The 144,179-nt window shown below is 42.9% G+C and overlaps 2 protein-coding genes, 1 long non-coding RNA gene and 4 other non-coding genes across 12 annotated transcripts; 6 read left to right on the forward strand and 1 right to left on the reverse strand.

The window, feature by feature from the left end:
• Nucleotides 1–16,418: 16,418 nt before the first annotated feature.
• On the reverse strand, nt 16,419–25,071 carry LOC139582634 (ribonuclease H1-like). Of its 3 annotated transcripts, none has more exons than XM_071412798.1 (9): nt 24,985–25,068; nt 24,556–24,657; nt 24,325–24,449; nt 23,937–24,146; nt 23,504–23,603; nt 23,360–23,418; nt 23,136–23,216; nt 22,846–22,970; nt 16,419–16,740 (listed from the first exon to the last, which is right to left on the reverse strand). In XM_071412798.1, the coding sequence occupies exons 2-9, from the start codon at nt 24,618–24,620 to the stop codon at nt 16,654–16,656; spliced, it is 852 nt and encodes a 283-aa protein (XP_071268899.1). In that variant the 5' UTR covers nt 24,621–24,657; nt 24,985–25,068; the 3' UTR covers nt 16,419–16,653. The 3 variants fall into 3 exon arrangements, with proteins under 3 accessions (XP_071268899.1, XP_071268900.1, XP_071268898.1); XM_071412799.1 differs by having other exon boundaries at nt 24,994–25,065; XM_071412797.1 differs by having other exon boundaries at nt 24,556–25,071.
• On the forward strand, nt 25,013–28,874 carry LOC139582636 (small ribosomal subunit protein eS7). Of its 2 annotated transcripts, XM_071412801.1 has the most exons (8): nt 25,110–25,132; nt 25,297–25,365; nt 25,907–25,992; nt 26,097–26,168; nt 26,623–26,766; nt 27,240–27,304; nt 28,193–28,343; nt 28,762–28,874. In XM_071412801.1, exons 3-8 carry the CDS (start codon nt 25,918–25,920, stop codon nt 28,837–28,839), a joined length of 585 nt encoding a protein of 194 aa, XP_071268902.1. In that variant the 5' UTR covers nt 25,110–25,132; nt 25,297–25,365; nt 25,907–25,917; the 3' UTR covers nt 28,840–28,874. The 2 variants fall into 2 exon arrangements, with proteins under 2 accessions (XP_071268901.1, XP_071268902.1); XM_071412800.1 differs by lacking the exon at nt 25,297–25,365 and having other exon boundaries at nt 25,013–25,132.
• Nucleotides 26,303–26,527, forward strand: LOC139583876 (small nucleolar RNA SNORA73 family). Its single transcript, XR_011676636.1, has one exon. It is a non-coding gene; the product is annotated as a small nucleolar RNA SNORA73 family (small nucleolar RNA).
• LOC139583877 (small nucleolar RNA SNORA73 family) lies at nt 26,938–27,162 on the forward strand. The gene has a single exon (XR_011676637.1). It is a non-coding gene; the product is annotated as a small nucleolar RNA SNORA73 family (small nucleolar RNA).
• On the forward strand, nt 27,461–27,685 carry LOC139583874 (small nucleolar RNA SNORA73 family). The gene has a single exon (XR_011676634.1). It is a non-coding gene; the product is annotated as a small nucleolar RNA SNORA73 family (small nucleolar RNA).
• LOC139583875 (small nucleolar RNA SNORA73 family) lies at nt 28,380–28,604 on the forward strand. The gene has a single exon (XR_011676635.1). It is a non-coding gene; the product is annotated as a small nucleolar RNA SNORA73 family (small nucleolar RNA).
• Nucleotides 28,875–34,756: 5,882 nt separating the features above from the next.
• On the forward strand, nt 34,757–99,268 carry LOC139582637 (uncharacterized). 3 transcript variants are annotated; one of them, XR_011676391.1, is made up of 6 exons: nt 34,757–35,023; nt 35,683–35,781; nt 35,958–36,038; nt 36,234–36,498; nt 96,067–96,191; nt 98,594–99,268. It is a non-coding gene; the product is annotated as an uncharacterized lncRNA (long non-coding RNA). The 3 variants fall into 3 exon arrangements; XR_011676392.1 differs by lacking the exon at nt 34,757–35,023 and having other exon boundaries at nt 35,376–35,781; XR_011676393.1 differs by lacking the exon at nt 34,757–35,023 and having other exon boundaries at nt 35,683–35,834.
• Nucleotides 99,269–144,179: the final 44,911 nt, after the last annotated feature.

The following is a 144,179-nucleotide window of genomic DNA, read 5'->3' on the forward strand; positions in this document are numbered from 1 at the left end:
GTGCTGTGTAGGCAAATGGTGGTAGTTCAGGAGGAGAGTTAAAGGCTACTTCTGAAAAGAATGTTTTATTATGCCCAGTCCAAAAGATGTTGCACAGAATAGTCTATAGGGTAATTTGAGAGGGTGAATATGAGAAGTAACCGAGGGGTCAACTTTGATAGCTTGCAACTACTATCATTGATTTTATTAAAAACAATATGTTTCTTGCCCATTATGCATTTATCAGAGTTATTGACATCACAATAAGCCAGATTCGAGGAACTTACATTGCTTGTGGTGCTGAAACTTGAAGCAGTATCCGCTGCACTATCAATCTGAAACGGACAGCTCGTGGTGCTGAACAATTTGAGTAAGCATAATTCATTTCAACATCTTCATTTTAATGAGACTTTACTAACAACAAGAGGGTTTTGTGTTGGAGCATATTTCTTCCTATTTCCCATTTTCATTTCAGAGAGATGATTTTCTCCAAGTCACCCTTATTATAAATAATATTCACACCCTTTTTCGCATTTGAGGAAGACCCATAATCAGCGGTCACCCCAAAATGTCAGTCTTATATATTATCTTATAGCATGCAGCATTTCTCACACATGGAAGATGGATTTATATGGTTTATATGGGAGAAATCCTCTTTCCACAGAGTGAGGAATGTGATTATGAAAGCCAGTTCTATTCTGAGGTATTGGATTTGTGTTCTGATAAATGATCTAGAGCTCTACCTACTGGCTGAAATGTATATTACACACCCTTGTTAAATAGGCAGAAAAAAAGACATCTGTAGACATTTCCATCCAATTGGCGACAGATTTTCATACGAATATTCTAAAATCCACATAAAGAAAATATGATCATTTTCCCACCAGTGGTGTTTCCACCAAACAGACTTGTTGTGGATAAAAATCACTGCGTGATGACATGGAAGTACAGGAAGTTTCCATGTAGGGCCTACCTACCGAATAAAAATGTTCAATGCAGTTGCGATTTTAGCATGTAAATCTTGATGGTGGGGCTCAAAACAGGTGGGGCTCAAAACAGGTGGGGCTCAAAACAGGTGGGGCTCAAAACAGGTGGGGCTCAAAACAGGTGGGGCTCAACCCCACTTGCCCTGAAAGACGGTTCGCCACTGCTTCCTATAGAATAAAAAACTCAAGTTCAAAACTCAAGTTAAATTTGTTTCCATCGCATTTTCTACTCTACCGATAGTTGTCAAACTGTTGCGTTAACAAATACATGTAAAAAAAATGAACGTGTTTCCTGATCTCTCAGATATAGGACAGACACTTCAGAACAAACTTCCTTTAGATTTTTGGGGGGGGCTATCTGTTGTTCCATGTAGTGACTCTGTTATTCAATGCGTTTGTATGGGCTAATACACTAAAAAATAATTTGTTGTTTCAACTTATTATTTTCAGTGATCTAGTTGCGTAGCCCTTTTCAAGCTCAGTGTACTTCACATTTCACGTTATCCTAGCTTTTATGACATTTATTTTGACTAACAATAGACGGTTAATTTGACATTTGTTAATTCTTAATTTAATACTTTTTGAATCAACTTAAACCTTTGTTATGTTAACAATAAATGTGGAGATCTAATAACTAAAGCTACATTATTGTTTACTAATAAAAGAGAGTTAAGTCCACTGCTTCATTTTTCAGTGTAACTTACTACTCTCATTTGAATCAACTTAAACATTTATTACGTCAGCATAAATGTTGAGTTATCGTAACTAAAATAACATTTATGTTGACAAATAAAAAACATTTAAGTCCACATCATGTCAGTATAACCAACCATTTTTAGTTAAATTAATTTCACATTTTGTTAAGTCAACTTTCAATTAAGTTATTGTAACTAGTAATACAGCTTTCATAACTACATTTCAAGTTTACATAACAAGCAAGGATAACGTGACATGTTAAGCGCTCTGAGCTTGAAAAAGGTCACACAAGTAGATGACTGGAAATAACAATTTGAAACAACATTAAAGCTAGAAGTTATCTGAACTAAAGCCAGTTACTTCAATTTATAAAAGAGTTAACCATTTGCAATTATATCTTACTATTCTGAGTTGAATCTTTTTCCAATTTTGTTATGTCAACTTTTAATAAAGTTATCATAACTAGTAACACAGTTATGATAACTACATTTAAAATCTAACAAAATAGTCTAAGCTAGGATGAGGTGACATGTAATGTACTCTGAGCTTGAACAAGGCCATGTAACTAGATAACTGGAAATAATAAGTTGAACAACATTAAAGTGTGAGTTATTTGATCTAAAGCCACATTTAAAAGAGTTTACAATCCTTGTTCAATCAACATGCACTTAAGTCAAGCCTACTTCATATTGAGTTATTGTAACACAGGGTTCTCAACCTGTTTGGCTGGTGGTGCTACACTGTGGCTACGAGCAAGTCAAGCAGGCCACACAAATAAATAACTATACTATTAATGACATAACATACAAGCTTGCCACAGGCTGCAAGTTGAGAACCACTGTTCAAACGCAACAAAATGACTTTGACTAAAAAAACAAGTCGACTTAATTTAACTCAGTTGAACAATGTTCAGATTTAGTAAAGCTTATCTCCATTTTAAAATTACTTTATAATAATAATTTAATTATAATAATTGATTTACTATCAAGAGTACATTGATTGATTCAACAACTTACATTGAAATCAATTAATTCCATCTAGCTTGTAATGACAACAAAATAGTCCTATCGTGTATTTCAGAACATGTATTAAACTATGTATTAACAAACAAATACATTTGCAACAATATATTGTTCCCTAGAATGCATTTTGCAAAAATGCAAAAAATCTAACAATGTATATTTTTAGATGCATGTCTTCAGGTACATTTAAACGAGCAGCCAAATTCTGCAGTCACTAATTGGTCTTTTAACCAATATCAGCTAAGATTTTTTTTTTCAAAGATAAATGTTTTGTCAAAAAAATAAATAAATGATTCCACTGTCCAATAAACCCATACACATTTGTAAATGGTACCATTAAAACACAGTTTTGTGGCACGGTAAAAAAAAATCCAACTGATTGGAATTCCTGTTCAAAAGGCAAAATCAGCACTGCGTGGTGTAGAGATTAATTGTCCTATCAAAATCGTTTTTTATATTGTTTTAAATAACAAGAAATACCGCTTTTAAAGCATTTGTATAGAATCTGGAATTCCTCACAGTGCCACCTTAATTCTGTTAATTGTCTAACAATAGGGAATTTGACATGTCACCAAGGACACTGCAGTATTGTGTGCTGCCATATACCAGGTATGTGTGATACGTTCAAATATGCTAAGACTTGAGCATACTTACATTTCACAACCGTCGAAAACAGCTATCAATAGTTGTTTACATGGTAGTTAGGTATTATCATCCAAACCTAGTATTGTGTTTAATGTTTGGTCCTGATTTTTGCTTTGCAGTCCAAGATAAAGATTGTTTCTTCTGGACAAAAAGCAGGCTAAATCAAATTTATTTTCAAATCAAATATTTATATAGCCCTTCTTACATCAGCTGATATCTGAAAGTGCTGTACAGAAACCCAACCTAAAACCCCAAACAGCAAGCAATGCAGGTGTAGAAGCACGGTGGCTAGGAAAAACTCCCTAGAAAGGCCAAAACCTAGGAAGAAACCTAGAGAGGAACCAGGCTATGAGGGGTGGCCAGTCCTCTTCTGGCTGTGCCGGGTGGAGATTATAACAGAACTCGGCCAAGATGTTCAAATGTTCATAAATGACCAGCATGGTCAAATAATAATAATCACAGTAGTTGTCGAGGGTGTAGCAAGTCAGCACCTCAGGAGTAAATGTCAGTTGGCTTTTCATAGCCGATCATTAAGAGTATCTCTACCGCTCCTGCTGTCTCTAGAGAGTTGAAAACAGCAGGTCTGGGACAGGTAGCACGTCCGGTGAACAGGTCAGGGTTCCATAGCCGCAGGCAGAACAGTTGAAACTGGAGCAGCAGCACGGCCAGGTGGACTGGGGACAGCAAGGAGTCATCATGCCAGGTAGTCCTGAGGCATGGTCCTAGGGCTCAGGTCCTCCGAGAGAGAGAAAGAGAGAATTAGAGAGAGCATACTTAAATTCACACAGGACACCGGATAAGACAGGAGAAGTACTCCAGATATAACAGACTGACCCTAGCCACCCGACACATAAACTACTGCAGCATAAATACTGGAGGCTGAGACAGGAGGGGTCAGGAGACACTGTGGCCCAATCCGATGATACCCCCGGACAGGGCCAAACAGGCAGGATATAACCCCACCCACTTGCCAAAGCACAGCCCCCACACCACTAGAGGGATATCTTCAACCACCAACTTACCATCCTGAGACAAGGCCGAGTATAGCCCACAAAGATCTCCGCCACGGCACAACCCAAGGGGGGGCGCCAACCCAGACAGGAAGATCACGTCAGTGACTCAACCCACTCAAGTGACGCACCCCTCCTAGGGACGGCATGGAAGAGCACCAGTAAGCCAGTGACTAAGCCCCTGTAATAGGGTTAGAGGTAGAGAATCCCAGTGGAGAGAGGGGAACCGGCCAGGCAGAGACAGCAAGGGCGGTTCGTTACTCCAGAGGCTTTCCGTTCACCTTCACACTCCTGGGCCAGACTACACTCAATCATATGACCTACTGAAGAGATGAGTCTTCAATAAAGACTTAAAGGTTGAGACCGAGTCTGCGTCTCTCACATGGGTAGGCAGACCATTCCATAAAAATGGAGCTCTATAGGAGAAAGCCCTGCCTCCAGCTGTTTGCTTAGAAATTCTAGGGACAATTATGAGGCCTGCGTCTTGTGACCGTAGCGTACGTGTAGGTATGTACGGCAGGACCACATCAGAAAGATAGGTAGGAGCAAGCCCATGTAATGCTTTGTAGGTTAGCAGTAAAACCTTGAAATCAGCCGTTGCCTTAACAGGAAGCCATCAAATTTTTTGGTTCTAGTCAAGATTCTAGCAGCCGTATTTAGCACTAACTGAAGTTTATTTAGTGCTTTATCCGGGTAGCCGGAAAGTAGAGCATTGCAGTAATCTAACCTAGAAGTAACAAAAGCATGGATTAATTTTTCTGCATCATTTTTTGGACAGAAAGTTTCAGATTTTTGCAATGTTACGTAGATGGAAAAAATCTGTCCTTGAAACAGTCTTGATATGTTCGTCAAAAGAGAGATCAGGGTCCAGAGTAACGCCGAGGTCCTTCACAGTATAATTTGAGACGACTGTACAACCATCAAGATTAATTGTCAGATTCAACAGAAGATCTCTTTGTTTCTTGGGATCTAGAACAAGCATCTCTGTTTTGTCTGAGTTTAAAAGTAGAAAGTTTGCAGCCATCCACTTCCTTATGTCTGAAGCACAGGCTTCTAGCGAGGACAATTTTGGGGCTTCACCATGTTTCATTGACATGTACAGCTGTGTGTCATCCACATAGCAGTGAAAGTTACCATTATGTTTTTGAATGACATCCCCAAGATGTAAAATATATAGTGAAAACAATAGTGGTCCTAAAACGGAACCTTGAGGAACACCGAAATTTACAGTTGATTTGTCAGAGGACAAACCATTCACAGAGACAAACTGATATCTTTCCGACAGATAAGATCTAAACCAGGCCAGAACTTGTCCGTGTAGACCAATTTGGGTTTCCAATCTCTCCAAAAGAATGTGGTGATCGATGGTATCAAAAGCAGCACTAAGGTCTAGGAGCACGAGGACAGATGCAGAGCCTCGGTCTGACGCCATTAAAAGGTCCTTAACCACCTTCACAAGTGCAGTCTCAGTGCTATGATGGGTTCTAAAACCAGACTGAAGCATTTTGTATACATTGTTTGTCTTCAGAAAGGCAGTGAGTTGCTGCGCAACAGCTTTTTCAAAATCTTTTGAGAGGAATGGAAGATTCGATATAGGCCGATAGTTTTTTATATTTTCTGGGTCAAGGTTTGGCTTTTCAAGAGAGGCTTTATTACTGCCACTTTTAGTGAGTTTGGTACACATCCGGTGGATAGAGAGCTGTTTATTATGTTCAACATGGGAGGGCCAAGCACAGGAAGCAGCTCTTTCAGTAATTTAGTTGGAATAGGGTCCAGTATGCAGCTTGAAGGTTTAGAGGCTATGATTATTTTCATCATTGTGTCAAGAGATATAGTACTAAAACACTTGAGTGTCTCTCTTGATCCTAGGTCCTGGCAGAGTTGTGCAGACTCAGGACAACTGAGGTTTGGAGGAATACGCAGATTTAAAGAGGAGTCCGTAATTTGCTTTCTAACTTCCTCAAAGAAGTTCATGAATTTATTACTGCTTAAGTGAAAGCCATCCTCTCTTGGGGAATGCTGCTTTTTAGTTAGCTTTGCGACAGTATCAATTTTCTGGGGGGGATTGTTCTTATTTTCCTCATTTAAGTTGGAAAAATAGGATGATCGAGCAGCAGTGAGGGCTCTTCGATACTGCACGGTACTGTCTTTCCAAGCTAGTCGGAAGACTTCCAGTTTGGTGTGGTGCCATTTCCGTTCCAATTTTCTGGAAGCTTGCTTCAGAGCTCGGATATTTTCTATATACCTGGGAGCTAGTTTCTTATGACAAATGTTTTTAGTTTTTAGGGGTGCAACTGCATCTAGGGTATTGCGCAAGGTTAAATTGAGTTCCTCAGTTAGGTGGTTCACTGATTTTTGTCCTCTGGCGTCCTTGGGTAGGCAGAGGGAGTCTGGAAGGGCATCAAGGAATCTTTGGGTTGTCTGAGAATTTATAGGACGACTTTTGATGCTCCTTGGTTGGGGTCTGAGCAGATTATTTGTTGCGATTGCAAACGTAATAAAATGGTGGTCCGATAGTCCAGGATTATGAGGAAAAACATTAAGATCCACAACATTTATTCCATGGGACAAAACTAGGTCCAGAGTATGACTGTGACAGTGAGTAGGTCCAGAGACATGTTGGACAAAACCCACTGAGTCGATGATGGCTCCGAAAGCCTTTTGGAGTGGGTCTGTGAACTTTTCCATGTGAATATTGAAATCACAAAAAATTTGAATATTATCTGCTATGACTACAAGGTCCGATAGGACTTCAGAGAACTCAGTGAGGAATGCTGTATATGGCCCAGGAGGCCTGTAAACAGTAGCTATAAAAAGTGATTGAGTAGGCTACATAGATTTCATGACTAGAAGCTCAAAAGACGAAAACGTTTTATTTTTTTGTAAATTGAAATTTGCTATCGTAAATGTTAGCAACACCTCCGCCTTTGCGGGCTGCACGGGGGATATGGTCACTAGTGTAACCAGGAGGTGAGGCCTCATTTAACACAGTAAATTCACCAGGCTTAAGCCATGTTTCAGTCAGGCCAATCACATCAAGATTATGATCAGTGATTAGTTCATTGACTATAACTGCCTTTGAAGTGAGGGATCTAACATTAAGTAGCCCTATTTTGAGATGTGAAGTATCACGATCTCTTTCAATAATGGCAGGAATGGAGGAGGTCTTTATTCTAGTGAGATTGCTAAAGCGAACACCGCCATGTTTAGTTTTGCCCAACCCAGGTCGAGGCACAGACACGGTCTCAATGGGGATAGCTGAGCTGACTACACTGACGGTGCTAGTGGCAGACTCCACTAAACTGGCAGGCTGGCTGACAGCCTGCTGCCTGGCCTGCACTCTATTTCATTGTGGAGCTAGAGGAGTTAGAGCCCTGTCTATGTTCGTAGATAAGATGAGAGCACCCCTCCAGCTGGGATGGAGTCTCACTCCTCAACAGGCCAGGCTTGGTCCTGTTTGTGGGTGAGTCCCAGAAAGAGGGCCAATTATCTACAAATTCTATATTTTGGGAGGGGCAGAAAACAGTTTTCAACCAGCGATTGAGTTGTGAGACTGCTGTAGAGCTCATCACTCCCCCTAACTGGGAGGGAGCCAGAGACAATTACTCAATGCCGACACATCTTTCTAGCTGATTTACATGCTGAAGCTATGTTGCGCTTGGTGACCTCTGACTGTTTCATCCTAACATCGTTGGTGCCGACGTGGATAACAATATCTCTATACTCTCTACACTTGCCAGTTTTAGCTTTAGCCAGCACCATCTTCAGATTAGCCTTAACGTCGGTAGCCCTGCCCCCTGGTAAACAGTGTATGATCGCTGGATGATTTGTTTTCTTTTAAAAAAATGGTATCCCCTTTTCTCCCCAATTTTCGTGGTATCCAATCGCTAGTAATTATTATATTGTCTCATCGCTACAACTCACGTACGGGCTCGGGAGAGACGAAGGTCGAAAGCCACGCGTCCTCCGAAGCACAACCCAACCAAGCCGCACTGCTTCTTAACACAGCGCGCCTCCAACCCGGAAGCCAGCCGCACCAATGTGTCGGAGGAAACACTGTGCACCTGGCCCCCTTGGTTAGCGCGCACTGCGCCCGGCCCGCCACAGGAGTCGCTGGAGCGCGATGAGACAAGGATATCCCTACTGGCCAAACCCTCCCAATCCCGGACGACGCTAGGCCAATTGTGCGTCGCCCCACGGACCTCCCGGTCGCGGCCGGCTGTGACAGAGCCTGGGCGCGAACCCAGAGACTCTGGTGGCGCAACTAGCACTGCGATGCAGTGCCCTAGACCACTGCGCCACCCGGGTTTTAAGTCTAATACTGCGGGTTATGGAGTCGCCAATGACTAGGGTTTTCAATTTGTTAGAGCTAATGGTGGGAAGCTTCGGCGTCTCAGACCCCGTAACGGGAGGAGTAGAGACCAGAGAAGGCTCGGCCTCAGGCTCCGACTCGCTGCTTAATGGGGAAAACCGGTTGAAAGTTTGTGTCGGCTGAATGAGCGACACCGGTTGAGCATTCCTACAGCATTTCCCTCCAGAAGCCATGAGAAAGTTGTCCGGCTGCGGGGACTGTGCGAGGGGATTTGTACTAACGTTAGTATCTGTACTTACTGATGGCACAGACGCTGTTTCATCCTTTCCTACACTGAAATTACCCTTGCCTAACGATTGCGTCTGAAGCTGGGCTTGTAAGGCGATCGTTCTCCTGTATATTATGAGTACAGCGACTGCAATTAGAAGGCATCATGTTAATGTTACTACTTAGCTTCGGCTGTTGGAAGTCCTGACGAACCATGTCCAGATAATGCGTCCGGAGTGAAAAAGTTGAATGAAAAAAAGTTGAGTGAGGGAAAAACTAAAAATATAAACGGTAATTAATTGGGTAAAAACCGTAAAGTTGTCAGGTAGCAAAGTAAGGTTAGCAACAAAACACACAGCAACACGTAAAGAAGTCTGCAAGTTGTTTTTTTAAATCACTATTCTCAACTGAATGAATAGCAAGGGAGAAAGGCTGAGTAAAAGTAAAACAACTAAAACATTGCTAAAAGAGACGTCCTTATATACTGTAGTTGGTTCACATTTGATTTAGCTTGTGTGTTATAATCACTTCAGATGGCGACATTCCACTTCACTCCATTGAACGTTACAATGCATCATGATTCATAGGACATTTCACTCCTGGGAGAAAGCATAAAGTTATGTTGTAGGGTTGTATACCTCACGTCTTCAAAAAAATGGTAGGGTCTTCTCGCAGGAAGTCTGGCAAGGCTCGGAGCACAGCACACTCTTCCTATGATTGGAACTCTAACAACAAAAGCACAATTGACTGTTTAACGACATTGTTAATGTGGTTGTCAACAATAAGGTCTCATCCCCAATATTGATGTGTATTTAAAAAAGTAGCAATTATCAATACACCATAACGTAGGTAATAACTGTACAGAAGACTTTAATGTCAATATAATGGAACATACGTCTTTGTCAAGACTGTCCTTAAGGTGTTTTAGCTCCATCCCTCCACCACTCTTGGCCCGGTTGAATTCAAGGAGCTTAGAAAGATGACTGTCCAGGCCTTCATAAAATGTCTTCTTGAGGTCCACAGACACCAGTCTCATGAACTCCAGAGCAGCCTGTTTGAAAAGCATAACATACCAGGGAAGGAATTTTAGGGACAAGGGGGTGCCTAATCTGCCAGCGCACCAAAACAATCAGCCAGGGCACTAAGGCCATCAAGCAAAATAGACAATTACTTTGCTACAAAACAACAACAAAAAACACTTGTTAAAAAAACTTAAGCATTTAATGTAGGAAAGGGTTACCATGGAAATGGAGCTACAGTACTTATACTTATTTGGGGGAAATATATCTTGATTTTGCAGTTTAAACTGAAACTAACACTGAAAAACACGGAAGCATGTGATTAAAATATACATAGCTAGGAATCATGAAAACTAGCTAAGTCTCAGTAGGGATAATTTAAAATGTATCTATGACAGCCTGTGACTGCCTCTGCACTCAATGTTGAATAAAGTTAAGGGATTCAGAGTCAAGCTATGAAACTAAATGACAGAAATTCTTTGAAAACAACAATGGTTTATAGCCATAATTGACTTCAGAAAATGTGAGTGAAAGGCTTACACTCTATAGAGCCCTGCATTTGTGTGACCTATAAATAGTCAAGAGTTATGATTTTTACACGCAGCCTAAGAGCACTACAGATAAAAGGAATAGATTTTTGGAAAGCGCATTACATTAATAACTTATGTAGTTCCTTGTGTCCTCAAATCACCAACTCAAAATGCACAAAGATCTGAAGGGAGACATGCTCTTGAGGTATGAGAAACTGTATATTATTAATTTCAACAATCACAGCAAATCCTTTTGGACCTTTTGCAGATTTTAAATAAGCACTTATCTGTCTGAACAGCGCTGGCCATCTAAATTCTATGTCAATCACAAGGGGCTCATCTTCCACAATCTCCTTTCTTCTTAACGAGAAAGTAGTCATCATTGAGGCATCAACAGTTACCCAGTCAGGACGTATTTTCTGACTCTCTCCTTGCATATAATCCTTATTGTTGAAATGACTTCTCAAATGAGAAAAGTACTGCTTAACATTACAGGGCTCAGAAAAATTACAGAGGTCACATTTTGTACAAGCAGTAACTGTTTCATTAACATTTCTTCGGTGTTGAGTCAAATGCTTCTTGAGTGCTATTTCTGATGGACAGGTCTTGATGGATACATGGTAATGGACAGGTTTTTGATGGATACATGGTAATGGACAGGTTCTTGATGGATACATGGTAATGGACAGGTTCTTGATGGATACATGGTAATGGACAGGTTTTTGATGGATACATGGTAATGGACAGGTTCTTGATGGATACATGGTAATGGACAGGTTCTTGATGGATACATGGTAATGGACAGGTTCTTGATGGATACATGGTAATGGACAGGTTCTTGATGGATACATGGTAATGGACAGGTTCTTGATGGATACATGGTAATGGACAGGTCTTGATGGATACATGGTAATGGACAGGTTCTTGATGGATACATGGTAATGGACAGGTCTTGATGGATACATGGTAATGGACAGGTTCTTGATGGATACATGGTAATGGACAGGTCTTGATGGATACATGGTAATGGACAGGTTCTTGATGGATACATGGTAATGGACAGGTCTTGATGGATACATGGTAATGGACAGGTTCTTGATGGATACATGGTAATGGACAGGTTCTTGATGGATACATGGTAATGGACAGGTCTTGATGGATACATGGTAATGGACAGGTCTTGATGGATACATGGTAATGGACAGGTTCTTGATGGATACATGGTAATGGACAGGTTCTTGCATAATGTCCATGCTTTAATTTGTAATGTCTAATAAGGATGCGTTGATTGGATAAGTGCAAAAAAGTGCTGTCTAGGTAAACCTGTTTACTAACTTCAAAATTCATTTTTATAACATGGTGTGTTTAACATAACATCTCATTACACCCAAACTAACAATTGTAAAATAACAAAATATATGCTAACATTACTACTTGCAAGATTAGGCTAATTAATCATTAGAATATTCTTAGCTATGTTTTAAATCATATATTTTGGAAAAAAAGATATACTAATTAGATACTAAATACTAATTAGAAGCATGGATAGCAAACGTCTTTCCTTTGTACTATTATGCAGGTTATCAAACTATTTCCAAACTAGCCAACAAGCAGCTTTTATCAGCACATGTGCAATTGCGCTATCTAGCACCATGCTAACTAAACCCACTTGAACTTAAACAGCACATGAGGCCACGTGTCCTAACGGTTCTAACTAACACTATGCTAGCTAACACCATGCTAGATAGCAGTATGCTAGCTAACAGCATACTAGCTAAATGCCACAACATACCCTGGAGAATTTACTTAGCTACACATGCCTATATCTGATGTTTGGCTAGCTAGTCACTGAATACAACCACAATAGTAAAATAAACTGATAACAGCTCATTACCACCCAATCTAACAGTAATTATAACTACAAGTATAGGTACAGTTGGCTTTTGTAGCTAGCTACTGTTATACAGGTTATCAAACAAATGACAAGTTAGTCAGCATGTCTGCAATTTGGCTTCATGTGTGCTGCTGGCTAGAGCGGTCCTATTTAACAGCATGATAACAGCAAGCCTAACTACAATTTTACTCAAATAAATTGTGCTAGTATGACAAGGCTTAAGTAAATAAAAAAACATGTTCGATTCTAAACATTATACACTTTTGTTTAAGAATTAATTGATTACTATAATTACAAGGAGCAAGTGCTAAACCAAATTAAGTTTGATCTATATCCCCTATCAATGGCAAACAAGGCGCAAACTCTACACAAATATCGCACAATGGGACAGGTGATCTGATGCATTCCGAATGTTTTTTTGTAGTTAATCTTTTTTATAACCAACTGCAACATTACACATATTACTTTCACTACATTGGCCTCACAAAACACGAATTGCTAGATGGCCTGCCATGAAAGCTTAGGCCCAATATTAGGATCACTAATACATGTGAATGCATAGTGAAATAGTATATGTAAATCATTCTCCTACAGTTTAGTCAGTTACCAGACGCTCTTATCCAGAGCGACTTACAGTTAGTCTTACAGGAATAAGCAATAGGCCTAGTTGCTAAGCAAGCAGCTTGGCATAGTTACACATGACCTTCATGCAGTAAAAACCTGTAACCCTCAGCTAACACAATATGAACCCATAGCCCATACAATTGACACAGCTCACGCTATGCGGCTCCATATTCTTTAACATTTGCTGCACTGGTGTCAGAAATTAGAAAATTAGATATTGCATGTGACCTTTTCCCTCACAAACAAAACAAAAATGTATTGGCTGCATAGAAAACGGGGGAAGTCACTCCAGCAAAGTTGCACCAATCAAATTCCATTTAAAAAACAAACCGATCAACAAAATGACAATTGTGACAATTGTTAGCACCTCATAAGGATTCTTACTTATGAAAAAATGAGCTGTATTGTGGCCTACCATGGCTCCTTTAACTGGGGTATAAAAATAAGCTAACACTCATGGAATATGCATTTTTCATCAATCACAATGTGGAAAAGCAAAAACACTCACAAAAAAAAAAAATGGTTTCCACTATTAAACAATAGGTACACTATAAGGGCAATAATGAATAAGTTCAAACCCAGACTCAAACCCACACAACAGTACATGTGCACTGGAGGCAGTTGCACAGACCACTGATTTGACTTAAATGTTAAATTAACACATAGGTCTCAGCCAATTTAACTTAATTTTGTAAGTTAAGTTAATGTACAGATTTGTAGTTATCCTGACTTGACATTTAAAGTCAAGACAACTGTTGTATTAATTTAGTTAATTTGACTTGTTGATAGCTGATTTGAAAGTTGAGGGAACACATCATTCATAGCTGATTCAACTTGATTTTATAAGTTAAGACAATGTAATGACTTGTAGTTAATATAACATGTCATTTTTTGTCAACACAGCTAGGATCTTGTTTTAGTTTATTTGACTTATTAGTTCTGATTTGAAAGCTGACTGAACAAATTGTTCTTAGATTATTCAAATTGATTTTGTAAGTTAGGACAGTGTAATTAATTGTAGTTATCAAAACTTGAAATGTTTAGTAAACACAACTGTTATCTTGGTGTTGTTGATTTGACTTCTTGGTTCTGAATTGAAAGTTAAAATAACACATAGGTCTTAGCTGATTTAACTTAATTTTGTAAGTAAAGTTCACGTCAAGATTTGTAGTTATCCTAACTTGACATTTAAAGTCCAAACAAATGTTGTCTTTATTTAGTTCATTTGAAGTATTGAATCTAATTTGAAAGTTGAGGGAAGAGATAGTTCATAGCTGATTCAACTTGATTTTGTAAGTTAAGACAATGTAATGACTTGTAGTTAATATAACATGTCATTTTTTGTCAACAACTGGGATCTTGTTTAAGTTTATTTGACTTATTAGTTCTGATTTGAAAGTTGACTGAGCAAATTGTTCTTTGCTAACTGAACTTGAGTTTTTATGTTTACAGCTTTTATTGAGTTGAAGTCAACTTAACTTAACATGATTTGTCAAATCAACACATTTTGCACATTTAGTTGACTTGAATAGATTAAATAAGTTATTTTGACTTAATCCCCAAAACGTTTTTTACAATGTAGTAGTGAAGCAAAAAAAATGTCATCAAATCTTTTTTTTTAAATATATTTTGATACTTCAAGGGGTCAGTTCAAAATCAAATAGCTAAATGATTATTGGTATTACCTTCTTAAAACACTTTTCTTATTGCTTAGTAGAATCCCCGCCCCCCCAATCTAAATGAAAATGATACAAACCTAAAAAGTAACTTCTATTGCCATTGCCAACTATGTAAAAATTTTAACATTGCAGCCTGCAGGTAGAAAATATCCTGATAAAAATAAATATCATATTCATCACACTGGCTACACATGGCCTGTCTGCAACGAACTTGAAACATTGTATCAACTATTTATAGGTGGGTCTAGCCCGAAGCTTGAGCTAGCGAACTTGCAACATTGTATAAAGCATTCTGTGCCCTCAGAGTTTCCCCGCAAGTGAGCTCCGGACAGACACAGCTGTAAGCTATTTGTTTAAACTGTAAGTGGCGGTTCTAGCTTGTATGGCGCCCTGGGCGAAACCTCCCTTCAGCGCCCTCCCCCGCGCCCGGTGCCGCCCCCGGCACGATGCAGCTGTGGGCGGCTGCCCATGTCGCCTGTACCTAAATCCGCTACTGATTTTAATTAGTCTATAAATACATCTCTTTGCCAAAAGTCGTCATCCCTCCCATGTCTTCTTCGACTACTATTTTTGAAAGTGTAAGGATAATAATTCAGCCATAGTTGTTCTGAAATGTTTATTACTTGGGGGGGTTCTGGAAGGGGGAGGTTTTCTGCACAACACCGCAACCTATTTCAGTCCAAGTCAAGCACTGATAAGAAGTAATCAGCTAGATAAGAAGTAATTCCACTGGATCAGAACACGACATTTTTGGTCGTGCTCTCCTTTTCGAATGGGTTTTGAAAGGGAAAGAGCTTGAAACGTTTGTCAGGTATCCTATAGAGGCCTACTTCTATGCGTGCGCGTCCTTACTCAGGAGCGCCCTTTAAACAAAATACAACTAAATTGACAAAACTGGTAAATGGGATGAAATAAACCAAAACTTGTTTCTCACAAATGTAGCATAGGTTGTGCACTCTGCAAACAATGTGTCCACTCAGACAATGAGAACGTGAAGACAGGAATACGAATATTGAATGTATTAAAATAATTACTGTAACCAAAGCAACAAACATTGTTGATTAGAAATTGTAAGATTTAACGGTAAATGTACTACTGGTGATATGTAATGGGGAATTGATATACACTAACAATCAAAAGCAAACAATTCACAAATTGGCGGGAGAGAGCGCATTGTGCATCTGGGTGCATTGGCCTTGCAGCATTTACGGTGATATGGCCTGAGCAGAACTCAGGGCATTCATACATCTTGCGCTTTACGGCGCAGTGCAGAGCTGTTGTCAAGGAAGTGAGTTTGTGTTTATACAAGATGTACCGCCCCGCCTACGGTCAACCAATCTGTATAGCTCCGCATTGTTACAAAATTTGGCCTCTGCATGCCTCTGGAGGCTATGCAATTGCGTCACACCCTCCATATGGAGGCCCCGGCCACATTTTCAGATCAAGCATACATTTGATTTTAGTCTAAGCCTCCGCAATAGATAAGTTCACTGTGGTAAGGGGAAATATATATATATTTGTTACTGCTCGACTAAAACAATCTCGATCAACCAAAGCCTAACGACCAAAGAATCGACCAGTTGACTAATTTGGGTCAGCCCTACTTTACTGGCATAAAAACGGTGGATGGAAACGTGGTTAGTGAATAGGCCGACTATACTACCACAATGGAATTATTTTGCAGTATTAATGCATGCTCATATGATGCTACAAGTAAAAGCTGAAGGAATTCCTTTAATTAAATAACCAACAATATTTCAGACAGGATGCTTTATTTAATAAAATAAACTTAGAAACAGAACATTGTTCTCTGGAAAAGAATTTGGCAGCCCAACAGAACAGACAGAAAATGATCCTGAAAATTAAAATGCTCCCCCCCCACACACACACACCGATCTTGAATGATTAATTCTTGAACTCCCAAATTGATAGAAGTTAACTGAGAAACAAGATAAGTAAATATGACATATTAGGGCTGTATCTTGTAAGGCTAATGTAAACGTTTTGCTGCCCCCTCTCTGGACAGCCTGTCAGCCTCCTCGTTTCCTAGGTACCCAGCGTGGCCCGGGATGTGCAACTGGAGAGAGAAGAGAGAGAGTCAAAGGCAGAAGAAGACTGTTAATAATTTCAGTTGTGCATCACCATCCTTGAAAGTTCCAAAACTTTTTTGGTCCACAACCCCATTTTAATATCAGAAAATTATTGCGACCCCAACTATGCGAAAAAGTGATGTAATCAACAGCCAATGACAGTCATTGCAAAGCAGTCGAAGTATGGGTGTATTTGCATGTCCCGGTGAATCAAAAGTAGTCAGTATTTGGTGTGGTCACCAGCTGTATTAAGTACTGCAGTGCATCTCCTCCTCATGGACTGCACCAGATTTGGCAGTTCTTGCTGTGAGATGTTACCCCACTCTTCCACCAAGGCACCTGCAAGTTCCCAGACATTTTTGGAGGGAATGGCCCTAGCCCTCACCCTCCAATCCAACAGGTCCCAGACGTGCTCAATGGGATTGAGATCCTGGCTCTTCGCTGGCCATGGCAGAACACTGACATTCCTGTCTTGCAGGAAATCAGACATACTGCTCGTTCTGTGCTGGGTGGCATTGTCATGCTGGAGGGTCATGTCAGGATGAGCCTGCAGGAAGGGTACTACATGAGGGAGGAGGATGTCTTCCCTGTAATGCACAGCGTTGAGATTGCCTGCAATGACAACAAGCTCAGTCCAATGATGCTGTGACACACCACCCCAGACCATGACGGACCCTCCACCTCCAAATCGATCCCGCTCCAGAGTACAGGCCTCGGTGTAACGCTCATTCCTTCGACGATAAACACAAATCCGAACATCACCCCATGTAAGACAAAACCTCCGACTCGTCAGTGAACAGCACTTTTTGCCAGTCCTGTCTGGTCCAGCAACGGTTGGTTTGTGCCCATAGGCGACGTTGTTGCCGGTGATGTCTGGTGAAGACCTGCCTTACAACAGGCCTACAAGCCCTCAGTCCAGCCTCTCTCAGCCTATTGCGTTTAGTCTGAGCACTGATGGAGGGATTGTGCGTTCCTGGTGTAACTTGGGCAAATGTTGTTGCCATTCTGTACCATTGCAATGTGTGATGTTCGGATGTACCGATCCTGTGCAGGTGTTGTTACACAAGGTCTGCCACTGCGAGGACAATCAGCTGTCCGTCCTGTCTCCCTGTAGCGCTGTCTTAGGCGTCTCACAGTACGGACATTGCAATTTATTGCCCTGGCCACATCTGCAGTCCTCATGCCTCCTTGCAGCATGCCTAAGGCACGTTCACGCAGATGAGCAGGGACCCTGGGCATCTTTCTTTCAGTGTTTTTCAGAGTCAGTAGAAAATCCTCTTTAGTGTACTAAGTTTTCATAACTTTGACCTTAATTGTCTACCGTCTGTAAGCTGTTAGTGTCTTAACGACCGTTCCACAGGTGCATGTTCATTAATTGTTTATGGTTCATTGAACAAGCATGGGAAACAGAGTTTAATCCCTCTAAAATGAAGATCTGTGAAGTTATTTGGATTTTTACAAATTATCATTGAACGACAGGGTCCTGCTGAGTATATATACACTGCTCAAAAAAATAAAGGGAACACTAAAATAACACATCCTAGATCTGAATGAATGAAATATTCTTATTAAATACTAATAAATCACACAAAAATGATCAATGGATATCAAATTTATCAACCCATGGAGGTCTGGATTTGGAGTCACACTCAAAATTAAAGTGGAAAACCACACTACAGGCTGATCCAACTTTGACGTAATGTCCTTAAAACAAGTCAAAATGAGGCTCAGTAGTGTGTGTGGCCTCCACGTGCCTGTATGACCTCCCTACAATGCCTGGGCATGCTCCTGATGAGGTGGCGGATGGTCTCCTGAGGGATCTCCTCCCAGACCTGGACTAAAGCATCCGCCAACTCCTGGACAGTCTGTGGTGCAACGTGGCGTTGGTGGATGGAGCGAGACATGATGTCCCAGATGTGCTCAATTGGATTCAGGTCTGGGGAACGGGCGGGCCAGTCCATAGCATCAATGCCTTCCTCTTGCAGGAACTGCTGACATACTCCAGCCACATGAGGTCTAGCATTGTCTTGCATTAGGAGGAACCCAGGGCCAACCGCACCAGCATATGGTCTCACAAGGGGTCTGAGGATCTCATCTCGGTACCTAATGGCAGTCAGGCTACCTCTGGCGAGCACATGGAGGGCTGTGCGGCCCCCCAAAGAAATGCCACCCCACACCATGACTGACCCACCGCCAAACCGGTCATGCTGGAGGATGTTGCAGGCAGCAGAACGTTCTCCACGGCGTCTCCAGACTCTGTCACGTGCTCAGTGTGAACCTGCTTTCATCTGTGAAGAGCACAGGGCACCAGTGGCGAATTTGCCAATCTTGGTGTTCTCTGGCAAATGCCAAACGTCCTGCACGGTGTTGGGCTGTAAGCACAACCCCCACCTGTGGACGTCGGGCCCTCATACCACCCTCATGGAGTCTGTTTCTGACCGTTTGAGCAGACACATGCACAGTTGTGGCCTGCTGGAGGTCATTTTGCAGGGCTCTGGCAGTGCTCCTCCTGCTCAAAGGCGGAGGTAGCGGTCCTGCTGCTGGGTTGTTGCCCTCCTACGTCCTCCTCCACGTCTCCTGATGTACTGGCCTGTCTCCTGGTAGCGCCTCCATGCTCTGGACACTACGCTGACAGACACAGCAAACCTTCTTGCCACAGCTCGCATTGATGTGCCATCCTGGATGAGCTGCACTACCTGAGCCACTTGTGTGGGTTGTAGACTCCGTCTCATGCTACCACTAGAGTGAAAGCATCGCCAGCATTCAAAAGTGACCAAAACATCAGCCAGGAAGCATAGGAACTGAGAAGTGGTCTGTGGTCACCCCCTGCAGAACCACTCCTTTATTGGGGGTGTCTTGCTAATTGCCTATAATTTCCACCTGTTGTCTATTCCATTTGCACAACAGCATGTGAAATTTTTTGTCAATCAATGTTGCTTCCTAAGTGGACAGTTTGATTTCACAGAAGTGTGATTGACTTGGAGTTACATTGTGTTGTTTAAGTGTTCCCTTTATTTTTTTGAGCAGTATATATATATATATATATACACACACACACACATACATACACAGTGCCTTTGGAAAGTGTTCAGACCCCTTGACTTTTTCCACATTTTGTTACGTTACAGCCTTATTCTAAAATGTATTACATTTATCTTTTTCCTCAGCAATCTACAAACAATAACCCATAATAAGAAAGCAAAACAGTTTTTTTTTTTTTTTTATGTTTGCAAATGTATAAAAAAAAAACATGTATTTAAGTATTCAGACCCTTTGCTATGACACTTGACATTGAGCTCAGGTGCATCCTGTTTCCATTGATCATCATTGAGATGTTTCTACAACTTTGAGTCCACCTGTGGTAAATTCAATTGATTGGACATGATTTTGAAAAAGCACACACCTGTCTACATTAGGTCCCACAGATGACAGTGCATGTCAGAACAAAAACCAAATCATGAGGTTAAAGAAATTGTATGTAGCTCCGAGACAGGATTGTGTCGAGGCACAGATCTGGGGAAGGGTAGCAAAACATTTCTGCAGCATTGACAATCCCCAACAACACAGTGGCCTCCATAATTCTTAAATGGAAGAAGTTTGGAACCACCAAGACTCTTCTAAGAGCTGGCCGCCCGGTCAAACTGAGCAATTGGGGGAAAAGGGCCTTGAAACCAAGATTTAACTCTTTGGCCTGAATGCCAAACGTCACGTCTGGAGGAAACCTGGCACCATCCCTACGGTGAAGCATAGTGGTGGCAGCATCATGCTGTGGGGATTATTTTCAGTGGCAGGGACTGGGAGACTAGTCAGGATCGAGGCAAAGATTAATGGAGCAAAGTAGAGATCCTTGATGAAAACCTACTCCAGAGCACTCAGGGACAAAGGTTCACCTTCCAACAGGACAACAACCCTAAGCACACAGCCAAGACAATGAAAGAGTGGCTTCGGGTTAAGTCTCTGAATGTCCTTGAGTGGCCCAGCCATAGTCCGGACTTAACTGGATCCAACATCTCTGGAGAGACCTGAAAATAGCTGTGCAGCAACACTCCCCACCCAACCTGACAGAGCTTGAGACAATCTGCAGAAAAGAAATGGGAGAAACTCCCCAAATACATGTGTGCCAAGCTTGTCGCGTCATACCAAAGAAGAGCCGAGGCTGTAATCGCTGCCAAAGGTGCTTCAACAAAGTACTGAGTAAAGGGTCTGAATAGTTATGTAAATGTGTGAAGTACATTTTTTTTTATAAATTAGCAATAATTTATAAAAACCTGTTTTTGCTTTGTCATTATGGGGTATTGTGTGTAGATTGAGGGTAAACAACTATTTAATCAATTTGAGTAAGTCTGTAACCTAACAATGTGGAAAAAGTCCTAAAGATACTGTGTGTGTGTATGTGTAATATATATCTCACACACAGTACCAGTCAAAAGTTTGGACACACCTACTCATTCAAGGGTTTATCTTTATTTTTACTATTTTCTACATTGTAGAATAATAGTGAAGACATCAAAACTATGAAATAACACATGGAATCATGTAGTAACCAAAAATGTTAAACAAATTAAAAAATATTATAGATTCTTCAAAGTAGCCACATCAAGTTGCCTTGATGACAGCTTTGCACACTCCTGGTATTCTCTCAAGCAGCTTCATGAGGTAGTCACCTGGAATGCTTGAAGGAGTTCCCACATATGCTGAGCACTTGTTGGCTGCTTTCCTTCACTCTGTGGTCCAACTTGAAAAACAAATTACATTCCCACTAAGCACAAACCAGATGGGATGGCGTATCGCTGCAGAATGCTGTGTTAGCCATGCTGGTTAAGTGTGCCTTGAATTATAAATAAATCAGAGACCGTATCACCAGCAAAGAACCACCGCACCATCACACCTCCTCCTCCATACTTCACAGTGGGAACCACAGATGCAGATCATCCGTTCACCTTCTCTGCGTCTCACAAAGACACGGCGGTTGGAACCAAAAATCTCAAATTTGTACTCATCAGACTAAAGGACAAATTTCCACCGTTCTAATGTCCATTGATCGTGTTTCTTGGCCCAAGCAAGTCTCTTCTTCTTATTGGTGTCCTTTAGTAGTGGTTTCTTTGCAGCAATTCGACCATGAGGGCCTGATTCACGCAGTCTCCTCTGAACAGTTGATGTTGAGATGTGTCTGTTACTTGAACTCTGTGAAGCATTTATTTGGACTGCAATTTCTGAGGCTGGTAACTCTAATGAACCTATCTTCTGCAGCAGAGGTAACTCTGGGTCTTCCTTTCCATTGGTGGTCCTCAAGAGAGCCAGTTTCATCAGAGCGCTTGATGGTTTTTGCGACTGCACTTGAAGAAACTTTCAAAGTTCTTGTCATTTTCCGGATTGACTGACCTTCATGTCTTAAAGTAACGATGGACTGTCGTTTCTCTTTGCTTATTTGAGCTGTTCTTGCCATAATATGGACTTGTTCTTTTACCAAATAGGGCTATCTTCTGTATACCACCTACCATGTCACAACAGAACTGATTAGCTTAAATGCATTAAGGAAAGAAATTCCACAACTGAACTTTTAACAAGGCACACCTGTTAATTGAAATGCATTCCAGGTGTCTACCTCACGAAACGGGTTGAAAGAATGCCAAGTGTGCAAAGCTGTCATCAAGGAAAAGGTTGGCTACTTTAAAGAATCTCAAATATAAAATATATCTTGATTTGTTTAACACTTTTTTGGTTACTACATGATTCAATATATGTTATTTCATAGTTTTGATGTCTAAACTTATTCTACAATGTAGAAAATAGTAAAAATAAAGAAACCCTTGTATGAATTGGTGTTCTAAAACCATTTTCAAATCAGGAGACCTCACATATTTCTATATTTTAGTCATATCGAGAGCAGCTTACATTAGTAAGCCCATACATTTTCACACTGGTCCCCCGTGGGAATCGAACCCACAACCTCTATCAACTGAGCCACACAGGACACGTGACCCAATCATCATCCATAGTTTGGGAAACTATGTTCTATTCTTTGAAACCCACTACACTTGAAGTGAGAATATTAACAGATATGTAGAGCAACAGGCGTCATTGATATTTACCCATACAACCTCCAGCTCTTCATTTAACTTGTCAAGTTTTTCAAAGTCCTCTTTGTTGATGATAGGGCCACCAGATTTGAGCCTCCAGTTGTTCAGCTTCCAGTTCTTCACCCAGCTGGTGACGCCTGGAAGAAACATCACAATAGTCATTAAGATAGTCGCATTAGCAGGCCTAGCAAGTAACGTTAGATGCTGCATCATGCCTGCAGCATCACACAAAGCCATGTCACAATCAGTCAGTCCTTTGCTGATTGAGTGTTAGTAAAGTGCTATAAGCAGCACACGCGTACCATTAATGGTGAACTTGCTGTCTGTATAGAGTACCAACTTCTTGATGTCCATCTCTTTGGCCTGCTCCAAGGCTTTACAGGCTGCCTGTGCCATTCAGAAGCAAAATGTGGGATTAAATCTCTGTGCGGTTACAATCCAAAGGTTGCTGTGGCAATTCCATTCAAATAACAGCAATCTGGTTAAGAGAGTTCAGAATTAAAACAAATAAGACAAACACGGGTACTTGCCTGTAATTCTGCCCTCTGGTTGGTCTGTCTTCCATCCAGTGGTTCTGCTACATTCCTACAGTAAAGAGTCCACATGAAAACCAACCCACTGTAGTGTCAAACAGTCTATGAGTTATAACCACAGACCCAGGCCTACTCACAGAGGATGGTCACGTCCCCAGTACACCCCGATCCCAGCTCGGGCTCCGACCTTCCCATTGCCTGAACAGCAGCCGTCTGTGTACACCACCACTGCATCACCTGGGAAAAGACTGTTGTCTTAATCATGTTTAATTGGTTTTCAATCATCATTATAGGATATTTGCTGCTACTATAAGCTATATTTGTAATTTTGGGGTTTATTTGTGCATGTTTATGTGTATAGGTATGTGTATATATGACAGTCAAACGTTGTGTTTTCCTTCTTGATTCTTTGCTTTATTTATTATTACTTTTTGATGTGTACTGCTGTATTTACTGATTTTATGTTGCCTTATATGGAATATACTAAAAATAATTGTTCACAAAAAGTATGTTTTACATTTCTAAACCAAAACAAGAAATACGATTTGAAGGAGTAACAGGTATATTTACCCATGTAGGTGAATCCATCAGAGCTCTTTGAAGATGCGCAGCTGTCTTGAGATGCCTCCTGGGAAGGCTTAGCTCGTTTGGCAGGGGACACCACCTCCTTCTCCTTCTCCTCCTCCTCCTCCACGTGATTATAGTGTCTCTTCTGACCAATGGGAATATACTCAAGGGCCTCCGGGGCCCTTCTTGGGAGTGTTGCCTCATAGCTGGTTCCTGAAAGATAATACCTTGGTCTGAGTAGAAGTCTGATTCTGCTGTGTCTGAATGGTGCACTACTTGTCTAATGACAAGATAGGCTGCCCATTCCTAAAGCCAGTAACAACAGTACCCATTGTATTGTCATTTTACAAGTACAGTGACCCATAGAGAAAGAACATAGCCATCGATCTACCCTCTGACACGTCTGGTGTTATCGACGTTGCTTTGCCTCTGACGAAAGCCCAGGCATCCTTTTCAGCAGCAAACTTCTTGTAGCTGGCATATGGGAACTTGTCTACTTGGCTCTTACATTCATCCCTGAAAAAGTAAACACATGATATTCAATGTGAATAGAAATGACAAAATGTGTTTAAAGACACAGTGGTAACTAGCTCCCTAGCTAGGTAACTACTACACAGCTCACCAAGTTTGGTAAACTCCAGGGTTGAATCCTTTCCTCACAGCGTAGAAGAATTTGCCTTTCACCATCTCCTCTGTGCCAATGCAGACTTCCCTGTGTATTATACTATAAAGAACGGGTAACCTGAACATCACTTAGACCAGCAATTACTTAAAAGTGGAAGCACCGGTCATTGTCTTAATTTCAGAAATGTGAACAAGTTGAACAAACTAACTAGCTATGTGTTAAAATGTAAGGACAACTATTAGCTAGCCATCATTGGAAACAAATGCAGGTATGTAAACTGGCTAGCTTGCTAGACCACTAACCCAAAACAAACACATTTTGCTAGCTACTACCTGACAACCGTAATGTCAACACACAACTCTAGAAGTTAGCTATACATTTGAACATGACCTACGCTGACATGCTTATTTTGGACTCGGTATTTACATTAATTACTTCAAAGTTCACGATATCTGCTGCACTGATCTGTTGGCGTTAAAAATCATACTTCCGTGTTCCCATGATTCCTTCTACGACGTACTTGTATACTTCTCTCGCGAGATTCCTGCCTCTTCCCTGGCCGTCGTTGATCGAGGTAGGTCAAGATAATGCTCCCACTGGTCGGAATTTCTTGTCAAACTGTTGTAAATGTGCACAGAATTTCCTCGTTCTTGTATCAGAGTTCATCTAAGACTGTTGATGCGTTAGATTATTATATTTAAGGTTTTGGATGGCCGTTGTGTAATGAATTGTATGAAGTGTTTCAGGATAGACCTAACATGAAAACTGGAAGGAGCATAGCTGGCGCGTTGAGGCCCATGTGTTCTTGTAAGAATTGCCTGTAGTTCGTCGACTAGTGGCTTTTTAACCGTTTTAATATTTTCCTTTTAAGTGTCCTGACAGTTGTTTAGCCTGAAGTATGGTTGAGTACTGTCTGAGTTCGTTGCTAGCTAACGTTAGCCATTTGATAATGAACCTGGTTTAAAGACGGCAAACTGGCTAACGTTAGCTAGCAAATGTTAAGTAGTTAACTTGGAACATGCGACCCTATCTCCTTGTACATTGTTTGATGCAATAATTACTTGTTAGGTTGTTTATGATGGCATGGTTGCTAGCTAGCTAACGTCGTTTGTATTTTAAATCTGTAAGTGAAATCAGCCATTGTCGACTTCGTTTGATCAACCTTAGCCGATAGCGCTAGCTAGTAACTGCATGTCTGATGGTGTGATGGAGTCGGCATGGACCACTCGGCTAACGTTGGTTAGTTTCAGTGTCGATACTACATTACCTGAAACAGTGCATGATGTCCAAAGACATGCAGGACTCGGGAGTATGCTCAAATGGTAGTCTTGTCTTTCATTAATTCCAGAGACATAGGCCATGTTCAGTACCAGCGCCAAAATCGTGAAGCCCAATGGCGAAAAGCCAGATGAGTTCGAGTCTGGAATTTCCCAGGTAAGCTATGGCAAATCTGTCAATATATGGCACTTTATAGAAAACTTCCTTAGTCGCTTGGCTAATGCTGTATGCAATATTCAACATGTCAGCCTTCTTCCTAGGCTCTACTGGAGCTGGAGATGAACTCAGACATGAAGGCTCAGCTGAGGGAGCTGAACATCACTGCTGCAAAGGTAAGGATCCTATACTACATGTCTTGTACTTGCCTTCATTCTGACTGTTTGCTCAGAACATTTTTGGATAACTGAAGATGAATGTGGTAGGAGTTTATCTGATGTAGTAAAAGGAGCTGTGTTTGAGTTTAACCCCAACGTGGACATCCTGTGAGGTTGCTCTCACATGGCTCTGTCCTTGTGGCGTATGGGAGCGTAGCACTTCACAGTGCTGTGACGTACAGTCCCGTTCCACGACGTTGGAGAGCAAGCCTTGTCCCCGGCCTTCGGGCTGGTGAGGATGGCGTTCTGTATATTCCTACATCTTCCCAGAGCCCTTTGGGCCGTGACTGGGGGGCTAAACCATGCAGTGCATACAATTTCTTTCAGACAGCTGAAGCACTCAAAGCATCTATTGAAGTGTTTGTATTTGCCTCAGTTTGTGTTCTAACTGAAATGCCATCCTCTCCCTCAGGAAATTGAAGTTGGTGGTAGCAGGAAAGCCATCATCATCTTTGTCCCTGTGCCCCAGCTGAAATCTTTCCAGAAGATTCAGGTGCGACTCGTGAGGGAGCTGGAAAAGAAGTTCAGCGGAAAACACGTCGTCTTCGTTGCACAGGTTAGGGTGATGTTGTCTCGCTGTCCTGTTTTCCACAAGTTGCAGGGGCAGTTTGCAGAGCTGTTGCGGTGACCCCGCTGTCGGTTAGCTTGGTTCTTTTGGAGAAGTCTATTAACAGACATCTTTAGTGCTCAAATATACATGTTTCTATGCTGTGAGTGTAGTATAATATCAACGTGGACATCCTGTGAGGTTGCTCTCACATGGCTCTGTCCTTGTGGCGTATGGGAGCGTAGCGCTTCACAGTGCTGTGACGTACAGTCCCGTTCCACGACGTTGGAGAGCAAGCTTTGTTCCCGGCCTTCGGGCTGGTGAGGACGGCGTTCTGTATATTCCTACATCTTCCCAGAGCCCTTTGGGCCATGACTGGGGGGCTAAACCATGCGGTGTACATTATTTATTTAGAATGCTTGTTGGGCTTTAAAAGTCTGCCTGTGTAAATTGGTAATCCTTGATATTTTGTTAACTTGCAGAGGAGAATCCTGCCCAAACCAACCAGGAAAAGCCGTATCAAGAATAAGCAGAAGCGTCCCAGGAGGTGAGTTCTGTTGTCACACCTGCATGTCCTCGACTATATACTGTATGGAAGAGAATGGATTGTAGTTTTAAAGTTAGAGCAAATGGGTGCTAGGTTTAGAAGTTCAAATTGTTGTGCCATATTTGATGCTGCCATACTTGCACACCGTATTTGGACCCAACGTGGACATCCTGTGAGGTTGCTCTCACATGGCTCTGTCCTTGTGGCGTATGGGAGCGTAGTACTTCACAGTGCTGTGACGTACAGTCCCGTTCCACGACGTTGGAGAGCAAGCCTTGTCCCCGGCCTTCGGGCTGGTGAGGATGGCGTTCTGTATATTCCTACATCTTCCCAGAGCCCTTTGGGCCATGACTGGGGGGCTAAACCATGCAGTGTACAATTGTACTAACACCATGTCGTATGCTTTTAATGGGATTTTATAATAGGTTATTATATAGCTACAAGATTAAACGGGGACAAACCATATAATGCAACATCAACTTTCCTTCCTATTACCTTGCATTACCCTACGAGTAGGTGTTTTAACCCCAGTGTCCTGGCTAAATTCCCAATCTGGCCCTCGTATCATCATGGTCACCTAATCATCCCCAGTTTCCAATTGTCTCATTCATCCTCTCACCTGTAACTACTCCCCAGGTCGTTGCTGTAAATAAGAATGTGTTCTCAGTAAACTTGCCTGGTAAAATACATTTTTATAAAAAATTCAGATTTCAAAATACCTGTATAGCTATTTGATTGTTGCCCTTTCCATACATGCATACAGACATGCATAAATAACCTTCCCATGATTTTGAATGAGACTGATTTTAGGAAAAATAGTTTTCAAGGTTTAGAACAATTCTGTAATTACCTCAAATGTCTAATGCACGTTGTGATTTGTTTCTCCAGCCGTACTCTGACCGCCGTGCACGATGCCATCCTTGAAGACCTGGTCTTCCCCAGTGAGATTGTTGGCAAGAGGATCCGCGTGAAACTGGACAGCAGTCGGCTCATCAAGGTCCACCTTGACAAGGCTCAGCAGAACAATGTGGAACATAAAGTGAGTCGTGTCGCAGTTTGTTCACCCACCTTAACCCCAACGTGGACATCCTGTGAGGTTGCTCTCACATGGCTCTGTCCTTGTGGCGTATGGGAGCGTAGTACTTCACAGTGCTGTGACGTACAGTCCCGTTCCACGACGTTGGAGAGCAAGCTTTGTTCCCGGCCTTCGGGCTGGTGAGGACGGCGTTCTGTATATTCCTACATCTTCCCAGAGCCCTTTGGGCCGTGACTGGGGGGCTAAACCATGCGGTGTACAACTTCTCCTGACTCATGTCTCAAATGGTTTATGTGCTGCAAATGTCTTGTGCCAAATGCATGCCTTTTGTGTTGTCATATGCAATTGATATATTGATCATCATAACCTGTAAATGTTGCAGTCTATGCAGTGGTTAACCAGTGGTTGCCTTTATTTTCAGGTTGAGACCTTTTCCGGTGTCTACAAGAAGCTCACAGGCAAAGACGTTGTTTTTGAATTCCCCGAATTCCAACTGTAGAGTGCAGATGACAAAATAAACGAGTCTACTCTCAATGTCATTGCTCTGTATTCTCTGGGGATAGGGTGGTCAGTCATGCCAATCCCATACATGATGGTCTAGCCCAGGGCTCCAACCCTGTTCCTGAAGAGCTAGCCTCCTTTAGGTGTTCTCCTATCCCTGTTGTAACTAACCTGATTCAGTTTATCAGCTAATTATTAGAATGGGGTGCGCTAGATGAGGGTTGGAGTGAGCCTACAGGACGGTAGCTCTCCAGAAACAGTTGGAGAGCCCTGGTCTACAGACTAATATCCTTTCAGGAAGAAGGACCATTAACTTGAGTAACTGAAGACTTGGAGCAGCTGTGATGACTGATCAGTTGTATTGCCACATCCTACAACTTGTGGTGCTAGGGGGCTTTTTCAGATTGCTTTTGGGCCTCTGTAATGGTAGTTTTCAATGGGGGTTTTTGCACACTGGAAAATGTCCTGATCCCATTATTAGATGTTGAGTGGAATTGACAGGTAATGTATTTGCCTGTGTATAAATCCACCATGGGATATGTGCCCAATATAGGCTATTGCTCACGACAGTCAAGTTTAAGCTTATGTTGTGCAGTGTGAGGCCACTGAGGGAGCTATGGGGCTGCATGGACCAGCCGTCCATAAATTAACATGGCAGGTATTGAGGCTATACGTTGTATCCTTGTGAGGAATGCTAAAAATAAGCAATGGAGTAACCTTAGGTTTTGAGGTATGATGGGGGTAAGACTGTTGTAATAAACATTTGGCAAAAAATCTATGGGTAAATCACTGACTGCAGGATACATAGCCTGGATGTGAACATGTCCTTTACCGGAATTACTCGCCCTTTGACACTGGAGAAGCTCAATGATCAACCGTTTGACAGTTGCGCTCTGAGTGATGAGGCGCTTGTTCCTATGACAGCTGAAACAAGTGGGTTGGGCAACCCCCCCTCATATCGTGTGATTCCTGATGATAGTTCTTGATTTTATTGACTGATTGCTATTGTGTGGGATGGTTGAGCTGAAGCCTGGATACTCGGGACTCCTGTCATAACTTTCCCATTACCTATCCAGGCAGTCACCCACCTACGACTCAACATGTACTCAGGTAACACCTCCATGTCAGATACTCCGTGTAGTTACACTATTGCATTCATCAGTTAAAGGATCTGTTAAAGCCCACTGAATGCTACTCCTGCTGTTTGGTTAATGTTTTGCATATGGGGGAGTGCTAGACTGAAGGACAGAGGTTGAAAATTAGCTTGTTGCCTAAAACCGGCACCTGTCCTGAAAATGTTAATTAATGTACACTGTCCCTGCAAAAATAAAGGTCTATGCCCTTGGGTAGAAAGACTGGTATGTGGTTTCAAATGTTATTTAGTTGTATGTACCGGATACGCATGGTATACATCGTACAACGAAACGCTACAGGTTCCTTCTGGCCTTGCAACAACAATAAGAAATAAAAGATAAGAATACAAACATAAAATTACTCTGTAGAATAGAATAAACATTTTAGCATCATTATAGTACAGACAGGCACAATCCCCCCCCCCCCCCCCCCAATATTTACACGTAAGTGGGGTGGGCAGTGTATTTTGAGCAGTATAATATGAGTCTGGCAGCAGCCGTTGTGCTTGTGTGTGTAGTATGAATGTACACTGAGTATACCAAACATTAGGAACATCTTCCTAATATTGAGTAGCCTCAATTCATCAGGGCATGGACTCTACAATGTGTCAAAAACGTTCCACCGGGATGCTGGCCCATGTTGACTCCAATGCTTCCCACAGTCGTGTCAAGTTGGCTGGATGTCCTTTGGGTGGTGGACTGTTTGGGTGGTACACACGGGAAACTGTTCAGTGTGAAAAACCCAGTAGCATTGCATTTCTTGAAATACATTTTTTTTGTCTAGCCCATTCACCCTCTGAATGACACACACACACAAGCCATGTCTCAATTGTTTCAAGGCTTAAAAATCCTTCTTTAAGCTGTCTCCCACTTTATCTACACTGATTGAAGTAGATTTAACAAGTGACATCAATAAGGGATCACAGCTTTCACCTAGTCAGTCTATGTCATGGAAATAGGTGTTCTTAATGTTTTGTATACTTAGTGTGTGCATGTGTGCTATGGTGTGGAGAATAAGGACAGGTGGTCAGTCAGCAGGCTTGTAGACAGAAACTCTCTGAGCCTGTTGGACCTCATGCTCCGATAAGGGAGAAAACAGCTCATGGCTGCAGTGTGTGGGGTCCTTGATGCGTCGTGCCTTCCTCAGGCAGCCTTTAGAGTAGATAACCAGTCAGATCCAGTTGGATCTGGTGGCGCTGGTCAATGGTGGGGTTTGTCTGGGCTACAGCGACGCCCACTTTGGCAACCCACGGAAGAAGATTTTATGTCATTATTGAACTGTCTGCCAACAGTTCAATGGGGCTTCTGTCACACTGAAAAGCAATAATCATTAACTTCAGTATAGATAACACTGGAATTTAACATTAAAACAAATAGGGCAACATACTTTACCACTGTTGCTTTTGAAAAATGAAAACGGCTGTCTATCTCATTTTGTGATCTCTCTTTAACACTTGAAGTGCACACATATAGGCAGACGTGCATATATGTTTCAATCCAGAATCTCATTCTTATTGCATACCATTGGTAATGAATATATCAAAAAGAGCAGTCTATAGAATGGGTTGACCGTAGTATGTCGTACCTTCACAGGTTTGGGAAGATCTGCTAACATGGGTGATGGATGGGAGACAGCGCGTCGACTGGACATGCCCTAAAAGCTGGAGGTAACATCAGAGCTCACAATTTAGCACATGCCATAGAACTGGGTGGTATTCAGTAGGTGGAAGTGGTTTGAGACGGAGCAGGAGGCTGAGTGGCTGTGGCTCATAGTAATGGCCCGAACAGAGCAAATGTAATGGCCTCAAACTCAAGGAAACCATGTGTTTGATGTATTTGATACCGTTCCACCTATTCTGCTCCAGCCATTACCACGAGCCCATCCTCCCCAATTAAGGTGCCACCAACCTCCTGTGAGAAACACTCATCTTGGTTTACATTTCAAAACGTTCTGCTATGATGTGCCATTTGCTCCACTGGTGGATGGGAAGGGCATCCTACAGATACCATGTTATGAGGGGGCTGTCCTCAGACATCCTGGAGTGATCAGCCAAATCGAGATAGACACCAACCACTTGGTAGCCTGGCGGTTAACAGCGTTGGGCCAGTAACCGAAAGGTCGCTGGTTCTCATCGTTGAGTAGGTGAAAAATCTGTCGATGTGCCATTGAGTAAGGCACTTAACCCTAATTGGTTTTCGATACGTGTCTGCTAAATTATGTAAATGCAACCACTTCAAAGGTAGAGTAACACATGTGCATGGACACACACGCTGGTACTCTCGTTCACCCCACTGTACGAACAGATTTTGAGGCCCTGCATAGTTCCAATGTTAAGGGCTTGGTTACATGCTATGACAGTAACAGGTTGGGTTACAAGGTATCACAATGTAACAGGTTGGGTTACAGGGTATCACAATGTAACAGGTTGGGTTACAAGGTATCACAATGTAACAGGTTGGGTTACAAGGTATCACAATGTAACAGGTTGGGTTACAAGGTATCACAATATAACAGGTTGGGTTACAAGGTATCACAATGTAACAGGTTGGGTTACAAGGTATCACAATATAACAGGTTGGGTTACAGGGTATCACAATGTAACAGGTTGGGTTACAAGGTATCACAATATAACAGGTTGGGTTACAGGGTATCACAATGTAACAGGTTGGGTTACAAGGTATCACAATATAACAGGTTGGGTTACAAGGTATCACAATGTAACAGGTTGGGTTACAAGGTATCACAATGTAACAGGTTGGGTTACAAGGTATCACAATGTAACAGGTTGGGTTACAAGGTATCACAATGTAACAGGTTGGGTTACAAGGTATCACAATATAACAGGTTGGGTTACAAGGTATCACAATGTAACAGGTTGGGTTATAAGGTATCACAATGTAACAGGTTGGGTTACAAGGTATCACAATGTAACAGGTTGGGTTACAAGGTATCACAATATAACAGGTTGGGTTACAAGGTATCACTATGGAGACATCAACATAACTTCTCTGTGGTAAACACATTGGCCCACTGTACCGACTACTGAGATGAAAGTCCTCCCACCAGACAGAGCTTGTGCTACTCTTACTGCATCGTGTGACTTCAACACACAGGAAACTTCCCAGACTCCTGTAAGATAGAAGCATGCTATCTGACCCCTGTGGAGGAGGGGCAGTATGTAAATGGCAGGTGGAGTGGCGATCTGGGAAAGATGTGGCAGGTCCTTCTGCCCCTCCAGAAAGTATGTTCAGCATTTTCCTAGAATTCACTCCATTTGATTCAATGCCTGGGCCTGTCAGAGTGCTGATCGAGGATCAGTTTTGCCTTTTAGATCAGAATAAATAAGATTACATGGACATGGGAGGAAGTGATCCTAGATCAGCACTCCTACTGAGACTTTATCAATATGGGCCCTGTTCATTTTCATCCAGAAAGTGTTTTTCAACATCTTAATCAGTTCAGTATTTAAATGTACATATTCCAGACAGATGGGTAGATGGCAAATATGTGTGTTTCAAAGACTATTAGTTAGGTAAACAATATTGAATGTGTATGTATAATAACTAAATCAAATCAGGTCTTGGCAAATGTGAGGGTGATGTCTGCCATATCTTTGAGCGGTGTTGTGCTGTCCACTTTACTCTATTGTATTTGAATCACCCAAGTTTCTGTGAAAGCAAAACGCCATCGAAGTCGACAGTCGATCCAGCCAACGTATTTCTTTTCCTAATGCAATTGCACCTGTATTCTGCTTCAGTACCAAAACAACTCCTACCCTACAAGCAGTGATGACAATAACAGATTTGTCAGGTCACGGCATCAGGTGATGAAGTAGGCAGCAGGACTTGAAATCCGTAACAGTGGACATTTGCATTCATGGCTCATTTCGTCATGCAAGTATGGATGAAAACAAGGTAGACCTTACTAAATATGTGAGATTTTCAGAACTGGCTCATTGGATCATGTTTAGGCTACAATGTAGGCCTAGGTACTAAACATCCCTGAAAGTTAAATCAGACAAGCTACCCTACTTAAATGTAGCCTAACATTTATTTTGACCATGTATGCGACAATCAGTTGGAAGTAGACCGAATTAAAACAGCCTAGTTAGGTACAGTATCTTTGCAACATTGAATTGCCTTTTGTTACAGACAGGTAGGTAAATACCGCCATCTAGTGGATAGGCTATAGTAAGATTTACGTGCCTATAAACTGCAATATTGTGATTCATTTTTAAACGGTTTGAAAATACTGTTATTGAAGAGAAAAAATATTTATATCCAACTTTTTTAAAAGGTTTGCAGGCATGTATAGCCTGATCATTATTATCAATATCAAACTATAGGTCCATGCAGGTTTGTCTATAACAAAACAAAACAACTAAAACAGATTGAGCCTTCAATCTCCTTTTTCATGTGGATGAAGCTGGTGTTTCTGTGATGCTGAAGACACTGACATAGAAAACTGTATAGGAAATGGGCCTAACTGCAATTTAGCATAGGCCTATTTTTGTATTTATTCATCTGGATAGCCCTTTGTTCCCCATTCATTTTAGTAAACATTTTCAGTGTTGCCTACCCACTAAATTGACCAAACTTCCAAAAGATATACTGAACAATATCGGAGTCTACGGGCAAGTGTTCTGGAGGGCTGCTGATAATAATGGGGTTTGATTGTAAAGCAGGTTTGGAAAAAGCCTTCCAAAGCTTTTGGGTTTGTCTGAGGTTTTGGGTTTGATGATGACTAATGAATAAAAGCGTAACAAGCTGACTAGACCGGGCGTGCGCGTGCGCCATCTCGCGCATGTTGATTTTGTCCAGCCACACCAGACGCGATGAGGACAAGCAGGTTGAAATATCAAAACAAACTCTGAACCAACTATTTTAATTTGGGGACAGGTCGAAAAGAATAAGAAATGTATGGCAATTTAGCTAGCTAGATAGCTTGCTGTTGCGAGCTAATTTGTCCTGGGATATAAACATTGCTTTGTTATTTTACCTGAAATGCACAATGTCATCTACACCGACAATTAATCCACAGATAAAAGGGTAAACCGAGTTTGTTTCTAGTCATCTCTCCTCCTTCAGGCTTCTTCTTCTTTGGACTTTATATGGCGGTTGGCAACCAACTTAAAAGTGCATGAAATATTGGGCAATGTAAAAAAAGAAATTAGTAATCTAAGCGGGCATTTGCTTGAACATAATGCCTCAAAATCTAGGCCTACCATTTTCTCAGTCATTCACAATCATCAAGTTAGCGCTGATTAATGTGATGTCCTTTGCAGGTATCTAATCAGACATGGACCTTTTCGAATTCATGAATTCCTGTAGGCAGTAAAGAGGGATGATGATGAGGAAGAACTGGTGGCCCAGCACAAAATGGAGACCAAGAAAAGGAAATGGAAGATTAGTGCCAAGAAGTCAGGGGAACAGGGCACTGACAACGATGCAGCTCAGAGATTTAGGCCTATACCATGGGTTCTCTATATCTGTCTGTGATGTGCAGGTTGTCATCTGTTTTCAATGAAACTGTAGTCTAATTGTAGTCAAATAGTGTAGTCAGTATGAAAGGTTACATGGATGGTTTTATTCAAATAGACCTATGAAACAATTATACTGTGTCAGTTTCAGAGTATAGTATTGAGAGAGAAATATATAGATTTCTCTTACATTTTCTTGTACTTTCTCAACGGCACTCACATCATTAGGATTCAGGAATAAACACCTGGACAGAGGATCTGTAATCGATCTCCTGGAGAGAAAAACCTCTTAAGGCTGCATTTGGCCCAGGCAACAAGGATGAGATGGTTGAGTACTGCTACCTAATCCTCATATCATTCCTGTGCAATCTCACTGATGAGTATGTCATATGTCCTGTGTTTCTGTCGTCTGTGTGTGATATGTGCAAAATTTTTCAACATTTCTGCAGAAGGAACTAAACACAAACTAAAAACTGAAACATGTTTATTTTTTTCTTCTCTAGGCAGTGGCAGGCGCTCTATAAACGATTCAGAAATCCTGTACGTTTCCCCATCGGCCTTTGACATTGGATGTGGGAGTGATGGTATTATTTAATTGAATTCAGAGAAATGGATTAGCTGTGAAATTATGGTCTAATATTACATTCATTAATCTGTCATATCAGACTTGATCCAAGTTTGTCGCAGACAAGAAAAACTATGTTGATCAAATGCTTTCCATTCATGATCTAAAATATCACAGCTGCATTGACAAACTTTGTTCTGTTTGTTCCATACAGATGACCAAGGAACAACTTGTCAAATTGTGCAAGACCATAGTGACTTTTATTAATCAGGCCACTCTGCATATCCTACTGCCGGCCCTGGACTGCATACTGGGGGTGACGGGCTTTGATGAGGACGACACTGACTTACCCAGAAGGGGCGAGATCCTTCGCTGCCTTTGACCAGGAAAGACTGGAGCTCATCGAGGAAGTGAAGTGTATGGAGAAGGAGTGGCACCAGGGCTGGTGGTTTCAGGTCCAGCACGCCCTCTTCAAAGGGGTATGTTCCCCACAAGCTGTTAATGTGTGTGTTGATATCCCTGATCATTTCTCCGTTGAAATGTACATATTTCTCAGCTTTCTAGCAGGTGCATTCCACGCCATCTAATGCGGTACAAAATGTTGTATCAACTCACATTATTTGAGCAGATTTGAATTAATGTTGAGGGGGAAAAAATCAAGCAAAATGTGAATTATATTTACAATACTAGACTACATATTTCGTATCTTAATCTTTTGTCACAGAGAATTTTCCTGCTGCATCAGGAGCCTCGTGAGTCCCTGAAAAAAAGCAGTTTTCTTTCTCTCCATGCGGGGTAGTCACTGGGATCAGGGCTTGCTATCAAAATGATTCTCTCTCGCTCAAACGCTAGTCCTAGGTCCTATTCCTGCAACATTCAAATGTACCAAAATGTGTCTGAAATGCAGCCATACACATCAACAACCGTCATTTTATATAACTTAATAACACAAGATAGATATTGGTCTCCACTAGGCTACGACATACAAGTGTATCATAAGGTCTAAATTGGGGCCTGAGCTGGTCTAGTGGTTATGGTGGCTGCCTTCTGAATGCACACGTCAGCATTGGGTTTGATCAAATATGGACAGTCCGAGGATATTTTACCCATGATCTTGATAAGAAATGACCATACCAGAAATAGGAAACAAATAAAATAATAACAGTAGGCTACAACAACATTAGTTTCCATTCATACAAAGGGGTGGGTTAATTGCCACAGTAGATTTGCTGTGGTAAATAATAAAATACTTGATTTCTATTGTATGGAATGTTTGCCAATAGACACATCACCATTAGTATGTTCAAAAAGGACTAAGTTGTTCTGATTACTACCAACCAGAGGGCAAACATATCTTGAAACTTTGGTTGTAAGCAGGACTGTAGTACTGACATCATTTTTATATCATTCTTTTTAATGACAATAATGGTTGCAATTGAAATCAGCTGTGCGGGCGAATTTAGCTCGAATTGATGGTTTAACGAGACATCAGCTGGCGATAATCTAATCTAGTGCCATTGATGGTTGTAATACGCCCCTTGTTATTTGATTATATTCCAATAGGCTACATTCTGTAGGCTATCCGTCACATAATGAACGGTGTGAAACCCCATAATAGGCTATAGTGTATCCCTGGCTGATTTGGGCCATCAGTTGATTGACAGATCAGTAGGCCTACTGTAGAACGATAAACTTTCCCACAGTGTAGATGCTCATCCATATTTTATAGTTAGGCTATGTATAATTTGTCAATATTGTTCTGGTCTTTGGTGTGGATTGAAAGCCTGTATTCTGTGGCTTTGATATTCAAATTTGTAAAGCTGTGACAAAATGACTTGAGCCTATCCAAAGACGATTTCGTTAAGCTGAGACACTTTTCTTTGATGTGTAAATGATCAGACTATTAATTTTACGTCTTGAATTTTGAATAATAAATGCTATTAACTTCTGGTCCTAATGTAGGATCAGGCTGGTCACTATATCGTCCAGCACTGGGCGCAAACTCATGAGGTTCATGAGCATTCCCCAAACTATAGCCCTAACCTTAACCACTCTGAATGAATGCCTAAACTGGTAACCTTTGAGTTGTTTCTGTTTTAACCCTGTAACCACACGGTATTAACCCTGTAACCATGCCGAAAAAAATTGACATTCATCCATGAGTCAAAGGTCAGATTCAAACTGACTCTGGCATATGTGTACTGGAGTCAGTGGCTGTATCTCCTGGACCACACAGTCACTGAGGAAATCAATAATTTATTCTGCCTATTATTTGCCTACAACATATAATAAAGCAATTTACTATATAAAAACAGATTTTCCCTAACGAATAATACATATACCTCTACAAATATGTCCATAAGAATTCACAGATGTGCTGTAGCCTGCACGTAACCTAAGGTACATTGTAGGATGGTGTGCATTGTATACAAACACAGCTTCCAGCTGCCCCTGGCTGCGATTCTAAGTATTTCTTCAGATATTAAAATCTTCCTGCCACAGGATTATTTTGCTACTGTGACGAAAGAGGTCAAATTAAGATCCGACATCGGTAACAATGTTTGTTGGATTTGTTTTCAAATAACGTATCAGTAAGAGATTGATTTGATCATGCAATGCTTGTTCATTTTGAAGTTCCCAGAGCTCAGTGAAAGTCCACCTAGAGATGTCAGACAGTATCATCAGCAGTGTCCAGGAGCAACTGTCTGACCATGAGATCCTGCCCTCTTGCCCACCTGAGCTGACCGTTGGCCTTATCAAGGAGGTGAACAGCTCAACTCTGCCCTCTCTTTGACTATCAGCAGAACCCATTCACGGCGGTCATCCCCTTTTGCCTCTGATACTCAGACAACTGAACAGATGGTCAACATGGTCCAGAGATTTTTTCGATGATCACACAAATCCAATGGACCAATTATATGTTGAGTCCTGCATTCCACCTGCAATAGAGGAGGTGATGACTGTTTTTGAAGACGTTGGATGAATTGATAAAAAGAAGATTGGGAATTGGCTAAGCTACTTCGAGAAGTGGCTGTGAAAGTTTAAATGTTGGCATCTGGCAGTGGCCTTGCAGTGGATCACCTGCATACTGAAGACTCCTGTTCCAGAGGACCTGAACATACACTGCCGTTCAAAGATTTGGGGTCACTTAGAAAGTTCCTTGTTACTGAAAGAAAAGCACATTTTTTGTCCATTAAAATAACATAAAATTGATCAGAAGTACACTGTAGACATTGTTAATGTTGTAAATGACTTTTGTAGCTGGAAACGGCAGATTTCTTATCGAATATCTACATAGGCGTACAGAGGCCCATTATCAGCAACCATCACTCCTGTGTTCCAATGGCACGTTGTGCTAGCTAATCCAAGTTTATAATTTTAAAAGGCTAATTTATCATTAGAAAACCCATTTGCAATTATGTTAGCACAGCTGAAAACTGTTGTCCTGATTAAAGAAGCAATAAAACTGGCCTTTAGACTATTTGAGTATCTGGAGCATCAGCATTTGTGGGTTCGGTTACAGGCTCAAAATGGCTAGAAACAAATAACTTTCTTCTGAAACTCGTCAGTCTATTCTTGTTCTGAGAAATGAAGGCTATTCCATGCGAGAAATTGCCAAGAAATTGAAGATCTCGTACAACGCTGTGTACTACTCCCTTCACAGAACAGCGCAGACCTGTTCTAACCAGAATAGAAAGAGGAGTGGGAGGCCCCTGTGCACCACCTAGCAAGAGGACAAGTACATTAGAGTGTCTAGTTTGAGAAACAGACACCTCACAAGTCCTTAACTGGCAGCTTCATTAAATAGTACCCGCAAAACACCAGTCTCAACGTTAAAAGTGAAGAGGCGACTCCGGGATGCTGGCCTTCTAGGCAGAGTTCCTCTGTCCAGTGTCTGTGTTCTTTTGCCCATCTTAATCTTTTCTTTTTATTGGCCAGTCTGAGATATGGCTTTTTCTTTGCAACTCTGCCACAACGTGCCATTGGAACACAGGAGTGATGGTTGCTGATAATGGGCCTCTGTATGCCTATTGCAAGGCATTGGTGAAAAACCTTGACTCTCTGCCAAGTTCAAGACTAAAACCTCAAAGACTGTGAGCGAGATTGTACTGAGAAGGTTCAGTAGCATTACATCTGGTTTGGTTCACACTTCCCCTACATTTAGTGCCACTCCCAGCTGAATACGTCTGGCCCATCTGACAGGATCCTTGATTCTGTGACCCCTGGGCTCTTACAGACCAATGTGGATTCTGAGGTATCTAAAATAATTAACAACTTTAAAGATGATGTCAAAGACATTGTGAAGCAAGCTGAATCAGATCAACCAGCAAGCAACCAGAGATATCCCCAAGTGGGACATTGTATGTAAAAGCGGAAACCATTCCATGCAGCACGTAGACTCTGCGGCAGTCTTCAGGCAAAACTCAAATAATTATTCCTCAGAATGAATGGAGCTACAGTCCAAGGGGAAGCATTTCTGGAGACCATGGACTCCAGTGCTGTGCTCCCAGAACACACTATCTCCAGTGCTGTGCTCCCAGAACACACTATCTCCAGTGCTGTGCTCCCAGAACACACTATCTCCAGTGCTGTGCTCCCAGAACACACTATCTCCAGTGCTGTGCTCCCAGAACACACTATCTCCAGTGCTGTGCTTCTGGAGCATGCTGGCTCCAGTGTTCTGCCTGGTTCAACTCTGGATACTTCTTCACCAAGTAGGAGTGAATCCCCCGTAGCAGAACTCAGCTCATCTTCTCTGTCTGGTAGAAGGGATTCAGCTACCTTTGTAGCAGAGGAAACACCAGAGCAACCTGAATCCAGATTAGATCATACTCAGAGCCGCATCTCTCCTCTTCTCAGTAAGAGTGAACTGCAAGAGGTCAGCTGGTCTCGGTGTTCTACACAAATGCCAGAGTAAGAACTTGCAACTTTTACTGGCTCTCTATGATCCAAACCTAGAGTCCTGCACCAAAGAGGTATTATCTCAGACTGTGGCCATGTACAGTTCAGAGGTGGCAGATTTAGAATGCATATCCTCTGTTGCAGAGAGTTCCTCTTACAACTCCCTTGAAGTCGGTGACTTTTTGAGCAGTTTCATGTCTTACCTAGAAGACATGGCTTTGTCCAGTTCTTCATCCTCTGTTATCAAGAAGCTCTCCAGTGAAGAGTTCCAGATGAAGGCGACTAACAAGGTCACTTAAATACTGACCAAATCAGTCAGTAGCTTACCCAGATCGAGCCAGTCAACAGCTCTCCACCAGGCAGATTATCAAAGGTCACCAGCAACATCAATCATGTCCTTGAAGCATACAGCTGCAGCAGCTTTTGAAATGGTTGGATCAATTGTGAACCACATGAAGAGCCTTTTCTTTCCTGCAGTCTTCCACTGCTACTTTAAGCTTCAAGAGCGCGATTAGAAAATCTCCAAAGCTACCGAGGCCGCACCCGAAGGCTCCCAGACTGTTGTGAAAGTATCTGAGAAGAAGATCTGGACAACTGCAAAGACTGTTTTCCACAATCTGAAGATGAAGATGAGAAACTATTTCACACTGAAAAAACAAGCCAAAGCAATGATGGCTCAAGCCAAAGAATCCCTCAGCCATTTTTTGGTTTCCATTCAGAAAGAGCTGTCGAGATCGTAACAAATGGTGACAGCAGGAGAGCCTTCACAAATAGAGAATGTGGTTGAAATGATGCTGGAGTACATTGAGAATATAAGCAGTGATTGTGGTGAGGAACTGGTCTTGCGAGAGCCACAGGGGCCTTTTTCCTCTTTGTCAACGTTATCAGTCAAATTAACATCATTAGCCAAATCAACATCTTCAACCAAATCAAGGACGTCGGAGTGGGAATTTGCACTCCCTGGCACTCCAATCTCTTCTGAATTACCCGAGAGAACTCCTCTGCCATTTGTGAGATGCTTAGTCATCGACTGACAAATGTGGTGTGTGATGCCAGGAAGTCCATGTCTGCTACAGCAGATACCATGAAGGAGGTATATCCAGAGGAAGGAGGGCAGGTTACATCTCACCATGATCTGACAGCCAGGATAGCTAGATTGGAGGAGCTCACATCTCAGGGGACGATTGGTGCTCTCTCCCGTGATCTTACTCACCAAGTCAATTTCATCATTTCTGACAGCAACTTGACCCCTCTGGTTTTGACAGTGGCGGCAGGAAAGAGTGCATCGAATACAGTCCTTAATTAGCTGAAGAGGAAGGAGGATACAGGGAAGGCCATAGCTTACGAGCTGGTTTGGCTGTTTGCAGAGGAGTCTGTGAAGCGCCTCTTTCTTCCTAGCCTTGTGCCTTCATTATCGTCAATGACTTTGGCTCAGGGAGTCAGTGTGTTGGCTAGCAAGTCCGAAGATTGGATGTCATGCACTTCTTCCACATCAATATTTTGTGGCACAGTTAGTCTGTATATTAATAAAGTTATGGTAAGCCAGATCATGGACTCTGGGGTTTCTGATGCTCAAAGCAACCAAGAGATCAGAATCTCTCCAAGAATCTCTGACAGATGTCACTGACCATGGCAGTTTATTGAGTGGCAATTCTTCCCCTCAGCTGTCTCTCTCCCGTGTCAGTGAGACCTCCACTGTAGCACGACGCTTTAGAGCCAACATTGATGAAGAGAAAGAGGATACCACCAGTCGTTCTGGTGTAGCTCAGAACGAGCGATCAGATTACAACCAGCCCGGATGTTGTCAAAGATGTCCCACCTCCAACCCCATCCTCAAACTCAGACAGTGATGATGACTTCACCAGCCTCATCAGCATGCCTGTGTTGAGACATCTGTCGAAGATCACAACTCAAACTGATCTGTACCCAGTTGATGTTGCACTCACGTCACAAGACCTAATCCCAAAGGTCCTATCTGTCTTCTGTGCAATGTCAGGCTCCTCTGAGACCCAAGCATATACAGAGAACCTAAAGATTCATAAAGTGTACAGGGCCATGTACAAACATATGTTGGAGGACTTTGGCTTGGAGAAAATCCTTAAATTGGCCGTGTCGACTCAGGACTCATTTGATAGGATTCTTGTCAAGTCCTTGAGTAAAGAACCCCTCGACAGATATAATGAGGCATCAATGGCCGCCAGAAGAACATCGTTGGAAGCCACCAGACCTGAGGCTCTTCCTCTAGCTGAGGATGTGAAGACTACCAAAGTGAAGTTGTCCTTCCTACAAAGGCTTGCCAGAATGATCAATGTGAGTAAACAACTCTATCGTGACGGTACAAAATATGAAACCATCCATTCATTTATAAATCGGTCTGGTGTTTTGGTTATTATTATTATTATTGTTTTTATTATTATTATGTTGTTGTTGTTGAGTTGTTTTTTTCTCTTTCAAAACTTCCCCCTCAAAGAAGTGCATGTTTTTTCCCCCCCTAGCACTACACAGCTGATTTAAATAGCCAACTAATCATCAAGCTTTGATGATTTGAATCAGCTGTGTATTGCTAGGGCAACAAACTAAACGTGCACCCAGGCACCCTAGATGGTGGTATGGTTAAGGCTATCAATATCTTATGATTAAGTTGAGTGGGCCCCGCCACCCTCAACCTGCATTAATCCCTTTTAAAGGGGTTATCACTGATTACTAGACTTAGAAAAGACAAGTTATTTTCTAATATGATTTGTTACACAAGAAGTCAGAAAGGCCATAAATTCATACAATGATATTTAATCAATTAGCCAATAGGTGGGCTGGTTACTTGCTCTTTGAGGCCCTAATACATGTCATATCTGAATATATCCAATGGGGGCAACATATTTACATTGACGGTTTAGTCATTTAGCAGACGTTCTTATCCAGAGCAACATGGGCAAGGTGCTTTGCTCAAGGGCAAATTGACAGAATTTTTCACCTGGTCGGCTCAGGGATTCGAACCAGCAACCTTACGCTAATGTACCAAAACAGCTGTATGATAATGTACTAAAACAGCTCTATGATAATGTATTAAACCACTCTATGATCATCTACTAAAACCGCTCCATAATAAGGTACTTAACAACTCAATGATAATGTACTAAACAACTCTATGATAATGTACTAAACAACTCTATGATATGTACTAAAACAGCTCTCTGATATGTACTAAAACAGCTCTCTGATATGTACTAAAACAGCTCTCTGATATGTACTAAAACAGCTTTCTGATAATGTACTAAATCACTCTATGATAATGTACAAACAGCTCTATGATAAGGTACTTGACAACTCAATGATAATGTACCAAAACAGCTCTATGATATGATACTAAACAACTCAATGATAATGTGCTAAACAACTCTATGATATTGTAATATAACAGCTCTATGATAATGTACTAAACAGCTCCATGATAAGATACTAAACAACTACATGATGATGTATTCAAAAACAATATGATATTGTACTAAAAAAGCTCTGTGATATGTACTAAAACAGCTCTATGATAATGTACTAAACAGCTCTATGATAGTGTACTAAACAACTCTACTATATTGTACTAAACAACTCTGTTATGTACTAAAACAGCTCAATGATAAGATACTAAACAACTCTATGATATTGTACTAAACAACTCTATTATATTGTACTAAACAGCTCTATGATATTGTACTAAAACAGCTCTATGAGAAGATACTAAACAACTCTATGATAATGTACTAAACAGCTCTATGATATTGTACTAAAACAACTCTATTATATTGTACTAAACAGTTCTATGATATTGTACTAAAACAGCTCTATGAGAAGATACTAAACAACTCTATGATAATGTACTAAACAGCTCTATGATAATGTACTAAAACAGCTCTATGATAAGATACTAAACAACTCTATGATAATGTACTAAAACAGCTCCATGATAACATACTAAACAACTACATGATGATGTACTAAACAACTCTATGATATTGTACTAAAACAGCTCTGTGATATGTTCTAAAACAGCCCTATGATAGATACTTAACAACTCTATGATAATGTACTAAACAACTCTATGATATTGTTCTATAACAGCTCTCTGATATGTACTAAAACAGCTCTCTGATATGTACTAAAATAGCTCTATGATAAGATACTAAACAGCTCTATGATATTGTACTAAAACATCTCTATGATAATGTACTAAAACATCTCTATGATAATGTACTAAAACAGCTCTATAATACTGTACTAAAACATCGCAATGATAATGTAATAACTGCTCTATGATAATGTACTAAAGCAGTTCTATGGTATTGTACTAAAACAGCTCTATGATAATGTGCTAAAACAGCTCTATGATAATGTACTAAAACAGCTCTAAAAGGCTTTGGTATGTCAAATGTGAAAAATGCGTCAATGTGCCCTTGAGCAAGGCACTTAACCCTAATTGCTCCAGGTTTGCCGTTGATAATGGCTGACCCTCGCCGTGACCCCACTCTCCAAGGGTGTCTCAGGGAGAGTAGGCATATACAAAAAACAGATTTACATTTCACAGATGCGTATAATACACACTTGTACGCTGGGAAATAGACGTCACATATAGGCACATGACTGGGTAATTTTTTGCTCCAATTTCAATGAAGATCTGTGATCTCGCTTCAAATGTGCAACGGAGTCATTAAGAGAGATTTCACCACTGAATATTGTGTAATGTCTGGTGCCAGCATATACTGTTTAGGTACAGTTGAAGTGGGAAGTTTATATACACTTAGTTGGGGTCATGAGAACTTTTTTTTCAACCACTCCACAAATTTCTTTTTTTACAAACTATAGTTTTGGCAAGTCGGTTAGGACATCTACTTTGTGCATGACACAAGTAATTTTTCCAAAATTGTTTACAGATAGATTATTTGACTAATAATTCACTGTATTACAATTCCAGTGGGTCAGAAGTTTACATACACTAAGTTGACTGTGCCTTTAAACAGCTTGGAAAATTCCATAAAATGTTGTCATTGCTTTAGAAGCGTCTCATAGGCTAATTGACATCATTTCAGTCAATTGGACGTGTACCTGTGGATGTATTTCAAGGCCTACCTTCAAACTCAGTGCCTTTATGCTTGACATCATGGGAAAATCAAAATAAATTAGCCAAGACCTCAGAAAAAAATTTGTAGACCTCCACAAGTCTGGTTTATCCTTGGGAGCAATTTTCAAACACCTGAATGTACCACGTTCATCTGTACAAACAATAGTACGCAAGGATGAACACCATGGGACCACGCAACCGTCATACCGCTCAGGAAGGAGACGTGTTCTGTCTCCTAGAGATGAACGTACTTTGGTGCAAAACGTGCAAATCAATCCCAGAACAGCACCAAAGGACTTTGTGAAGATGCTGGAGGAAACAGGTACAAAGTATCTATATCCACAGTAAAATGAGTCCTATATCGAAATAACCTGAAAGGCCTCTCAGGAAGGAAGAAGCCACTGCTCCAAAACCACCATTAAAAAGACAGACTACCCTTTGCAACTGCACATGGGGACAAAGATCGTACTTTTTGGAGAAAAGTCCTCTGGTCTGATGAAACAAAAATAGAACTGTTTGGCCATAATGGCCATCGTTATGTTTGGAGGAAAAATGGGGATGCTTGCAGGCCGAAGAACACCATCCCAACCGTGAAGCACAGGGGTGGCAGCATCATGTTGTGGGGTTGCTTTGCTGCAGGTCAGACTGGTGCACTTCACAAAATAGATGGCATCATGAGGAACGGAAATTATGTGGATATTTGAAGCAACATCTCAAGACATCAGTCAGGAAGTTAAAGCTTGGTCGCAAATGGGTCTTCCAAATGGACAATGACCCCAAGCATCCTTCCAAAGTTGTGGCAAAATGGCTTAAGGACAACAAAGTCAAGGTATTGGAGTGGCCATCACAAAGCCCTTTACCTCAATCCTATAGAAAATTTGTGGGCGGAACTGAAAAAGCGTGTGCGAGCAAGGAGGCCTACAAACCTGACTCAGTTACACCAGCCCTGTCAGGAGGAATGGGCCAAGATTCACCCAACTTATTGTGGGAAGCTTGTGGAAGGCCACCCAAAACGTTTGACCCAAGTTAAACAATTTAAAGGCAATGCTACCAAATACTAATTGAGTGTATGTAAACTTTTGACCCACTGGAAATGTGATGATGAAATAAAATCTGAAATAAATCATTCTCTCAACTATAATTCTGACATTTCACATTCTTAAAATAAAGTGGTGATCCTAACTGACCTAAGACAGGGAATTTTTACTAGGATTAAATGTCAGTAATTGTGAAAAACTGAGTTTAAATGTATTTGGCTAAGGTGTATGTAAACTTCCGACTTCAACTGTATATGTCCGCTGACTGAAACATAACATCATTGAATGAAGCATGGTGAACATAAGTGTTTTTATGTTTGATAACACATCCACCCTACTTTGTTTGTCACCCTAACAATGTTTAATCTAGCATTGATAACAGCCTGTAACAAGCAATTTATTTTCAAAATATCTTTCCAAATTGCTGGTTTACTATCAGAACAGGAGCAGAAAGAGTCACGTGTCTTCTCCTCTATGACAATGCCTTTCATGTCCAGTAGGAGTCACTACAGCACCAGGAAATATTGAAATCCAGCAACTCCCTCACTAGTGACGCTATCATGACTCTATGCCTCATGTTAAATTGTTCAGATGCAGTGTAAGTTCTCCTCTGAAATAGAGTCGTGTGATTCCTGAAGTCCAATATTGCAAAACAGTGTAGTCCTAGACTCCTAGTCCATTCTATAGCATGTCATGCAGGGCTCTAATCCTAATGTAATCAATAGGATATGTCATGCATTGGCTAATTCTCTATAATCCCTCAGCACTAGATGGAGCAATTACATCAAGGTTAGTGCACAGCTCACTGAGGTGTGCGAGCTGTCGATGGTAGGAGGAGAGCTGGCCCTTTATTTCACGTTAAGCACCAGCTCTCACTACTTATAATGACGGTATCCATTTGTGGTTCACTCCTTTTCTCAGAGATCTTCCTCCCCTCTTTTTCTTCTCCTCCTTCATGTTCCTCCTTTCTCCCCCTCTAAGCTATGTGAGGTTTAGCTGTGAGACAGAAACATTCTCCTTACCGGCACATTGGTTCAAAGCACTGATCTCCTGGCAGGGACAGGCACATCCATTTTAACCAAGACTTTGTGGGTGTTAAAAGTCCAACAAAACTCAATAAACGAGGAAGTTTTAAAATGTCTATTGGAGGAAAGGAAAAACAAAAAGTATCCTCTGCAGTGTCAATCTCATGAATATGGTACAGTAATGATTTTTTTTTATAACCGTTCTTTAACTAGGCAAGTCAGTTAAGAACATATTCTTATTTTCAGTGACATCCTAGGAACAGTGGGTAAACTGCCTTGTTCAGGGGCAGCACGGCAGATTTTTACCTTGTCAGCTTGGGGATTCGATCTTGCAACCTTTCGGTTACTAGTCCAACACTCTAACCACCTGCCACCCCGTTGATGATGCTGGGTAGTGTAAGTATTGAGGGGCTTGGAGACAAATCTAATCTTGACAAAGCACAGCTCTCTCTCTCTCTCTTTCTCTCTCTCTCTCTCTCTACAGCTCTCTCTCTCTCTCTCTCTACAGCTCTCTCTCTCTTCATTTCTCTTCCTCTCTATCTCTCTATAGCTCTCTATCCCTCTTTATATCTCTATACCTCCCCCCTCTCTCTCTTCTTCATTTTCCATTGAAACGTTCCTTATTTTTTTTATAGCTAATAAAGAGCCCTTGAGTCAGGTAGGGGATGAATCACCGCAGGATGCTTTTCTGCTCTTGTAGCTTTCACATCCCATCAATGGGTCCGGGCTAGGCTGGGCATACTCATTCACTCTCATTGAGTAGGCCTGAAATACACTGCTTTCAAGTAGCTTACCGCCTCTGTCAAGGGTTCTCATGGTGTAGGAAGATGCACTAGGTATAGTGAAGAGCCCATATCCCAACTCAGTATAAAAAATATGGCTCTGGTGATTGACACACATGCATATATGTAGTAGAGGACAATAATATAATTCCATACATGTATTCTGTTCCAGAGAGAAGTGAACTCATCAAAGCATGAATCACTGTGGGGTGTTCTTATCTTTGGTTTGGTATTAAAAAAGGCTCAACGTTCTGAATGGTGAATTCGCGGAGCTGCTGAGAGAGCTAGAGAGTCCGACTGATTCATGAAATGAGCTTAACTGGGAAAACTGTGATCCGTAGCACATTTCCAGACTTAAGCTTGTGATTTAAAGCATGTTATACCCGGCTGCCAAAATGAGGTATCAAGTATAAATTAAGACCATTTTTAATTCATTATGGAGTAAAAAGTAAGAGCCAGAGGACCAATCAAAGTAGGTCTGGCGATGTCTCTCAGCAGTAGGGATGCAAAATTCTGTGAACTTTCAATAAATTCCTTGGTTTTCCCGAAATTCCGGTTGGAGAATTCCCGTAATCAAGAGGGAATAAGTAGGGAATCCAGAATTCTCAAACCATGATTTCTGGAAAAACAGGGAATTTATTGAAAGTTCACAGAATTTTGCAACCCTACTCAGCAGTAGTATTATTCTGCCACATGCAACCACACAAAGAAGAAGTGTATTGCCTCTAGAGTGAGAGAGAGTGAATATTAAATACTATTACATCGCCTATTTGCCAAGCAGTTGTGTTTGTGAAATCCAGTGTTAACTCTGAGCCAGTGGGAGATTGAGAGTTGTAAAGAACCAGAACTCAGTGTTAGAATGTCCCGTCTGTGGGACTCAGAACCTTTGATCCTTAGCTTTAGAGTGTAACGCCATGAACTCTATCTTGAATACTATGTGTGTGGCGTGTATGAGTGTTTGTGTGCGTGCACACATATATTTTTAATTTTTTTTACCCCCTTTTTCTCCCCAATTTTGTGGTATCCAATTGTTAGTAATTACTATCTTGTCTCATCGCTACAACTCCCGTACGTGCTCGGGAGAGACGAAGGTCGAAAGCCATGCGTCCTCCGAAACACAACCCAACCAAGTCGCACTGCTTCTTAACACAGCACTCATCCAACCCGGGAAGCCAGCCGCACCAATGTGTCGGAGGAAACACCGTGCATCTGGCAACCTTGGTTAGCGCGCCCGGCCCGCCACAGGAGTCGCTGGTGCGCGATGGGACAAGGATATCCCAACCGGCCAAACCCTCCCTAACCCATCCGACGCTAGGCCAATTGTGCGTGGCCCCACGGACCTCCCGGTCGCGGCCGGCTGCGACAGAGCCTGGGCGCGAACCCAGAATCTCTGGTGGCACAGCTAGCGCTGCGATGCAGTGCCCTAGACCATTGCGCCACCCGGGAGGCCCCCGTGCACACATATTTGAGTGAATATTCAATTTAACGTCAGAGGCGTCATGCCCCCTCAGACATGTCCTATTTCTCTGTAATACTACTAGCCACCTAGACATTTTATGAAGTTGTCTTTAGCTGGCCCAGATAGGTTCTCAATCTCCCAACCTCATAACTAGCTACCAAGAAGCCATTTCAGGCTATCCATCAACTTAGAATAGCTAGCTTGTCTAACTACAGGTAACTGCCAAAATAAAGAAAACACAGGGATGCGACGCCATTCTTCCACGAGAAATTCTATCATTTGGTGTTTTGTTGATGATGGTGGAAACCGCTGTCTTAGACGTCGCTCCAAGAATCTAGCAGAAGTGTTCAAATGGGTTGAGATCTGGTGATTCAGACTGTCATAGCATATGGCTTACATCATTTTCATGCTCATCAAAACATTCAGTGACCACTTGTGCCCTGTGGATGGGGGCATAGCCATGTAGCCAAAATAATGGCCTGCCCATCATTTTTATACATGACCCTAAGCATGATGGGATGTTACTTGCTTAATTAACTCAGGAACCATGTGTGGTAGCACCTGCTTTCAATATCATTTGTATCTCACATTTGCTCAAGTGTTTCCATTATTTTGTCAGTTACATGTATCTTAGCTGGCATGCCTGCTGGCAAAGTTGGTAGACTTAGAAAATAAATCATTAACTAAATGTACTGAATAAGACTCACATTCCTTTAAATCTTTACCCGGATTTTAGCAGAGATGCGGAGAAGCATATTATGTTTCTTTAAAAAAAGGACCACCAGTCAGGAGGCAGACAGACAGCTCAAGAGGTATGCTTAGATATACAGAACAATACAAATATTTTTGACATACAATTAAGGATATTGATTATGGCTCTAGATTGCAGGAAAAAGCTGTTTCAGGTGTTTGAAAAATGCTAAATTATGCAATTTACAGATGGGGGGGAATAGCCCCTCTCCTGACCAGCCATCCTCAAATACGTTGTGAACCATCAGATGCATGATGTTACCTGAAATTACACAAGCCTCATCAAATATTGTGATAAATACTGGCACGGCCATTTAAAGTACCCTTGTCTGAGCCTATCTCCTGTTTCGTGAGGGTTTTTAGAGTCACATCTGAGTCTTTGGTAGAACTGAACCCCCAAGCTGCTAATCTCAGGGTGGATGCTCCGACCACAAGGCCACTGAGTAGGATATAAGGCATGATCATTTAGTGCTCCTTATCTGCTTTCATCACGTCATCCTCCCTGTTGAAAGCTCTTCCTATCACACTTTCCTTGTCACAGTGTGTGGGTGCATTGGCATGTCTCATATAGCATCTCATTACAGAAGCATCAGTGCTGCAAAAGGCCAGGGACGTCACAAGCGTGATACGTGAGAATATGCGCCAAATACAACGGGTGTAGACTTTACCATGAAATGCTTCCCAAGGCCTCGTAAGAGTAAAACAATAGTAACGCAAAAGGAATAAAATATACAAGAATGGAGCTACAATTGAAGTCGGAAGTTTACATACACCTTAGCCAAATACATTTAAACTCAGTTTTAGATCCGTTTAGGATTCACCACTTTATTTTAAGAATGTGAAATGTCAGAATAATAGTTGAGAGAATGATATATTTCAGCTTTTATTTCTTTCATTTTTTTCTTTCATCACATTCCCATTGGGTCAGAAGTTTAACAGTTTTTACATGACGAAATTACAAACTAAGGTGCGTTTGACACTAGCGCCGTCTTAACGCCAGCTGAAAATAGAGCCCACTGATTCATTTAAACTAAAGTTTTAAAATATTGATGTCTGTCACGATCGTCGTAAGAAGCGGACCAAAACGCAGCGTAGTTTGAATACATTCTATATTTAATGAAGAACACTTACACAAAAACTACAAAACGAATAAGACGAACGTGACCGCTATATAAACACTGTGCTAACATGCAACATAACATAGACAATAAACCACAACCCACAATAAAAAACAGGCTACCTAAATATGGTTCCCAATCAGAGACAACGCAAAACACCTGTCTCTGATTGAGAACCATATCATGCCAAACACATAGAAATAGACAACATAGAAATACAAACATAGACTGCCCACCCCAACTCACGCCCTGACCAACTAAATAAAGACAAAACAAAGGAAATAAGGTCAGAAACGTGACAATGTCAGAAAAGTATCATTTGTACAGTTATTTATAAGAAATTTAGATATTTGTTACATTTGACTGTGAAAACCTAGCAGTACTATTTATTTATCTGAGTGTGATCAAATATGATTATTTGTCTCTGAAAAGGAAGCCATCAAGTGTTAGATTTGAAACAAATATATGTCTGTCGTTGAACAACTCACCTGTCACGATTATATAGTGAAAAAACACACCAATCTCTTTCATAGGTTCTTTAAACAATTAAAGCGAATTTACCAAACATTTCTGAAAATGGATTGATAGCGTGGTGGAAAGAAACTCTTCATTTCCATGTAAGGCCTTCAGGTCTTGGGCATCGATGAAATCCTGAGATACTATATAGACTGGCCAACATTCTTCATCTGTAGAAGTATTCAGGCCCCTTCACTTCATCCACATTTTGTTACGTTACAGCCTTATTCTAAAATGGATTAAATTGTTTTCCCCCTCATCAATCTACACACAATACCCCAAAATGACGAAGAAAAAACTGTTTTTTGGACATTTTTGCAAATGTATAAAAAATACAAAACTGAAATATGACATTTACGTAAGTATTCATACCCTTTACTCAGTGCTTCGTTGAAGCACCTTTGGCAGCGATTACAGCCTTGAGTCTTCTTGGGTATGACACTACAGGCTTGGCACACCTGTTTTTGGGGAGTTTCTCCCATTCTTCTCTGCAGATCCTTTCAAGCTCTGTCATGTTGGATCGAGAGTGTCGTTGCACAGCTATTTTCAGGTCTCTCCAAAGATGTCAGATCGGGTTCAAGTCCGGGCTCTGGCTGGGCCACTCAAGGCCATTCAGAAACTTGTCCCAAAGCCACTCCTGCGTTGTCTTGGCTGTGTGCTTAGGGTCATTGTCCTGTTGGAAGGTGAACCTTCACCCCAATCTGAGGTCCTGAGCGCTCTGGAGGAGGTTTTCATCAAGGATTTATTTGTACTTTGGTCCATTCATCTTTCCCTCAGTCCTGACTAATCTCCCAGTCCCTGCCGCTGAAAAACATCCCCACAGCATGATGCTGCCACCACCATGCTTCACTGTAGGGATGGTATTGGCCAGGTGATGAGCGGTGCTTAGTTTCCTCCAGACGTGACGCTTGGCATTCAGGCCAAAGAGTTCAATCTTGGTTTCATCAGACCAGAGAATCTTGTTTCTCATGCTCTGAGAGTCCTTTTGGTGCTATTTGGCAAACTCCAAGCGGGCTGTGGAGGTAGACTCCAATCAAGTTGAAGAAACATCTGTGTCAATGGAAACAGGATGCACCTAAGCTCAATTTCGAGTCTCATATTAAAGGGTCTGAATACTTATGTAAATAAGGTATTTATGTTTTTTTTAAATTTTTAATACATTTGTAAAAATGTCTAAAAACCTGTTTTCGCTTTGTCATTATGGGGTATTGTGTGTAGATTGATCAGGACATTTAAAAAAGCCAAAACAATTTTAGAGTAAGGCTGTAGGGTAACAAAAGGTGTCTGAATACTTTCTGAATGCACTGTACATAAGGTTGAATACTCTTGACTGAAACATTGTTACTGAAAACCACTTTGATTTGTAAAGTATCAAATCATTACTGTCTAAGAAGACGTAGCATTATACATCATCGCTCTATACTCAATTGGACAAGCTTGGTTAAGTAATGCAGCAAGAAACAAACAATGATCAAGATCAACTTAACAATGTTTCTGGAAAAAGCTTTTGCGGCAGGTAGCCTAGTGGTTAGTGTTGGGACAGTAAACGAAAGGTTGCTGGATCGAATCCCCGAGCTGGCAGTTAACCCACTGTTCCCCTGGCACCGTGAATGTCGATTAAGGCAGCGCCCCGCACCTCTTTGATTCAGAGGGGTTGGGTTAAGTGCGGAAGACACATTTCAGTTGAATGCATTCAGTTGTAAAACTGACTAGGTATCCCCCTTTCCCTTTCCTTAAAAACTTCTTGTCAATAGGGGGGCGCTGTTTTCACTTTGGAAAAATTGTGCCCAAATTAAACTGCCTCGTACTCTATTCTAGATCGTACAATATGCATATTATTATTACTATTGGATAGAAAACACTCTCAAGTTTCTAAAACTGTTTGAATTATATCTGTGAGTAAAACAGAACTCATTTTGCAGCAAACTTCCATACAGGAAGTGAAAAATCTGAAAACGATGCTCTGTTCCAAGGCCTGCCTATTCAATTGCCTAATATTTATCGATATGCATGCACTTCATACGCCTTCCAGTAGATGTCAACAGGCAGTGGAAGGTGGAATGGGGTGTTTAGCTTGATCTGAGGCCAAACAAGAGCTTTTGGAGTGACAGGTCTGGAAATTTCTTTGTCTTCTCTGGCGCGCGAAGTACGTCGACATTGGCTTCTGAAAAGCGTTCGGTATACACAGCGGATATCTCCGGCTCTGATTTTATTTGATACATCTGATAATAACATCATAAAGTAGTTTTTTTCAACCGAGTTGTATCAGTTTATTCAACGTTTATTGGGACTTTTGGAATTTTCCGTTCTTTGCATCAAGAGAAGATGGGCATGTTCGCGCCACATGGCTAGCTAAGGTTGCTAATTCGACAGGAGAAAAGGACATTCTAAAACCAAACAATGATTTATTCTGGACCTAGGACTCCTTGTACAAGATTCTGATGGAAGCTCAACAAAAGTAAGAACAATTTGTGATGTTATTTCGTATTTCTGTGGAAAATGTTGATTCCTATTCTCTGCCGTTTTGGCGGGCGCTGTCTCGCAATAACGCAAGCTGTTTGTTATGGTAAAGTTATTTTTAAAAATCTAACACAGCGGTTGCATTAAGAACTTTCATTTGCCATACAACAAGTATTTTTATGTAAAGTTTATGATGAGTTCTTTGGTCAGATTAGGTGAGTGTCCAAAATAGCTCCGGACATTCTGGTGAATCGATGCTACATATTCACAATGTATAACTACGGTTTGCAGCTCTAAATACGCACATTTTCGAACAAAACATAAGTGTATTGTATAACCTGATGTTATAAGACTGTCATCTGATGAAGTTGGTCAAGGTTAGTGATTCATTTTATATCTTTTGCTGGTTTTTGCGAATGCTATCTATGCGGTGAATAAATGCGGTTGTGTGTTTGGCTATTGTGGTAAGCTAATATAATGCTATATTGTGTTTTCGCTGTAAAACACTTAAAAAATCTGAAATATTGGCTGGATTCACAAGATGTTTATCTTTCATTTGCTGTATTGGACTTGTGATTTCATGATATTTATATGCTATTATTTACTTTTGGCGCTATGCTAGGCTATGCTAGTCAGCTTTTACTGATGTGGATGCTTCCGGATCCGGGATGGGTGTTAAGTAAAGGTTAACCAAAAGGTATGCTTCTTTGAATCCCCGAGCCGGCAATGTGGAAAAATCTCCCGTTCTGCTCTTGAACAAGGCAGTTAACCCCCAGAACAACTGCCCCCCGGGCGCCGATGACGTTGATTAAGGCAGCCACCTGCAACTCTCTGATTCAGAGGGGTTAGGTTAAATGCGGAAGACACATTTCGGTTGTGCAACTGACCCGGTAGCCCCTTTCCCTTTTCCCTTCTATTGCTTTTCCCATCAGAAAGTTTTTGTAAATTTGGCGCAAAAGTGTGATTGAAAGTTTTAGTCAGTTTAATCAGTTTTGCAAAATTCAGAGAACTTTTAATACATTTTCTGTTTTCCCGGAAGTCCTGGTTGGAGCACAATGTAGCCTGTGCTTCTCCCTTTGTTCGTATCCTCTCACCACCCTGAGTTCATGTAGAGCTTCTGCTCTCTGTGGTGTGTGTTCACCGCTGTGGGTGACCTCTACTTTCAAACAAATAGCTTATGTACCCTGATAACCTTTTCCCTCTGTCCTCCTGTCCTGCTCTCTACCTCTCCACCTCCCCCACTCAGGGCATTATTTCAATAGCTCCCTTTCACAGTTGGATCATAGGTAAAAGAGGAAGAGTCTGTTGATGAAACAAACCTCAGGCCCCCCCCCAAAAAAAAATAAAAAATAAAAACACTGTCAGAACCTCAAGGATGACAATAGAACACACAGACACTATTAATATGAATCACATCAAGCTCTTTCTCTCCATTGGCTCTCACCTGCTTTGAGTCTCTAGTTTAATCATTTTTCCTGCCAAATTTCCAGCATGCTACAAAATTCATATTTCAAGTGGAAACGCATAAATCACTCTGCCATTTTCATGGGTGTGAAATAGTAGTGCGAGGAAAACTATTTCTCGGCTCTCTCACAGCAACCTGCCTGGTGTGCACTGGATTTAAATGTTGACGTGTGCTATCTATCTACGTGTCAGGTTGGTTGGTGTGTGTGACTGTGCACGTGTGCATGTGCGTTGGTGGATGTGTCTGTGTCTGTGTCTGTTCCACTGTCCACCCACCAGCCTCCTTTTGTCTGAGAAGAACCAGGATGTAGAGATCAGTGATGCAATCTCTCTCTCTCTCTCTCTCTCTCTCTCTCTCTCTCTCTCTCTCTCTCTCTCTCTCTCTCTCTCTCTCTCTCTCTCTCTCTCTCTCTCTCTCTCTCTCTCTCTCTCTCTCTCTCTCTCTCTCTCTCTCTCTTCCCCCCCCCCCCCCACAGGAAAAAATACTATAGTATACTGTGGTATAAATACTGTGGTATAAATACTATAGTATTCACTGTAGTGTTTTTCTGGACTTTGCTGTAGTATTTACCATTGTATACTGTAGTATTTACAGTTAACTATAGTTTAAATACTGTAGTATAAGAAAACTGTTGTATATACTATAGTAAATAATGTAGTGTTTTATGGATTGTAGAATACTGTAGTGTTTTTTAACTGCGGTATACTGTAGTATTTACTGTTGTGTTTTTGCGGACATTACTGTAGTATTTACTGTGGCATTTTGAATGATTATCTTTGACATAGAAGTGGAGGCTTTCTCCTTGAGGAAACCTATGGAAGAAATACTATAAGAGCACATGTTCCATAACCTGTAGACTGAGGTCTGATCAGATAGTTCAATGTCTGCTATTTTCTATTCCCTGTATGGAACACAATATATGGTCTATACTTCAAATCAAATTGTATTTGTCATATGTGCCGAATACAACAGGTGTAGACCTTACAGTGAAATTCTTACTTACAAGCCCTTAACTAACAAGACAGTTTTAAGAAAAATATGTGTTAAGTAAAAAATACATAAGTAAAAAAAATATGAAACAAAAGTAGCAAATAATTAAAGAGCAGCAGTAAAATAACAATAGCAAGGCTATATACAGGGGGTACAGGTACAGAGTCAATGTGCGGGGACACCGGTTAGTCGAGGTAACTGAGGTAATATGTACATGTAGGTAGAGTTAAAGTGACTATGCGTAGATAATAAACAGAATAGCAGCAGCGTAAAAAAAGGGGGGGGGTAAATATAAATAGTCTGGGTAGCCATTTGATTAGCTGTTCAGGAGTCTTATGGCATGGGGGTTGAAGCCGTTGAGAAGCCTTTTGGACCTAGACTTGGCACTCCGGTACCGATTGCCGTGCGGTAGCAGAGAGAACAGTCTATGACTATAGTGGCTGGAGTCTTTGACAATTTTTAGAGCCTTCCTTTGACACCGCCTGGTATAGAGGTCCTGAATTGCAGGGTGCTTGGCCCCAGTGATGTACTGGGCCGAACACAGTACCCTCTGTAGTGCCTTGTGGTCAGAGGCCGAGCAGTTGTCATACCAGGCAGCTGTAAAACTTTTTGAGGATCTGAGGACCCATGCCAAATCTTTTCAGTCTCCTGGGGAGAATAGGTTTTGTCGTGCCCTCTTCACAACTGTCTTGGCATTCATGGACCATAATAGTTTCTTGGTGATGTAGACACCAAGGAACTTTAAGCTCTCAACCTGCTTCACTACAGCCCCGTCGATGAGAATGGGGTCACGTCCGGTCCTCCTTTTCCTGTAGTCCGCAATCATCTCCATTGTCTTGACCACGTTGAGGGAGAGGTTTTTGTCCTGGCACCACACTGCCAGGTCTCTGACCTCCTCCCTATAGGCTGTCTCATCATTGTCGGTGATCAGGCCTACCACTGTTGCGTCATCAGCAAACTTAATGATGGTGTTGGAGTCGTGCCTGGCCATGCAGTCATGAGTGAACAGGGAGTACAGGAGGGGACTGAGTACGCACCCCTGAGGGGCCCCCATGTTGAGGATCAGCGTGGCGGATGTGTTGTTACCTACCCTTACCACCTGGGGGCGGCCCGTCAGGAAGTCCAGGATCCAGTTGCAGAGGGAGGTGTTTAGTCCCAGGGTCCTTAACTTAGTGATGAGCTTTGAGGGCACTATGGTGTTGAACGCTGAACTGAAGTCAATGAAAAGCATTCTCACATTATGGTCAGATTTGCCAAATGGAGGGCAAGGGAGAGCTTTGTATGCGTCTCTGTTTGTGGAGTAAAGGTGGTCTAGAGTTTTTTACCCTCTGGTTGCACATTTAACATGTTGATAGAAATTACGGATTTAAGTTTCCCTGCATTAAAGTCCCCAGCCACTAGGTGCCACCTTTGGATGAGCGTTTTCCTGTTTGCTTGGCATGTACTGTAGGTTTCTCACTTATGGATGGCACAAATTGGGAATGGGCAGGGTATACGCAAATTAAATACTGTGGTATTTACTATAGTTAAAACACTGTCATGTTTTTTTGTCCGGATTGTAGGCTTTTTGCAGACATTACTGTAGTATTTAATACAGTGTTTGTATTATTTATGGTAATACTTCACTTGACGCCCAGCGTCATAACAGTTTATGACACTGTCATAACCATGTCATAATATGTCATAACAGCTGACATAACTTGTCATAACCTGTTACAATATGGTCTTAACATTGTCATGACACATATATTTAGACCTGCTGTGACATATACAGTTGAAGTCGGAAGTTTACATACACCTTAGCCAATTACATTTAAACTCAGTTTTTCACAATTCCGGACATTTAATCCTAGTAAAAATTCCCTGTTTTAGGTCAGGTAGGATCACCACTTTATTTTAAGAATGTGAAATGTCAGAATTATAGTTGAGAGAATGATTTATTTCAGATTTTATTTCATCATCACATTTCCAGTGGGTCAAAAGTTTACATACACTCAATTAGTATTTGGTAGCAATGCCTTTAAATTGTTTAACTTGGGTCAAACGTTTCGGGTGGCCTTCCACAAGCTTCCCACAATAAGTTGGGTGAATTTTGGCCCATTCCTACTGACAGAGCTGGTGTAACTGAGTCAGGTTTGTAGGCCTCCTTGCTCGCACACGCTTTTTCAGTTCTGCCCACACATTTTCTATAGGATTAAGGTCAGGGCTTTGTGATGGCCACTCCAATACCTTGACTTTGTTGTTCTTAAGCCATTTTGCCTCAACTTTGGAAGTATGCTTGGGGTCATTGTCCATTTGGAAGAACCATTTGCGACCAAGCTTTAACTTCCTGACTGTGTCTTGAGATGTTGCTTCAAATATCCACATAATTTCCCTTCCTCATGATGCCATTTATTTTGTGAAGTGCACCAGTCCCTCCTGCAGCAAAGCACCCCCACAACATGATGCTGCCACCCCTGTGCTTCACTGTTGAGATGGTGTTCTTCGGCTTGCAAGCCTCCCCCTTTTCCCTCCAAACATAACGATGGTCATTATGGCCATTTTTGTTTCGTCAGTCCAGAGGACATTCCTCCAGAAAGTACGATCTTTGTCCCCATGTGCAGTTGCAAACCGTAGTCTGGCTTTCTAATGGCGGTTTTGGAGCAGTGGCTTCTTCCTTGCTGAGCGGCCTTTCAGGTTATGTCGATATAGCACTCGTTTTACTGTGGATATGGATACTTTTGTACCTGTTTCCTCCAGCATCTTCACAAGGTCCTTTGCTGTTGTTCTGGGATTGATTTGCACTTTTCGCACCAAGAACATTCATCTATAGGAGACAGATAAACGTGGTACCTTCAGGCATTTGGAAATTGCTCTGAAGGATGAACCAGACATGTGGAGGCCTACAATTTTTTTCTGAGGTCTTGGCGGATTTCTTTTGATTTTCCCATGATGTCAAGCAAAGAGGCACTGAGTTTGAAGGTAGGCCTTGAAAGACATCCACAGGTACACCTCCAATTGACTCAAATTATGTCAATTAACCTTTGAGAAGCTTCTCAAGCTATGACATTATTTTCTGGAATTTTCCAAGCTGTTTAAAGGCACAGTCAACTTAGTGTATGTAAACTTCTGACCCACTGGAATTGTGATACAGTGCATTACAAGTGAAATAATCTGTCTGTAAACAATTGTTGGAAAAATTACTTGTGTCATGCACAAAGTAGATGTCCTAACCGACTTGCCAAAACTATAGTTTGTGAACAAGAAATTTGTGGAGTGGTGGAAAAACAAGTTTTAATGACTACAACCTAAGTGTATCTAAACGTCCGACTTCAACTGTATTGTGTTATTTTATGGCTGGTTAGGACACCTACAGTGCATTTGAAAAGTATTCAGAGCCCTTGACTTTTTCCACATTTTGTTACGTTACAGCCTTATTCTAAAATGCATTAAAACAATTGTTTTCCTTATCAATCTACACACAATACCCCATATTGACAAAGCGAAAACAGGATTGAGTAACAAGACAGGATTGTGTCAAGGCACAAATCTGGGGAAGGGTACCAAAACATTTCTGCAGCATTGAAGATCCCCAAGAACACAGTGGCCTCCATCGTTCTTAAATGGAAGAAGTTTGGAACCAACAAACTGAGCAATTGGGGGAGAAGGGCCTTGGTCAGAGAGGTGACCAAGAACCCGATGGCCACTCTGACAGAGCTCCAGAGTTCCTCTGTGGAGATGGGGGAACCTTCCAGAATGACAACCCTCTCTGCAGCACTCCACCAATCAGGCCTTTATGGTAGAGTGGCCAGACGGAAGCCACTCCTCAGTAAAAGGCACATGACAGCCCACTTGGAGTTTGCCAAAAGGCACCTAAAGACTCTCAGACCATGAAAAACAAGTTTCTCTGGTCTGATAACACCAAGATTGAACTCTTTGGCCTGAATGCCAAGCATCACGCCTGGAAGAAAACTGGCACCATCCCTACAGTGTAGCATGGTGGGGGCAGCATCATGCTGTGGGGATGTTTTTCAGTGTCTTGGACTGGGAGACTAGTCAGGTTTGAGGGAAAGATGAACAGAGTAAAGTACAGAGAGATCCTTGATGAAAACCTGCTCCAGAGCGCTCAGGACCTCAGACTGGGGCGAAAGTTCACCTTCCAACAGTACAACAACCCTAAGCACACAGCCAAGACAACGCGGGAGTGGCTTCGGGACAAGTCTCTGAATGTCCTTTAGTGGCCCAGCCAGAGCCTGGACTTGAACCCGATCAAACATCTATTGAGTGACCTAAAAATAGCTGTGCAGAGACGCTCCCCATCCAACCTGACAGAGCTTGAGAGGATCTGCAGAGAATGGGAGAAACTCCCCAAATACAGGTGTACCAAGCTTGTAGCGTCATACCCAAGAAGACTCAAGGTTGTAATCGCTGCCAAATGTGCTTCAACAAAGTACTGAGTAAAGAGTCTGAATACTTATGTAAATGTGATGTACAGTATATATACAGTGTACAGTATCAGTCAAAAGTTTGGACAAACCTACTCATTCAAGGGTTTTTCTTTATTTTACTATTTTCTACACTGTAGAATAACAGGGAAGACATGAAAACTATGAAATAACACATATGGAATCATGTAATAACCAAAAAAGGTATTAAACAAATCTAAATCTAAATATATTTTATATTTGAGATTCTTCAAAGTAGCCACCCTTTGCCTTGATGATAGCTTTGCACACTCTTGGCATTCTCTACCAGTTTCACGAGGTAGTCACCTGGAATGCATTGCATTTAACAGTGGGGGAAAAAACTATTTCATCCATTTTAGAATAAGGTTGTAACGTAACAAAACGTAGAAAAAGCCAAGGGTCAGAATACTTTCCGAAAGCACTCTAGGCCTGCTGTAGAGTACGGTCGGAGTCATGAATGTCAGTGCATTAGAATCCTAATCTAATGCATTCTGCCTAAAACAAAATCTCTTGCATTGTTCATTTTGTTTTGGGATGTTGCATTGAAGTGGCTAATATTGCGTTCATGCTATCACAATTGCCACAGTAAAGGAAAACGTTGATAGTGTTGAGTGAATTTGAATCTCGTGCTTCTCTCTACGGGCTGATACAGTATTTATTCTGCGTGCTGATACAGTATTTATTCTGCATGGCAGTCCCGGGGAGCTGCACGGCAGTCTCGGGCTACTTTGCGCCCGCTCCCAGCTTAGAGGGAACATTGGTTATGACAATGTTATGACCATAGTATGACAGATTAGGGCAAGTTATGTCAGCTATTATGACATGGTTATGACCCTGTCATAATGTGTTATGACACTGGGTGTCAAGTAAAGTGTTACCGTATTTACCATAGCATTCTACAGTATACTACAGAATTATATAGTAAGTACTGTACTATTATATATTACACTGTAGTCTCTCTCTCTCTCATCCTCCTACCACACACACACACACACACACACACACACACACACACACACACACACACACACACACACACACACACACACACACACACACACACACACTGCCAGAACACACTTAAGCTGCCAACCATTTCATTCTGCTGTCCTATCCCTGTCAGAGACATACAGCCAGTGAACCTCATAGACAGAGCTGTGTGTTCTGCTGGTGGTAGAATGAACAGCGTGTTGACATCTCTTTCTATCTTTAATTAGTTGTTCCATTCTAAAACACCTGTTTCCATGTGCTATCAGGATCATTAATGAGCATGCAGCTGACATAACAACACAACACTAAGCTAATGGCAGATGGATGCCCTTGAGTTGAGAGCTAAACAGTACATAAGCCATTCAACAGCTAGTTAAGAGGCCGATCCATCATTAAGCCACTTGTGAAATGAGGTTAATTGTCATGCAGCGGTGCCAATGTTAAAGCAACAGTGAGTAGGAGTATAATGTGTGGAATTGGTTTTCTCTTTAAATGCATCTCTATGACACTGGTTGGTGCTATAAGGGAAATACTTGTAATCTGCCACTCCATATTTGTTGTACTGTATCTCTCCCTGTCAGTACATGGCATCTATCCTATTATATTCTATACTTACAGTAAGCCCACTTTCAAGATTACGTTAAGCATTTAATACACTACATGACCAAAAGTATGTGGACACCTGCTCGTCAAAGACCGCATTCCAAAATCATGGGCTTTAATATGGAGTTGGTCCCCCCTTTGCTGCTATAACAGCCTCCACTCATCTGGGGAATGCTTTCATTCAGCCACAAGAGCATTAGTGAGGTCGGGCACTGATGTTGGGCGATTAGGCCTGGCTCGCATTCGGTGTTCCAATTCATCCCAAAGGTGTTCGATGGGGTTGAGGTCAGGGCTTTGTGCAGGCTAGTCAAGTTCTTCCACACAGATCTCAACAAACCATTTCTGTATGGACCTCGCTTTGTGCACAGGGGCATTGTCCTGCTGAAACAGGAAAGGGCCTTCCCCAACTGTTGCCACAAATTTGGAAGCACATAATCATCTAGAATGTCTTTGTATCCTGTAGCATTAAGATGTCCTTTCACTGGAACTAAGGGGCCTAGCCGGAACCCTGAAAAACAGCCCCAGACCATTATTCCTCCTCCACTTTAATGTTGGCACTATGCATTCGGGCAGGTAGCATTCTTCTGGCATCCGTCAAACCCAGACTCGTCCATCAGACTGCCAGATGGTCAAGCGTGACACATCACTCCAGAGAACGCGTTTCCACTGCTCCATAGTCCAATGGCGGCAAGCTTTACATCACTTCAGCTAACCCGTGGCATTGCGCATAGTTATCTTAGGCTTGTGTGCAGCTGCTCGGCAATGGAAACCCATTTCATGAAGCCCCCAACAAACAGTTCTTGTGCTGACTTTGCTTCCAGAGGCAGGTTTTAACTCGGGAGTGAGTGTTGCAACCAAGGACAGACGATTTTTTAAAGCTTCAGCACTCGACGGTCCCGTTCTGTGAGCTTGTGTGGCCTACCACTTTGTGGCTTAGCCGTTGTTGCTCATAGAGGTTTCCACTTCACAATAACAGTACTTAGAGTTGACCGGGGCAGCTCTAGCATGGCAGAAATTTGACGAATTGACTTGTTGGAAAGGTGGCATCCTATGACGGTGCCACGTTGAAAGTCACTGAGCCTTTCCAAATCATGTCCAATCAATTGAATTTACCACAGGTGGACTGCAATCAAGTTGTAGAAACATCTCATTGATGATCAATGGAAACAGGATGCAGCTGAGCTCAATTTCGAGTCTCATAGCAAAGGGTCTGAATACTTATATAAATAAGATATTTCTGTTTTTTCTTTTTAATACATTTGCAAAAATAAACTGTTTTCACTTTGTCATTATGAGGCATTGTGTGTAGATTACTGGGGAACATTATTTATTTAATACATTTTACAATAAGGCTGTAACATAACATGTGGAAAAGGTTAAGGGGTCTGAATACTTTCTGAAGGTCCTGTGTATGTGTTTATCATTTTATCAAGTTTAATCTACTGTGATTTGTTTTTACGGTAACATAAAAAAAAGACCTCTGTCTTCCAGCATGTACAGTACTTTCTGAGGCTGTCCTAATATGGACACCGTGCACACATTGGATCACATTCACATACCTGCCTGTCCTCGTGACTCCCCCAATCACTAAAGCAGCTTAGCAGCACAGTGTGAAATTCCTCTTAAGGCTATAGAGGGGCTTGTCACAGACAATGATTAATTCCCCCTCTGACAGGGGAGAGAGTGAGAAATGATCATGTCTTTGTTTGCTGGTGAACGCCTTCTTTGCCATAAGAAGGTTAAGGTCTATGTATTACATACCAGATGATATGTCCATTAATAGTAAGGGCTTGTCATTCTGTTGAACAAAACCAATGGAACTTCAGTCAGTCAACATAATTACATTTTTAGGAAGTATTGAGAAACCATTGCTGTTGGTGGGTTAAGGACAAAGATGGTGTGTGATTTGTCCTGTGAGCCTGAATGAGACCCACAGGGTTCCTTAAGATATGTATAGAGGAAAACTTTGTGCTGGAATGACAATTAAAACAGTCTCTTCTATGCCCACTGTTCTTGTCACGACTACGCACTTAATGATGCACTATGCAGAAATCGCTCCGCCATTTCCTGGTTGCTAAAATTCGAATAGTTAACTTCAGTTCATGTGCCAAAACAAGCCAGTATAGTGTAGAGAATCATCATCTAAACCACTATGAAATATATTTTACATAAAAAAAAATATTGTATTTTCAGCTGTTTAAAGATGGTGTACAAAACCGAATGTAAAAGACACAAAAATTAAACTTAAGAATGGGAAGCATAGAAATAGCACACAGAACAGATCCACTGCTTCTTAGACTTGCTTGCAAAGAGAATGACATATCTATAACTCACATTTCTATGTAACTCACATTTCTTTGGTTGGTTCATCCAAAAAGTTTGAAATTGCTTATACTTTTGCATATACACTGCATTCGGAAAGTATTCAGACCCCTTGACTTTTTCCCACATTTTGTTACATTACAGCCTTATTCTATAATTTATCAAATTGTTTTCCCCTCTCATCAATCTACACACAATACCCCAAAATGACAAAGAGAAAACTGTTTTTTAGATTTTTCTTCTAATTTATTAAAAATAAAACCTGAAATATTACATTTCCATAAGTATTCAGACCCTTTACTCAGTAAGCTTGGCACACCTGTATTTGGGGAGTTTCTCCCATTCTTCTCTGTAGATCCTCTCAAGCTCTGTCAGGTAGGATGGTGAGTGTTGCTGAACAACTATTTTCAGGTCTCTCCAGAGATGTTAGATCAGGTTCAAGTCCGGGCTCTGGCTGCTTGCAAAGACTTGCTTGCAAAGAGAATGGCAGATCTATAAGTCACATTTCTATGTGCATTTGGTTGGATCACCCAGAAAGTTGCATATTGCATCTTCAAAATTGCTTTGTGAAGACCCAAATTATCGATACCAAGCCCCACTATCAGCCTTGATGCATATTGAGTGATACCATATTTTCAATGTTCTTAAAATCTTCACTGGTTACAGTCTGTAGCTTTAATAATGATTTAACATTTACAGTAAGTGTAGCCCTATTGCTACTTGATGTGAGTGCTTAAGTCATCATAGAAACCTGACGTACTGTACATGCTGACACATGAATCCTTTGTCCACCACACAAACAAAATGCTTTAATTGAGAATCATCATGTTGTTTGTAATTTGAGGACAGGAAAAAACAGATGCTTATCTCTTTCTCTCTCTTTCTCTCTCCTAACAACCCTTGCCATCTTTTCACAAGCCCTGTGACTGTTCTCTGACTTCAAAAAAGGAGAGGAAAAAATACATGATGAGGCTCACATGATGGTGAGGCTGTGTGGAGGGAGGGAGACAGAGAGATAGACCTGGGAGACCGGAGAGTCAGGACAGGGAGGAGGGGAGGAGGGAGGGAGACAGAGAGATAGACCTGGGAGACCGGAGTGTCAGGACAGGGAGGAGGGGAGGAGGGGAGGAGGGAGGGAGACAGAGAGATAGACCTGGGAGACCGGAGTGTCAGGACAGGGGATCTGAGAGGAGAGGAGAGGTTGAGAAGGGGGAAGAGGGGAGGGCAAGAGGGATGAGGTCTGTGATTCTGAATGGACAGTTTCAGAATTCACAATGAGACTGTGTCCGAATGGCCGTTGCCATTGTTCATAGGCTGCCACTGATACAGGAATATGGTATTTTAGACAGACACGCAGACACAGTCGTGCTTTACATGCTCGTGCACACACACACACACACACATACACCAAACAGGGCTGATTGGGAGGTAAATGGGATAGTATTTTGACGGAGTATGTGCATTTTATTCCAGAGGAGTCATTATTTATGCATTAGTGATGGGGATCTTTGCATCCATCACCTCCCCCCAGCTGACACCGCTTCTGGATTCATCATACACTACATTTACATTCCGCTGTTGTGGGGAAAAGTGTGTGTGTGTTTATGTCTGTATGTGTGTGTACTGTGGTGTGTGTGTGTGTGTGTGTGTGTCACAGGGGAAAAAGAACAGCAACATTGGCTGGAATGTTGCTGAATTATGAAAATTGACTTAAATGTTCTCTGCTGCTGAATTCTCTCCATAGGGGCACATTGAAATGAACAGGACTGTATTATACTAGTCACCCAGAGAGCACTGAGCAGGTTTTGAGTGTGGGGTAATGGATGGAAACAGGGTTGTTTACAAACTGTAAATGCTCTTATAGTGCATATAAACAATTGTAATGTCATGCTGAGAAGGCGGACATTTAAAGGTGGAGTATTGACACTTTACCTACAATACAACAGCCTGCTGTCTAGATTAGATTTTGCTGCACTGCAGTCTGTATACATATTGCTACATTCTGTTAAACAACATCCAGCAGGAGCAAATTAATAAGCAGTTGAGGGACATAACAGCCCAACATCATCTAACAAATTAAACATCATAGCAAAAACAAGTTAAGTTGAAATTTGGGCTTAAAACACAAAATTGGCACCCGAATGCGTGAGTTTTTACTTAAACCACGTCCCCATACCGAACCAGGAGCCCAGAACAGCATCTGCTGGGCGGCCTGACTGACAGAGTGAGAGAAAGAATGACAGAGCGCGATTAAAAAGGCAAATAAAGGCGGCTCTCCCTGGCCTTCCACGGCTCTCCCCGGCTCTCCCCGGCTCTCCCCGGCTCCAAGAGCATCTAATCAGTCCCTACTGAACTCAGTCACTCACAATTAGGGGAGAAAAAGGGACAAGGCCCTAGCTGTGTTGTCAGTTATAACCACTCCACACTGTTGGATACAGCTTTGATACTGTACATACTAGACCAGAATGCATTGGCCCCTAACTGTGTGTGTTTGTGTGTGTGTCTGTGTGTGTGTGTGTGCGTGTGGGCAAGTGTGTGTCTAACAGAAACATGTTCCCTAACTGTGTTTCAGTGTCATCTTTCTTGACAACCCCCCCGAGGCCCATTGTCTAGCTAGTGGACAAACACAAGCACTGCACTGTATCATGCAGGAGAATACACACTGGTGAACGGACCCACCTTCTACTTGACAAAGTGCTGTGTACAACACAACACATATTTGAGCAACCTTGCCGTGGGGAGTCCACACTGCTCAGTTTACCTGACGCCCCCTCATTCTCCTGCAGAGAGGCTCTCAGGGTGGAGTTGTACAATAACATGCTGTAAACAGCAACCTTTGAAGATAATGACAACTTGTGTGTGTGTGTGTGTGTGTGTGTGTGTGTGTGTGTGTGTGTGTGTGTGTGTGTGTGTGTGTGTGTGTGTGTGTGTGTGTGTGTGTGTGTGTGTGTGTGTGTGTGTGTTAGCATCATTAGCATCTTCAGATGATGACATGGTGAGCGAGTTAAATGTCTCTCTCTACAGTATGTCCTTCTGTGACAGTGAACCTGCATTACAAAGTAACAGTGTGTTCTCTTTATAATAAGAGTTGGAGGCTATTCCTTCCAGAAATACATGGTGTTAACCCTGAGGTGTGCACATCCGTGACTCAGTATTTGTAATTTTCAGTGGAGTATTTCAACAAACAAAATGATTAATATCTAGTAACAGTAACTTGTGTAGAACAAAACATGAAGAACACCTGCTCTTTCCATGACATACACTGACCAGGTGAATCCAGGTGAAACCTATGATGCCTTATTCATGTCACTTGTTAAATCTTGTGTTCCTAATGTCTGGTGTACTCAGTGTATATATAGAATACTGCCTTGGACATCTCTCTGGCTGTCTCTCTCTCTGTCGCGCATACATAATCAAATGAAATTGTATTTGTCAAATGTGCCGACACGTGTAGACTTTACTGTGAAATGCTTACTTACTGTACATGCCCTTAACCAACAATGCAGTTCAGGAAATAGAGTTAAGAAAATATTTGATAAACAAACTAAAGTAAAAATTAAAATGAAAATTAACAATAAAATGGCATAACAATAACGAGCCTATATTCAGGGGGTACCGGTACCGAGACAATGTGCGGGGATACAGGTTAGTCGAGGTAATTTGTAGGTAGAGGTAAAGTGACTATGCATAGATAATAAACAGCGAGTAGCAGCAGTGTAAAAACAAAGGGGGGGGGGGGTGTCAATGTAAATAGTCCTAGTGGCCATTTCATTAATTGTTCAGCATTCTTATGGCTTGAGGGTTAGAAGCTGTTAAGGAGCCTTTTGGATCTAGACTTGGCGCTTGCCTTGCGGTAGCAGAGATAACAGTCTATGACTTGGGTGGCTGGAGTCTTTGACTATTTTTTGGGCCTTCCTCTGACACCGCCTGGTATAGAGGTCCTGGATGTCAGGAAGCTTGGCACCAGTGATGTACTGGGCCATTCGCACTACCCTCTGTAGCACCTTACGGTCGGATGCCGAGCAGTTGACATACCAGGCGGTGATGCAACCAGTCAGGATGCTCTCTATGTTGCAGCTGTAGAACCTTTCGAGGACCTGGGGACCAATACCAAATCTTTTCAGTCTCCTGAGGAGGAAAAGGTGTTGTCGTGCCCTCTGCACGACTGTCGACGAAGCTGTTCCTAATGTCTGGTGTACTCAGTGAATACTGCCTTGGACATCTCTCTGGCTGTCTCTCTCTCTGTCTCTCGTACAGAAAGTTTTCCTAATGTCTGGTGTACTCAGTATATATATATAATACTGCCTTGGACATCTCTCTGGCTGTCTCTCTCTCTGTCTCTCGTACAGAAAGTTTTCCTAATGTCTGGTGTACTCAGTATATATATATAATACTGCCTTGGACATCTCTCTGGCTGTCTCTCTCTCTGTTTCTCGTACAGAAAGTTTTCCTAATGTCTGGTGTACTCAGTATATATATATAATACTGCCTTGGACATCTCTCTGGCTGTGTCTCTCTCTGTTTCTCATATAGAAAGTTTTCCTAATGTCTGGTGTACTCAGTATATATATATAATACTGCCTTGGACATCTCTCTGGCTGTCTCTCTCTCTGTCTCTCGTACAGAAAGTTTTCCTAATGTCTGGTGTACTCAGTATATATATAGAATACTGCCTTGGACATCTCTCTGGCTGTCTCTCTCTCTGTCTCTCGTACAGAAAGTTTTCCTAATGTCTGGTGTACTCAGTATATATATAGAATACTGCCTTGGACATCTCTCTGGCTGTCACTCTCTCTGTCTCTCGTACAGAAAATGTTCCTAATGTCTGGTGTACTCAGTATATATATATAATACTGCCTTGGACATCTCTCTGGCTGTCTCTCGCTCTGTTTCTCGTACAGAAAGTTTTCCTAATGTCTGGTGTACTCAGTATATATATATAATACTGCCTTGGACATCTCTCTGGCTGTCTCTCTCTCTGTCTCTCGTACAGAAAGTTTTCCTAATGTCTGGTGTACTCAGTATATATATAGAATACTGCCTTGGACATCTCTCTGGCTGTCACTCTCTCTGTCTCTCGTACAGAAAATGTTCCTAATGTCTGGTGTACTCAGTATATATATATAATACTGCCTTGGACATCTCTCTGGCTGTCTCTCTCTCTGTTTCTCATACAGAAAGTTTTCCTAATGTCTGGTGTACTCAGTATATATATATAATACTGCTTTGGACATCTCTCTGGCTGTCTCTCTCTGTCTCTCGTACAGAAAGTTTTCCTAATGTCTGGTGTACTCAGTATATATATATAATACTGCCTTGGACATCTCTCTGGCTGTCTCTCTCTCTGTCTCTCGTACAGAAAGTTTTCCTAATGTCTGGTGTACTCAGTATATATATAGAATACTGCCTTGGACATCTCTCTGGCTGTCACTCTCTCTGTCTCTCGTACAGAAAATGTTCCTAATGTCTGGTGTACTCAGTATATATATATAATACTGCCTTGGACATCTCTCTGGCTGTCTCTCTCTCTGTTTCTCATACAGAAAGTTTTCCTAATGTCTGGTGTACTCAGTATATATATATAATACTGCCTTGGACATCTCTCTGGCTGTCTCTCTCTCTGTTTCTCATACAGAAAGTTTTCCTAATGTCTGGTGTACTCAGTATATATATATAATACTGCCTTGGACATCTCTCTGGCTGTCTCTCTCTCTGTCTCTCGTACAGAAAGTTTTCCTAATGTCTGGTGTACTCAGTATATATATATAATACTGCCTTGGACATCTCTCTGGCTGTCTCTCTCTCTGTCTCTCGTACAGAAAGTTTTCCTAATGTCTGGTGTACTCAGTATATATATATAATACTGCCTTGGACATCTCTCTGGCTGTGTCTCTCTCTGTCTCTCGTACAGAAAGTTTTCCTAATGTCTGGTGTACTCAGTATATATATATAATACTGCCTTGGACATCTCTCTGGCTGTCTCTCTCTCTGTCTCTCGTACAGAAAGTTTTCCTAATGTCTGGTGTACTCAGTATATATATATATAATACTGCCTTGGACATCTCTCTGGCTGTCACTCTCTCTGTCTCTCGTACAGAAAGTTTTCCTAATGTCTGGTGTACTCAGTATATATATATAATACTGCCTTGGACATCTCTCTGGCTGTCTCTCGCTCTGTTTCTCGTACAGAAAGTTTTCCTAATGTCTGGTGTACTCAGTATATATATATAATACTGCCTTGGACATCTCTCTGGCTGTCTCTCTCTCTGTTTCTCGTACAGAAAGTTTTCCTAATGTCTGGTGTACTCAGTATATATATATAATACTGCCTTGGACATCTCTCTGGCTGTCTCTCTCTCTGTCTCTCGTACAGAAAGTTTTCCTAATGTCTGGTGTACTCAGTATATATATATAATACTGCCTTGGACATCTCTCTGGCTGTCTCTCTCTCTGTTTCTCGTACAGAAAGTGTTCCTAATGTCTGGTGTACTCAGTATATATATATAATACTGCCTTGGACATCTCTCTGGCTGTCTCTCTCTCTGTTTCTCGTACAGAAAGTTTTCCTAATGTCTGGTGTACTCAGTATATATATATAATACTGCCTTGGACATCTCTCTGGCTGTCTCTCTCTCTGTCTCTCGTACAGAAAGTTTTCCTAATGTCTGGTGTACTCAGTATATATATATAATACTGCCTTGGACATCTCTCTGGCTGTCTCTCGCTCTGTTTCTCGTACAGAAAGTTTTCCTAATGTCTGGTGTACTGGTGCATTTGTCATATTTTTCTATTCACAGAGCACACATGGAACTCCTTTTTTATGTCTTGAAGTCAATGGAGCAATTGACCCTTTATTGAAAGTAAAAACAAATCTGATTTTTAGTTTTGATTGAATCAAAAGCAAACAGTACATTTTCAGATATTAACTCGGTCAAACATCTCCATGCAGAATCCCATTCAACACTTTTATCAAATGCTGCTTTGATTATATTATTTAGCACTCTGAGCTGAAAAGCAATTAGCATTTTCTTTTCTTTGTTTATGCCTTTAACGAAAACCCATAATTACAAATAATTACCCTCACAAAATGTGATGGCTTGCGGCCTCGAAAGAGTTGAGATGACGCAACAACGGTGGGATTAAATATTAATTTTGATTAGGACATAATTAGGACAGCCAGTGCTCTTGATGTTTGGTGGAGAAGAGGAGGAAGACTAGGAGCAAAGTAAGGAGTTGATGATGATGAGGAGGAGGGATAATGGGGAGGAGGGGGAGAAGGAGTAGGAAGAGGAGGAAGAAGAGGAGGAGGAGGAAGAACGAGAGGAGGAGGAGAAAGGCCCCCCCAAAAGGCCAATGCTTTTAAAATAAAAACGCCTCATCACATATACAAAGTCCTATCATTAAAACAACCAAGAGAGTTACAAATATGATTCTGCTCTCCATGTATTCTGACCCTGATTTAAATATATCGGTGGGAAACTGAGTGTTTGCGGTATTTTAAACATGATTTATTCATTTCATCTCAGAAAGCTGATGACCTCCAGTCAACATAATAGTCTGCTCTGCATCTCTCTCCTCAACGAGAATACACATTATTTTCAATGCCATTTCAGCTTAAAGTTCTGTCTTCCTTACAAGTCTCCTAAAAAACTGTTGATACTACGTCTTGTAAGATTACCTCCTAAAATCCTATTTCCTCAACACAGGCAACCACTGTGCTGTCTAGATTACAGCTGTCACAACACACTCCATGTCTCCAAGTCCTTGTTTGAGCTTCAGCTGAACTTGTGATTTAGAATATGTCTGGAGGCCTACTACAAGCCCAGGGCAGTTTAATGTAATAGGAGGTCCTCTCACTGTGAGATAACAGTATAAAATAGACAACCTTTACATTTCAGTTTGAACTCATCACAATCTTTCATCTAGACTGTCTGATTCACCATGGCTTGCAGACTGAACACTGTTCTATGATGACCTGTTATGGGTATACGGTTCTGCTTTCTACTGCTGGAGATTGTTTTCCCTATCTGCACCTGTCAGTCATGCCACCATTTTCCCATCTGCCAAAGCAAGGAGCTATCTATCATGACCTGGTAGGTAACATAGGCCCTTTTGTCCAATAACGTCTGTGAGAAGAGAGGACCCTCGTAATGTCACCTTAGGCCCACTCGTTCTGATGCAGGACACTGGTGATAATAACAGGAGTAGACAGAACACTGGTGATATCAGGAGACGACAGGACACTGGTGATATCAGGAGAGGACATGACACTGGTCATATCAGTGTGGTCTGTTCCTTGTCATTGATGTCCAACTACAGTGCTTCCAACTTCAAAATGTATGAAATTCTTATCTAAGTAACAACATTGCCAAATATACTCCTAAACAAATGCAGTAAAATGTTTAATATATGTATTTTATAAATCAGATTTCCCCTCCCATTTTCTGTGCTGTTCTTGCATCACTAGGTCTCTCCTCCCTATTTGATTGTTCAGAGGACACATCGGGAGTAATTGATCATCTCCACATCTCCAGAAGCAGAACTCCCTTGGCGGGTGAGAAGGGGAGAAAGAGGGGAGAACGAGGGAACGAGCCACCTCATTGTCAGGAAGAGAGGAGAGCATGGCGATAAGGCAATAAGGCGAAGTGCTGATAAGGGGCTTTTCATCCTCATTTCCACTGTCAATCTGATTGTATGAGTCTCTGTGTCACTGTTCAGAAACACAGCAAGCAGGAAGTCAATGGTGACAAACGAGGATGGCTGAACTCTCATCTATTACACGGAGTAGGTAGAATTGAGAGGAGAGAGGGAGGATAGAGAGAGAGGAGAGAGAGAGAGAGGAGAGAGGGAGGAGGAGAGAGGGAGGAGAGAGAGAGAGGAAGGAGGAGAGCGAGAGGAAGGAGGAGGAGAGAGAGATATGGATAGGGAAGAGGAGAGACAATAGAGGGAGGAGGAGGAGAGAGGGAGGAGGAGGGGAGGGGGTAGAGTTTCAACTTCGTCAGCAGGTTCCTTTAACAGAAGACTGGCACTGCTTTGTGCCATCACGGCGATGGCAGGCCAGGAGCCCGAAGGAGAATAGTACAAGGATTGTACCGTCTTCTTAATGTGTGTTAAATTTTCAATATGCTGTGTCTTCACCTTATGGGGAGGTGAGACAGAGTGCAGTGTGTAACATGAATTAAACATGTACGTACCAGTAGCTTTGACCATCCACTGAAGGATATGAGTAATAGTGTAAATTTACACTGAAAACACAGGCTACTTGTCTTCTTAGAAGGGAAGAGAGAAAAGACAAGTGAACATGTGTTGAGGATTCCAAAGACACGTGAACATGTGTTGAGGATTCCAAAGACAAGTGAACATGTGTTGAGGATTCCAAAGACAAGTGAACATGTGTTGAGGATTCCAAAGACAAGTGAACATGTGTTGAGGATTCCAAAGACAAGTGAACATGTGTTGAGGATTCCAAAGACAAGTGAACATGTGTTGAGGATTCCAAAGACAAGTGAACATGTGTTGAGGATTCCAAAGACAAGTGAACATGTGTTGAGGATTCCAAAGACAAGTGAACATGTGTTGAGGATTCCAAAGACAAGCGAACATGTGTTGAGGATTCCAAAGACAAGTGAACATGTGTTGAGGATTCCAAAGACAAGTGAATTTAATGAAAATAAACTATGAGCTCAAATTTAGCTGTTGAGGTTTGGCATTTGCTACTTGCATATAGGACATACACACTAGGTTGAAAGAGTCCATTTCAGTGTTGAAGAAAAAGAGCTGAATGTTCGATATCCCAAAATGCACCGCAACCTACAGGGCTTTTTAGTGTAAATCACTCTGGATAAGTGTCTGCTAAATGACTAAAATGTACATGTAAATTGTAGTGTTTTTTAAAAAGAGACAGGAATATAAAAGCAGACGTAGGTTGATTGAGCGTGTGAATGCTTCAGTATGACACCTGTCTCTTTCATGGAGAAAGTACCCACCGGCAGGCAGGCAGGCAGCGGTGGAATTGAAGGATGTGGGTAGTGGGTATCGACATATTGATTGCAAGGGCCTTGTGGTGATGGAAATGCTCTGCATTCTCTAAATTGTATGGACTAAAGAGTAATCTACCAATTTAAAGTGTGTGTGTGTGTGTGTTAGTGTGTGTGTGCATGTGCGTGCGTGCGTGCGCTGTAAAAAAGGGCATGACTGATAATAACCGCATGGTATTTGAGTTGAAATATGGAGCTATCAGAGGTGTTTATCCCAGTCAAAGCTATGGGGGCCTCTGATCGCAGAGAGCTGTGATAGAAAGCTCACTACAGTTCAAAATTCAAATGCAAAAAGCCTGCCTTGGACTGGGATATCTTAAATAGAATCTCATGCTCAAATATTCACCGTCTTTCTAGAGTGAGTGGTTCAACCTTTCAATGTAAATTCAATAGCTATTCAATTGATGCCATGATCTCCATGAATTCATCAGGGTTGGGGATGGATTACAAATAAAATGGTAACTTTAATCCGTTACGTTACCAGCAGAAATATTGTAATCGGATTACAGATACTTTTGAAAAACTAGATGATTACTCCGAGTATTACTTTAAAATTCAGAATGGATGTTTGCGAAAACAAATCTTTGACACTTCTCTGTTTTCTCAATGACATTCAAATCAGCATTGAAAAAGGATCACATTTAAATTTGGTCAACGTGAGCGAGTCTGACCATAATTCAGAGGCAACTATGATGACACATCAAATGTGTTTGATGGATCGCGGGAAAAGAGCAGGAATAGGCTTTTGTAGGCTACAGTCCAAGCTATGTCTTCCAATGGTGCGACTGCTGTCGGCGTGCAAATAAACGCTTGGAGGTAAGGATGACAGCAGTGGTGTAGTCTACGGCGATACGGATGTCCCTTATTATTGATATCTACATAGTGTATTGATGTGAATCACAATGCTGCTTTCTCATTCAGCTATTTGCACCTTATGGATTGTGGTTGTTGTGGATGGCTGTTCACAAATCTAAATGTGTATTTGAACCCAATAATGGTTGAATTCAAGAAGTTTAAGCTGCCTACCAATCATTGTTTTTGAAACCGCTGGACAGCCAGTGAAAAATGCGCTCTTGCAACAGCTGCATAGTGAGGATCCCAGCCTATGGATTAAAAGTGGGGCTTTTATTGCTCAATCTAATTCATGCTCATGAACTCATAAGAAAAATAAATCTATAAGCCTAATGCACATATGCTCAAACTCTTTTTTTGATAAATTTATAGGGCAATCTGTAGTTGCTACATACGTTTTTGGACTTATAAATTATATATTCATTGATTCTTGAAGAATATAACTAATACATGCCACATGAGCTTAGTTCAACTGTCATACTCCATGAGAAGCCAAAATAGAAGCTTGTTTTACTCCAATGTTTGGAAACATTGTACACGTAAACAAACACTGAATAGCCTAAAAACATGGTTAAAACAATCATTTTGATATCATGGATGGTCAGTCCTTGCATCCATAGCTCTGTCTATTAATCTGAGAGCGGTTACATTTCTCCAGGCCCATCCCTCAGCTTTTTACCAAAACAGAGGCAGGGCGGATTTTCCCTTTAAACAGCTGTATATTATCAAGATATCAAAGTGTCACAAAAAAAGGTAAACAATAGGCCTATAGCAAATGCAGCATATGGCATTAATTTTTCACATGTAAATAACACTTTTTAGTACTGCTCAAGGCATGCCATTCCATGAGCGCAGCATTTATTTTTCAACTTGAATCATGTCCTCCATGACAACAAAATCATAAACAACAGAGTTGGGCTGCCTAATAAGTCCTTAGTTTTGGGGTTATGCTCAGGTTAAACAATTTGGCTAATCTGTACTACCATATTTCCAAGTCCTATTCTTGAAGATCAAGGTGTTTAACATTTATTGGAATGACTGGAATTCTGAGAGACTTTGGTTTTTAATGTAAACATATCATGTAATCATATTATTATAGTATTATATGTAGTAGAAAGCGATGGGTTAGAAGAAACTCATAAAGTAAAACTTAACATCCATATATGGCCAGCTATGTAAACTTTAACATTGATTTATTGTTACAGCTCTCGTTGGTGGTAGGAAGAGTGGACCAAAGCGCAGCGTGGAAAGTGTTCATGATTCTTTTATTTCAAAAAACACTCAAACAAAATAACAAACGTGAAAACGAAAGTGCACAGTTCTGTCAGGCAGAAAACACGAAACAGAAAACGAGATCCCACAAAACCCAAAAGGAAAATGACAACTTATGTATGATCCCCAATCAGAGACAACGATAGACAGCTGCCTCTGATTGGGAAACACACACACACACGGCAAAAAACAAAGAAATAGAAAACATAGACTTTTCCCACCCGAGTCACAACCTGACCTAACCAAACATAGAGAATAATAGGGATCTCTAAGGTCAGGGCGTGACATTTATCCTGCAATAGATGTCGTTCAATTGGTAACATACATTTTCTAACATGTCTTCTTCTAACGCCTCTTAAGGGGAAAGTGATCTAAATGTAACGGAATGTAATCAGATTACGTTACTGAGTTTGGGTAATCCAAAAGTTATGTTACTGATTACAATTTTGGACAGGTAACTAGTAACTTTATCAAATTACATTTAGAAAATAACCTACCCAACCCTGAAATTCATGATATGAAAGTTATCATGTTGCATTGGTGTCATAAGTGAGAACTCAAACTCCAGGAATGGAGTTCACTTTTATCAGGATTCATTTAGTCCATTAGATTCCATTTTGTTACGTTACAGCCTTATACTAAAATTGATTAAATATTATATAAGATATAAGAAAAGAAAATGTTGAAAAAGTCAAGGGGTCTGAATACTTTTCTAATGCAGTGTATCTGTCATGTTTCTAAATGTTTGGTCATTCTACCCTCTCTGACATTGTTTCTAATGCAGTGTATCTGTCATGTTTCTAAATGTTTGGTCATTCTACCCTCTCTGACATTGTTTCTAATGCAGTGTATCTGTCATCTTTCTAAATGTTTGGTCATTCTACCCTCCCTGACATTGTTTCTAATCCTAATCAGTTACAGATAATTTTCTGAAACATTGATACAGCTTCTGTCACATTAACCTTTACAAAAGACCAAAATATGTACTCTATGGGCCGGTTTCTGAGACTAAAAAGCATAGTTACAGTGGGGCAAAAAAGTATTTAGTCAGCCACCAATTGTGCAAGTTCTCCCAGTTAATAACCTCTTGCCACTATAGGGGGTGCTGTTTCAACTTCGACAGTTATCGTTCCAAATTAAACTGCCTCGTACTCAATTCTTGCTCGTACAATATGCATATTATTATTACTATTGGATAGAAAACACTCTTTAGTTTCTAAAACCGTTTGAATTATTTCTCTGAGTGAAACAGAAGTCATTCTGCAGCTCACTTCTTGTCAAGAAGTGAGATTTCTGAAATTGAGGTCTCTGTTCCAGGGTCGGTTTATAAATTCCCTTATAAGGTATGGGGCTACATGCACTGCATACGCCTTCCCCTAGATGTCAGTAAGCGGTGAGACTTTGAATGGAGCGGATAGCACCATCTGGGGGAGTATAAAACCTCTTGGAACGGAAGTATCGACCTTTTCGACCGGGCGCCTGACGCATGAAGGACATCGGCATGGCTTCTTCAAAAGCTTTCGGTTTAGCAGTTCTTTATCTCCGGCTCTGATTTAATTTGTTTTTTGTCTTAAAAACTTTATAAGGTAGTTAATTTCAACCGACTTATAGCAGTTTATAGCAGTTTATTGCGATTTTCCTGGATTTCTTTGTGATGCGCTTTCACGAGTTGGACACCTCTCCAGTGGGTGGCTAACGTTAGCGGCTATTTCGACAGGACAAGAGGACATCTTTCAACCCAAAGATGATTGTTCTGGAGAAAGGACACCTTGCCCAAGATTCTGATGGAAGCTCAGCTAATAGTAAGCAGTCTTTATGCTGTTAATTCGTACTTATGTTGACAAATGTCAAATAATAATTCCGCCATGAATTATGGTGCGGTCTCGCTTTAGCGAACGCTGTATTGCGCAGTAACGTTAATTTTAAAAATCTAACACAGCGATTGCATTAAGAACTAATTTATCTTTCATTTGCTGTCCAACTTGTATTTTTTAGTCAAGTTTATGAATAGTTTTCGATTAGAATAGGTTCTTCTCCAAGATGGCGCCGGACAGATTGCTCTAAGTTTTGTCCACTATTCTCATTGTATAACCACGATTTGTGCCGCTAAATATGCACATTTTCGAACAAACTCTATATGCATTGTGTAATATGATGTTATAGGACTGTCATCTGAAGAATTCTGAGAAGGTTAGTGAAAAAATGTATATCTTTTGGTGGCTTATACTTATCGCTATGTTTTTGCTTGAATCAATGCTGTTGTGATGTTTGCTATTGTGGTAAGCTAATATAACGTTATATTGTGTTTTCGCTGTAAAAAAATCTGAAATATTGTCTGGATTCACAAGATCTGTGTCTTTCAATTGCTGTACGCTGTGTATTTTTAAGAAATGTTTTATGATGAGTAATTAGGTAATACACGTTGCTCTCTGTAGTTATTCTAGTCGCTTCGGTGAGAGTTGTGATGGTGGCTGCAATGGTAAACTATGATTTATACCTGAAATATGCACATTTTTCTAACAAAACATATGCTATACAATAAATATGTTATCAGACTGTCATCTGATGAAGTTGTTTCTTGGTTAGTGGCTATTTATATCTTTATTTGGTCGAATTTGTGATAGCTACTGATGGAGTAAAAAAAGTGGTGTCTTTTGCTAACGTGGTTAGCTAATAGATTTACATATTGTGTCTTCCCTGTAAAACATTTTAAAAATCAGAAATGATGGCTGGATTCACTAGATGTGTATCTTTCATCTGGTGTCTTGGACTTGTGATTTAATGATATTTAGATGCTAGTATTTACTTGTGACGCTATGCTAGGCTATGCTAGTCAGCTTTTTTACTGTGGGGGGTGCTCCCGGATCCGGGATGAGTACCAAGTAAAAGTTAAAAAGATGAGAGAGGCCTGTAATTTTCATCATAGGTACACTTCAACTATGACAGACAAAATGAGAAAAAAAAATCCAGAAAATCACATTGTAGTTTATTTGCAAATTATGGTGGAAAATAAGTATTTGGTCACCTACAAACAAGCAAGATTTCTGGCTCTCACAGACCTGTAACTTCTTCTTTAAGATGCTCCTCTGTCCTCCACTCGTTACCTGTATTAATGACACCTGTTTGAACTTGTTATCAGTATAAAAGACACCTGTCCACAACCTCAAACAGTCACACTCCAAACTCCACTATGGCCAAGACCAAAGAGCTGTCAAAGGACACCAGAAACAAAATTGTAGACCTGCACCAGGCTGGGAAGACTGAATCTGCAATAGGTAAGCAGCTTGGTTTGAAGAAATCAACTGTGGGAGCAATTATTAGGAAATGGAAGACATACAAGACCACTGATAATCTCCCTCGATCTGGGGCTCCACGCAAGATCTCACCCCGTGGGGTCAAAATGATCACAAGAACGGTGAGCAAAAATCCCAGAACCACACGGGGGGACCTAGTGAATGACCTGCAGAGAGCTGGGACCAAAGTAACAAAGCCTACCATCAGTAACACACTACGCCGCCAGGGACTCAAATCCTGCAGTGCCAGACGTGTCCCCTTGCTTAAGCCAGTACATGTCCAGGCCCGTCTGAAGTTTGCTAGAGAGCATTTGGATGATCCAGAAGAAGATTGGGAGAATGTCATATGGTCAGATGAAACCAAAATATAACTTTTTGGTAAAAACTCAACTCGTCGTGTTTGGAGGACAAAGAATGCTGAGTTGCATCCAAAGAACACCATACCTACTGTGAAGCATGGGGGTGGAAACATCATGTTTTGGGGCTGTTTTTCTGCAAAGGGACCAGGACGACTGATCCGTGTAAAGGACAGAATGAATGGGGCCATGTATCGTGAGATTTTGAGTGAAAACCTCCCATCAGCAAGGGCATTGAAGATGAAACGTGGCTGGGTCTTTCAGTATGACAATGATCCCAAACACACCGCCCGGGCAACGAAGGAGTGGCTTCGTAAGAAGCATTTCAAGGTCCTGGAGTGGCCTAGCCAGTCTCCAGATCTCAACCCCATAGAAAATCTTTGGAGGGAGTTGAAAATCCGTGTTGCCCAGCAACAGCCCCAAAACATCCCTGCTCTAGGGGAGATCTGCATGGAGGAATGGGCCAAAATACCAGCAACAGTGTGTGAAAACCTTTGTTAAGACTTACAGAAAACGTTTGAACTCTGTCATTGCCAACAAAGGGTATATAACAAAGTATTGAGATAAACTTTTGTTATTGACCAAATACTTATTTTCCACCATAATTTGCAAATAAATTCATTAAAAATCCTACAATGTGATTTTCTGGATTTTTTTTTCTCATTTTGTCTGTCATAGTTGAAGTGTACCTATGATGAAAATTACAGGCCTCTCTCATCTTTTTAAGTGGGAGAACTTGCACAATTGGTGGCTGACTAAATACTTTTTTGCCCCACTGTATAGACTAAAAAGCAAACTCAATACAGATTCTCCATTTAAAGTGCTATTTTGTCTAGGACTAGGCTTAATCTGTGTTCCGGAAATCGCCCCTATGTGTAAGTCACTTGAATGACACTTAATTGTCACGACAGTCAGCGGGAGTTGCGTAAATGACACTGGAGTCGCTTATTACTTCCAGTAACTCTAAGGCTACCGGAGCGTATTAAGTGACGCTTTTACACATTGTAGCACTAATACCAATGGCAAGTTACAGTCAATGTTCCTTATACCCTTTATGATTGGGATTCTGCAGCTAGAGAAAGGCTACCAAACTCACTGAGAAGCACAAACCAAGCTTTAGTCATGGCAGCAATGAGAAATACTTTATCTGATCAAATGAAGTTCCCATGAGAATCTGAATATAACTAGGTGTCCACTAAAGGATTGTCCTAATATGAACACCGTAACACATTATGAAAGCTAAACCAAAACGTTTGTTTCGGTGAAAGATTATAATACAATGATTTTGACTTGTTACTGTATTTTTCATATGTAAAACCCACAGTTCTTGAATCTTGAGAGACATTCAAACATAACCAAATTAACTTTAGACGCCTTTATTAATTAAGGTACCATATCACATCTCTTTATTGACATTCAAAAAGCAACACCCAGCAAAGACGCTGTAGAAAGGAGTTGTTAAATAATTGATGGGTATTGTTATGGATCTGTATGCAGAAAAAAGAAAAAAGGATTTAATTACTCATCCTATCCTTGAACAGCTCTTTAAAAACAGAAAAGAAACAAGTGATTGAAATATCTTTGAACATCTTCCATGTAGTTCAAGAAGGACAGAGGATGGGGGGATGAGGAAGAAGAGAAGAAGAGAAGCTTGATCACAGATAAGACCTCTTCCTCCCTAAGGACTGCTCAGGGATTTAGAATGGCATACGAGTTTTCTAATCAACCATCTGCACAATTTACTCTGCTACTCCTCTCCCCTTCTCCTCTTCTCCTCTCCCCCTCTCCTCTCCTCTCCCCTTCTCCTCTTCTCCTCTCCCCCTCTCCTCTCCCCTTCTCCTCCTCTCTCCTCTACTCTCCCCCTCTCCTCTCCTCCCCTTTCCCCATCTCCTCTCCTCCTCTCCACTTCTCATTTCCTTCTCTCCTCTCCCCCTCTCCTCTCCACCTCCTCTCCTCCTCTCTTCTCTGCAGTCAGAGTGGTGGGGTGAGATGTGCTGTGATGCCTCACCAGGCTCCATCAAACCCAGCAGATCAGATAGTGGCTGGGTCAGCTGCACGGCCAGAGGTGTGAGGCTGGAGGCTGGGTCATCTGTGACGATGCATGTCCAGAGGTTTGAGGCTGAAGGCTGAGGCTGAGGGGGACTGACAGGGAGAGAGGTGTGAGGCTGAGGGAGGATGACAGGAGGAGAGAGGTGTGAGGCTGAGATTACGGCTGAGGGGTGTTGACAGAAAAAAGGTATGAGGGTGGAAGCTAAGGGCGAGGCTGAGGGGGCTGACAAGAAGAGAAGTGTGAAGGTGGAGACTGAGGCTGAGGGGGACTGACAGGGAGAGAGGTGTGAGGGTGGAGACTGAGGCTGAGGGGGACTGACAGGGAGAGAGGTGTGAGGGTGGAGGCTGAGGGGAACTGACAGGGAGAGAGGTGTGAGGGTGGAGGCTGAGGCTGAGAGGGACTGACAGGGAGAGAGGTGTGAGGGTGGAGGCTGAGGGGGACTGACAGGGAGAGAGGTGTGAGGGTGGAGGCTGAGGCTGAGAGGGACTGACAGGGAGAGAGGTGTGAGGGTGGAGGCTGAGGGGGACTGACAGGGAGAGAGGTGTGAGGGTGGAGGCTGAGGGGGACTGACAGGGAGAGAGGTGTGAGGGTGGAGACTGAGGCTGAGTGGGACTGACAGGGAGAGAGGTGTGAGGGTGGAGGCTGAGGATGAGGGGGACTGACAGGGAGAGAGGTGTGAGGGTGGAGACTGAGGCTGAGGGGGACTGACAGGGAGAGAGGTGTGAGGGTGGAGGCTGAGGCAGAGGGGGACTGACAGGGAGAGAGGTGTGAGGGTGGAGCCTGAGGGGGGTTGACAGGGAGAGAGGTGTGAGGGTGGAGGCTGAGGGGGACTGACAGGGAGAGAGGTGTGAGGGTGGAGACTGAGGCTGAGTGGGACTGACAGGGAGAGAGGTGTGAGGGTGGAGGCTGAGGATGTGGGGGACTGACAGGGAGAGAGGTGTGAGGGTGGAGCCTGAGGGGGGTTGACGGATGCACATGGCTCAGGAGGGCTGGCAGGGAGAGGTGGGTGAATATGATGAGAAAACAGGTGATAAACTGCTCTGTAGTTCACAGCGGAGTAATTGGAAGCTGCCTCTTGGTCACACTTGAATATTCAAGTCAGGCTGTGAGTTTGTCCTTTGAGTAGGTTGAATATTCAAGTCAGGCTGTGCGTTTGTCCTTTGAGTAGGTTGAATATTCAAGTCAGGCTGTGCGTTTGTCCTTTGATTAGGTTGGCATGATTTTGGTTGGTATCAATTTGTAGAAAATGAAGTGTTCAGTTTGTGTTGCTGTAGTTTGTTGACTTGAAGTACATGAATCCCTCTCTCCTCTTTCCTTTCCTTCACACAGCAGACAACCAGAAATGAACAGCAGAAAAACCCAGGTAGCTTTGGCATCTCCATAAAGAGCTCCTCTCAGTGGATAGAACTGTGAACTCAGGTGTGAATATGGACATGTGTACACAAATGTCATATCTTTCAAACATTTGCCCAATTAATACGATAAAGTGGTTCGCAGATAGTCACTGCCGTGTTGGATTACGAGGAATATTGATCGCTCTGTGAAGAAAAAAGACACTGGACTGATCATCATTACAAAAATAGCATCATTGAACCTCATGAGGACAAGTGTTTAACCCAGAATACCATGCATTTGGAAACTCAGCATTGTTTTTGCTCCGTACCAATGATAATAGAACCACAACTTGGATAGCAATCACAACACAACAGTGGCGCAACATTTAGGCAGGAGCAGTGTCATTGTCGGATCCATTCAACTGTTGTGCATCTATAGTCTACGTTGAGTGTTTTGTGCAAATAGCCTACCCATGAATCCTCATTCATCTATTATCCATCATGATGATAGTATGTCGTTGTCCATATTAGGACATCCTCAGTCTCTGCAGGAGTTGGGGATATCCTAATATGGACACTGTATATATGAAACAACGGAGATACTGTATTTGCAGAGTTCCAGTGTTTATCTGAATGGAAAGTGGGAGAAAATTTCCCATCACTTTATTAACAATTCAATGGCATTATACAGCTGCTTTATTGATTTGTCATTATGACTTGAAAAAGCGGGGGCCCATAAAAAGTAATTAGATGCTACAGCAGGCTGGGGCGCCGGGCCTCCGTGTGCTAACTAAACTGAAAAAGAACAGCATGCTGCCTGATGCCACGGATCGTAGCGCTTCCGCAGCACGTATGCCGCTGCATCTCCGCCTTGACCTCCGGCATATGTCTGATGGTGTGGTGCTCGACGATGTGCAGATTTGAGCTGTTTCTTTCTGGTGCTGCTAGAGGCAGGTGGCAGACACACACATGCGCACACACACACACCAGAGGAGGCTGGTGGGAGGAGCTATAGAAGGATGGGCTCATTGTAATGGCTGGAATGGAATCAATGGAACGGAGTCTAACATGTGTTTAGTACCATTCCATTGATTCATTTCCATCCATTACAATGAGCCTGTCCTTCTATAGCTCCTCCCACCAGCCTCCTCTGACACACACAGTGGCAGAGCAGGTGGGCTCTTTATAATTGGCTCCCAGCTTTCTGCATGCTACTAGAAAAACAAGTAAACGAAATGCCTTACACTCCAGAAGTGTCCGCTGCATAATGGAAGAGAGAGAGGCATCAGAACGCAACACAAAGCATCTACCCCTTCCCTGGTTTCTTTAAACTTGCCAGTGTGATTTCAGTCCTGGTTGGGAAAGTTAAAAAGACGTTCCGGAACTTTGAGAACTATGTAAGTATTTTTTAAACCTCCCGCTTTGGGCAGGATGTGTCAATGTATAGTTCATGCATGCATAGTCTCGATTTTTTGCTGCTGCAGTAATGAGCTTGCTAGGAGTATGTACGTATAGAAATCTTCTTAGGGCTAGGCCCCTTTTTTCTCCACTTCTTGCTTGAATGACGTGCCCAAAATAAACTGCCTGTAGCTCAGGCCCTGAAGCCAGGATATGCATATAATTGGTACCATTGGAAAGAAAACACTGAAGTTTGTAGAAATGTTAAAATAATGTAGGAGACCATAACACAATAGATATGGTAGGAGAAAATCCAAAGAAAAACCAACCAGATTTTTTTTATTTTGAGAGACCATCCTCTTAGAAATGCAAGAGAAAGGTCATATTAACAATTAGCTCCCTGAATGCAATTCCTATGGCTTCCACGAACTGTCAGCAGTCTATGTTCAAGGTTTCAGGCTTGTAACTTCAAATAAATATAGGTTTTAGTAGAAGGACACGGTCTTGGAAATTCGTGTTTGCACGAGCCATGAAGACAGAACACACCTGCTAAAATCGGTTTCCTATTGAACATACTTCTTTCCGAAGTAAGTATTATAGTTTGGTTACATTTTAGGGTATCTGAGGAGTAAATAGAAACATATTTTGACTTGTTGAAACAAAGTTTAGGGGTAGATTTTCGGATTCCTTTCTCTGCAAGTTGAACGAGTGGATTACTCAAATTGATGGAGCGGAATGGAGCTAAATCCTAGAGGAAAACCTTGTTCAGTCTGCTTTCCACTAGACACTTGGAGATGAATTCACCTTTCAGCAGGACAATAACCTATAACACAAGGTCAAATCTACACTTGAGTTGCTTACCCAGAAGATAGTGAACGTTCCTGATTGGCTGAGTTACAGTTTGACTTAAATCTACTTGAAAATCCATGGCAAGCCTGAAAATGGTTTTCTAGCAATGATCAACAACCAATTTGACAGTGCTTGAGGAATTGTTTTAATAATAATGGGCAAATGATGCACAAGAGACTTACCCAGAAAGATTCACAGCTGTAATCACTGCCAAAGGTTCTTCTACAAAGTATTGACTCAGGAATCTGAATACTTATGTAAATGAGATATTTCTGTAATACATTTTCGATAAATGTGCAAAAATGTCTAAAAACATGTTTTCAGTTTGTCATAGTGAGTAGATTGGGTGAGAGAAAAATGTAATCTATTTTGAATTCAAGTTGTAACACAACAAAATGTGGAATATGTCAAGGGATCGAATACTTTCTGAAGACAATGTATAACACCTGTCATCTGGTGTGTTAGGTTAGCCTGCTAGCTAGTAGCCAATGCCATGGCAAGTAAGGTTAGGAATTTAGCTAGTTAGCCGGGTTTTGCTAGCGACAACACCAATAATTTAGCTGGCTAGCAAGCTAAACATTTGGCTAGCTGGCATCTGGAGTATGGTATGGGGTAACGTTAGTTACAGCATGGTGATAGGTGAATTCAATTATTTCTTCAACATATTGCTAGCTAGCTAGTAATGTAGCTAGTTGTAGCCAAAGGACTTTCAACAATTTCTAGCTGTCTAGCTAGAAACATTAGCAAAGCTAGCTGGCTCGCTAGCAACATCACATCATTTATATTTTCTGGAAGCAGTGGGAACGCAGTTTGACTTAGCCCACCAAAGTTGACTTCAAAGTGCGAGGCTGTAGATATGGCTGTTTCTTTGTCAAATTTGAACAAAGAGGTACGCTACTACAGGACTTGTTCTTGGTTTGTGCAATTTCCAAAGATCATAAGGAAGATCATTCCCAGAATCTGCCTGCCCAGTGTTATCCAATGAGGCTGCAGGACTGGCCCAACAGCTCAGTGACACATCAAAAAGAGAGAGAGAGAGAGAGCGCAATGACGTAGTGGACATATCTGTACATATATGACGCAGTACGACACTTTTCAGGGACCCGTTTTGGCTCTTGAGTGCTACTTTCAGAACTACTGGCTAAAAAGTATGCAAATCTTTTAGAAAATCTTTTCAACTCAGTAGCTTATGTCTCCACTTTACTCTACATGTAGATCTCTTTGATGCTACAGCTAGTGGAGATAGGCACACACACACACGCATACAGAAACAGAGAACCTTTACAGGCTCATTGTGATGAGGGAGGCGGCAGTAACAGAGGTATAATGTTTTTTCAGCATCGCACGGCCTTGTGGGGGAAACTGTACGTCACAAATGATCAGTCGGCCTTTTGGTGTGATTGACCTGAGCAGGAAATATTTAAGTGGCTCATGCATACACGGAATAGGTAGCAGGACATCAACCAGCCTGGAATGCAGATCTCTCAGGTGTGCTAGCATGACAGCCAAGGTCGCACACGTTGCAACTGACTGCTACAAAATGGTCGGGCTAGAACATTAGTGATAACTTCCATATAAAATATGGTTAGCACTCACTTTAAATTCTCTCTTCATAATGCATTGTAAGTACATTTATAACACTTTAAGAGCTATGCACAATGCATTATAATGCATGGCAGTTTAAGTTGTATTCCCTACAGTTTATACCCAAGACTGGCAGAGCACAATAATTTATTAACTATCTCTGGAGAGAAATCTGTTTCATTTGAATAATGTATTGAGACAGTGAACCATTATAAAATGCTACATCTGAAAAAATGCTTGAAAATTATGTCGCAATCTATTTCAGAGTGGGTTAGTAATACATAGTATTGCTATGAAATTGACAAGGGGTAATAACAATGTAGTTAACCAGTATTGATATGTAATTGACAAGGGGTAATAGCAATGTAATGAATCAGTATTGATCTGTAATTGACAAGGGGTAATAGCAATGTAATTCAACCTCTACAGGACCGGTGGGTCCCCCGCGTGACGGTTGAGCTAATGTAGGCTAATGTGATTTGCATGAGGTTGAACATTTCCCAGGACATAGACATATCTGATATTGGCAGAAAGCTTTAATTCTTGTTAATCTAACTGCACTGTCCAATTTACAGTAGCTATTACAGTAAAATAATACCATGCTATTGTTTAAGGAGAGTGCACAGTTATGAACTTGAAAATGTATTAATAAACCAAACAGGCACATTTTGGCAGTCTTGATACACAATTTTGAACAGAAATGCAATGGTTCATTGGATCAGTGCAAAACTTTGCACATCCACTGCTGCCATCTAGTGGCCCAAATCTAAATTGCGCCTGGGCTGGAGTAATACATTTCTATTGCATTTCAAAGATGATGGTACAAAAAAAATACAATCAAACACATGGTTCTTTCTTTGTATCATCTTTTACCAGATCTAATGTGTTATATTCTCCTACATTCATTTCACATTTCCACAATCTTCAAAGTGTTTCTTTTAAAATGGTATCAAGAATGTGCATATCCTTTCTTCAGGTCCTGAGCTACAGGCAGTTAGATTTGGGTCATTTTAGGCGAAAATGGAAAAAAAAGGGGCGGATCCTTCAGAGCTATCGCTATGTCCCAGCATTTGGTATTTGTTCTATAATGACATGAATGATATATAATATATTTCTGACCTGTGGTCCTCTATCTAATCAGATATTGGAGGACCATGGTTCTGGTATAAGGGGTATTGGCTTGATGTGGTGTAGGTCATAAAACCAACATTATAATTTGCATTTGGAAAGTTTTTGCCCCCATCGAGTTTAATTTTGGTATCTCAAATCAAATCAAATTTTATTAGTCACATACACATGGTTAGCAGATGTTAATGCGAGTGTAGCGAAATGCTTGTGCTTCTAGTTCCGACAATGCAGTAATAACCAACAAGTAATCTAACCTAACAATTCCACAACTACTACCTTATACACACACAAGTGTAAAGGGATAAAGAATATGTACATAAAGATATATGAATGAGTGGTGGTACAGAACGGCATAGGCAAGATGCAGTAGATGGTATAGAGTACGGTATATACATATGAGATGAGTACTGTAGGGTATGTAAACATAAAGTGGCATAGTTTAAAGTGGCTAGTGGTACATGTATTACATAAAGATGGCAAGATGCAGTAGATGATATAGAGTACAGTATATACATATGAGATGGGTAATGTAGGGTATGTAAACATTATATTAAGTGGCATTGTTTAAAGTGGCTAGTGGTACATTTTTACATAATTTCCATCAATTCCCATTTTTAAAGTGGCTGGAGTTGAGTCAGTATGTTGGCAGCGGCCGCTAAATGTTAGTGGTGGCTGTTTAACAGTCTGATGGCCTTGAGATAGAAGCTGTTTTTCAGTCTCTCGGTCCCTGCTTTGATGCACCTGTACTGACCTCGCCTTCTGGATGATAGCGGGGTGAACAGGCAGTGGCTTGGGTGGTTGTTGTCCTTGATGATCTTTATGGCCTTCCTGTGACATCGGGTGGTGTAGGTGTCCTGGAGGGCAGGTAGTTTGCCCCCGGTGATGCGTTCTGCAGACCTCACTACCCTCTGGAGAGCCTTACGGTTGTGGGCGGAGCAGTTGCCGTACCAGGCGGTGATACAGCCCGACAGGATGCTCTCGATTGTGCATCTGTAGAAGTTTGTGAGTGCTTTTGGTGACAAGCCGAATTTCTTCAGCCTCCTGAGGTTGAAGAGGCGCTGCTGCGCCTTCTTCACGACGCTGTCTGTGTGGGTGGACCAATTCAGTTTGTCCGTGATGTGTACACCGAGGAACTTAAAACTTTCCACCTTCTCCACTACTGACCCGTCGATGTGGATAGGGGGGTGCTCCCTCTGCTGTTTCCTGAAGTCCACAATCATCTCCTTTGTTTTGTTGACGTTGAGTGTGAGGTTATTTTCCTGACACCACACTCCGAGGGCCCTCACCTCCTCCCTGTAGGCCGTCTCGTCGTTGTTGGTAATCAAGCCTACCACTGTAGTGTCATCCGCAAACTTGATGATTGAGTTGGAGGCGTGCATGGCCACGCAGTCGTGGGTGAACAGGGAGTACAGGAGAGGGCTCAGAACGCACCCTTGTGGGGCCCCAGTGTTGAGGATCAGCGGGGTGGAGATGTTGTTACCTACCCTCACCACCTGGGGGCGGCCCGTCAGGAAGTCCAGGACCCAGTTGCACAGGGCGGGGTCGAGACCCAGGGTCTCGAGCTTGATGACGAGTTTGGAGGGTACTATGGTGTTAAATGCTGAGCTGTAATCGATGAACAGCATTCTCACATGGGTATTCCTCTTGTCCAGATGGGTTAGGGCAGTGTGCAGTGTGGTTGCGATTGCGTCGTCTGTGGACCTATTGGGTCGGTAAGCAAATTAGAGTGGGTCTAGGGTGTCCGGTAGGGTGGAGGTGATATGGTCCTTGACTAGTCTCTCAAAGCACTTCATGATGACGGAAGTGAGTGCTACGGGGCGGTAGTCGTTTAGCTCAGTTACCTTAGCTTTCTTGGGAACAGGAACAATGGTGGCCCTCTTGAAGCATGTGGGAACAGCAGACTGGGATAAGGATTGATTGAATATGTCCGTAAACACACCAGCCAGCTGGTCTGCGCATGCTCTGAGGACGCGGCTGGGAATGCCGTCTGGGCCTGCAGCCTTGCGAGGGTTAACACGTTTAAATGTTTTACTCACCTCGGCTGCAGTGAAGGAGAGCCCGCAGGTTTTGGTAGGGGGCCGTGTCAGTGGCACTGTATTGTCCTCAAAGCGGGCAAAAAAGTTGTTTAGCCTGTCTGGGAGCAAGACATCCTGGTCCGCGACGGGGCTGGTTTTCTTTTTGTAATCCGTGATTGACTGTAGACCCTGCCACATACCTCTTGTGTCTGAGCTGTTGAATTGCGACTCGATTTTGTCTCTGTACTGGGACTTAGCCTGTTTGATTGCCTTGCGGAGAGAATAGCTACACTGTTTGTATTCGGTCATGCTTCCGGTCACCTTGCCCTGGTTAAAAGCAGTGGTTCGCGCTTTCAGTTTCACGCGAATGCTGCCGTCAATCCACGGTTTCTGGTTTGGGAATGTTTTAATCGTTGCTGTGGGTACGACATCGTCAATGCACTTCCTAATGAACTCGCTCACCGAATCAGCATATTCGTCAATATTGTTGTTGGACGCAATGCGGAACATATTCCAATCCGCGTGATCGAAGCAGTCTTGAAGCGTGGAATCAGATTGGTCGGACCAGCGTTGAACAGACCTGAGCGCGGGAGCTTGTTGTTTTAGTTTCTGTTTGTAGGCTGGAATCAACAAAATGGAGTCGTGGTCAGCTTTTCCGAAAGGGGGGCGGGGGAGGGCCTTATATGCGTCGCGGAAATTAGTATAACAATGATCTAGGGTTTTTCCAGCCCTGGTAGCACAATCGATATGCTGATAGAATTTAGGGAGTTTTGTTTTTAGATTAGCCTTGTTAAAATCCCCAGCTACGATGAATGCAGCCTCAGGGTGTGTGGTTTCCAGTTTACAAAGAGTCAGATAAAGTTCGTTCAGGGCCATCGATGTGTCTGCTTGGGGGGGAATATATACGGCTGTGATTATGATTGAAGAGAATTCCCTTGGTAGATAATGCGGTCGACATTTTATTGTGAGGAGTTCTAGATCAGGTGAACAGAATGACTTGAGTTCCTGTGTGTTGTTATGATGATCACACCACGTCTCGTTAATCATAAGGCATACCCCCCCGCCCCTCTTCTTACCAGAAAGATGTTTGTTTCTGTCGGCGCGATGCATGAAGAAACCAGCTGGCTGCACCGACTCCGTTAGCGTCTCTTGAGTTAGCCATGTTTCCGTGAAGCAGAGCACGTTGCAATCCCTGATGTCTCTCTGGAATGCTACCCGTGCTCGGATTTCATCAACCTTATTGTCAAGAGACTGGACATTGGCGAGTAGTATGCTAGGGAGTGGAGCGCGATGTGCCCGTCTCCGAAGCCTGGCCAGGAGACCGCCTCGTTTGCCCCTTTTACGGCGTCGCACAGGGTCGCCGGCTGGGATCAGATCCATTGTATTGGGTGGAAGGCAAAACACTGGATCCGTTTCGGGAAAGTCATATTCCTGGTAGGAACGATGATGAGTTGACGTTAATCGTATATTCAGTAGTTCCTCCCGACTGTATGTAATGAAACCTAAGATTACCTGGGGTACCGATGTAAGAAATAACACATAAAAAAACAAAATACTGCATATTTTCCAAGGAACGCGAAGCGAGGCGGCCATCTCGTTTCGGCGCCGGATGTTTTGATTCTCTAAGACCGTATAACCATATAGACCAAAACCGTGACTGTTGTTAATACAAAGGAATGGATAGGACTAGACTACTCACCATTATCCTAGAATTGTTGATTCAGTCAAAAACCATCACTGACCGCCCAAGACAACTAACAATTACACCCTTCATTTTTGTATTTTGTATAGTTTTTTCCCACCCAAACCTATCAGATACCAGAGGTAAAGTAAATCAACTGACCACTTAGTTTGTCCATTGTGCTTTAATTGTATTTGAGGGTTTAAAAGGTCCCTAATACTTTAACCCCCAAAACAGTGACATTGGATCATCTGGAGCAGTGGGTCAGCCCCTGGGAGGAGTGTGTGTGGGGACTGGATCAGGTCGATCAAGATCTCCTCGTTCCCCTTCGAAAGTCGCCGTATTATGGATGGATGTTTTTTTGTTTTGTTTCTTTTGTCGAGGAAGGCATATATCAGGACTTTTCAATCATCAGTAATCAAAGTGGAATTTTAGCGATCAGGATGGAACACCAGGTTAGCTGGTTCTGCGTCATGGAATCCATCACACTTGGCTTTAAATAGTGTTTCAAATTATTTTAAATACTTTAGCTGGGCTTGATTGAGCCTGCCTGTCGCCATGAAAACTAAAGAGTTTTCAGAAGTGCCAACCCCGCCCATCTGACACTCCGGGCAGGCTAAAGCAAACACTTATAGTCTTTGAAAGATTTCAAATAGTATTTGTTCCCAGGTCTGATCCATGAAGCCAACTTTACACTATTTTTTTTTTTACTTTCAATTCTCATAACAGATGTGCTAGTAAGTAAATTCCCCTTCCATCCCTCCCTCCCACCCATCCCTGCACCGCTATGTCTTCCTTAATGTATCTGTGCTGCATGTGAAACTCCCTCAGACACTCCTTTTGTTTGGGGACCAGAGTGGGTTTCTTTCATATCATGCTCCATAAACGAGCACAGATCCAGGGGAGTGAGAGCAATCAGGAGGTGAACACATGGAGGCTATGGGGACACTCCACCACAGCTGCATGCCACTCCCTGCCATCGCACAGAGCATTAAATTAAAGGTGTGGAGGAGGCCATAAGGTTCGGCTCAGATTAATGCCTGAGAAATGAGTTATCCTATTTGGAGAGAAAAACTCCTGAGTAAACCTCAGACCTAAAGCACATGAGCTATTGTGAAGAATCCTCTTGCAGAGAGTGGTACACCTGAGACATTGAGCACATGAGCTATTGTGTAGAATCTTCCAGCGTCTTCTAGTATAGCAGAGAGAGCCTGAGCGTCACTCTGAGGCCTAAAGCTCATGAGCTATTGTGTGGGATCGTACAGGAAAGAGAGGTTTGTTTGAAATTAAGAATTTAGGTGAGGTAAATGATGAAAGGTCAGCTCGGCCGGATCACAGATGGATCCCACGGCTGCCAACAAATACAGACAGTGAGTCATACAGCACATTTCAGCATTCTATCAACCCCCACATTCAAAGGCTGTTCTGTTGAGGAGAAGATAATACAATAGAGTAAGAGTAGAAGAAAAGGCCGTGGGGGAAATAGAAAGCCTCAGTGACCCCGTCAGTCCAGGTAATAGCACAGCGGAGGCTCCACTGAGCGATTTAGGCTGCACAGTTAATTCAACCTGACAGGTCCGGATTTAAAATGGGCTTCTCTTCACCTGACCACACTGGGCCAACTCTCTCCGTCCAATCTCTTTGATGGAGGAGAGCAGTGGAGGAGAGCGGAGCGGAGCGTGCACCCTCTTTTCTGTCGAGGCCAGGCGAGGCAGCGATGTACTTTAGCAGAGGCAGGGTTCAGCAGAGGGTGTTTTATATGAGGTGAAATGTTGCAATGTTTTCAAAGTGGACAGTCTCCCGCCCGGGGAACTGGCGAGAGATTAGAGGGTGTTATTAGAAAGCAATGAGCTGTACCACCAGAACATAATCCTCCTCCTCCTCTGTCTGCCTTTGTGTGTGTGTGTGTGTGTGTGTGTGTGTGTGTGTGTGTGTGTGTGTGTGTGTGTGTGTGTGTGTGTGTGTGTGTGTGTGTGTGTGTGTGTGTGTGTGTGTGTGTGTGTGTGTGTGTGTGTGTGTGTGTGTGTGTGTGTGTGTCGTGTCGTGTCGTGTCGTGTCGTGTGAGAGAGGTGAAGTGGCATCAATGTCATTGCATCAAATACAGCAATGTGTTCTAGAGAGGGCGGAGGGAAAGGCTTCTTCTCTTTCTGATTCATGTTTTGTTTGTGTCTCTGCTTGGTTGCTTAGTGCTCACCTGAACTGAATCATTGATCTTCTGCTGCAGGTCCTTAAAACTCTGCCTCTGGTCAGCCTGAAACCCACCACCAAGTTTGAACACGAGCGAGCACCAAGGCCTGGGATTGAGGGATCTAAACTTCAGATGCCTGCCTCTCCAAACTTGTAATTCAGGTTTGTAGTGGTGGATTATTGTGTCTCTCCTACGCGATGTTGCAATTTCCCCTGGTTTACTATGCCTTGCATCACATCGCCCACCCAAGATAATCATGATTCCCTCGCTAGCATCAAGGGAACAAATCAGAGAAGAGCAAAGCTGTTTCTGATTACATCAACGGTTTGAGAATGAAAAGAGTATTACAGGAAAACCCTGTTATGCATTATTGCTGGAGTAAGTAGGCATAAGTGTCTTTTAGTATTTTATATGAGAAAACTGCTCTCAATGCCTTCATAGTAATTTCACCAACAGTGAATTAAATAAGCCTGTTCTGTTCTGCAGTGGTAGTTTTTTGGGGCCATTGGACTTGTTAACATGTAGGAGAGAGAACTCTTATAAACACAAGGCTTTCCCATAATAAGGAGCTCTTCTTTTGACAGGAAATCAATTCCTTCTGTAGCCTACTTCTACTCCTATCGAAATAAATAGATATTACGAAGTTCAGACACAAACTATAAAATACATGCAGTAAAGAGATCAATCCAATTCCATCAAAACAATGGAAATGCCATGGAAACGCATAGGGGAAAGATCCCGAATCTCCTCATTGCCCCGCAGTAAAAGTATCCTACATTTAGGCTATTGGTTATATATATGTGTATACTATATGTGTATTTCACACTATGTTTAGATAAAAAATCAGGGGAATACAGATGCAGGATCTTAATTTGATCTCAAATTAAGATTGTACAACTGTAATTATTCTATGGATGTCAACCCCAACACATGTTCATGTCAGCATCACCAATCAGCTGCATTACAGTTAAAAAACGACTTTGACTACCACCACTGATGTCTGTATGCTAGCTATGCTACCAGCTTATACGGACAGGAGTTAGCATTTAGCTGTCACTTCTTCTAAACCTGAAAAGGGACAACTTGTTAAGTTGTGCAGTGAAAACCTGACTTTACTAACCACATTGTGGGCCTGTTACAATACATAAATAATGATGGATTTGATGAATATCCACTCTGTTAGAGCAAATGTGTTGTATCAATCCGGCGTCCTTCTAATATCCCCCACAGTCTGCGTTCCATTGACTTCGTTACCACACCTGCAGTATGTAAGCCTTGTTCCTGAACACCCGTGTGGTCAAGAATGTGAAGTGGCTGTTACTAGTATTACCTACTATCATCTAGTGCTTGGAAAGATCTCTTAGAATGCTGTTTTAATGTCCTCTCTCCGATTCTTTCCATCCTCTGCTAGGACTTTCAAGGACTGTAGCAAATGAGCGTAATTCAGTGTCACGATCAAGCCTCTTACATTTTTTTATTTCACTTCAACTTATTAGGGCACATCTTGTGTGCTTAACATTCTGCGTAACAATGTCATTAAGCCTTTAACACATCCGTTTAGTAGTTAAATATAATCTGTTCTCACACTTGCCACTGAAATGGTCTTAGTACAGAAAAGGGATTAAGTCATTTGAAAAACACAAATATTTCCTTAGGTCTTATAATCATGTTTTTGAGAAAGAAAAAAGTCCTTATTTTTTGTTTGTTTTGTTGCAGACTTCAAAGACAACAACTTAATTCTGGAATAGCTTTGAGGAGCTTTTGTTTCTCACCCTCTGCAGTTTTTGCTTTCAAATGGAATAGTCCTCCCCCACTGCATATTTGAAGGGACTCTCCACTTTTTATGCCTCCTTCCATCCCAGTCATGCATGGTGTGTCTGTGTAACGGAGTGATGCTTCCCCCATCTGTCCTCCGTGTGTGGGTCTCTACAGCTGTGGCACAAGGGCTCTTACGACATGCCACGACCTCAATGCCCACACTACGTCTGTCTGCCATTCCCGTTCCCATCCTCTCCTCATCCCATCCCATGTATTGCCATAAAACTCGGCAACGTTTAAAAACCCAATACAAACACAGCCCATGATAATCATTCTAAGTTCATCCATCATAAAGCACAAATTGGTCGACATCGTTGTAATTATGAGAGATTGAGTTTAGGGATAGCATGGGGGAATCATTTGCCGTAATTGCAGCGAACCATAAATGCATGTTTTATTGCCTTCATAAACTGTTCATGTTGCATGCTTGATGCTGTCAGAATAGTTTAGGATAACAGCGTTCGCTGTCGGTTGCTGCTGTTTTGCAGCATTACTTATTTGAGTAATAAAACACAGAAAATACCAAATTGGAGATAATTTCCCCAGCTCCAAAATAGCTGGGGTAAAACAGTCTAATATTTTAACATGGTTGGGTTGTTATACTGTAATTTGTGTAGTTGTACCCTAGCTTTTCTGAGATAAATTATTACGTTGAATTGCCGAGAGGAATGGATCCAATTTTGCAGACAGCATCTACTGAGTTCAATCAGTGTAACTCTCTCTCTCTCTCTCCCTCTCCATAAAGATGTTGTCTGGATGCTGAGAGATGCAGAGGGAGCTTTCAGATCCAACTCCGATCATCCACAATCAGCCAGACGGAGTCAGACCTGGGGAGAAGACATTAGAGAGAATATAGTTATGTGGTGCTGTCGTCTGGTCCTCCGTGTCACTGTCCCTTCTCCCACACCTCTCAGTACTGATGGCAAAGTTAAACCTGCTCACCTCTGCAGATTCCTTAGTGTCTTCATCAGCAAAGTGCAGTGTGCTTGTCTCGATGGATTATCAATGACTTTTATTATATTTCTCACAGAGCTGTGTAGTTAGCAAAAAACAGGCTTTCATTGTGAAATGATAATTCTCATTCTTGGTGACTCCTTTGCTCTTTTCGAAGAAAAAAATGGGCATTGTGACATTGTGAGTTAAACACCCAAATTATTGAAAACATAATGCTTTGTGAGCTAGTGAAATAGTTGTGATTACGGGTGAGAGAGGCAACACATGTAGACTGTTTGTGTCTATTAACTGCGATGAAGCCATTGATTACATTTAGAGATGTTACTTTTCTTCAATACTTCCACATTGATCTAGCTCCAGGGATCTTGCCAAAGGATGTAGAATCATTGAGAGGACACTATTTGTGACATTAATAATGGACTTTTCCTTTACTGGATCTAATATTAAATGGTACCCTCTTGTTTTAGATCTTGTCAACCTGGATTTATTCAACCTAGATTTTATTCAGCATGGATTTATTCAACATAGATTTATTCAACATGGATTTATTCAGCATGGATTTATTCAACCTGGATTTATTCAACCTGGATTTATTCAACCTGGATTTATTCAACCTGGATTTATTCAGAATGGATTTTATTCAACGTGGATTTATTCAGAATGGATTTTATTCAACGTGGATTTATTCAGCATGGATTTATTCAACCTGGATTTATTCACCCTTGATTTAATTCAACATGGATTTATTCAACCTGGATTTATTCACCCTTGATTTTATTCAACATGGATTTATTCAACCTGGATTTATTCAGCATGGATTCATTCAGCCTTGATTTTATTCAACCTGGATTTATTCAGCATGGATTTTATTCAACATGGATTTATTCAACCTGGATTTATTCAACATGGATTTTATTCAACGTGGATTTATTCAGCATGGATTCATTCAGCCTTGATTTTATTCAACCTGGATTTATTCAGCATGGATTTTATTCAACGTGGATTTATTCAGCATGGATTTATTCAGCCTTGATTTTATTCAACATGGATTTATTCAGCATGGATTTATTCAACCTGGATTTATTCACCCTTGATTTTATTCAACGTGGATTTATTCAACCTGGATTTATTCAGCATGGATTTATTCAACCTGGATTTATTCACCCTTGATTTTATTCAACATGGATTTATTCAACCTGGATTTATTCACCCTTGATTTTATTCAACATGGATTTATTCAACATGGATTTTTCAGCATGGATTTTATTCAACCTGGATTTATTCAGCATGGAATTATTAGTCCTGATTTTTTTCAACATGGATTTATTCATCCTGGATTGATTCCTTCTGTATTTATTCAAACTAGATTTATTCAGCCTGGATTTATTCAGCCTGGATGTATTCAATCTGGATTCATTCATCCTGGATTTATTCAACCTGGATGTACTCAGCATGCATTTATTCAGCCTGGATTCATTCAGCATGGATTCATTCAGCATGCATTTATTCAGCCTGCATTTATTCAGCCTGCATTTATTCAGCCTGGATTTATTCAGCCTGGATTTATTCAACATGGATTTATTAAACATGGATTTATTCAGCCTTGATTAATTCAGCCTTGATTTTATTCAACCTGGATTTATTCAGCATGGATTTATTCAACCTGAATTTTATTCAACATGGATTTATTCAGCCTTGATTTATTCATCCTGGATTTATTCCTTCTGGCTTTATTCAGCCTGGATTTATTTCACCTGGATATTTTCATCCTGGATTTATTCAATCTGGATTCATTCATCCTGGATTTATTCAACCTGGATTCATTCAGCCTGCATTTATTCATCCTGGATTTATTCAACCTGGATCTATTCAACCTGGATCTATTCAGCCTGGATTTATTCAGCCTGGATTTATTCAGCCTGCTTTTATTCAGCCTGGATTTATTCAGAGTGGATTCTTTCAACCTGGATCTATTCAACCTGGATCTATTCAGCCTGAATTTATTCAGCCTGGATCTATTCAGCCTGGATTCATTCAACATGAATCCAGGATTTAGCTGCTGAACAACATTGGAGAGTCTCATTAAAAGCCACTATAAATAACCCTGTCAAAAGACAAAATCCCAATTGTACATGTGATGTATTGCTCTGTGTCCCCTCATGCCAGATGTTGAATTGAACAAATCATCTATTTCATTGCACTTTTCATATTTCAGTACTGTGAGGCAAAAGAATAGTTCCAAAAGTGCTAACACTTAAATCAAGCCCATAAAGTATTTGAAAGAAAGCATGCTTGTTCAACCCAGGTCCGATGCTAGGTTAGCCACATCTGTGTTGTGATGTTGTGTTCTCACATGCACACGCACGCACGCACGCACGCACGCACGCACGCACGCACGCACGCACGCACGCACACACACACACACACACACACACACACACACACACACATCTACTCATTCCTGGCAGACAGAGAGAGGGGAGTGGGGAGAGAGGGGTGAGAGAGAGAGGTGGGGGTGAGAATGGGGGAGCAATCCTGAGGTCATTGCTGGCTAGCTAAAGGGCCTCTGGCTGCACTTAGCAAATGCTGAATGATAATGTCTTGTAATGGTTTTATTTCTTAGTTTGGATTTGATGTAGTCTATGAGCTATGTAGACCTAGACAACCTGAAGTTTGGTTTGAATGAATAACCACATCAGTTTTGCATGGATGGAAATACCTTGAGGATTCAACCTGAACTGTTTTAATCAATAGCCAAATTGATGTCACATTGTTTTAAGAGTTGATGAAATGAGGGGGAAATGTAATATGTAGCTAATTAGAAAAACAGAACCATACTGGGACAGTATTTAGAAATCCATTATGGCATATTTTCCATTTTGCTGCATCCTCATACGCCGGTGATCGTAACTTTCCCTGACTGCCCTCTGTGCGAGGATGACATCATTTGGACTGGTGTCGTGAAGACAGAAAAAAAGAATAATTCTAAGTTCAATATTAGTAGTGGAGGAACCCGCATATTCCCATGGTGCACCACGGCGACTCTGAGTTACCATTTCAAATGAGGTCACTCGCATCCTCTTGGATTCTAATGACATTTATTGATGTCTTTAATATGTTTTCCCCTTCATATGCAGTGTTATTAATGGACAGAGAGAGCAGGCTGGGGTATAGAGGCGAGGCCGCAGAGAGAGAGATCCCCCTCAGAGGTCTGCCATACTAATCCCTTTGGCCTGAAGCTACAGCTCAATTCAATTCTTCTTTTGTCTTTTATCTAGCGTCTGTCTGTCTGTCTGTCTGTCTGTCTGTCTGTCTGTCTGTCTCTTTCTTTCTCTTTCTCTCTTTCACACACACAAACAAGAATGTATTTCTTTCTTTCTCCCTACCTCCCTCTTTTCCCCTGTCTCCCTTTCTTTCTCTTCCTCCTCCTCTGCCTCTGTTCATGAGACCCTTGGTAGTGGGAGACTGGAGAGCTGCAGACAGGGGAGCTGAGCCTCAACACAACCATATACACACCTCTCCTCATCTCCTCCACTCATCTGCTTGTCTGTCTGACTTCTGTCTGTCTCTGTCTCGGTCTCGGTCTCGGTCTCGGTCTCGGTCTCGGTCTGGTCTTGTCTTGTCTGTCTGTCTGTCTGTCTGTCGGGATCTGACATGCATGTGTGTGTGCATGCATATACGTGTTTGTGTTTGTGTGTGTGTGCGCATCTAAGGGTCTGGTTCCTTTGATGGTGTCAGGTAGTTCTCTTTATTGGGGTTGTCTGGCTTGAACCGAAGAGTCACTCCCAGAGACAGTCTGTATGGTGTGTTGTGTGTGTGAGGAGCAAAGCGGTAAGAGATGGTTCCATTGGGAAGTCAGATAGTGGGAAATATCATTGGATTGGATGGAGAAGAATCAGTGAGTAGGTCAAGGTCAGGGGAGAGTCCTGTTGTAGGGATGGCAAGTTTGGGTTGTATTGGCTGGAGAATTGTGCTGTAGAGGCTTTGTCAGACCACTGCTTCATTACCAAAACTATATGGGCCAGTTTCAGCCTAGTCATGGATTAAAAAGTGCTTTCAATGGAGAATCTGTATTGAGAACGCATGTTAGTCCCACATTAGGCTTAATCTGTGTCCAGGAAACCAGTGCTCTATCTTCACTATTCTTCCCAGACTGAATGCTGACCTTCATATTTGTACAACAGCATCATGTTCACTATATATACAAAAGTATGTGGACACCCCTTCAAATTAGTTGATTCGGCTATTTCAGCCACAACCGTTGCTGACAGGTGTATAAAATCGAGCACACAACGACGCAATCTACATAGACAAACATTGGCAGTAGAATGGACTTACTGAAGAGCTCAGTCACTTTCAACGTGGCACCATCATAGGATGCCACCTTGTCAACAAGTCAGTTCGTCAAATTTCTGCCCTGCTAAAGCTGCCCGGGCAACTGTAAGTGCTGTTATTGTGGAAATGTGAAAACGTCTAGGAGCAACAACGGCTCAGTCATGAAGTGGTAGGCCACAGAAGCTCACAGAATGTGACCGCCGAGGGCTGAAGTGCGGTTGCAACACTCACTCCCGAGTTCCAAATTGCCTCTGGAAGCAACGTCAGCACAAAAACTGTTTGTCGGGAACTTCATGAAATGGGTTTCCATGGACGAGCAGCCTTACAAAAGCTTAAGATCACCATGCGCAATACCAAGCGTCGGGTGAAGTGGTGTAAAGCTCACCGCCATTGGACTCTGGAGCAGTGGAAACGCTTTTTCTTGGAATGATGAATCGTGCTTCACCATCTCCCCTCATCTGATGGCTTCACCATCCTAGTATCAACAAACACACAGAGAGAGACAGTCCTCCTGGTATCAACAAACACACAGAGCGAGAGACAGTCCTCCTGGTACCAACAAACACAGAGAGAGAGACAGTCCTCCTGGTATCAACAAACACACAGAGCGAGAGACAGTCCTCCTGGTATCAACAAACACACAGAGCGAGACAGTCCTCCTGGTATCAACAAACACAGAGAGAGAGACAGTCCTCCTGGTATCAACAAACACACAGTGAGACAGTCCTCCTGGTATCAACAAACACAGAGAGAGAGACAGTCCTCCTGGTATCAACAAACACAGAGAGAGAGACAGTCCTCCTGGTATCAACAAACACACAGAGCGAGACAGTCCTCCTGGTATCAACAAACACACTGTCAGGACCCGGTGCGAGAAACAGTCACTAATAATCAGCAGAACCCAGAAGATGAGGCAGACACAGTAGTTCTAGAGATGGTGGTTTAATTAAAGAACAAAATCTTCAGGCCAAAATCTAAATCCACAATGTCCAAAATAAAGCCAAGAGGCACAAAATGGATATCCTCAAAAATACAAAGAAAACTCCACAAAGTGGTAAAAAACAGCAGGGAAAAACAAACCTCAAAAGACTACTCAAAATTACACAAGAACTAAACCAGAGAACCTCTGGAAAATCCAATCCGAGAAATACATGTTTCACACAAAAAGGCTTGGTCTGGGGCTGGGTGCTAACATACAAACACTGAGCAAAGAACTGAGGAACACACAGGGTTTAAATACAAACAAGGGAACGACCTACAGGTGCAAACAATAAAAGAGCAAGGAAAAAACAAAAGGTTCAAAAAAGGTGCAATGGGGACATCTAGTGACAAAACCAGAACAGTCCTGGCCAAAACCTGACAGAATCCCCCTCCTAGGAACGGCTCCTGACGTTCCTACCAGCCTTCTCAGGGTGGAGGGCCCTGAACTGACGAATGAGGTCAGGGTCCAGTATGTCCTTGGCAGGAACCCAGGAGCGCTCCTCGGGACCGTAGCCTTCCCAGTCCACCAGATACTGCCAGGACCGCTGCACCCGGCGGGAATCCAGTATCCGGTGGACGGTATAAGCCGACTGGCCTCCGATGACACGGGGCGGAGGGGGAGGTCTGCCTGCCGGGATAAGGGGAGAAAAAACAACAGGTTTTAATAAAGAAATGTGAAATGTTGGATTGATCTTAAGGGATCTGGGTAAGTGCAGGCGAAAAGTAACGGGATTGACTCTCCTGGCAATCTTAAAGGGACCGATGAATCTCTGGGACAGCTTGCGAGACTCCACCCGTAGCGGTAAGTCCTTTGTTGAGAGCCATACTCTCTGGCCGGGGTACAGGGTAGGACCGGGACGGCGACGTCTGTTGGCTTGTCGCTGGTACTGCTGTGAGGCACGCAGAAGATTAAGACGGGCCTTCTTCCACGTAAGCCGACAGAGTCTGATGAACCTCAAGGCTGAAGGCACTCTGACTTCTGCCTCCTGGTCCGGGAACAATAGCGGAGCATAGCCAAACTGACACTCGTGCGGAGACATACCAGTGGAGGAGGAGCACAAGGTGTTGTGCGCGTACTCGGCCCAAACAATGAAGGATGACCATGTGGATGGGTTGTTGGAGACCATACATCTGAGGGTGGTTTCCAGCTCTTGATTCATCCTCTCAGTTTGGCCGTTGGACTCCGGATGGTACCCTGAAGAAAGACTGGCCGTGGCCCCTATGAGTTGGCAGAAGGCCTTCCAAAACCTAGAGGCGAACTGTGGACCTCTGTCGGAAACCATATCTTGCGGAATGCCAAAGACTCAGAACACATGGTTAATCACCAACTCAGCCGTTTCCTTGGCAGAAGGTAATTTGGTCAAGGGAACAAACCTGGCCGCCTTAGAAAACCTGTCGATGATGACTAGGATCGTGGTATTACCATGGGACGGAGGAAGGCCAGTAATAAAGTCCAACGAGATATGGGACCAGGGTCGGTGGGGAATAGATAAAGGGTGAAGGAGTCCTTGAGGGCAGAGGTGAGAAGATTTGCCCTGGCAGCACACGGAACAGGCCTTGACGAAAGTGGCAACGTCTTCTTTTATGGTGGGCCACCAGAACTTACGCTGGATGAACTCCAAGGTGCGACCTACGCCCGGGTGACAGGTGAGGCGAGAGGAGTGCCCCCACAGAAGGACTTGGGACCTTGCTGCCTTGGGAACAAACAACCGATTGGCAGGACCTCCTCCAGGACCCGGTTCAATGGCTTGAGCTTGTTTCACGGTATCCTCCACTTGCCACGAGATCGGAGCCACGATCTTAGCGGCAGGAAGGACAGTCATGTCAGTATCTTCTCGAATGGCAGGAGAGTAGATACGTGACAAGGCGTCCGGTTTGAGATTCTTCGACCCGGGTCTATAGGTGAGGATAAACTGGAATCGGCTGAAGAAAAGAGACCATCGAGCTTGTCTGGAGTTCAACCGCTTCGCCTGCTGGATATACTCCAGATTTTTGTGGTCCGTAAGCACTTGAAATGGTTGAGATGCCCCCTCGAGCCAGTGTCTCCATTCCTTCAATGCCATCTTAACCGCTAGGAGTTCACGATCCCCCACATCGTAATTCCTCTCGGCCGGGGTAAGCCGGTGAGAGAAGAAGGCGCAAGGATGAAGCCTCTTGTCTTCACCCCTCTGAGACAGGACAGCTCCAACACCAACCTCTGATGCGTCTACCTCCACCACAAAAGGTTCATCCGCCGTCGGTAGTGTCAGGATGGGAGCAGAGAGGATGCGCTGCTTGAGTCCTTGGAAGGCCGTCTCAGCTTCTCTTCCCCACAGAAACCTTGTGTTGCCACCCTTGGTTACAGCTGAGAGAGGGGCTGCCACCGAGCTGAAGTTCTTGATGAACTTGCGGTAAAAGTTGGTGAAGCCCAGGAAACGCTGAACTTCCTTAACGGACTTGGGGGTGGGCCAATCCGCTACCGCCCCTACCTTCTTGGGGTCCATCTGGACTCGACCGGGTTCCACTACAAATCCCAGGAATTGTACTCGAGAGGAATGGAATTCACACTTTTCCGGCTTAACGTACAAATGGCTGTCTAGGAGGCGTTTGAGCACTTGTCTGACATGCTTAGTGTGTTCTTGAAGGGAGCTCGAAAAGATGAGGATGTCATCCAAGTAAACAAACACGAAAATGTTAAGCATATCCCTAAGCACATCGTTTATGAGCGCTTGGAACACAGCCGGGGCGTTGGTCAGGCCGAAGGGCATCACCAAGTATTCGTAGTGACCAGTAGGCGTGTTGAAAGCGGTCTTCCACTCGTCACCGGGTTTGATCCGCACAAGATGGTATGCGTTCCGTAGGTCAAGCTTAGTGAAGACCACTGCTTCCTGGAGCAGCTCAAAGGCTGTGGCCATAAGGGGTAGCGGGTAGCGGTTACGGACGGTTATGGCATTAAGTCCCCGGTAGTCGATGCAAGGACGTAATCCACCGTCTTTTTTGGCCACAAAGAAAAACCCTGCTCCTGCCGGCGAGGTGGATGGACGCATGAGGCCTGCTGCCAGAGCGTCCTTGATGTAGGTATCCATAGCAGCTCGTTCGGGAGGAGATAGGGAAAAGATCCGACCCCTGGGGGGGCAGGTGCCCGGAAACAGGTCGATGGGGCAATCGTAAGGTCGATGGGGTGGTAGTTTGGTGGCCCTCTGTTTGCTAAATACCGGTTTGAGGTCATGGTAACACTCAGGAACTCGGGACAGGTCGATGGATTCTAGAGACTCGGGAGGGGAACTCGGGGAACTTGGGAAGATACAAGTGGCTTGGCACGTAGGACCCCACTGCTTGATAGTGCCCACAGACCAGTCGATGTGAGGGTTATGGCTGTGAAGCCAGGGGTATCCAAGGACGAGAGGGAATTCGGAACACGAGGTCAGATGAAAGTTCATCACTTCCTGGTGTTGGGAAACTGAAAGTCGCAAGGGGGTAGTGACACGAGTGACAAGTCCAGATCCCAAAGGGCTTCCATCCAACGTAGTAACCCTTATGGGGTCACTTAGAGGTTCAGAGGGAACGCCATTCTCCTTCGCCCAGACACCATCCATGAAGTTACCTGCGGCTCCAGAGTCTACCAAGGCTTGAAGGGGAAGCTCGTGGTTGTCCCAGGAAAGGGTAACTGGAATGAGCAGGCGGGAGTTCGATGGATGGGAGGAGGTTATGTTTCCCGTTACAGTCCTCCCAGGCCTGCACGGGAGAGTGCGTTTTCCCTGGAGCCCGGGACACGTGGAGAGGAAATGGCCCGGTTTGCCGCAATATAGACAGCATCGCTCCCTTATCCGGCGGTCTCTCTCAGCCTGGGAGATGCGTCCAGCCTGCATGGGTTCCGGTGGAGTCAGCGAGGATAAAGGTGGAGACTCGGAGCTGGGACCGATAGGAGCTAGGGTGAGAGATCTACGGTTGAGCTCTCTCTCTCTCAGACGCTGGTCTATGCGTGAAGCCAACTTGATCAGGGACTCGAGGTTGTCCGGTGGTTCCCGAGTGGCCAGTTCATCTTGGATGGTGTCGGAAAGACCCTTCAAAAAGCACACTGTGAGCGCCTCGTCGTTCCAGCCACTCGCTGCTGCCACCGTGCGGAACTGGATGGCATAGTCCGTCACGCTGCGCCGACCTTGGCTGAGAGTCAGGAGCTGTTTGGCTGAGTCCGGACCGCTGGTGGGATCTTGAAACACTCGCTTGAATTCCTCAGCAAAGGTAGAGTAGCTGGCACAGCAGGGACTTTGGGCATCCCACACCGCAGTAGCCCAGGCTAGGGCTTTTTCCGACAGCAGGGTGATGATATATGCTATCTTGGACCGGTCGGTGGGAAACGACGAGGGTTGCAGCTCGAAGGAGAGAGAACATTGGGTGAAAAACCCCTTACAAACACTCGGATCACCTGAGAACCGTTGGGGAGGCGGCAGACGAGGTTCAGCCAGGGGGTTAACTGCCACGGGCACTTGAATCTGATGAACTGGAGCAGAAGCGGTTGCAGGAGAAAGTTGATCAGAAATCTGTTTTATGGAAGTCATCATCTCCGACAGAAGTTGAGAATGTCCAGCCAGTAAGGCCTCTTGCTGAACCAGAGCAGCTTCGTGACGTTGGACAGTCCCCTCGTGGTGGGACAGCATGGGAAAAAAGTCCTGGGTACTGGCTGCCTCTGGGTTCATATTAATGGCTCAGTGTTTCTGTCAGGACCCGGTGCGAGAAACAGTCACTAATAATCAGCAGAACCCAGAAGATGAGGCAGACACAGTAGTTCTAGAGATGGTGGTTTAATTAAAGAACAAAATCTTCAGGCCAAAATCTAAATCCACAATGTCCAAAATAAAGCCAAGAGGCACAAAATGGATATCCTCAAAAATACAAAGAAAACTCCACAAAGTGGTAAAAAACAGCAGGGAAAAACAAACCTCAAAAGACTACTCAAAATTACACAAGAACTAAACCAGAGAACCTCTGGAAAATCCAATCCGAGAAATATATGTTTCACACAAAAAGGCTTGGTCTGGGGCTGGGTGCTAACATACAAACACTGAGCAAAGAACTGAGGAACACACAGGGTTTAAATACAAACAAGGGAACGACCTACAGGTGCAAACAATAAAAGAGCAAGGAAAAAACAAAAGGTTCAAAAAAGGTGCAATGGGGACATCTAGTGACAAAACCAGAACAGTCCTGGCCAAAACCTGACACACACAGAGTGAGACAGTCCTCCTGGTATCAACAAACACAGAGAGAGAGACAGTCCTCCTGGTATCAACAAACACACAGAGCGAGACAGTCCTCCTGGTATCAACAAACACACAGAGCGAGACAGTCCTCCTGGTATCAACAAACACAGAGAGAGAGACAGTCCTCCTGGTATCAACAAACACACAGAGCGAGACAGTCCTCCTGGTATCAACAAACACACAGAGCGAGACAGTCCTCCTGGTATCAACAAACACAGAGAGTTTCAGTCCTCCTGGTATCAACAAACACAGAGAGAGAGACAGTCCTCCTGGTATCAACAAACACACAGAGCGAGACAGTCCTCCTGGTATCAACAAACACAGAGAGAGAGACAGTCCTCCTGGTATCAACAAACACACAGAGCGAGACAGTCCTCCTGGTATCAACAAACACAGAGAGAGAGACAGTCCTCCTGGTATCAACAAACACACAGAGCGAGACAGTCCTCCTGGTATCAACAAACACACAGAGCGAGACAGTCCTCCTGGTATCAACAAACACACAGAGTGAGACACTTCTGGTATCAAACTCGGCTTTGATGCCTCAGTTCAACCCGATGTGAAAGAACATCACTTTCGTCTTCTCTCTTTGACCGCTTTACAAATGAAAATACTTCCTCTTTGTGGAGATCTCAGAACACCACTGATGGTAAATCAAGAATACTGCTCCTGCTCCCCTGTTTACTATGACCAGATTAGGTAAATGCTTGATTAGGCTGCTTCAGCTTCTTTGTACTTCAAAGTCATTGTTATTGAAAGAACCCCTCTCCTCGCCTCCTCTCTCTCCCTCCCACTCACCCTCCATCGCTTCCCTTATTCTACCTAAGACTGATGGTTAATTAAGGTGCAGCGTAAGTTTTTTAACGGCCTCATCATTTTCTTTTTATAGATTTGGCAGTCGTCATGCAGGGCAATGCCATCCACACATCCCTCCAAATTAGATATTTTAATAGCGCTCAAGAGGAGCGGCACGGGGCTAGTCTACCTATGATAAGACTCCCTTCCCTTTAAATGTTAATAATACTAGAGCTCTCCAAGCCTCCTGAGAATGAGGTTTCCTTAATGATTTATTTAGGTGGCAGGTGCTTGTTCTCCTGCTAGAACCAAACTGGAGTGAAATTAGTTTCCTCTTCCTCTGCAAGGTCACAGTCACGCAAGCGCCTCTCTCACTTTTTCTTTATTGACAAATCTTCAACACCCCCCCTCCTCTCCTCCTCTCCTCCCTTGTTTCCCTCTTTCAGACTCAGTGGGTATATAGGCCATGCATCAAAGGTGTTGAGGGGGCAGGTGACATCTGACCACAGGCGTCTTCTCCCCAGGCATCTTCTCCTTGTCGGAACAGAGACAAACAAGCAAGGCCCACGCAGATACAACATCGTGTGGAAGTGAATCGAGCAGCTGTCTTTCTTTTGCTTGCTCTTCTCTCTCTCTCTCTCTCTCTCTCTCTCTCTCTCTCTCTCTCTCTCTCTCTCTCGCGTTCACTCTCTCTAGCTCTCTCTCATTCTCCTCTCTTGCCCTCTCTCGCTCTTTCTCTATCTCTCTCTCTCCCTCTATCTCTCACTTTCGCTCTCTCATTCTCCTCTCTTGCCCTCTCTCTAGCTCTCTCTCATTCTCCTCTCTTGCCCTCTCTCTCTCTCGCTCTTTCTCTATCTCTCTCTCTCCCTCTCTCACTCTCTCTTATTATCCCCACTCTCTGTATCATTTCATCTCCCTCCTCCCACACAGGAATTGGAAGTCAACGGCAAAGTCAAAGCATCGCCCACCAATGAACTACTGTTATCACAGCCAGCCGCAGAAATACAAAAACCCCTGTATTGATTTGACTTCCTGTGAGTGTCAATCTACATAAAGTTGCTAGCTAACGATAGCTAAAAATAGTCTTATGTCACTTTAAGAGGTATCTCGTTGAGAGCGGTGTGAAGATGTGGAGAAGATGTGGAGAAGAGTAGAGAAGGGTGGAGAAGGGTGGGGTAGATCCGGGGAAGTCATGCACCTATATTATTTAGGGATTTTCAATTTCAGTCTTCTTTATTAATTTCATAAATTTGCAGGCTGAAAAAAGCACAGGAAGTTGTTGCCTTTATAAAGAACTAATTCAAAGACTTTGACATTTAAAATCCCTTATAATATAGGTGCATGATTCCCCGAATCTACCCCACTCTTCTCCACCCTTCTCCATTCTTCTTTACCCTTCCCCACTCTTCTCCACCCTTCTCCACTCTTCTCCACTATTCTCCACCCTTCTCCATTCTTCTCCACTCTTCTCCACCCTTCTCCACTCTTCTCCACAGCTTCACTCCGCTCTCAACTAGATGCTAAAGTCTAAACATCATCACACACATTCTCTTCGTCCGCACTCTAACCACACAACAGTGTCAGTAAATTTGTACTGGAGATTTAAGCCAGTATATGTACAGATGTCCAAGTTCGACAAGCCTCTCTGACTGTCCCTTTCATGGAAAAGGCAAACAAAACCTCCTGAAACACAGAGGAACTTCTGCCACATTGTGTTGTTGAAACAAAGGGACGTGAAACAAAGACTTGTTAGCCCAGTGCCACTTCATGAACAGACTGTAGGGACAGAGGCTGTTGCTGTTGTGAGAGTTGTTGTGAGAGTCAAACGATACTGCAACATTTGAAGAGGGTTGAAGAAACCACAGATGCTACAGTTCGACTGAGGTCATAGTGCTCACATTATAATGAAAGATTATTCAAACATTTATGTATATGAAGAGACTAACTAGAACATTACTAAACTTTTGTAAATACATCATACCACTAAACGTGTTAATTTGATATAGTCTTATTTTCAAATCGTTTTGTTCTGAACTGAAACACTATTTTCTTGGTTTGGTTCCACCGACCAGCAAAATAAAGTTCTGAACCAGTTCGAAAAAGAAAACATTCGAGTTTTATATCATTCCATTCTGTTCCTTTTTAAACATGTGTAAACAGTTGTTTTTACATTTAGCTCATTCAATGACTTCACCAATCATTGAGGATAGAGCAGGCAAGCTAGTTGTTTACATGGGTGATCGACAGATAAGTGTAGCCTATGCCGCAAGATGCGACTGAAATTGTGCGTGTGGGGAGAGAGCCAAAGACGGTTGAAAAGGAGGCCTGAAGCGCTGGGCATGTTATGATATGAATTATCTGAATTACGTCCACAGAATTACACCTAGGAGGAGCTGCTTCTATGGAGGAACTTTGAATGTCGTTTGAGCTAGCTAGCTAACAAGCTTGTGTGTGCAGACCAGCACCAGAATTTGAAACACATCTTACCTTTTTATAGTTAATAATTACAATGTGAAACATGATAACTAGCCCTATAGTGTCCTTAACTAGCTTTGAACAAGTGAATCCATTCTTTTCTAGCTAATTGAGGGAGTAAAAGTTGTATCTCTCCCTCTCTTCTGAATTGCTTGTAACGTCAGTACAGTAGCCTATGCTTCGGAGGGGGGAGGGGCAAGTAGCCTAAACATGCACACACACTGGCAAAGATTTTCAGCTTGCAGGAAGACACTGGAATACCTTTCTGAGTGACAGAGTGAGGACTTTGCATAGGTGCTTTGTTGCATTTTTTTGTGGGACTAGCAAAAATGCCTGGAACGTAAAATAACATTAACAGGTTCACATACTTTTAAAATAACGATTCTGTTCCGGAACAGTATGGATGACTTTCGTTCCCGGTTCCGTTTCTGTTCCTTGTAGAATTTTGTTATTTTCCAGTTTTTGGTTCTCTTCCCTGAACTGGTTCCAACCCCTGGTTCATTCTTACCTGGTTTACTTATAAATTGAAGATACACTACATGACCAAAAGTACATCTCGAATATCTCATTCGAAAATCATGGGAATTAATGTGGGGTTGGTCCAACCGTTGCTGCTATAACAGCCTCCACTCTTCTGGGATGGCTTCCCACTAGATGTTGGAACATTGCTGCGGGGACTTGCTTTCATTCAGCAACAAGAGCATTAGTGAGTTTGGGAACTGATGTTGAGCGATTAGGCCTGACTCGCAGTCAGTATTCGAATTCATCCCAAAGTTGTTTGATGGAGTTGAGGTCAGGGCTCTGTGCAGGCCAGTCAAGTTCTTCCACACCGATCTCGACAAACCATTTCTGTATTGACCTCACTTTGTGCACGAGGGCATTGTCATGCTGAAACAGGAAAGGGCCTTCTCCAAACTGTTGCCACAAAGTTGGAAGCACAGAATTGTCTAGAATGTATGCTGTAGCGTTAAGATTTCCCTTCACTGGATCTAAGAGGCCTAGCCTCAACCATGAAAACAGCCCCAGACCATTATTCATCCTCCACCAAACTGGTGAAGCGTGATTCATCACTCCATTTCCACTGCTCCATAGTCCAATGGCGGCGAGCTTTGCATTGCACATGGTGATCTTAGGTTTGTGTATGGCTGATCGGCCATGGAAACCCATTTCATGAAGCTTCCGACGAAGAGTTCTTGTGCTTACGTTGCTTTCAGAGGCAGTTTGGAACTCGGTAGTGAGTGTTGCAACCGAGGACATTCTACTGTCAATGTTTGTCTATGGAGATTGCATGGCGGTGTGCTCGATTTTGTACACCTGTCAGCAATGGGTGTAGCTAAAATAGCCGAATCCACAAATTTGAAGGGGTGTCCACATACTTCTGTACATTTATGAAGATTGATGTGAATTCCACAGGTCTTAAACGTGTAATGGGCTGGTTCCCACTGATCTAGAGTGATGTAGCTGTGTTAGATAACACATGCAGCCACAGGGCTAGGCCCTATTGGCCTTGGGCTCTGGGGATTTGTGTATGTCTGTGTGTGGGCATGAGTGTGTGTCTGTGTGTGTGTGTGTGTGTGTGTGTGTGTGTGTGTGTGTGTGTGTGTGTGTGTGTGTGTGTGTGTGTGTGTGTGTGTGTGTGTGTGTGTGTGTGTGTGGAAGTAAAGTTTAGACATCCCTGCGGGAGATGGAGAGAGACAGAAACATTAACTGGCAGAGAGGCAGGGTCAATTTGTGTGGGAATAAGGATGAAGTCTGTGGATTAGCATGTTTGGACAGGGTGACTGATTGTTTGGACAGTGTCAGTGACGGAGTGAGCCGGAACATTGACTCTTATGGCCAGCGGGAGATTACACTGAGCTTCTCTGGCTGTATCGCCATTGTTATTCCACCCATACTGGTGTGTGTGTGTGTGTCTGTGTTTGTGTTTGTGTGTGTGTGTGTGTGTGTGTGTGTGTGTGTGTGTGTGTGTGTGTGTGTGTGTGTGTGTGTGTGTGTGTGTGTGTGTGTGTGTGTGTGTGTGTGTGTGTGTGTGTGTGTGTGTGTGTGTGTGCAAATTACAATACGTAATTTGGTGTGTGGTGGGAGCAGGACATGACCAGACTGCAGACAAAAGAAGGACCCCAGAGATCACAGGAGCAGATGCAGGGCAGGTTAATTGTAGTTTCGCTCTATTAGGAAGTCTGTGTCTCCGTGTTATGTCTGAACAGGACTCACCTTCTCACTCTGTTTCCCTGTGACCCACGCATATGCCTGGGAAATCAACGGAGACAGTAATTTTAGTTTTTCTTGTTAGATTTTGGAATTGGTCTCTTCTCTACTCTGTTTGGGGGGAAGGGGTTAGTTCATCTGTCAAATAGAAGATAATCGCTGTTGCTGGGAATCATGGTTTGGTTTTATTGAGCCAAACTTGTTGTTTGGATCAACTGGACTTTGTCTTGAACGAAAGAGAGACCATTAAATGCGTCCTAATTAGTATTGATCTATTTTACAAGACCTCTTGGATGGAATCAAACAAGTTCCCCACTCGCAAGCCCAAATGACTTATTTTCTCATGGAGTACTACAGGGCTGTGTGTGTGTGGTGTGTATGTGTAATGGCGACTCCATTACACACAGTATTAGACTTAAAACAAATCATCCAGCGATCATACACTGTTTACCAGGGGGCAGGGCTACCGACGTTAAGGCTAATCTGAAGATGGTGCTGGCTAAAGCTAAAACTGGCGAATGTAGAGAGTATAGGGATATTGTTATCCACGTTGGCACCAACGATGTTAGGATGAAACAGTCAGAGGTCACCAAGCGCAACATAGCTTCAGCATGTAAATCAGCTAGAAAGACGTCGGCATTGAGTAATTGTCTCTGGCCCCCTTCCAGTTAGGGGGAGTGATGAGCTCTACAGCAGTCTCACAACTCAATCGCTGGTTGAAAATTGTTTTCTGCCCCCCCCGAAAGATAGAATTTGTAGATAATTGGCCCTCTTTCTAGGACTCACCCACAAACAGCACCAAGCCTGGCCTGTTGAGGAGTAACGGACTCCATCCTAGCTGGAGGGGTGCTCTCATCTTATCTACGAACATAGACAGGGCTCTAACTCCCCTAGCTCCACAATGAGATAGGGTGCAGGCCAGGCAGCAGGCTGTTAGCCAGCCTGCCACCTTAGTGGAGTCTGCCACTAGCACAGTCAGTGTAGTCAGCTCAGCTATCCCTATTGAGACCGTGTCTTTGCCTCGAACAAGGTTGGGCAAAACTAAACATGGAGGTGTTCGCCTTAGCAATCTCACTGGAATATAGACCTCCTCCATTCCTGCCATTATTGAAATACTAGGACTACTTAATGTTAGATCCCTCACTTCAAAGGCAGTTACAGTCAATGATCGAATCACTGATCATAATCTTGATGTGATTGGCCTGACTGAAACATGGCTTAAGCCTGATGAATTTATTGTGTTAATTGAGGCCTCACCTCCTGGTTACACTATTGACCAAATCCGCTGCACATTGCGTAAATTTCAGGGGTGTTGCTAACATTTACGATAGCAAATTTCAATTTACAAAACCCCCCCCGTAATTTTCGTTTTTTAGCTTCTAGTCATGAAATCTATGCAGCCTACTCAATCACTTTTTATAGGAACTGTTTACAGGCCTACTGGGCCATATACAGCGTTCCTCACTGAGTTCCCTGAATTCCTATCGGACCTTGTAGTCATGGCAGATAATATTCAAATTTTTGGCCACTTTAATATTCACATGGAAAAGTCCACAGACCCACTCCAAAAGGCTTTCGGAGCCATCATCGACTCAGTGGGTTTTGTCCAACATGTCTCCGGACCTATTCACTGCCACAGTCATACTCTGGACCTAGTTTTGTCCCGTGGAATAAATGTTGTGGATCTTAATGTTTTTCCTCACAATCCTGAACTATCTGACCACCAGTTTACTACGTTTGCAATCGCAACAAATAATCTGCTCAGACCCCAACCAAGGATCATCAAAAGTTGTACTATAAATTCTCGGACAACCCAAAGATTCCTAGATGCCCTTCCAGACTCTTTCCACCTACCCAAGGATGTCAGAGTATAAAAATCAGTTAACCACCTAACTGAGGAACTCAATTTAACCTTGCACAATACCATAGATGCAGTCGCACCCTTAAAAACAAAAAACATTTGTCATAAGAATCTAGCTCCCTGGTATACAGAAAATACCCGAGCTCTGAAGCAAGCTTCCAGAAAATTGGAACGGAAATGGCGCTACACCAAACTGGAAGTCTTCCGACTAGCTTGGAAATACAGCACCGTGCAGTATCGGAGAACCCTCACTGCTGCTTCGTCATCCTATTGTTCCAATTTAATTGAGGAAAATAAGAACAATCCAAAATTTATTTTTGATACCGTTGCAAAGCTAACTAAAATTCAGCATTCCCCAAGAGAGGATGGCTTTCACTTCAGCAGTGATAAATTCATTAACTTCTTTGAGGAAAAGATCCTGATCATTAGAAAACTAATTATGGACTCCTCTTTAACTCTGTGTATTCCTCCAAAGCTTAGTAGTCCTGAGTCTGCACAACTCTGCCAGGACCTAGGATCAAGGGAGACACTCAAGTTTGTTAATACAATATCTCTTGACACATTGATGAAAATAATCATGGCCTCTAAACCTTCAAGCTGCATACTGGACCCTATTCCAACTAAACTACTGAAAGAGCTGCTTCCTGTGCTTGGCCCTCCTATGTTGAACATAATAAATGGCTCTCTATCCACCGGATGTGTACCAAACTCACTAAAAGTGGAAGTAATAAAGCCTCTCTTGAAAAAGCCAAACCTTGACCCAGAAAATATTAAAAAACTATCGGCATATATCGAATCTCCCATTCCTCTCAATTGTTTTTGAAAAAGCTGTTGCGTTGCAACTCACTGCCTTCCTGAAGACAAGCCATGTATACGAAACGCTTCAGTCTGGTTTTAGACCCCATCATAGCACTGAGACTGCACTTGTGAAGGTGGTAAATTACCTTTTAATGGCGTCAAGGCTTTGCATCTGTCCTCCTAGACCTCAGTGCTGCTATTGATACCATTAATCACCACATTCTTTTGAAGAGATAGGAAACTCAAATTGGTCTACACGGACAAGTTCTGGCCTGGTTTAGATCTTATCTGTCGGGTAGAAATCAGTTTGTCTCTGTGGATGGTTTGTCCTCTGACAAATCAACTGTAAATTTCAGTGTTCCTCGATGTTCCTCCGTTTTAGGACCATTATTGTTTTCAATATATATTTTACCTCTTGGTGATGTCATTCGGAAACATAATGTTAACTTCACTGCTTTGCGGATGACACACAGCTGTATATTTTGATGGAACATGGTGAAGCACCAAAATTGCCCTCCCTGGAAGCCTGTGTTTCAGACATAAGGAAGTGGATGGTGGCAAATGTTTTACTTTTTTTATTTTTTTATTTTTTAAATATAATTTAGCCCCTTTTCTCCCCAATTTTCGTGGTATCCAATCGCTAGTAATTACTATCTTGTCTCATCGCTACAACTCCCGTATGGGCTCGGGAGAGACGAAGGTCGAAAGCCATGCGTCCTCCGAAGCACAACCCAACCAAGTCGCACTGCTTCTTAACACAGCGCGCCTCCAACCCGGAAGCCAGCTTCTTATTGAAGACTCATCTCTTCAGTAGGTCCTATGATTGAGTGTAGTCTGGCCCAGGAGTGTGAAAGTGAACGGAAAGGCACTGGAGCAACGAACCGCCCTTGCTGTCTCTGCCTGGTCGGTTCCCCTCTCTCCACTGGGATTCTCTGCCTGTAACCCTATTACAGGGGCTGAGTGACTGGCTTACTGGTGCTCTTCCATGCCGTCCCTAGGAGGGGTGCATCACTTGAGTGGGTTGAGTCACTGACGTGATCTTCCTGTCTGGGTTGGCGCCCCCCCTTGGGTTGTGCGGTGGGGGAGATCTTCGTGGGCTATACTCGGCCTTGTCTCAGGATGGTAAGTTGGTGGTTAAAGATATCCCTCTAGTGGTGTGAGGGCTGTGCTTTGGCAAAGTGGGTGGCGTTATATCCTGCCTGTTTGGCCCTGTCCGGGGGTATCGTCGGACGGGGCAACAGTGTCTCCCGACCCCTCCTGTCTCAGCCTCCAGTATTTATGCTGCAGTAGTTTACGTATGGTGGGGCTAGGGTGAGTCTGTTGTATCTAGAGTATTTCTCCTGTCTTATCCGGTGTCCTGTTTAAATTTAAGTAAGCTCTCCAAATAAAATAAAATAAAATAAAAATAAAATCTCTCTAATTCTCTCTCTTTTTCTCTCTTTCTTTCTCTCGTTCTCTCTTTCTCTCTATCTTTCTCTCTCTAGGGGGACCTGAACCCTAAGACCATGCCTCAGGACTACCTGGCCTGATGACTCCTTGCTGTTCCCAGTCCATCTGGTCTTGCTGCAGCTCCAGTTTCAACTGTTCTGCCTGCGGCTATGGAACCCTGACCTCTTCAACGGACATGCTGTTTTCTCTCTAGAGAAGCAGGAGCGGTAGAGATACTCTGAATGATCGGCTATGAAAAGCCAACTGATATTTACTCCTGAGGTGCTGACCTGTTGCACCCTCGACAACTACTGTGATTATTATTATTTGACCCTGCTGGTCATCTATGAACATTTGAAAAACTTGGCCATGTTCTGTAATAATCTCCACCCGGCACAGCCAGAAGAGGACTGGCCACTCCTCATAGCCTGGTTCCTCTCTAGGTTTCTTCCTTGGTTTTAGCCTTTCTAGGGAGTTTTTCCTAGCCACCTTGCTTCTACACCTGTATTGCTTGCTGTTTGGAGTTTTAGGCTGGGTTTCTGTACAGCACTTTGTGACATCAGCTGATGTAAGAAGGGCTTTATAAATACATTTGATTGATTGTGTGTGTGTGCGTGCGTGCGTGCGTGCATGCGTGCGTGCATGTGTGTACATGTATCTGATCAGCCCACAGCCATAAGGCTCCAGAGCCAGTACAGGTCCAGGCAGACAGGCCTAGTGAGGCTGACCCTGCCACACAGCCACTAGTCTGGCTAGCCACCAGCTGGTCAGGCCCTGGCACTTGAGCAACTGCCAGAGCATTTTGTTAATGCCAGTGCTGATGCCCGTGTTGAACACGGGCACAGCAGAGGCCCACGATCTGACTCCTGGCTGCTCTGCCAAAACACCCAGAGGAGAGCTCAACCACACTCTAACCCAGTCTACTAAAACGCCCAGAGGAGAGATCAACCACACTCTAACCCAGTCTACTAAAACGCCCAGAGGAGAGATCTACCACATCTAAACGTGTTAATGGGGGGTACTCAATCATTCTAGCTGAAACGTTTTGCCAAGTAGGTCCAGAGGAGTCAGTCAGTGATTGGTTGGTTCTCTTTGGAGGGAGGAAGATGGCTTGGATAAGAGATAGCTGCCCGTCAGCAATGCGATACGGGAGCAAAACATGTGCCAGGGATTTAAATCCCTGCCCGCACCGCTCAGGAGAGAAGTGCTGATGAACGCAAGGCGGTAATGAACCTGGATGAGGGTACACTGCTTGTTGTGTGTGTTTATGTGTATGAGATTACACTGCTCGTTATAAGAGTCAGCCAGAGATATTTCCAAGGCAGTTGTCTATATCTACACTGAATGTACAAATCATTAAGAACACGTTGAGTTTGAGTTGCAGCCTCAATTCATCGGGGCATAGACTCGGTGTGGAAAGATTTTGACTCCAATGCTTCCCACAGTTGTGTCAAGTTGGCTGGATGTCCTTTGGGTAGTGGACCATTCTTGACACACACAGGAAACTGTTGAGCTTGAAAATCCAGCAGCATTGCAGTTCTTAAAACAAACCGGTGCACCTGGCACCTACTACCATACCACGTTCAAAGGCACTTAAATATTTTGTCTTGCCCATTAATGGCACACATACACAATCTATGTCTCAATTGTCTCAAGGCTTAAAAATCCTTTAACAAGTGACATTTTAATAAGGGATCATAGCTTTCACCTGGTCAGTCTATGCCATGGAAAGAGCAGGTGTTCGTAATGTCTTTTACACTCAGTGTATCTATACAGTATATATTCCCCCAGCCACCCAGCCAGAATGTTTATATGATCCCTATGAGAATCAAACCCACAGCCTTGGCATTGCTAGCCACACAGGACCATACAGTATTTAGTAGTCATAGTCAGTACTCAGAGAGTGTGATTGATTGACAGGCACATCGTGTCATATGAATTTAGAACATAATTGTATCTTGCTCTACTTCAATGCCTCCTGGGCTAAGTTAGATATTACAACACAAATGCAGAGAGATCTGACTGCGCAGCTTGGTTTCTGTGATCTCAATGGTAATAGTATGTCTTTAATCAAGAGAAACTCTGCATTTATAACAACAATATCATACACTGTGTTGCAGTGGTTCTTTCTGAAGAAACTGATGTTGTGAAAATAAACAACTCTAAATTGAACACCTGAAATAGGAATCCCTGAAAGTACAAATACTTAGTTTTTCCCATTTTGTCAACTGGAGGGCAACTTAACAAGCTTGTAATCCACAAGGTTACATAGTTCCTTGATGTGTATAGGCTGTGGGCTCCACCCCAGTCACTCTCTAGCCACACCCATTGCCACTTCCTGGTTTGACTTCCTAGGGTGTGTTCACTAGGAACCAAACAGAACCAAACGGAAGAAAACAGAACCGACAGTGGTCAGAGAATGTTCCTTAAAAGTAATTATATATATTATTTAAAAGGATTGTTTTCTCACCTACATACAGTATCAGTCAAAAGTTTGGACACACCTACTCATTCCAGGGTTTTTCTTTATTTTTACTATTTCCTACATTGTAGAATAATAGTGAAGACATCAACACTATGAAATAACACATATGGAATCATGTAGTAACCAAAAAAGTGTTAAACAAATCAAAATATATTTAATATTTGAGATTCTTTAATGTTGCCACCCTTCTCCTTGAGGACGGCTTTGCACACTCTTGGTATTCTCTCAACCAGCTTCATGAGGTAGTCACCTGGAACGCATTTCAATTAACATGTGTTCCTTGTTAAAAGTTAATTTGTGGAAATTCTTTAATTCTTAATGCGTCAGTTGTGTTATGACAAGGTAGGAGTGGTATACAGAAGATAGCCCTATTTGGTAAAAGACCAAGGCCATATTATGGCAAGAACAGCTCAAATTAGCAAAGAGAAACGACAGTCCATCATTACTTTAAGACATGGAGGTCAGTCAATATGGAAAATTCAACAACTTTGAAAGGTTCTTCAAGGGCAGTCACAAAAACCATCAAGCGCTATGATGAAACTGGCTCTCATGAGGACAGCCACAGGAAAGGAAGACCCAGAGTTACCTATGCTGCAGAGGATAAGTTCATTAGAGTTAACTCTACCTCAGATTGCAGCCCAAATAAATGCTTCACAGAGTTTAAGTAACAGACACATCTCAACATTAACTGTACAGAGACAGCGTGAATCAGGCCTTCATGGTTGAATTGCTGCAAAGAAACCACTACTAAAGGACACCAATAAGAAGAAGAGACTTGCTTGGGACAAGAAACACGAGCAATGGACATTAGACTGGTGGAAATCTGTCCTTTAGTTTGATGAGTCTAAATTTGGGATTTTTGGTTCCAACCGCCATGTCTTTGTGAGACACAGAGTAGGTGAATGGATGATCTCCGCATGTGTTGTCCCCACTATGAAGCAAGGAGGAGGAGGTGGGATGGTGTGGGTGTGCTTTGCTGGTGACACTGTCAGTTATTTGTTTAGAATTCAAGGCACACTTAATCAGCATGGCTAGCACAGCATTCTGCAGCGATGCGCCATCCCATCTGGTGTGCATTTAGTGGGAAAATCATTTGTTTTTCAAGAGGACAATGACTCAACATACCTCCAGGCTGCGTATGGCTATTTGACCAAGAATGAGAGTGATGGAGTGCCTTGCCTCAACAATCACCCGACCTCAACCCAATTGAGGTGGTTTGGGTTGATTTGGACCGCAGAGTGGAGGAAAAGCAGCCAACAAGTGCTCAGCATATGTGGGAACTCCTTCAAGACTGTTGGAAAAGCATTCCAGGTGAAGCTGGTCGAGAGAATGCCAAGAGTGTGCAAAGCTGTCATCAAGGCAAAGGGTGGCTACTTTGAAGAATCTTAAATATAAAACATAATTTGATTTGTTTAACACTTTTTTTGGTTACTACTTGATTCCATATGTCTTATTTCATAGTTTAGATGTCTTCACTATTATTTTCCAATGTAGAAAACAGTAAAAATAAAGAAAAACCCTTGAATGAGTAGGTGTGTCTGAACTTTTGACTGGTACTGTACAAGTGAGAACATTCTCAAAAACGGTGTGTGTGTTGTGCTCACGTGTGTAAAACCCTTTCTTCCTCAATGCCAGGCCATATGCTGCATGGTGAGTGCACTAATGAACCAGTGGCATTACCTTTTATGTGTGCTTCTGGATTATCTTTCTAATACAGGGTGAAGAGGACGGGCCTCTGAAAGACTGTATGAGACCTCACAGCATGGCCCCTGCATGCACACACTTACATTCTGATTCCCACATGAAATGCTATGCATGATGCCAGGCTGGGCAGCAGTCTACACAACATTAGTCTACACAACCATTCAGGGATCCCTGCTATCGTTCCTCACCACAGCGACTGACAGTGCAGTAACTTTATGTGACAGGTGACATAACGAGACTTTGGGTTGTGACAGGAGTTTGTGTGCGTGTGTGTGTGTGTGTGTGTGTTTGGAGCTGAGCTGTAGGATACAGCCTGCAGGGCTGCCAAGGCTGTTTGCTGCCAAGAGTAACACATCCAGTCAATAATGACATCTGCATCGCAACATAAACGTTATATTAGCTGTGCTAGAACAAAGTGAAGACCTAGTCATTTGAGTTCTTGGTATCTTTAGTCGATATTAAAATGCTGGATCATTTACCATTAATGTGAATGGCCTGGAATGACAAGTAGTGGTGTTGGAGGTGATGTTGGAGGGCCAGTACGAGGCACTCTTTCCTCTGGTCTAAAAAAATATGCCCCAGGGCAGTGATTGGGGACATTGCCCTGTGTAGGGTGCCGTCTTTCAGATGGGATGTTAAACGGGTGTCCTGACTCTCTGTGATCACCAAAGATCCCATGGAACTTATCGTAAGAGCAGGGGTGTTAACCCTGGTGTCCTGGCTACATTTCCAATCTGGCCGTTATACCATCACAGTCACCTAATCATCCCCAGCTTCAAACAGGCGCCGTCATTAACCCTACTCTCCCCTGTAACGATTCCCCAGGTCGTTGCTGTAAATGAGAATGTGTTGTCATTTCACTTACCTGGTAAAATAAGAGTTAGATAAATAAATAAAAACAAGTAGTTGACCACAACCATGTCCCTATTTGACATCAAGTACTTACAGTATTATATTATTATTTTTAAGAACTGTAGCTGATCTGTGGAGAAGAGGTTCAGCAACCAGTAAAGACAAGGTGCATGGTTCAATTGAATGAAAATTAAATAGTTTCAAAAATCTACTGAGAGAGAAATGCATCAAATGAATTCATAGGCACGTTTAGCTCTCCGGCCACTTAGGTACAATCTTCCTGTGCTAACATTAGTGATCACACAGCCGAGCCTCTGCTGTCTTGATGTCGCGGGGATTTGTTACCGGGTGATGGGTTGCCATGGACACCGTAGATGAGTCCGAGATCAAGGACGATGTCACCGGTGATGGAGGGCGAGATGTCTGGACTTTACAGCATCTGACATTTTTATTGGACAGGAGAAATTAAAATATAGATGGCTTCAGCTCGAGGGTCATAGACATATTGAGGGGCAGAGGCCTTGCTTATTATTTTCTGAGATAGCACCATTTACCAATGAAGGAGAAGGAGATGTGGTCAGACTGTTGCATAATTAGAGGGGAAGAATACAAAAACTCTGAGGAACTGGTTTTGAGGTCCAGATTACAATTTGCGGAGTACACTGTAATGCCAACATTTGTAGATATTGATTTTACAGTAAGAAAAACATGACAATAACAGTCCCAAAGAATCATGTTGAATTTGAGCCAGGATAAATACAAAAACAACCAAGCTTTCAAACCACTCCTGTGTAGCTCAGTTGGTAGAGCATGGCTCTTGCAATGCCAGGGTTGTGGGTTTGATTCATATGAGGGACCAGTATGAGGAAAAAATATATATGATAATGTACGTACTCCTGTAGTGGTGTGTGGGTAAAGTCACTGGGGAAGCAAGGACAAGGGGGAAAAAAGCCATGTTAATACTAACGTGTTTAGATAATTGTGACCGACCGTCTCGATTTGGTCTTGTGTAGCAACATTTGAAAATATGTTTTTTACATTGGATAAAAGTAGATACTCAGTGCTAGAAAATTGTGCATCATACACTGCAGTTTAGGAACAATGGGAAAGTAATTCTGCTTTGAAAGTTGCTAAACTTGTAACCGCACGTTTGAGAAAATGGCCCTTGAATATTTTGGTGCACCTACTGGAGAGCTCTTCTTTGTCTACACCCATTCAGCATCGTTCACACCCTCTTAATTAAAACCTCTACGAGATCGGTGTTCCCCCCACGGGACAGTTGAGCTAACGTGCGCTAATGTAATTAGCATGACGTTGTAAGTAACAAGAACATTTCCCAGGACATGGACATGTCTGATATGGGCATAAATCTTACATTCTTGTTGATCGAACTGCACTGTCCAATTTACAGTAGCTATTACAGCGAAAAAATACTATGCTATTGTTTGAGGAGAGTACACAACAACAAAAAACTTTTATCACGGCAACTGGTTTGATACATTCACCTCAGAAGGTAAATAACGTACTTCCATTCAGTAATCGTGCTCTGATTTGTCTCCCTGAGGGTCCAAGAGATAAAATGTAGCATAGTTTTGTTTTATAAAATCAATTTTTCTTATAGAAAGTAATAACTGGGTTCTACAGTTTGAACCCCTACTGTGTCTAGCTTCCTTTCATGGACAATGATTAGCCAGCTAGTTTACATTAGCCTAGCTACATTTTGAACTTCCATTCTCTCTGGCCAGAGAGATGGTTGGATCATAATCGCTGCAGCAATCATTGGCCAGCACGGAGAATTAAGTAAAACCACAAGTCCAAATCCCTATCTCCGTCCATAACTAATTTAGCAAAGGGACAATTTTGGCTAGCTAGCTAGCCACGGGAAGACAACAACAAAACGAAATGCAACAATTCAAGTTTTTTATGTGATGGAGGCCAAAAACTTCCCTTGCATTCAATGCTACGGGTTGCAACAATATCATCATCTTTTTGACCAGTCAGCATCAGATACAGGTGAAGTCGGAAGTTTACATACACCTTAGCCAAATACATTTAAACTCAGTTTTTCACAATGCCTGCCATTTACTCCTAGTAAAAATTCCCTGTCTTAGGTCAATTAGGATCACCACTTTATTTTAAGAATGTGAAATGTCAGAATAATAGTAAAGAGAATGATTTATTTCAGATGTTATTGCTTTCATCACATTCCCAGTGGGTCAGAAGTTTACATACACTCAATTAGTATATGGTAGCATTGCCTTTAAATTGTTTAACTTGGGTCAAACCTTTCAGGTAGCCTTACACAAGCTTCCCACAATAAGTCGGGTGGAATATGACCCATTCCTCCTGACAGAGCTGGTGTAACTGAGTCAGGTTTGTAGGCCTCCTTGCTCGCAAACGTTTTTACAGTTCTGCCCACAAATTTACGATAGGATTGAGGTCAGGGCTTTGTGATGGCCACTCCAATACCTTGACTTTGTTGTCCTTTAGCCATTTTGCCACAACTTTGGAAGTATGCTTAGGGTCATTGTCCATTTGGAAGACCCATTTGCGACCAAGCTTTAACTTCCTGACTGATGTCTTGAGATGTTGCTTCAATATATCCACATCATTTTCCTGCCTCATGATGCCATCTATTTTGTAAAGTGCACCAGTCCCTCCTGAAGCAAAGCACCCCCACAACATGATGCTGCCACCTCCGTGCTTCACGGTTGGGATGGTGTTCTTCGGCTTGCAAGCCTCCCCCTTTTTCCTCCAAACATAACAATGGTCATTATGGCCAAGAACGTGGTACCTTCAGGCGTTTGGAAATTTCTCCCAAGGATGAATCAGACAATTTTTTCTCTGAGGTCTTGACTAGTTTCTTTTGATTTTCCCATGATGTCAAGCACAGAGTCACTGCGTTTGAAGGTAGGCCTTGAAATACATCCACAGGTACACCTCCAATTGAGTCAAATTATGTCAATTAGCCTATTAGAAGCTTCTAAAGTCATTACATAATTTTCTGGAATTTTCCAAGCTGTTTAAAGGCACAGTCAACATAGTGTATGTGAACTTCTGACCCACAGGAATTGTGATACAGTGAATTATAAGTGAAATAATCTGTCTGTAAACAATTGTTGGAAAAATTACTTGTTTCATACACAAAGTACATGTCCTAACCGACTTGCCAAAACTACAGTTTGTTAACAAGAAATTTGTGGAGTGGTGGAAAAACAAGTTTTAATGACTCCAACCTAAGTGTATGTAAACCTCCGACTTCAACTGTAGATGGGCTACACATACAGAGACAGAGGGGCGCTGTTTCACTCACTCAGATGCTTTCTCCAGTGAGATATATTTTGGGGAAGCCTGGCTTCCCTTGGCGTCCATGAATACTTGCCACTGATGCACTCACTACTGTAAGTCGCTCTGGCTAAGAACGTTTGCTAAATGATTCAAATGTAGATGTATATGATACTATTGCTTTTTCAAAAAGTAAGCAATGACAACCACTGTAATCATCCTGAAGTTGAGCCACTATAAACACAAATGCAACCAACCTCTCTATATGACAGTCACCATATGACACATCGATATAGAAGGATCAGGATCCACTATGGATCCAATCACTCTGTGGAATCAGTGACAGAGAGAGGCGACGTCTGTAGGCCCCGGAGGTCTGATCTCTGAGTTAAGAGACCTGTGCTACTTGTGTTAATCAATACTACACAGCTGGCTGGGATAAATCCACTGAGTTCTGAGGCCACCCTCCCTCCCTCCCTCCCTCCCTCCCTCCCTCCCTCCCTCCCCAACACAAAACAATCTCAACTCCCTTTCAAAACAGCCAAAAGCTATCAGTGCCATGGATCACGAGGGCACTGACATGTCAAATGAGCTTGGGATTAGCGCCTGAAACCAATAGCTAGAATGCTAGTGAGCTTGACGGACGGTCTTGTATGTGAATTGTGACATCTGAAAAGGCTTTGAACAGAATGGCTAAGGTCTGGCTCACTGTATCATGTGTGGCTGGGCTGGAAGATGGATGAAAAATATCAGGTTGATTGAAGAGAGTTTGGCCTCCTGATTGTCCTAATGTAGGAAAGCAGAAGAATAAGCATGAATGTGGATTTACATAGTGAAGCGCAGTTCACTGTGTCTGAAACCACTTTAGGTTGTGTGATACTATCTCCAGTTAGCCAAGTCACCTGTGATACAAGTCAGTACTCGACGTCCATCCATGTCTGAGGACGTCGGGAGACAACGTGGACTTCGGCCACTCGGGCCAAAAGTGAACGCTGTTACCTTAAAGTAGGTTTCGGTTTTGCTAGGGAGTTGTGGACAGGGATGGTGGATGGGCGTGAGCATCTACTTCTGGTGCCAAAGATTACATGTTTGAATCCAATGATATAAAGTAAGCATCTGCCTCTGGTGCCAAATAATGCATGTTTGAATCCTGTGATAGAAAGTTGTTTTTGAGATTTTTGTTTTAAGCCTATCCCAAACCTAAGTTAATGCCTAAACTTAACCTCAAACACTTCAAAATGTGATGTCCGAGAAACATTAATGAACATAGATCCACTAGCAATATGTACTGTAGCACCAAACTGGTTGATGCACAAGGGCCATTTTTGCACCAGAGCACTCAGCAAACATTGGCAATTATAGTATCAGGGTAAGGGGTAGTGAGTCTGAAATAGTGGGGCAAGACACCCCCTCCAGAGGGCAAGCAGTGCTTTCTGAAGTTCAAAGCATACAATTGTAGGATCTTAATTTGATCACCGTGTTGCAGGAGAACTTTCCTGCAATGCAGGAAAGGTAGAACTTGTAGTTGAGGTTTAAAAAGGCTTCTGAAGTTTGTAATTTCACTTAGAAATTTCAGACTTGATTTTCTCTTACAAAAAAGTATTAAACCCTACAAAAATGTTTATGAATTATCATCACATTCCCTGTGTATGATCATATATTTTGATACATTGAATGTTAATATTTTGAAACTATGTTATAATTTGTTTACCTCCTGTTTCAGGAAGTGATGTCACTGAGTACTGCTCCTATATATGGGACCTTCCACCCCCACCTGGGATACGGATGCCTGATGAAGACCTAAGGGTCGAAACGTTGTTGTAAATAAATATCACCTGGGAGCATGAGCAGCAGTGTGCGGCATTTCCTTTCTGTTTTCGATAAATTATAATACACATAATAATTCACTATTTTCCTGCTGTAGCAAACTTGCTCAAATTAAGATCCTACATCTGTACTCTGTACGTCTGCAAAGCAACACTGAATCAGAGTGACAAACCTGAGAAAGAATGGTAATAGGAGCTCTGGGTCAGCGGCCAATGATAGGTTGTGATGTCTAACACATCTCCTTGTCCCCCATCAGGACCACTGAGGAGGACTAACATCAAACAGGGACAGACGGCTCCATTATTCCACATGACTTGGCCTGTATTAGCCTGCTATCTGTGATGTTCACCCATCACCCGGAAGGCACTATTACCCGACTGAACGATTCCCAATGTGTAAACCGTTGGTCAGTTTGGAGTCTTGATGTCTTACAACGTGTCTGTTGTAATATGTGGGCTTTGGTGTAGAAGTAGATGAAAAGGGGGAATTTCAGGAATGAGAAGATATTCCGTTTACTCTAAGTTGGTTGATTGGTTGATCATAGGATAGGGGAGTCGGCAGGGGGAACATAAAACCTCCAAGAAATACAATCTATGTATTTCCTGTGTAAAAACCTTTCAATCATAAATGGATAAACAATCAAAGCTGTAGGAAGGGTAAATTGAAGCTGCACAGTGCTGTGTTTTGGGTGATATAGGGCATTGACCTGGCTGGTGCATTTTTTATGTCCAAAACCATAGGGCTTTTCTCAGCTTCAATTTAGAAAATGTTTGCTCAGCACCCAGGCCCATAGCTGATATGATGAGTGAGAGCACCTGCATTCAAAATGGCTGCTCTGTCATACCCTGATCAGCTATGGGCCTGGGTGCTGAGCAAACACTTTCTAAATTAGGTCTGAAAACAAAACTGATCCGTTACATCACCTGAGGGTTTTGTATGCCTTATGCATAACGTCTGTGTCCTGCTATGCATTATGGACTCAGTGGCCTTGTGGTAAGACTGACCATCCTGAGATTGGAAGGTTTGGAGTCCGATCCCCTGCCAAATCATACCAAAGACTTGAAAATGGGACCCAATGCATCTCTGCTAGGCACTCAGCATTAAAGAGATAGCTTGGGGGTAAGGACCTGCAATAGACTAGCATATTGTCAAGGGGGTAAACTTGTACATCAAGTTGCTTCATTCTACAGGAGAAAGGCTCCTGCTCCTATGAGTCATTCTGGCTCGCACAAACCAAAGCTCATGCAAGGCTACTTACTGTGGGGTTTGTGGGTAGTGTGTGATTGAGTATGTATTTGTGTGAGAGAGATAGAATGTGCAGAGTGTCATGGGAAGGCAATCTACACTTGACTTGGTAGATACTATGTGTTAAGCTTAAGGCTTTCAATCCATGACCCACTGCTATCACAGAGCTATCACAGAGCTCCCTGTGGAGAAGGACGTGTGGCTCAGTTGGTAGAGCATGGCGCTTGCAATGTCAGGGTTGTAAGTTTTGTCCCATGGGGGACCGGTATGAAAATGTATGCACTTACTACTGTAAGTCTCTCTGGATACGAATGACTGACATGTAAATGCATCCCTACTGAAGAATCCACTGATCCTTTTGGCAGCTGTTTCTCAAAATGAATTGTGCAACCAGTGCTTCTTGAAGCCATAGTGAGGATACTAGTTTGTTTCTTGACATCCTATCGATGCTGAGATTGTAGAATCTGGCATATTCTATGGACTAAAATATAAACTTTTCATTGAAAAACTGAAGTTTATGTCCTAATTATCCCGATTGCCTTAAATACATGCTCCGGTACTTTGGCGACTAGTAGATCTTTTTTGAACCTCCCGCTTTGGGATGGATGTGTATATACTGTATGTAGTTCATACATGCATAATCTATGAGCAGAATGACTGTTTCACCTCAATTAGCCACGAAATCCCTTCTTTAAAAGCGACTGTTTCTCTAAGCTGTGCTTGGCCATTTTCCCTACAGTTTCCCCCATGAAATATAAACATACCTATACATGTCTGTGTGTCACTTGGGTGCTGCAGCACTTAAATATTTTTCAGCACAGAAAATAACTTAGATGCAACCAACCTACTTATAGAACTGAGCAGATAGAACCAAACCATCTTATCACTTTTATCCTGTAAAAGAGGATGTCCTTTAGGAATAAAAAATAATCCAACCATCTTGTCACTTTTATCCTGCAAAAACCAAAGATAACTCAGGTTGAGGCTGAAGAGAGATGTCCTTTAGGAGTAAGAAGAATCAAAACATCTTGCCAGTTTTATCCTGTAAAAACGTAAGTCTGAGAACTGGTTGAAGAGTGATGTTCTTTAGGAAGAAGATGGCCCAGGATGGAGGCTTGGGGTCAACGTGGTGCCCTCGGGGAGTTTTCAGTGAACAAGATCAAGCACATGTTGGTCTGTGTCTCTGTAGGCCTAAGGCAAAGGTCTATTCTACAGAAAATAATTTACAATGATGTATGTCCCTGCTAGGAGCAGATCTCATGCTGGCTTTGGCTACAACCCACATATGTTTTCCCAATAGATACTCTAGTTGTTTATTAGAATTTGGCTGAATTTGACTCCATATTTCTCAATTCATAGGCTCCTAATATGAAATAATTATGATGTAAATAATTTCGATATGAGTCATTTTGACACACTTTAAAGAAACTACAGTACATCGATGAAAGCATATACAGTAATTTTACATGTATTTATTATTCCAGTGGTTCTCAAACCTCTCCTCACGGACCCCCAGCCATTCCAAGTATTTTAACTATTCCAGAGCTAAGACACCTGATTCATTTTGTGAACTAATTATCAAGCCTTTGATTAAATTATCAGGTGAACTAGTTATGTAAATATGTGAAATGTCTGGGGGTCCTCGAGGAGAGGTTTGAGAACCACTGCACTATACAAACATTTATTTAATGGTTACACTATCACAAGGTTTTCTGAGGACACTCAAAGATAACACTCTGATGTGTTTGTTTACTGTTTGTCTGATTGGTGGGTCTGAGGTCAATGATTTTAGGTATATTGCCATTTTAAACACTGATGAGGAATGAGATGGTTGCTTAGTGTGTCTGGGAAAGTGACACTCCATTAGGGCTGAATTTTAGGAGAGTTAACATTGAGAGACTTATTGATTGATCCTGCTTTTAATAGTCTTCATGCATGAGTGCGTGCGTTTGTCAGAGTCCCAGCAGGGTGCATTCTGGGATTGACTGACTGTTTACCACACATTACCAATGAAATAGATCCCTTTATTATCCTCCCTTTCTCTGTCTCTCTCTCTCAACTCCCACTCTCACTCTCTCCATCCTCTGCCTCACACTCTCTCTTCCACCTACACCTTTCCTTCTCCCTGATCCCTCTCTCCCTCTCTCTGCTCTCTCACTCTCACTTCTCTCTCTGACCTAAACAACGTTTCTGAATTGCTCCTAATTTCTCACTGAATAGTTTTGTTATTTACTACCCTGAAAAGAAACAGATGGAGCTCACCTTAGGTTCAACAAACACAGCAACAATGATCACAGTATCACATCTGTTTTGAATAGCACTGTCCATTGTACTCCCTTTCCATGCCAGCATAGGATAGAACATATTTTGAAGAAACAGGACGTGCTTCAGTAAAGCAGTTAACTATTCAACTGCAATATTACTGTATACTGTAGCTATATTGAGATACAGTACTGTATATCAAATCTGCCTGGCAGTAAATCTGGTGCCCAACAGGGGGTATATGCACGTGTGAAAACACACACACACATACACACACACACACACACACACACACACACACACACACACACACACACACACACACACACACACACACACACACACACCTAATCTAAGAAGACTAGACCTAGGTTGTTATAGTTCTGTGTTTTTATATTTGTATTTGAAATTCAGTGTAGTTTCAGTCAGTTTTCAGACCTGATGCAATACTTCTTAATCCTTAATGTTATGTTATGGCAGGATGATGTTCTGATATCTAATGTTATGGCAGGATGATGTTCTGATATGTTATGTTATGACAGGATGATGTTCTGATATGTAATGTTATGACAGGATGATGTTCCGATATGTTATATTATGACAGGATGATGTTCTGATATGATATGTTATGTTATGGCAGGATGATGTTCTGATATGTAATGTTATGACAGGATGATGTTCTGACATGTTATGTTATGGCAGGATGATGTTCTGATATGTTATGTTATGACAGGATGATGTTCTGATATGTAATGTTATGACAGGATGATGTTCCGATATGTTATATTATGACAGGATGATGTTCTGATATGTTATGTTATGGCAGGATGATGTTCTGATATGTAATGTTATGACAGGATGATGTTCTGACATGTTATGGCAGGATGATGTTCTGATATGTTATGTTATGGCAGGATGATGTTCTGATATGTAATGTAATGACAGGATGATGTTCCGATATGTTATATTATGACAGGATGATGTTCTGATATGTTATGTTATGACAGGATGATGTTCTGATATGTAATGTTATGACAGGAAGATGTTCTGATATGTAATGTTATGACAGGATAATGTTCTGATATGTTATGTTATGACAGGATGACGTTCTGATATGTTATATTATGACAGGATGATGTTCTGATATGTTATATTATGACAGGATGATGTTCTGATATGTTATATTATAGCAGGATAATGTTCTGATATGTTATGTTATGGCAGGATAATGTTCTGATATGTTATGTTATGGCAGGATAATGTGAGGAAATGGAGTGCTTCAGTGAAGGTGAATTTGTCTGCCTCGGGGCATCACTTCTTCATTACCTCTCCCTGCTCCCTGTCCCCAGCCTGCTGCAAGGACACACACACTTACAAACACACACACACACACTTACAAACACACACACACACACACACACACACACACACACACACACACACACACACACACACACACACACACACACACACACACACACACACACACACACACACACACACATACACACGTACACATGCAAGCTCACAAATACACACACACACACAAATACACACACATGCATGTACACATACACACGCACAGTCACGTACGCCCGCACGATCGCACACACTGCACTTATTCATTACATCCCTGTTCCCAGCCTGGTGCCTCCCTCAGAGGGACCGTCCTGTTCCCAGCCTGGTGCCTTCCCTCAGAGGGATCGTCCTGTTCCCAGCCTGGTGCCTTCCCTCAGAGGGACCGTCCTGTTCCCAGCCTGGTGCCTTCCCTCAGAGGGATCGTCCTGTTCCCAGCCTGGTGCCTCCCCTCAGAGGGGCTGTCCTGTTCCCAGCCTGGTGCCTTCCCTCAGAGGGGCTGTCCTGTTCCCAGCCTGGTGCCTCCCTCAGAGGGGCTGTCCTGTTCCCAGCCTGGTGCCTCCCCTCAGAGGGGCTGTCCTGTTCCCAGCCTGGTGCCTTCCCTCAGAGGGGCTGTCCTGTTCCCAGCCTGGTGCCTTCCCTCAGAGGGGCTGTCCTGTTCCCAGCCTGGTGCCTCCCTCAGAGGGATCGTCCTGTTCCCAGCCTGGTGCCTCCCTCAGAGGGGCTGTCCTGTTCCCAGCCTGGTGCCTCCCCTCAGAGGGGCTGTCCTGTTCCCAGCCTGGTGCCTCCCCTCAGAGGGGCTGTCCTGTTCCCAGCCTGGTGCCTTCCCTCAGAGGGATCGTCCTGTTCCCAGCCTGGTGCCCTCCCTCAGAGGGGCTGTCCTGTTCCCAGCCTGGTGCCTTCCCTCAGAGGGATCGTCCTGTTCCCAGCCTGGTGCCTCCCTCAGAGGGGTCGTCCTGTTCCCAGCCTGGTGCCTCCCTCAGAGGGATCGTCCTGTTCCCAGCCTGGTGCCTCCCCTCAGAGGGATCGTCCTGTTCCCAGCCTGGTGCCCTCCCTCAGAGGGATCGTCCTGTTCCCAGCCTGGTGCCTCCCTCAGAGGGGCTGTCCTGTTCCCAGCCTGGTGCCTTCCCTCAGAGGGGCTGTCCTGTTCCCAGCCTGGTGCCTTCCCTCAGAGGGATCGTCCTGTTCCCAGCCTGGTGCCTCCCCTCAGAGGGGTCGTCCTGTTCCCAGCCTGGTGCCTCCCTCAGAGGGGCTGTCCTGTTCCCAGCCTGGTGCCTTCCCTCAGAGGGATCGTCCTGTTCCCAGCCTGGTGCCCTCCCTCAGAGGGATCGTCCTGTTCCCAGCCTGGTGCCTCCCTCAGAGGGATCGTCCTGTTCCCAGCCTGGTGCCTCCCTTCAGAGGGATCGTCCTGTTCCCAGCCTGGTGCTTCCCTCAGAGGGGCTGTCCTGTTCCCAGCCTGGTGCCTCCCTCAGAGGGATCGTCCTGTTCCCAGCCTGGTGCCTCCCTTCAGAGGGATCGTCCTGTTCCCAGCCTGGTGCTTCCCTCAGAGGGGCTGTCCTGTTCCCAGCCTGGTGCCTTCCCTCAGAGGGGTCGTCCTGTTCCCAGCCTGGTGCCTCCCTCAGAGGGGCTGTCCTGTTCCCAGCCTGGTGCTTCCCTCAGAGGGGCTGTCCTGTTCCCAGCCTGGTGCCTCCCTCAGAGGGGCTGTCCTGTTCCCAGCCTGGTGCCTCCCTCAGAGGGATCGTCCTGTTCCCAGCCTGGTGCCTCCCCTCAGAGGGATCGTCCTGTTCCCAGCCTGGTGCCTCAGAGGGATCGTCCTGTTCCCAGCCTGGTGCCTCCCTCAGAGGGGCTGTCCTGTTCCCAGCCTGGTGCCTTCCCTCAGAGGGGCTGTCCTGTTCCCAGCCTGGTGCCTCCCTCAGAGGGATCGTCCTGTTCCCAGCCTGGTGCCTCCCTCAGAGGGATCGTCCTGTTCCCAGCCTGGTGCCTCCCCTCAGAGGGATCGTCCTGTTCCCAGCCTGGTGCCTCCCCTCAGAGGGGCTGTCCTGTTCCCAGCCTGGTGCCTTCCCTCAGAGGGATCGTCCTGTTCCCAGCCTGGTGCCTTCCCTCAGAGGGATCGTCCTGTTCCCAGCCTGGTGCCTCCCTCAGAGGGATCGTCCTGTTCCCAGCCTGGTGCCTTCCCTCAGAGGGGCTGTCCTGTTCCCAGCCTGGCCATGCACTAAGGAAACTCTCATAACTACCCATCCGCTCCTCCTCTCCAACTGTGTCTCATTACGGAGCAGATGCCCCAAGCACTACTGATCCTAGCAATACTGGTCCTAGGATCATGTCACCTGAGCGCCAGCCCCCATCCCCATGCCAACCAAATAAAACCGATCCCAGGTTAGTGCTTTGGGATATACAGTGAGGGAAAAAAGTATTTGATCCCCTGCTGATTTTGTACGTTTGCCCACTGACAAAGAAATGATCAGTCTATAATTTTAATGGTAGGTTTATTTGAACAGTGAGAGACAGAATATCAACAAAAAAATCCAGAAAAACGCATGTCAAAAATGTTATGAATTGATTTGCATTTTAATGAGGGAAATAAGTATTTGACCCCTCTGCAAAACATGACTTAGTACTTGGTGGCAAAACCCTTGTTGGCAATCACAGAGGTCAGACGTTTCTTGTAGTTGGCCACCAGGTTTGCACACATCTCAGGAGGGATTTTGTCCCACTCCTCTTTGCAGATCTTCTTCAAGTCATTAAGGTTTCGAGGCTGACGTTTGGCAACTCGAACCTTCAGCTCCCTCCACAGATTTTCTATGGGATTAAGGTCTGGAGACTGGCTAGGCCACTCCAGGACCTTAATGTGCTTCTTCTTGAGCCACTCCTTTGTTGCCTTGGCCGGGTCATTGGGTCATTGGGTCATTGTCATGCTGGAATATCCATCCACGACCCATTTTCAATACCCTGGCTGAGGGAAGGAGGTTTTCACCCAAGATTTGACGGGACATGGCCCCGTCCATCGTCCCTTTGATGCGGTGAAGTTGTCCTGTCCCTTTAGCAGAAAAACACCCCCAAAGCATAATGTTTCCACCTCCATGTTTGACGGTGGGGATGGTTTCTTGGGGTCATAGGCAGCATTCCTCCTCCTCCAAACACGGCAAGTTGGGTTGATGCCAAAGAACTCCATTTTGGTCTCATCTGACCACAACACGTTCACCCAGTTGTCCTCTGAATCATTCAGATGTTCATTGGCAAACTTCAGATGGGCATGTATATGTGCTTTCTTGAGCAGGGGGACCTTGCGGGCGCTGCAGGATTTCAGTCCTTCACGGCATAGTGTGTTACCAATTGTTTTCTTGATGACTATGGTCCCAGCTGCCTTGAGATCATTGACAAGATCCTCCTGTGTAGTTCTGGGCTGATTCCTCACCGTTCTCATGATCATTGCAACTCCACGAGGTGAGATCTTGCATGGAGCCCCAGGCTGAGGGAGATTGACAGTTCTTTTGTGTTTCTTCCATTTGCGAATAATCACAGAAACTGTTGTCACCTTCTCACCAAGCTGCTTGGCGATGGTCTTGTAGCCCATTCCAGCCTTGTGTAGGTCTACAATCTTGTCCCTGACATCCTTGGAGAGCTCTTTGGTCTTGGCCATGGTGGAGAGTTTGGAATGTGATTGATTGATTGCTTCTGTGGACAAGTGTCTTTTATATAGGTAAGAAACTGAGATTAGGAGCACTCCCTTTTAGAGTGTGCTCCTAATCTCCGTTCGTTACCTGTATGAAAGACACCTGGGAGCCAGAAATCTTTTTGATTGAGAAGGGGTCAAATACTTATTTCCCTCATTAAAATGCAAATCAATTTATAACATTTTTGACATGCATTTTTCTGGATATTTTTGTTGTTATTCTGTCTCTCACTGCTCAAATAAACCTACCATTAAAATTATAGACTGATAATTTCTTTGTCAGTGGGCAAACGTACAAAATCAGCAGGGGATCAAATACTTTTTTCCCTCACTGTAGGGTGTGTGTGTGTGCGTGTGTGTGCCGCCTCAGGGTATAATTCACTGCCAGTGTGAGTGTGATTATCAGGCTCTGTTGATGTTTTGAGATAAATGGTTCCCCTCTACTCCCATAGGGCGGCTCACAATTGGTTAAATAAATAAACTCAGATGTTTTACCTCCCTACTTCCTACTGTACACAGCAACACAGCGTTTCCTGGTTGTCACTGCTACAGCTGATGTTGCTACCAGTTGTCATAGGCCAGATGTCTTTTTTTAACAATCATCCACTGATGCCACCAGCGTGTACTGTCTCCAGCAAGTTATTTCTCAAACCCACATCAGTCTGCATCTGGATGGCTCAGTAATAATGATGAGTCTTCTATTGATGTAGAATAAAGGATTATTTATACTAACTAACATATCCAGCACCTGGATTGGAAACATTAGGCCTTGAAAATTGCTCTCCACAAATAAACCCTACTGAAGAAAGCCTTACTAATAATCTTCAAAACAACATAAATGCTTTAAATACTTTTAATCCTAGCCTCTAATGCAATCTTTCTCCAATATGTCTCTTTCCATCAATCTACCCTGATTCATCATCATCGTCTATCTACTCTCCAGTAATGAGTGAAAGGAAAGAACAGCTCCTCTTGACTTAAACCCATTATCTCCTTGCTTGAATGCCTCTGTACCTGATGCCTGCAGCATGTTCATTGTCTTTGGTAAACAAAACCCATTGTGTGTGTGCATGCGTGCGTGCTTCAGAGGCAAGCCAGCAGTGGGATGCAGGGTCGTATGTGTTGGCAGATGTGAGAGATGATGTGCCTCATTTACACACTCAGATAAATACCACATTTTGTAGCAGTGGTGGTAATGTGGCTAATAGGCTTCCTGAGGTGCATCAGAACTAAGTCATTACAAAACAGCCTTTGTTCTCTCTGTGTGCATCTAACATCAAATGCATCGGAAAAACATTGAAGACAATGCAATGCTGACTGTGAATGTGTTTACTTTAGCTGGCTTGTTGAAAGAAGGGGATTAAACCCCTGGCAACAATTGAATCACCATGAAGGGTGTTACAACTTAGACTATCATGTAAGGTATAAATAGCTAGAAATATTTGCAGCCATTTGTTATTAAAATGGAGTTAAATACACTAATACATATTTCCTATTACCATAGAACTTGAGAAAAAGCAAGGCTTTATAGTTTTTATGTGGTGTTTCCCCACAGTGAATTCTCCTGTCCACGCTTCACAACATTCTCATTGTTAAATAACCTACAGAAGATTCAATAGAGTCTACCCATGCTTCACACACTCTTCTTATGGATAAACACCCTGCAGATGATTCAATAGGCTTCACACCACATAATTGTTTTTAAAAAGTTTGAAGATTCAATAGAGCCTGCCCATACCCCTCTAATGTCTAAAGAACACTCCAAAGATTCCATATCAAGTTTTTAAAATGTATTTATTGTTCAGATGAATTCTAATTAACTACAATTAGGCCCTTAGCACCGCACGACTCTGCATCCCGGTCTGGTTCTGCTGAGGTTAGCTGTTGTGTCTCAACGGAGCTTGTTCCTTCTCACAGTAAGCTGGTGTGCCCTCAGAAGCATATTTCCCATTTTCTGCTTCACTGAACTAGTAGTTCCCCAATAATCCAAACAGCATCATTTAGTCAGCCAGACGGACCTGTTTTTCAGTTTTCATTTTCTGTCCTATCCACCAACCACAGAGTCTAGTCGGCGGCCGAGGTGAGGTTTGATTCCCTCCCTCCTTGAGCTTAGGTGGGATGAATTCATGTGTGTGTCGTTTGTGCAGGCACCTCTTGGGGGTAAGCTTTTTTACTCCAAAGGGAAGCGGGGTTCTGTTATTTTATGCTGAGGACTCACTGCCTCAAGGAAGGTATTTTATTTTACATTTAGAGGGTCTGTTTCCGAGGAGCAACTTCTGTGATACTCCTCTAGCTGTTTCAGTTCTATTCTCTGTAATGCTCCTCTCTTTGTTTCAGTAGTCTCCTCTATTTTTATTAATCTTCTATCAGTCTTCTAATTGAAGAAGCTTTGAGTGCCTTGGCATACGTATACCTCCATTAACATCCCTGCAGACTGGCACTGGACTGTGTGTCTGTGCTTTTCAGTTGTCTTTCTGACAATTCTTCCCCACCAACCAGCAGGTCTGGACAGGAGGCCACTGTGCTTTTATATTCAGTAAAAAAAAAAATAAGAGAGACAGACAGAGAGACAGAGAGAGAGAGAGAGAGAGAGAGAGAGAGAGAGAGAGAGAGAGAGAGAGAGAGAGAGAGAGAGAGAGAGAGAGAGAGAGAGAGAGAGAGAGAGAGAGAGAGAGAGAGAGAGAGAGAGAGAGAGAGAGAGAGAGAGAGAGAGAGAGAGAGAGAGAGAGAGAGAGAGAGAGAGAGAGAGAGAGAGAGAGAGAGAGAGAGAGAGAGAGAGAGAGAGAGAGAGAGAGAGAGAGAGAGGCTGGCAGCACTCTAAAGCTGGAACTGGTGCTGAATATTTAAGCTCCACCCTCATAGATGAAAACTGCCAAAAGAAAAGGGAAACTTGCAGCTCTAATGAGAAAATGACCAGAGCTGGAACAGAACAAAGAGAACCCAAAACACATTTACAGCAGTATTTCAGTCTCTGGGAAAAGTTAAATCACTAAACTTTACAAGCTTACCTTATCTGCTTGTTATCTGATCGATGTCACAATGATTTATATGCTATAAATGTGAATTATTGATTATGAAAACTCATTCTATTCATTCACTAATGCTCAAAATCCTTAACAAAGGACATAGGTGTCTGAAAGGATCCTGTGCTTGTATAGCATGTTGCTGAGGTGAGTAAAGTCTCCCTGTTTACTCAACTCGTAGAACAAAGGCAGTAAAGGCTTATGATGATAGACATAAATCCTGAGTCCTGGTAACTAACCCGCTCTTTTTTCCCCTGTGCCAACTCTGGCAGGAACTTTGATCTTTCCCATTCATCCAATCTGCTTTTTTTCCACACAGACAGACGAAGAGAGACAGGCACACACACCCACACCCACACCCACACCCACACACAAACAGAGGTTAAAGCTTACATGAAAGGCATTTCACTGTAGTTGAGCATGTGACATTAAAAACTTGAAACTTGAAACAGACACACCGAAAACGAGAGTCCTAGAACTGCCAGGGGGACCAACTGTGGAGGCTTTGAAAGCAACACAGGCTGACAAATGTTCACACACAGCTGCACAGCACCGCTAAGAGCTAGCATGGGGGAAAGGGGGGAGGGGAGGGGGTTGATATTGATGCAACACTCACCCCTCAACCCTCCCAGTCCCAAACCTTTAATATCATGTCGTGTCTGTTGTCGAGATAGCAAGCTACAACCACAAGAGAGCAGCAGTACAGCCGACAAAATGCTCTCCTCCTACAAATGTTTTTCAGACCGCCAGGCACACACCCTTACTGTTCTGACCACCAGGCACACACCCTTACGGTTCTGACCACCAGGCACACACCCTTACGGTTCTGACCACCAGGCACACACCCTTAATGTTCTGACCACCAGGCACACACCCTTAATGTTCTGACTGCCAGGCACACACCCTTACGGTTCTGACCACCAGGCACACACCCTTACGGTTCTGACCACCAGGCACACACCCTTAATGTTCTGACTGCCAGGCACACACCCTTAATGTTCTGACTGCCAGGCGCACACCCTTACGGTTCTGACCACCAGGCACACACCCTTACGGTTCTGACCACCAGTCACACACCCTTACGGTTCTGACCACCAGGCACACACCCTTACGGTTCTGACCACCAGGCACACACCCTTAATGTTCTGACTGCCAGGCGCACACCCTTACTGTTCTGACTGCCAGGCACTCATCCTTACTGTTCTGACTGCCAGGCGCACACCCTTACTGTTCTGACTGCCAGGCTCACACCCTTACGGTTCTGACCACCAGGCACACACCCTTAATGTTCTGACTGCCAGGCGCACACCCTTACTGTTCTGACTGCCAGGCACTCATCCTTACTGTTCTGACTGCCAGGCGCACATCCTTACTGTTCTGACCACCAGGAGGCACAGACTTACTGTTCTGACCGTCAGGCACTCACCCTTACTGTTCTGACCGTCAGGCATTCACCCTTACTGTTCTGACCGTCAGGCATTCACCCTTACTGTTCTGACCGTCAGGCATTCACCCTTACTGTTTTGACCGCCAGGCACTCACCCTTACTGTTTTGACCACCAGGCACTCACCCTTAGTGTTCTGACCACCAGGCAGCACACCCTTATTGTTCGGACCACCAGGAGGCACACCCTTACTGTTCTGATCACCAGGCAGCACACCCTTACTGTTCTGACCACCAGGCAGCACACCCTTACTGTTCTGACCATCAGGCATTCACCTTTACTGTTCTGACCACCAGGCAGCACACCCTTACTGTTCTGACCACCAGGCAGCACACCCTTACTGTTCTGACCACCAGGCAGCACACCCTTACTGTTCTGACCACCAGGCAGCACACCCTTACTGTTCTGACCACCAGGAGGCACATCCTTACTGTTCTAACATCCAGGCACTCACCCTTACTGTTCTGACAACCAGGCAGCACACCCTTGCTGTTCTGACCACCAGGCAGCACACCCTTGCTGTTCTGACCACCAGGCAGCACACCCTTACTTTTCTGACAACCAGGCAGCACACCCTTACTGTTCTGACCACCAGGCAGCACACCCTTACTGTTCTGACAACCAGGCAGCACACCCTTACTGTTCTGACAACCAGGCAGCACACCCTTACTGTTCTGACCACCTGGCAGCACACCCTTACTGTTCTGACCACCAGGCAGCACACCCTTACTGTTCTGACCACCAGGCAGCACACCCTTACTGTTCTGACAACCAGGCAGCACACCCTTACTGTTCTGACAACCTGGCAGCACACCCTTACTGTTCTGACCACCAGGCAGCACTGGGCCATACTCACCACCCTCCTCACCACTACTGGGCCGTAATCACCACAGCTCCTTGTGGTCGGATGCCAAGCAGTTCCCATACCAGGCGGTGATGCAGCCAGTTAAGATGGCCTCAATGGTGCAGCTGTATAACTTTTTGAGGATCAGAGGGTCCATACCAAATCTTTGGTATGGGCCCTCAACACCTTTTAAGAGGGAAAAGGCGTTGTCATGCCTTCTTCAAGACTGTGTTTGTGTGTGTGGACCATGATAATTCCTTAGTGATGTGGACACCCAAGAACATAAAGCTCTCGACCCGTTCCACTGCAGCCCCGTCGATGTGCTGCACAGGGAGTCTGTGACAGAATCTAAATGTGAAAATGTCAGAGGTAAGTGAGAGGAGATAATGTCTCTCGCTTGACTGGATGGGAGAGAGAGAAGAGAGGGAGCAAAAGCCCCCCAAAATAAGTGCTTGCCTCTCAAGAGATGGAATTAACGTCAGAATGAATCTCCATCAGCCAGTTTGTTAGTTCACCAGTTTTTTTTGTACCTCCCTCCTCCTTTCTTCCTCTTGTGCTTTCAGAGATGGATCTTTCTGGACACATGCAACGCAGAGTTCAAGAGGACACTTTTTCTCCATCTGAGAGATAACCCAGGGCCATTTCTGAGCTGGCGTTTCTCCGGCCTCCCAGGTGGAGTCATTATTGACCCTCCTGATCTCTGGGTTTGATATGACTGACTTGTCTTCTTAACGTCAGCCCTCATTTTTGGTTCTTTGAACCACATTACAGCACATCCTAAAAGCCGATTTAAGCTTGATCCGGAAATGCTGTCCGGAGGCTTGTGGAGGCCAAATAGAGTTCCAACATCTTAGAAGAGGTAAGGACTTGTCTTTTCATTTAGCCAGTTGCTCGTAATCAGCTGGATGGCTATAGAGATTAGCCTTGAATCACTACAAGTGGTGCGGTGAAGACCAATTTATTAGAGGCATATGACAGCTCCCCAAAGTGCAAGAAGTAAATGCTGTACGGCCACGGCAGATGACAGGTTGAACATAAATCGTCTTTAAGGCTCTTCTCAGGTGTAGGAAGCCTTTGTTAAGGATGAATCCTAGAGTTTCCGCTTTCTCCTCTGATAATGTACACTTTATATTTTTATGAATTTATCAAAACAAATCAAAGGTAAAACTAACTATACAAATCTGATCCTTGGAATGAATAGCTTTTTATTCATGGATAGAACCACAACGTCAAAACCCTTAGGTTTGTAAGATCT

The sequence above is a fragment of the Salvelinus alpinus genome, chromosome 8, assembly GCF_045679555.1.
Source record: "Salvelinus alpinus chromosome 8, SLU_Salpinus.1, whole genome shotgun sequence".
In the NCBI taxonomy this organism is placed as follows: Eukaryota; Metazoa; Chordata; class Actinopteri; order Salmoniformes; family Salmonidae; genus Salvelinus; species Salvelinus alpinus.

What these genes read in the sequence shown, in the direction of transcription:
- LOC139582634 (XM_071412797.1), bottom strand. Translation starts at nt 24,683, where the DNA reads ATGTTCAGGTTACCCGTTCTTTATAGTATAATACACAGGGAAGTCTGC. An exon ending in TGATGGATTCACCTACATGG is followed by an intron (nt 23,604 to 23,936) that starts GTAAATATACCT and finishes GTCTTTTCCCAG; the next exon opens with GTGATGCAGTGGTGGTGTAC. An exon ending in AAGAGCTGGAGGTTGTATGG is followed by an intron (nt 16,741 to 22,845) that starts GTAAATATCAAT and finishes TTCTCTCTCCAG; the next exon opens with TTGCACATCCCGGGCCACGC.
- LOC139582636 (XM_071412800.1), top strand. Translation starts at nt 25,918, where the DNA reads ATGTTCAGTACCAGCGCCAAAATCGTGAAGCCCAATGGCGAAAAGCCA. An exon ending in TCGAGTCTGGAATTTCCCAG is followed by an intron (nt 25,993 to 26,096) that starts GTAAGCTATGGC and finishes CCTTCTTCCTAG; the next exon opens with GCTCTACTGGAGCTGGAGAT. An exon ending in TGAACATCACTGCTGCAAAG is followed by an intron (nt 26,169 to 26,622) that starts GTAAGGATCCTA and finishes CCTCTCCCTCAG; the next exon opens with GAAATTGAAGTTGGTGGTAG.